Source organism: Thalassophryne amazonica, chromosome 7, assembly GCF_902500255.1.
Source record: "Thalassophryne amazonica chromosome 7, fThaAma1.1, whole genome shotgun sequence".
Taxonomy (NCBI): Eukaryota; Metazoa; Chordata; class Actinopteri; order Batrachoidiformes; family Batrachoididae; genus Thalassophryne; species Thalassophryne amazonica.
The window spans coordinates 87,661,430-87,799,233 of NC_047109.1; the positions used below are offsets into that span (position 1 = coordinate 87,661,430).

At 43.0% G+C, this 137,804-nt stretch overlaps 4 protein-coding genes across 8 annotated transcripts in view; 1 reads left to right on the forward strand and 3 right to left on the reverse strand.

The window, feature by feature from the left end:
* The window catches only part of nbeal2 (neurobeachin-like 2), a 144,182-nt gene extending 143,474 nt beyond the window's left edge, over window positions 1-708 (reverse strand). For all 3 annotated transcript variants that reach the window (XM_034174951.1, XM_034174948.1, XM_034174947.1), the window contains exon 1: window positions 155-708. In XM_034174951.1, the coding sequence (XP_034030842.1) occupies window positions 155-229 (75 nt within the window). In that variant the 5' untranslated portion in view covers window positions 230-708. The remainder of the gene's footprint in view (window positions 1-154) is intronic.
* Window positions 709-22,014: 21,306 nt separating this feature from the next.
* On the forward strand, window positions 22,015-77,540 carry ccdc12 (coiled-coil domain containing 12). Of its 2 annotated transcripts, XM_034174955.1 has the most exons (8): window positions 22,015-22,147; window positions 65,585-65,655; window positions 74,648-74,727; window positions 74,951-75,012; window positions 75,095-75,129; window positions 76,416-76,492; window positions 77,123-77,237; window positions 77,272-77,540. In XM_034174955.1, exons 1-7 carry the CDS (start codon window positions 22,064-22,066, stop codon window positions 77,215-77,217), a joined length of 504 nt encoding a protein of 167 aa, XP_034030846.1. In that variant the 5' UTR covers window positions 22,015-22,063; the 3' UTR covers window positions 77,218-77,237; window positions 77,272-77,540. The 2 variants fall into 2 exon arrangements, with proteins under 2 accessions (XP_034030846.1, XP_034030845.1); XM_034174954.1 differs by having other exon boundaries at window positions 77,123-77,540.
* Window positions 77,541-78,024: 484 nt separating this feature from the next.
* Window positions 78,025-120,978, reverse strand: si:ch211-257p13.3 (kinesin-like protein KIFC3). Of its 2 annotated transcripts, XM_034174952.1 has the most exons (21): window positions 120,842-120,978; window positions 120,520-120,648; window positions 120,230-120,326; window positions 119,261-119,263; window positions 116,587-116,747; window positions 116,217-116,469; window positions 96,969-97,129; window positions 92,464-92,517; window positions 92,210-92,347; window positions 89,804-90,001; window positions 88,588-88,749; window positions 84,375-84,522; window positions 84,166-84,296; window positions 83,968-84,079; window positions 83,710-83,891; window positions 81,018-81,122; window positions 80,783-80,913; window positions 80,572-80,692; window positions 80,361-80,490; window positions 79,199-79,428; window positions 78,025-79,095 (listed from the first exon to the last, which is right to left on the reverse strand). In XM_034174952.1, exons 2-21 carry the CDS (start codon window positions 120,613-120,615, stop codon window positions 78,970-78,972), a joined length of 2,739 nt encoding a protein of 912 aa, XP_034030843.1. In that variant the 5' UTR covers window positions 120,616-120,648; window positions 120,842-120,978; the 3' UTR covers window positions 78,025-78,969. The 2 variants fall into 2 exon arrangements, with proteins under 2 accessions (XP_034030843.1, XP_034030844.1); XM_034174953.1 differs by lacking the exon at window positions 119,261-119,263.
* A 7,008-nt stretch (window positions 120,979-127,986) lies between these two features.
* On the reverse strand, window positions 127,987-131,844 carry LOC117513332. Its single transcript, XM_034173558.1, has 2 exons — window positions 131,622-131,844; window positions 127,987-129,419 (listed from the first exon to the last, which is right to left on the reverse strand). Exons 1-2 carry the CDS (start codon window positions 131,724-131,726, stop codon window positions 128,877-128,879), a joined length of 648 nt encoding a protein of 215 aa, XP_034029449.1. The 5' UTR covers window positions 131,727-131,844; the 3' UTR covers window positions 127,987-128,876.
* Window positions 131,845-137,804: the final 5,960 nt, after the last annotated feature.

A 137,804-nucleotide genomic window follows, 5' to 3' on the forward strand; every position in this document is an offset into this window, starting at 1 on the left:
CAAAACAGTCACTTCCTCTTGTAACCGTTTCGAACAGGATACTGACATCACGCGCCAGTATTGATCAGGATCGTGTGTTTATATGTTGAAACTTGACACACACAACCTGATGTAACAACAGGTGTCAGCGGCAGGTCTTCCGGGCTTCACTCACCTTGGTGTAATAGATCATCCACAGCTCGTACAGCCTCTCCTTCGAAGCCATGCCGCCGCCTTTGTGGTTGCTCATGACGTCCCTTTACGATCGAACCATCACAAGAGCCGTGAACACGGTGGGCGCTGGGAGAAGTTGTTTCCTAAAGGCAGGAGGACGCCGCGCACTTTCCTCCACCATTCCTGCAAATCCATGCGCAGTGCGTGCACGCAAAGTGCCTCCCGTGTGTGTCTGTCAAGGCGCAAAGTTGCAATCAGAGTGACGTGCGAAAGGAGATCATTGTCGGTGCGGTGATCACCGTCGAAAAGGCTCAAACCAGGAACATAGATGCGTGGAAATGCGTGCGTGGAGAAACACCCATGTCCGCGTTTAGAGCCAGCTGGATCCCTGAATGATTCCTGTTGGGGAGAGAGTTCACACACGGAAGCGACCGCGATCCGAAACACGACCGACACGCACGCGCTCGGTCAGATGAAGCGCACCGAGCTGTTTTGTCTCCTTCTCATGAAAGTGACTAAAACCGACAAGAGTTGGCTGTCGATCAGGCTCACAGGTAGGCTGATGTTCTTAAAGACACACGCACGCTGAGGTGCAGCCCTTCCCAGGACAGCAGCAAACCCTGACACCATCAATTAAAAGCATACAGGGTCCAAGAGCACTTAAGTATGGTGGCTCTGAAGTGGAAAACACCTCTACACCGGAGGGTGGCTCTGAAGTGGAAAACACTACTACATTAAATGATACATTCAATTTGCCAACCTAATTGTAAAAGCAAGATATGTGCTGGTACAGTGACTCACCTTTAGCGTGCAGAGCAGAGGTGAATCTGGCATGTTTTCTTTTTATACAGAGGATGACCACCCTGAGGCAAGGCCACACTGCATAGAGGTGGCCTTGAACAGGAATCTTTCACACTGGAAAGAAGCACACTTAACCGCTTATCCACCACTATCATATTATTATTATCTATATTATAATAGCGAAGTGGCCTCTGTGTATGTGCATGCGTGGGTGTGTATGGCTTCGATCACACAAAAACCGAGGAGAGCTGACATTTGCCATTTGGTATGCTTATGTATTCTGCGTCAAATATGAACACTGCGAAAACGGAAAGTTGATAGGACAAATATTTTTGGAGAAATGAGCAATTTTACCTAAACAATAAACAATGGATGTTGTGCTGCAATGCACCATGGGAGTTTGGGGTTCTAAATGTTGTTATTGTGGTTCATGTTTAACAGTGTTGTTTTATTGTTTTATTGTGTTTTTTTAGTTCAAGTGGTTTAATCAGTTTAGTTAACCCTCTGGGGCCGACGCGTCATATATGACGGCTAAGACCAAGCTTTACTAAATTATAAATAACTTTTTAATGATATGAGATAGAAACTTACTTTTTTTTTTTGCTGAAAAGGTAACTCCGTGGACTTTCGAGCCAGCCATCGGCCATCTTTGCACTCCTCATAGAAGCTGTGTGATGACGTGCACAATGTGAGTGTCCAATTGGAATTGGTTCACTGTCACATGGTTTTCCAAAATCCAATCGTAGGGCAGATTTACCTCACGTGAAAAGCCAAAAATCATTTTCAGGAGTGATATGTTACTAGTTGGCCCATTTGAATAGCCCCCTGGGTGCTCCAATGAGTACATACTATTGGTCTCCAGTGTGCCCTGCGCCATTACGCACAGCGATCAGTGAAAGCAGACAGAGCACATGGAGAGCCTCTGATGACAATCTCACGTGCTCAAACAAAGAGTGTGTAACTATCAGGATTGCTCCAGTAGTTTGCATGTGAATGTTACTGGATAACTCTGTTGCTTTCTTGGCCTAAAGCACTGTTTACCATATCAATGGAGCAAGGGGGAGGGCCGCTCCTCAGACTGTAAGGAGCCAAAGTGGGCCAAAGTGTGAATGAAAGCTGCTTTAGGAGCAGCGCAGAACACTCCAAAAGTAGAAGTAGAAGTTTGTGAGGTAACCTTTGTGTAACAGCAGACAGAGATTGCTTTGAGATGAAGACAACAAAACGCATAGACCATTTTGTATATATTGTTCAAAATGTGCATTTGTGTTTATTGTTTTAACCTTTTTGTTGTACAGTCTTTCACACAAGACCTCAAATTACCTTTATAAAGTGTCAAAACAGCTGTTTATTATAGTTTGCTGTGTGTTTTGAATAAATGTGTGTGGAAAATGATTTCCTGCTTTACTTTTTCCTTTCATATTTCTGATTGTGAACCTTTATTACATTTATAAAACACAACAAAAGCATATATGAGCACAGGTTGTCCTGAAAAAAAGAGACATAAAACTTGATTGCAGGATGCAGGGAGAGCTGTTAACAGCAATAATAAAACATTTATGCCAGGCGAGTGAACTGTGCAAAAAATGCCCTCGGACCCCAGAGGGTTAAGTGTTATGTTGCGGTTACCATGAGTGACTTAAGTGTCATGTTGGCACCATGAGCGGAATGTGTAGTGTTTTTAATGTCTTCTGCCGCCGTCTCTGTTTGTCAAATTAAAAGCACCTGTGTAAAGCAGAATGCAGAAAAGACAAATGTGTGTGCATGCAATTTTAATCACGGACAAACTGGGGAGAACTGACAATTGCCTGAACAGTGCCAAAACCAAGCGTTGATAGGACTAATATTTTTAGAGAAGCTTCATATATTAGCTAACAACACTGAACATTGGACACTGATATTTACATTCTGGACTCACACGCCACTCCAACAGGGAGCGGTAAATTATCTCTATATTAAAAGCATGAGTGTGTGATTTTATTTAGTACGTTCAATGTAAGTACATAATATAATTGTAAATACATTAAAAATACATGGATGACACAAGAAAGTGAACACACTTATTTCCATTGTGGTCCATTTAAAAAATCAAATGACAAAATAGAAGTAAATATAAAATAATAATAATAATAATGATGATACTGTAGTAATAATAGTGTGTATATGATAACAAGAAACTAAAAAATTTATAAATACTAAGAGTAAATTAACTTTTAAAAAATTATGTAATTTAAAGGAAATAAAAGGGTTGAGTTCTCTACTGTTGAGGTCTAAGGTTCTTTAAACATTCTTGACTCACACACCATTCCAACTCATTATACAAACTTTGCACAATTTATTACCACCCTTGAAAAATGTCAGATACCTATTTTATAAACACTACCCAATCTAGAGCCCATGGATCCCCACGGGCAACATGCTACTTACTATTATTTTAGTTGGCGTTTAAGAGAAAATATATCAAGGTGCCCTTCACGATAAAACATCAACACAACAATGATGTGCTAAACATTTAAACATAAGAAATTCAAATCCAAAATCAACTGCAAACATATTCATATCAACAAATATAGTTAAATTGAGAACAAACTCAAGCTAATTACCTCCACCAAAGAAGTTGGAGGTGGTTATGTTTTCTCCCCTGTTTGTTTGTTTGTTTGTTTTACATGTTTGTTTGTTTGTAAACAGCCTGCAACCCACAGTTTTTCATATAAGGTTATGAAATGAAGATTCATATCCTGATAGGCAAGAAGTGATTCAATTTTCAAGGTCATAGGTCAAAGGTCAAAATCAGGAAAAATCTTGGAAAATCGTAAAAATATTTTTAACATTGAATGAATTTTTAAAAATTCATAACTGGCAAAACCGATCAAATTTCGTTAATATTTGAGAACGTTATTTAGAAGTATCCAGATTACAGATTTTGTGGCTATTTATATTTAACAATAAAACCCCATATGTTAATCAAACATGCCCCAATCACTCTCATATTTGAAAGTGAAGTGCAGACTGACACTCACTATAATCTGACAAAGTTTGATCTGGCTCTGATCCGGATTGTGGATTTTGTAGACATTTGAATTTACTATTGAAAAGCCCATTTTATGTACATTCAGCATTATATCTCAATCAAAAGCGTCTCAATCACTCTCATTTGTGACAATGAGGTGCAAACTGGCACTTTCAATGAATAGACTAAGTTTGATCTATATTGCAGATTTAGCAGATAGTTGATTTTAACATTAAAAAGCCCTTTTGATCTATATTTTGTATTATATTTTAGCTTATGAAAAGTTGCTTCTAACAGGACTTTGATCTTGAAAATTTTTTCCAAGGTAAAAATTTGTGGAATTTGACACTAGTGTTGGCGGAGGTTTGCCCTTTATGAGTGCAGTGCTTTAATTATATTATTATTATAGTTTTAAGGTTCAGAAAACTGCAGTTTTGAGATTATATAGAGTTCTGCTGAAGTTGCCCTTTTGGAACTCATTTGTTTCCTGTTCAGCAATGAATGAAAAATGATTTTTTTTTTTTGTTGTTCTTTTCCATGATGCAATCAAAGGTGAGTCAAGCACCCAGAGGTGTGATTGTGAACAATGATTGAATGTGGCTATGTTGTTAACTGGTCCTTTAACACAAACTGAATACTGAAAGATATTTTGCAAAACACCCAACTTGCAAGGTGTGTTTTGCATTTAAACTGTATTTTTGTAAGTTACAAAAACGAGAAATGAATGTCTGATAGAAAACCAATGGCACATTCACAAATTGAACTCCTTCGCTGGAATAATGACACCCATTACTACTTTTGCAATGACTGAATTTCATTTATTTCCACCCACTCTACGATCGTGAGAATGTTAAACAAACGGACCAAAGTAAAACCTGTCTGTGTTGAAGAAAGCTATTATCACCAGCAGCTTACCACCAAAATTGAACTCTTCCCAAAGTCCATCTCTCCACTAAAAGCACTTTCAAGCTGCTCAGCACTATTCGAGATGTTACCTTTAAACACACAATAAACGAGCAGAAACAGAAGGGTTACCAGAGGTAATCAGAGAACACAATAATGTTCCACATTAACAAATCACAAAACATATTTTTAAAAACTGAAAGCAGGACAACTCAGCAAAAACATTAACAAAGTGTGGAAATATGTTTTCAAAATTTTTTTTCTGATGTCTTTTCTGAAATATTGCTTTTTCAGCTTCGACCAAAACCAGTTCAATGAGGTAGAAATTTTCGCTTTAATTAGTTTTCTTAATCTGTTTTATTATTTGTTAAATTGTTTTGTAAAAACGCTGTGTTACTATTTTTGCTAAATAGGAGCTGAACGTGGGCACCACAGTGGATTAGTGGTTAGCACTGCTGCCTCACAGCAAGAAGGTCATGGGATTGATTGCCACCTGTGGCCTTTCTGTGTGGTGTTTACATGTTCTCCCCGTGTTTGCATGGATTCTCTCCAGGTGCTCTGGCTTCCTCCCACATCCAAAGATATGTGGATTAGGTGGAATGGAAACTTTAAATTGTCCGTAGGTGTGTGTTGTGGGTGTGAATGTGTTTGTCTGTCTATATGTGGCCCTATGACAGACTGGCGTCCTGTCCAGGGTGTATCCCACCTCATGCCCTATGACTGCTGGGATAGGCTCCAGTCCTGCTCCAGTAAGCAGTTGAAGACGAGTGAGGAACTGAGCTGGAAATGGTAGGAAAAGATGTGCAGCAGGTTAGGGTGGTAACGGATAGAAATGTGAAGACATTGAGTAGAGTATATTAAGAAAGTGGAGGGTGTACTTTGAGGAGCTGATGAACAAAGAAAATGAGTGGGAGAGAAGGTGAAGTGATGTAGAGTCAGTGAATCTGAAAGTATGATGGATTTGCAAGGATGAAGTCATTTCAGTTCAATGCAATATAGTGCCAAATCACAACATAAGTCACCAAAGCCGATTCACTGTGGTAATGTTGGAACTTACCAATCCCACACAGAGCAAGCACATAGGCAACAGTGGTAAACAAAAACTGTCTCATACGATTTTTGGTTTTAGGAAGAAACCTCAAGCAGACCAGTCTCAGAGGGGTGACCATCTGCTTTGTGTGATCAAAATCAACTAAGTACAACATAAAAAAAGTCCAATATGCCAAAGAGAGATGATGGAGCCATGCATCCAGCTACTTATCAGTTGCAATGGTCACAGTGATAAACCTAACTATCAGCAAAGTGACAAAGGTCCTGGAGCCACGAAGAGTGCCCATCATCTACAAATGACTGCTCTGAAAGTACCCCAGACTCCAGTTAGAGCAGCTATGGAGAGGATGAACAGTGAAATGGCATTTGATCCAGATAAGATGCCAGTGGAGTTATCAAGATGTTTAGGAGAGATGGCAGATAGGAAGGAAAATCTTTGAAAGTGCAAGGTTGTATTTAAAAAAAAAAATCTATTACCACAGGAAGGAATTGTTGATATGTAAAAACAGCTGCAATTGTGAAACATGTCAGATTTCAAAACTGGGTCATGAACCAGCAATGTACCAGCTGCTGTAAGTGGTATTTCAAGTACAACAGGTGGTGTTGGGCTTGTAATTATAACTTATTGTCTACTTTAGTGCTGACATTCAAATTTACAGGTTTACAGATTAAGAAAATAATTTAATTTCACTGAAATATTACACTGACTTTTGGCCACACTCTTGCATCATTGGGTACACTCATTTGCCCATCTTTGGGTACATGAGTGTATCACATTTTTGAGTTTATAGTCATTTTTGTATGAAATGTGAACACAGAAAATGTCATCTGTGCATCCTGACGGGCCTACGACGACTCTAAAGTCACCTTGTGTGTCATTTATGCTATATATCGGGAGAAAAAATGTTTTTTTCAATTACTGACTAGCCCACACACGTTGTTATCGTTACAGTTGTTGTTGTTGATGGTCATTAGGGGGATGATCGGCGTGAGGGAAGTTGATTTGCCATGGCGATGGCCTACATTCTTGACCAGGGCCTGACCGTCAGAGCTCCCGCCAAGAGGCAGGACGACTGTGTGCTGGTTTTATATTCTGCATGTCTTTTTTAATATACAGGCCTTTTAATGTAGGTTACAAATAAATGCAATTAAATTCAAGCAGAACTCATAATGTCTATGCACTCAATATAGCATTTTTGTGATTGTTTTAAGTGGAAAATAATCTTAAACATTAATTATTATTATTTTGGTTATGGTTAAAGCATCACTTTTACATCCAGTTTTCAGTTTTTCATATTCATTGAGGGGATCCATCCTGTGACATCACAGCAAATAACCCCCTAGATCAACAGATCTTAACCCTCAAGTGACCAAGCTATTTTAGCAACTAATATGTGGGGTTATTTATGACCCCACTGACTTTATATTGGAATACTTCAATATACATGATTGTTTTACAGTTCTTCATATTTATTTCACTCTCTAATATATTTGTCCATCATCCTTTTCATCCTCATTCTGTGTCAAGCTTACTAGTACAGTGTGGCTGGACACAAACGTAGGATTCTGATGATGATAAAACAGGGTTTAATAATAAATGTTCAGACAGGGTTCAATACACAGGTAGGCAGGCCGAGATAAACAACAGGATCCGAAGCATGAGGCAGAGAAAGAGTCATAAACAGGCAGACAGGTCAAAAATACGGGTAGGCTCAACAAGGAAAAAAATACTTAGAAGAAGAGTGCTCAAAAGTGGCTCAACAATCTTAAACCAGGTAGGATGAAAAGTGTTACTTAAACAGAGAGAGAGAGTAATTAGAAGGAAATGCATGACAGGTGTGTGTGGAAGGATCTGGAAAGGGGCGTGGCAAGCAGGAGAGAGGACAGGAAGAGCACACCCAACACCAAGCATTAGACAGCAGACAAGAACATTCTCTCCACCAAAACCCAAGCAAACATGACAGTGACAGAAAACAGCAGAGACAAAAAAAAAGTAAACACACTCCTCACAGACCCGAATCACGACACTCTGGGCATCAAGAATCAGTCCCAATGCTCGTGCAGTTGTAAATCTTACTATTCTAGGTCTGTTGGCTATGCTTCTCTGCAAAACAGTAAAATATAATGATTAGAGTTGGCAAATTACAAATACCACCTGAAGCTATAATGTCAAAAATCTCATAGATATTCCTGGGGTCATAAGTGATCCCTGCACAAGTTTGGATTATGCTTGCCACACAGATCAGCCGATCCTTGAAAAGTTCTGTGAACAAATGCAGGTCAAATAGTTTGCAAATTCATGGTAGGAAATGTTTTTCCAATTGAAATTAGAAAAGTGGTGCATAAAAATATATGCCCATGGTCATAAATGACCCCACTCAGTCGCTTGAGGGTTACAGAGGCAGTGGACATGGGGTTGGTTCACCTTAAATATGGATGAAAATTAAGCTGCCCATCTCATATGTCTGTGCCCATGCACTGATTTTGTTTACCTTGCAGGTGCTCCCATTTGTTTGGGGGCACCACAGCAGATCCAGCACAGATCTGCTGTGCTGTGGCACAGATCCCCCCCCCCCCCCCTCCTACCATTATTTAATGCTTCGATCTTAAATATGATCAATCTATCTTTGTTAGTTGGCTATGTACCACAGGCTTTTAAGGTGGCAGTAATTAAACCATTACTTAAAAAGCCATCACTTGACCCAGCTATCTTAGCTAATTATAGGCCAATCTCCAACCTTCCTTTTCTCTCAAAAATTCTTGAAAGGGTAGTTGTAAAACAGCTAACTGATCATCTGCAGAGGAATGGTCTATTTGAAGAGTTTCAGTCAGGTTTTAGAATTCATCATAGTACAGAAACAGCATTAGTGAAGGTTACAAATGATCTTCTTATGGCCTCGGACAGTGGACTCATCTCTGTGCTTGTTCTGTTAGACCTCAGTGCTGCTTTTGATACTGTTGACCATAAAATTTTATTACAGAGATTAGAGCATGCCATAGGTATTAAAGGCACTGCGCTGCGGTGGTTTGAATCATATTTGTCTAATAGATTACAATTTGTTCATGTAAATGGGGAATCTTCTTCACAGACTAAAGTTAATTATGGAGTTCCACAAGGTTCTGTGCTAGGACCAATTTTATTCACTTTATATATGCTTCCCTTAGGCAGTATTATTAGACGGTATTGCTTAAATTTTCATTGTTATGCAGATGATACCCAGCTTTATCTATCCATGAAGCCAGAGGACACACACCAATTAGCTAAACTGCAGGATTGTCTTACAGACATAAAGACATGGATGACCTCTAATTTCCTGCTTTTAAACTCAGATAAACTGAAGTTATTGTACTTGGCCCCACAAATCTTAGAAACATGGTGTCTAACCAGATCCTTACTCTGGATGGCATTACCCTGACCTCTAGTAATACTGTGAGAAATCTTGGAGTCATTTTTGATCAGGATATGTCATTCAAAGCGCATATTAAACAAATATGTAGGACTGCTTTTTTGCATTTACGCAATATCTCTAAAATCAGAAAGGTCTTGTCTCAGAGTGATGCTGAAAAACTAATTCATGCATTTATTTCCTCTAGGCTGGACTATTGTAATTCATTATTATCAGGTTGTCCTAAAAGTTCCCTAAAAAGCCTTCAGTTAATTCAAAATGCTGCAGCTAGAGTACTGACGGGGACTAGAAGGAGAGAGCATATCTCACCCATATTGGCCTCTCTTCATTGGCTTCCTGTTAATTCTAGAATAGAATTTAAAATTCTTCTTCTTACTTATAAGGTTTTGAATAATCAGGTCCCATCTTATCTTAGGGACCTCGTAGTACCATATCACCCCAATAGAGCGCTTCGCTCTCAGACTGCAGGCTTACTTGTAGTTCCTAGGGTTTGTAAGAGTAGAATGGGAGGCAGAGCCTTCAGCTTTCAGGCTCCTCTCCTGTGGAACCAGCTCCCAATTCAGATCAGGGAGACAGACACCCTCTCTACTTTTAAGATTAGGCTTAAAACTTTCCTTTTTGCTAAAGCTTATAGTTAGGGCTGGATCAGGTGACCCTGAACCATCCCTTAGTTATGCTGCTATAGATGTAGACTGCTGGGGGGTTCCCATGATGCACTGTTTCTCTCTCTTTTTGCTCTGTATGCACCACTCTGCATTTAATCATTAGTGATCGATCTCTGCTCCCCTCCACAGCATGTTTTTTTCCTGGTTCGCTCCCTCAGCCCCAACCAGTCCCAGCAGAAGACTGCCCCTCCCTGAGCCTGGTTCTGCTGGAGGTTTCTTCCTGTTAAAAGGGAGTTTTTCCTTCCCACTGTAGCCATGTGCTTGCTCACAGGGGGTCGTTTTGACCGTTGGGGTTTTACATAATTATTGTATGGCCTTGCCTTACAATATAAAGCGCCTTGGGGCAACTGTTTGTTGTGATTTGGCGCTATATAAAAAAATTGATTGATTGATTGATTGATTGATCTGATTTGAGATTTGGCTCAGTTTTACACCAGATGCCCTTCCTTGTGCGACTACAGTTTTACCCAGTGAAACACACACAGCCCCTGGTCTTTCAAGCGGACTCTCATCCAAGGACCAACCAAGACCCACTCTGCTTAACTTCTGAGATCTGACAGGATCAGACTTACACAGACTGGATCTGTGCCCATATGTTAATATTTATATTTATTTGCATACAATAACAAAAATGTGTTTGAGATATAAAAAAAATCATGCACTGCACTTATACTTTAAGTTTAAACATGGTAACTAGTGCTTTTGAAGGAATTACACTAAAGTCATATTTAATCTGCTTTTATAAGTATCCCCCACTGGTAATAATGCCAGAAAGAGACTGTAGAAATGCACTTTGCCAGTCAGTGTCTGTGTGTAGTCACACTTTTTTGTACCCATGATAACTTGGAGAAAAAAAAAAAAAAAAAAATCTAATTTTCACCAAATTTGAAGTGGACATCCCAAATAAGTGTATCTCAGACAGGATTGACCTTGAGCATGATTGGGTTTCCTTGTATGGTCCGCATTACGATACAATACTATACAAAAACTTTATTGTCCAGAATGCAGACGTTTGCCTTTAGTTTCACCATAAAACATGTTATAAACTGTCTTCCATCATCACAGCAAACAACCATAAAAATATGACAAAATAAAAGTTCATATATCCTATATACATTCCCAATGGTGGTTCTATACTGAATTACTCCCCGGGTGAGACCCTTTCCGAGCCCCCCCCCCCCCCAAAAAAAAAACAAAATTTTGCACAAACAGCCATTTTTATTATTATTTTATTGATATTTTGATGTTTTAGAAGTGTCCCTGAAATTGCAATTGAAATTGACATCAAAAGACTCTTATACAAAACATCCATGAATTGCAAATTTTAATGAACATGCCCTGCTATATTCATTTAATCTAGTTCTGTCAACCAGTCTGACATACCTCGGTTGTTTAAATTTAACAGGATATTCTGTTTAATATTTAATTAATATTAAACATTTTAAATGCAATTCAATTAATTGTATATTTTGTTAAATTAATTATATATTTTGTTGAACAACCACGTTATGTATTGAGGGTTAACAAAAGATGAACAAAACAAATGATTAAGTACATATATCTTGTAATTTGTAAAAGTGTACACTGAATTACATGAAGGCACACACAAAAAAGGACAGATTCAAGTCACTTCAACTAATAATGTGAACTCAACTCAAGTTGTAAACCCTCCTTCCAAATAGGCAGGCTATTTTTTCTGCAAATATATAGGGGAGGTGATGGTCTAGTGGTTATGGCATTGGGCTTGAGACTAGAAGATCCTCGGTTCAAATCCAGCCTGACTGGAAAATCACTAAGGGCCATTGAGCAAGGCCTTTAATCCTCTATTGCTCCTGGTGTGTAGTGAGCACCTTGTATGGCAGCACCCTCACATCGGGGTGAATGTGAGGTATTATTTGTAAAGTGCAAATGGAAAAGCAGTCCATTCACCATTATATCTAAATAAAAGTTCATACATCCTCTATAAATACCAACAAAGAAGATTAAAACTCACAGTGCACAACATAATCACAGAAAACAACCATAATAATATATCTAAATAGAAGTAGAGAAGCTTCAATGTTCGACTGGACTGGGTTGCTTGACGTGAGGACGTTTCGCTTCAAATCACAGAAGCTTCCTCAGCTAAAATTCTTGCTCTGGTAGTCTGACTTCTGTCTTGACTCTTGTAGAGAAGAATAAACCAGAAGCCAACAAAAGCTGGAGTTTTTTAACCTAACCAGACCCCACCTACCGAGAGGCTGACTGCTATAGGCCAGTGACTAAACAATAGCTCTAATTAGCACCTATTGTGCTCTAGTTAGCACTCTCCTAATGACAGGACGGAAGCCTCCCCTGATGGCTCCCTTGACGACTCTCTCCTGATGACGTGAATGACTCATTACCATGAACAAATGAACTAATTTCTGTCTCTTGAGACAGAAATTAGTTCACCCTAAGGACAGGAATCCCAAGTTACAAACAGAGCAATGTAGTGTATCATATCAGATGTCAGGAAAACTGTAATGAACACTACATAGGTGAGACGAAGCAACTTTTACACAAGAGGCTATACCAGCACCCCAGAGAGGTCGCCAGTGGACCTCAGTCTGCAGTTCATCTCCACCTGAAAGACACTAACCACACGTTTGAGGACAAGGAAGTTAAAATCTTAGCCGAGAGAAGAAATGGTTTGAGAGAGGTGTCAAGGAAGCATTCATTGTAAAACAGTTGAAACCCAGCCTTAACCGCAGAGCGGGTCTCAGACACGCTTTGTCCCCTGTTTACAATGTTGGTACTCAGGTCAAAGCAGTTTCAGTCTTTTGTTCATGGTAATGAGTCATTCACGTCATCAGGAGAGAGTCGTCAAGGGAGCCATCAGGAGAGGCTTCCATCCTGTCATTAGGAGAGTGCTAACTAGAGCACAATAGGTGCTAATTAGAGCTATTGTTTAGTCACTAGCCTATAGCAGTCAGCCTCTCGGTAGGTGGGGTCTGGTTAGGTTAAAAAACTCCAGCTTTGTTGGCTTCTGGTTTATTCTTCTCTACAAGAGTCAAGACAGAATTCAGACTACCAGAGCAAGAATTTTAGCTGAGGAAGCTTCTGTGATTTGAAGCAAAACGTCCTCACGTCAAGCAACCCAGTCCAGTCAAAGATTCAAGCTTCTCTACTATGGAAACCACCTGGACAACTGAGAGCCTACACAGAACATCTAAATAGAAGTTCATACATCCTCTATATATACCAATAAATAAGACTCACAGTGCACAACATCATCACAGCAAACAACTACAAAGATACAGTATATCTAAATAAAAGGTTGCACATCCTATCCACATAACTATAAATAAAAAATTAAGACACAGTGTGCAAATTGTCATTAAACCCCTGTCACAAATCACACTGACCCTTTGCAAAGCCAGGAGAACATTCCTACATTTTGAAACTACAGGATCCTCACTTCATTTAAAACTCAAAGAGCACTTGGAATGAAAGATTTCTTGCAGATGTTTCTGTTTGCCTTCGATATTCCATAACATCTCCCTGAAGGCAAAATTTGAATTCGTTGTACCGTGAACGCAGTGGATCATTAATAATTCTGTCAGCTTTACCACTTGAGAGTTCATTACATATTTTACTGAGCTGCTTTTGTAGCTTACCTAAGATTTTTGGAAGTCATATTCAGTGTTTTCTGCAGCTTGTTCCTCCACTCCACATTTGAATTACCGTACCACATCATCAGTTTAATAAGAAGATAAAATGCTTTCTGCTAAGTTCTTATATACACAACTTCCTGTTGTGAAAGTGTAGGAACACGGACCCACAACAGGGGCGCAAATGAACGGACAATGAAGGAAGTCAAATAACAACACTTTACTGTTGTGAAAAAACACAACCAACACGGCGAATGTGAAATGTAACAGTCAGTCAATTACAAGGGTGACGTGTGGGCAGGCTCAAAGATAAGAGACGTCCGTCCAAAGCAGAACCGGAACCACACGATTTCCTCCGCCACCGAACCCCGGGAATACTGGAGCGCCAAGTCCCGAACACCCAGGTGGCCACTGCCTCCGCTTGTCGGATCTGGTACTGCTGGCGAGGAACAAAAACAGTTAGATGTGGGTGCGTGTGCACCCAGCAACACGTATGGTGGGAATGCCACCTCCACCTCTCGTCGAAAAAAGAAACAGAATATCTGCTGTCCAACACACACAAGCAATAGATATTCCTGTCAGAGAATCAACACAGTCAGCTGAGATCGTTACCTCCTTGGTAGAGCGATATCTCGGCAGAGAAGTGGAGATGTCTTGCAGATATACCGCTGCGGATCAGATGATTGGTAACAGCTGTCGTAGGTGACAGCTGTCACCCCGGCTGCTCCTGTGAGATGGCAGCGCCCTCTGGTGCCTGGAGCCCGCACTCCAGGCAGGGTGCCCTCTGGTGGTGGTGGGCCAGCAGTACCCTCCTCTTCAGCGGCCCCAACAACAGGACCCCCCCCCCTCAACGGGCGCCTCCTGGCGCCCGACCAGGCTTGTCCGGGTGGTGGCGGTAGAAATCGGCCAGGAGGGCCGGGTCCAGGATGAAGCTCCTCTCACCCAGGAGCGTTCTTCGGGGCCGTACCCCTCCCAGTCCACCAAATACTGGAAGCCCCGGCCCATCCTTCGGACATCCAAAAGCCGGCGCACAGTCCAAGCCGGCTCGCCATCGATGATCCGGGCAGGAGGTGGTGCCAGACCCGGAGTACAGAGGGGTGAAGTGTGATGTGGCTTAAGTCGGGACACATGGAAACGGGATGGATCCGCAGTGAGGCCGGAAGCTGAAGCCTCACTGCGGCTGGACTGATGACCTTGAGGATCTTAAACAGACCGATATACCGATCCTGCAATTTAGGGGAGACCACTTGGAGGGGTATGTCCTTAGTTGACAACCACACTTCCTGCCCTGGCCGATACGTAGGGGCCGGGGTCCGCCGACGGTCTGCATGGGCCTTCGTCCTCATCCGGGCCCTCAGCAAAGCAGAACGGGCGGCACGCCACACCCGACGGCACCTCCGCAGGTGGGCCTGGACCGAGGGCACACCGACCTCTACCTCAACCATCGGAAACAAAGGAGGCTGGTACCCCAGACACACCTCGAAAGGGGAGAGGCCGGTGGCTGACGACACCTGGCTGTTATGGGCATACTCGATCCAGGCCAAATGAGTACTCCAGGCCGCCGGGTGCGCGGCCGTCACGCAACGCAGGGCCTGTTCCACCTCCTGATTGGCCCGTTCTGCTTGCCCGTTGGTCTGGGGATGATACCCGGATGAGAGACTCACCGTGGCCCCCAGTTCCCGGCAGAAGCTCCTCCAGACTTGCGAGGAGAACTGGGGACCGCGATCGGAGACAATGTCTGTTGGAATCCCATGCAGCCGGACGACGTGGTGGACCAGGAGGTCCGCTGTCTCCTGGGCCGTCGGGAGCTTCGGGAGGGCCACGAAGTGGGCCGCCTTGGAGAAATCGGTCCACTATCGTGAGGATGGTGGTGTTGCCCTGGGACGGCGGGAGGCCCGTGACAAAATCCAGGCGATGTGGGACCAGGGGCGATGAGGCACGGGCAGCGGCTGGCGCAGGTGGGACGTAGAGTCTGGTCTTCGGCCCAGTTCCAGGGTCCGGGCTTCGTGCCAGGGCCTCCCGGACGGTTCTCTCTACGTCCCAGGTGAGGGTGGCCACGATAGTGGACTCCGGGATGATGGGTTTCTGGTGGATCCGAACAACTCCGCTTTGACTTCATCTTCATGTACCCGGGACAAGGCATCCGATCTCTGGTTTTTGGTCCCGGGACGGTAGGTGATCCGGAAGTCCAAAACGGCCGAAGAACAGTGACCAGCGGGCTTGCCTGGGGTTCAGCGCTTGGCGGTCCTGATATACTCCAGGTTCCGGTGGTCAGTGAAAACCGTGAATGGCACGGACATTCCCTCCAACAGATGTCTCCACTCTTCAAGAGCCTCTTTCACCGCAAGGAGTTCTCGATTGCCGACGTCATAGTTCCGTTCGGCCGGGGTCAACCTGCGGGAAAAATAGGCACACGGGTGAAGGACCTTATCGGTCTTCCCGCTTTGGGAAAGCACAGCTCCTATCCCTGCGTCCGAGGCGTCCACTTCAACCACTAACTGGCGACTAGGATCGGGCTGCACCAGAACGGGTGCAGACGAGAAGCGCCGTTTCAACTCCTTGAACGCGGCATCGCAACGATCCGACCAGGTGAAGGGGACTTTTGGTGAGGTCAGGGCTGTCAGGGGGCTAACTACCTGACTGTAGCCCTTAATGAACCTCCTGTAGAAATTAGCAAAGCCGAGGAACTGTTGCAGCTTCCTACGGCTGGTGGGTTGGGGCCAGTCTCTCACAGCCGCGACCTTGGCCGGATCAGGAGCGACGGAGTTAGGGGAGATGATAAACCCCAGGAAGGACAAAGAAGTGCGGTGGAACTCGCACTTCTCGCCCTTCACAAACAGCCGGTTCTCCAACAACCGCTGCAGGACCTGACGTACATGCCGGACATGAGTCTCAGGATCCGGAGAAAAGATGAGTATATCGTCCAGATATACGAAGACGAATCGGTGCAGGAAATCCCTCAAGACATCATTAACCAATGCTTGGAACGTCGCGGGGGCATTTGTAAGACCGAACGGCATGACCAGGTACTCAAAATGACCTAAGGGGGTGTTAAATGCCGTCTTCCACTCGTCTCCCTTCCGGATCCGAACCAGGTGATACGCATTTCTAAGATTTAGCTTAGTGAACATTTGGGCTCCATGCAGGGGCGTGAATACTGAATCCAATAAGGGCAATGGGTATCGGTTACGAACCGTGATTTCGTTCAGCCCCCTGTAATCAATGCTATGGACGTAGTCCGCCATCCTTTTCCCCACAAAAAAGAAACCTGCAGCCATCGGGGAGGTGGAATTCCGGATCAACCCGGCAGCTAGAGAGTCCCGGATGTAGGTCTCCATTGATTCGCGCTCAGGTCGTGAGAGGTTGTACAGCCTGCTGGACGGGAACTCAACGCCTGGAACCAAATCAATGGCACAATCGTACGGGCGGTGCGGGGGAAGGGTGAGCGCCAGATCCTTGCTGAACACGTCCACAAGGTCATGGTACTCCACCGGCACTGTCCCGAGATTGGGCGGGACTCTGTCCTCCTCCTTAGCCTGGGAACCGGGAGGAACCGAGGAACCTAAACATACCCGATGGCAGGTCTCGCTCCACTGAACCACTACCCCGGACGGCCAATCGATCCGGGGATTGTGTTTTAACATCCAGGGAAACCCTAGAATCACGCGGGAGGTGGCAGGAGTCACAAAAAACTCGATCTCCTCCCGGTGGTTCCCTGACACCACCAGAGTTACTGGAGGTGTCTTATTGTGATTAAAGGGAGTAGGGAGCCATCTAGTGCCCGTACTTGCACAGGTGAAGTAAGTGCCACCAGAGGGAGCCCTGCCTCCCTGGCCCATTTGCTGTCTAGCAAATTCCCTTCTGAGCCCGTGTCCACCAGTGCTGGGGCCTGAAGGGTTAAATCCTCATAAAGGATTGTAACCGGGAGTCGTGTGGCAATATGGGTGTGTCCCACGTGAATGTCTTGGCCCACCCCTAGCCCAGTTTCTAGGGGCGGGCGTTGGTTGTTTAACCGCTCGGGGCAGTCCCTCACTTGATGCTCTATCGAGCCACAAACAAAGCACGCTCCGCGGACCAGCCTCCTCTGTCTATCCGGTGGTTTAAATGTGGCCCTGCTCGTGTCCATAGCTTCATCAGCAGGGGGAGCTGTAACCACACGGAGCGTAGAGGCCGTGGAGCGTGGGGAGGGCGGAGCTCGGTTGGAACCGGAAGGGAGAGGGACGGCGCGTGCCCGGCCACGCCCTTCGTCTCGTTCCCGACGGCGTTCTTCTAACCGATTGTCTAATCGTATAACCAGATCAATAAGCCCGTCTAAATCCCGCGGTTCGTCCTTAGCCACCAGGAGCTCCTTCAGGACCAACGACAGTCCGTTTACGAAGGCGGCACGGAGGGCAGTGCTATTCCAGCCGGACCTCGCCGCCGCGATGCGGAAGTTGACTGCATAAGCAGCTGCGCTCCGGCGCCCCTGTCTCATTGACAGCAGCACGGCTGAAGCGGTCTCTCCTCTATTTGGGTGATTGAACACTGTTCTGAACTCCCTCACAAACCCATCATATGTCTGAAGGAGCCGTGAATTTTGCTCCCAGAGCGCTGTATCCCAAGCGCGTGCCTTACCGCGAAGCAGATTAATCACATAAGCTACCTTACTAGCATCAGTCGCGTACATGACGGGACGTTGTGCGAAGACGAGCGAACACTGCATAAGAAAGTCCGCGCACGTCTCCACACAACCTCCGTACGGCTCTGGAGGGCTTATGTATGCTTCAGGGGAAGGTGGGAGGGGTCGTTGAACGACCTGTGGAATGTCAACGTTGCGCACAGGATCAACAGGAGGGAGAGCCGCAGCAGCGCCCTGAGGGCGCGCTTCCACCTGAGCGGCGAGAGCCTCCACCCTGCGGTTAAGGAGGACGTTCTGCTCGGTCATTAGATCCAACCGAGCCGTAAAGGCGGTGAGGATTCGCTGCAACTCACCGATCATTCCTCCTGCAGACGCCTGTGCGCCCGGTTCTTCCATTGGCCGTTCAACAGCCGGTTGACGCCCCTCGGGGTCCATGACGCTGGCCGAGATATCCTGTTGTGAAAGTGTAGGAACACGGACCCACAACAGGGGCGCAAATGAACGGACAATGAAGGAAGTCAAATAACAACACTTTACTGTTGTGAAAAAACACAACCAACCCGGCGAATGTGAAATTTAACAGTCAGTCAATTACAAGGGTGACGTGTGGGCAGGCTCAAAGATAAGAGACGTCCATCCAAAGCAGAACCGGAACCACACGATTTCCTCCGCCACCGAACCCCGGGAATACTGGAGCCGCCAAGTCCCGAACACCCAGGTGGCCACTGCCTCCGCTTGTCGGATCTGGTACTGCTGGCGAGGAACAAAAACAGTTAGATGTGGGTGCGTGTGCACCCAGCAATACGTATGGTGGGAATGCCACCTCCACCTCTCGTCGAAAAAAGAAACAGAATATCTGCTGTCCAACACACACAAGCAATAGATATTCCTGTCAGAGAATCAACACAGTCAGCTGAGATCGTTACCTCCTTGGTAGAGCGATATCTCGGCAGAGAAGTGGAGATGACGTCTTGCAGATATACCGCTGCGGATCAGATGATTGGTAACAGCTGTCGTAGGTGACAGCTGTCACCCCGGCTGCTCCTGTGAGATGGCAGCGCCCTCTGGTGCCTGGAGCCCGCATTCCAGGCAGGGTGCCCTCTGGTGGTGGTGGGCCAGCAGTACCTCCTCTTCAGCGGCCCACACAACACTTCCAGAATATATTGGCTCATTCCAAAGTTATTCAACCTACAGCCAAGTGGAGATGTTGTGAGAGCTTCTCAGGAATGTGGTTGGAATTTAATTTGAAAGTCAGACTGCTGTCATTGAATCTAAAATATTTAAATTCACTGGCTAGATCAAATATTTGTCCGATAATCTTAAATGGCTGCATTAAATGTTGGCCATTTTGTATAATTAGTTCTTTTGTTTTACTGACATTTATTTCTAAATATACATTTTTAAATATTTCGTACTGAATATAGTATTGATTACTGACTTAGAAGTTGTAGTTTTTTTCTTGTTTATTTTCTCAGTATCAGCTGACCAAGCCCAAGCCTAACCAATCAGACGCAATAAACTATGTCAATATTTAGTCGCCATAATTTATGAACCTTCCAGGTGTAAATTGTGAAAGCAGAATGGCCAATATTCTATTTCTGAAAATCCTAATGTGATTGCATGGTTAAATCAGCTCAAATGTGGTTGTTTTTTAATTTTCAAATACAATACCAGAACACAAAAAGACATGTTTCAGTCAGAGTTGGGTCTAAATACTTTTAAAGTAGTTGATTACAAATACAACTATGTTTTATAAGCAATCAATTGCAATTACTTTGTGATTTCGTTAAAGTAATTGATTAATATGAATGCAGTGACTTTTGGAATTTTTTGCAATTACTTTTCCACTTTCAGCCATTTACATTATGACTGCAACAACAACACATATTGTACATATGAGCTCTTCAAATTTCTTTGTCTCAGCAACAAGCAAATGAGCCCAATTAAAAACCCATGGACTCAATTAATGAGTTGTTAAGTGCTAACAACAATGGGCAATCAGTTGATGGACAGGTATGTTTCCACAATACTGAAAGTTTGATGGAAATATTCTTTCATCAAATATACCAAAAGTATTTGAAAAGTAATTGAAAAGCAGTTGTTCCAACAATAACTTTTCAAAAGCAATCAATTTGCAATTACAGCTACTTTCCAGGATTTCAAAGAGTAACCGATTACAAAAAGTAATTGAAAAAGTAATTTGCATTACAATTACTTAAAATATAATTACTTTGGACCCAACTCTGGTTGAATATCCACCCAATGAATCCACCAAAATGAGCAAGCCAACACTAAGCTAATTGAATCCCGTGGGATAAATTACCTGAAGAGGCTCATCGTGTACAAGTGTACATTCTTGATAAATATCATGAGGTATCATGTTTTTTCTATAATTCTGCACTTTTACGTGTGGAACCTTCTGTGCTAAACTGAGGTTATGCCTGATATGGCTTGTTTGATATTTCCGTGACATACACTGCACAAATATATAAACGCAACACTTGTTTTTGCTCCCATTTTTCATGAGCTGAACCCAAGATCTAAAACATTTTCTATATACACAAAAGACCTATTTCTCTTGAATATTGTTCACAAATCTGTCTATATTTGTTAGTGAGCACTTTTGCCGAGATAATCCATCCCGCCTCACAGACGTGGCATATCAAGATGTTGATTAGATAGATGATTATTACACAGGTGTGCCTTAGGCTGGCCACAATAAAAGGCCACTCTGAAATGTGCAGGTTTGTCACATAGCACAATGACACAGATGTCGCAAGTGTTGAGGAAGTGTGCAATTGGCATACTGACTGCAGGAATGTCCACCAGAGTTGTTGTCCGTGAATTGTAGCATAAGCCATATCAAGGTGTTGCAGAGAATTTTGCAGTACATCCAACCGGCCTCACAACCGCAGACCACATGTAACCACACCAGCCCCAGACCTTGACATGCATGTACACCTCCAAGACCTGAACAGCTTCTGCAACAATCGGTTTGCAAAACCAAAGAATTTCTGCACAAACTATCAGAAACTCTCAGGGAAGATAATCTGCATGCTCGTCATCCTCATCAGGGTCTTGACCTGACTGCAGTTTGTCGTCGTCACCAGCTTGAGTGTGCAAATGCTAACATTCGATGGCATCTGGCTGCTGATCATCTCTATGCAAAGGAGATGTGTTGCACTGTGTGAGGCAAATGGTAGTCACCCCGATCCTGACTGGTTTTCTGACACCTCCCCCACCAATAAAGCTAAACTGCGCATTTCAGCATTTCAGAGTGGCCTTTTATTGTGGCCAACCTAAGGCACATCTGTGCAATAATCATGCTGTCTTGATATGCCACACCTGTGAGGTGGGATGGATTATCTCCACAAAGGAGAAGTGCTCACTAACAGATTTAGACAGACTTGTGACCAATATTTGAGAGAAATAGGTCTTTTGTGTATATAGAAAATGTTTTAGATCTTTGAGTTCAGCTCATGGAAAATGGGAGCAAAAATAAAAGTGCTGCGTTTATATTTTTGTTCGGTGTATGTCGGTTGTGAAAGACTGGCAACTGTGTTATTGCTCCTGCTCCTCATTTCTTGGGAGAATATTCACAACAAGCGACACAGGTTGCTTGTTACAGACGTGAAAATATATTTATTTTAAGATACATCACCTCACTCTTTATGAAGTATATTATGTGTAAATCCTAAAGAGGTGCGTAATTTTGTAATTTTGTAATGTGACCCCCTTTAAAAGTCTGGTCTCAGCGATCGATGTGCTCGACGATCGTTAGTGCCTCCTTGTTAATGGATTGCAGAGAGTGATCTGTGTCGCAAAACATGGCGCAAAACGTTGGTTCACTGGAAGAACAGGCGCTGAAGAGAAAGGAGAGGCTCAAAGCATTGAGGGATAAAAAGCTTCAGGTACACCGCCTTCCTGCTGATTTTATGTTTGATCAAATGTATTATGGGGTGGGGTGGGGTGGGGTGAATTCTTGTCTGTGACGTAGTCTACTTAGCCGCTAGCTAACGTTAGCACGTCAATGTAACAAATGTTCTTCTCTAATCCAAACCTCGGTGAAATGCACTGTTTTATTCATAGTGCAGAAAAATGTAAATTAGATAGCGTTAGCTGCCCGTGTCCTTCCGAAGAGGCTCCCTCAAATCAAATAACATTCAGTTTGTTGTGGTTGACTATTTTTCTTCAGTGAGAGGAAGCAATTATTGGCTTGTAACAGTACAGAGTGACCAAACCTATTCAAATTACAGCGAAACCACAAAAAGAACCCTTCACATTTGGTGGAACCATACAAAGATGATGATAAATGATATTTTCACTTGAGCCATAAATTAATTGATTATTAAAATGGTCCATTGAGGCTGTTATGTGCCACCTGATCAGTCAGGTTTGAATAATTGTTTTGGCTGTCTGTTGACCAGTTAATACAGAGTTGTAACTGTTTATGTGTATAGATTGAGTTTCCCAAATCAAAGTCAATATACCAATGATATTTTTTTTTCTCCTTCAGATCAGTGAAACGAATCTCAAAAGTATTCAAACTGCCAGGGGTCAAATAACCATTATACACACACACCTTAAAGGGGACCTAAGAATGCGTACAAACCATTTTAATGCATACTCGTTTAATCCACATTTCAAATTGTTTTTGGAAATCATGGACGTCGTGTCCTCCAGACAAAAGAGGGAAAAGACCATCCGATTGTTACCAGCGCAAAGTTCAAAAGCCAGCATCTGTGGTGGTATGGGGGTGTGTTAGTGCCCATGGCATGGGCAGTTTACACATCTGTGATGGCACCATCAGTGCTGAAAGGTACAGCCAGGTTTTGGAGCAACACGTGCCATCCAAGCAACGTCTTTTTCAGCTTATTTCAGCAAGACAATGCCGAGCTACATTCTGCACGTGTTACAACAGCGTGGCTTCGTAGTAAAAGAGTGCGGGTACTAGACTGGCCTGCCTGCAGTCCAGACCTGTCACCCATTGAAAATGTGTGGCGCATTATGAAGCGCAAAATGCGACAACGGAGACCCCAGACTGTTGAATAACTGAAGTCGTAGATCAAGCAAGAATGGGAAAGAATTCTACCTACAGAGCTTCAACAATTAGTGTCCTCAGTTCCCAAATGCTTATTGAGTGTTGTTAGAAGGAAAAGTGATGTAACATTGTGGTAAACATACCACTGTCCCAGCTTTTTTGAAACGTGTTGCAGGCATCCATTTCAAAATGAGCAAATATTTGCACAAAACAATAAAGTTTATCAGTTTGAACATTAAGTATCTTGTCTTTGTGGTGTATTCAGTTGAATATAGGTTGAAGAGGATTTGCAAATCATTGTATCCTGTTTTTAATTTACATTTTACACAACGTCCCAACTTCATTGGAATTGGGGTTGTAATAAAAAAATAGTGTTGTCAGATGTGATAGTCCTGTATAGGCCCTGATGGCCACTGGTGCTAGTGTCACGTACCAGATTTATATATTTGCTATCTGCTCATCTGCAAAAACCGGCAAGTTAGTTCTGTACTAAGTTTACTGTTTCTGTGTGCAGACCAAAATGAGGTTTAACATGAATAAATTCTGATCTTATCTCTTAATGATATTGCTTCCCTGCACTCATTCAGCAGTACTTTGTCTGGACAGGGTTAAATCAAATGAACAGGCAAGTTATTTTTGAAGCCAGCTCTGTCCGCACACAGAAAAGGGTAAACTCAGTACGTAACAAACTTCCTTTTTTTGCGCATGCACAGATAGCAAATGGGTGATTCTATGGTACAGAATTACGGCGATGGGGAAATCTGGCCATATTTTAGCTCCCCATTAAAAATGTGCTCCGATTGTAATTCCGTTACCATTGAATCGCCCAAATATACAAATCTGGTACGGGGGTAATCTCAGTATGTGACAGTGGTGCTTATCTCTGAATTCCGCAGTATCAAGTGGATGAGAATACAACTTTGCCATTGTAGGTTACTTCCCCCGCCGAGGTTGGTACTCATTGGGTGGACTGAGGACAATGTAGATTAAATGTCTTGTCCAAAGACACAGATCAGTATTCAAACCCAGTCTAGATATTGACAATCCAGTATATATGTAAACCTGATGTGATAGTGAGATAGTAATTATCCCATAGGGACTGTTCAGTTGTGAAAATATATAAGCTGCATCAAACCACACATTTAATATTTCATCAGCACCCTGGAGCTGCGAAATGTAAATATGTTAGCGATGGGCATAAATAAGTAGATTATCGCGGTTCACTTGGGGCATGGTGTGAAGTCTTGGCTGCTCCTACTGATATGAAGCCATTCGTTTCCCTCCTGCAATTCTATATTAATTTTAAATATATTAATTTTATTACACTCCTCCTCATCTGTATCTAACAGAACCCAAAAATTCACAGCTGAATATCAAGTAGTTTGTACAGAGTTTCAGATTAAATTGTTGCTAACTCTTAATATCATCAACTGCAATTTAAAGTGAATGAAGATCCATGGGTAGTTTACAGACTTGGCTGGTACTGAAATGACGGATGATCATCTGTGTTTTGCTCATCATTAATCGTTTAAACTCATCTGTGCAGCAAAAAACTGATACTAACTTCAGACGTGAGAGCATGCCTGTTGTCTCCTTGTTAAATGAAAACTTTATTTGAATATGTCTGTGTCTCTGAGAAATTATGTGCTGTTCACTATTTTCTGACATTTTATAGACTGAATTGAGGAAAAAGAAATCTTAAATTACTTTGCAGTCTAGGTTTGGTTTTCTGTTTTTTGTTGAAACACACTTCGTGTTGCCAATATAATCATTAATGGACTTTTCTAGTGCTACAACAATGCGACACGTCTTTGGAAGATCCGAAATAACATACTTAATATGAAATGCCTAAACGTTGCATTAAATGTCATCGCCACTGTTCATTCAAAATATCACTGTTACAGTCCATAGGTATGATTACACATCTTAGAAGTCTTGCATAGTATTCTGTAATCAAACAGACATTCACAGATTCTGTTTTGAGATGCTTTAGGTCCAAAGGTGAAACACTTTGCTTCTGTGCAAATGGTGTGGTGAAACCAGAGGTGATCTACTAGTTTTATTTGTCGACACACACGCGGTTTTGTTGCTATTGAGCAGGACACAGTAATAAATAGTGAACAAAACAAAACATCCAAATGTGACAAAACATCCTTATATCCAAATTGCAAATTACTAGTATGTAATTTACTGCTTTCCTTAAAAAGGATAATACATCACACCCATGAAGTAAACAACTCAGTGTATCCTAATATTTTGAGTACACATTGAAGGCAAGCATGACCATCAGCAGTGACTGCTGCCAGAGAGTTTCCTGAAAAATTTGTAGGATTCCAAGAAGTTGGCAGACATTATAGCCAGCCTACACAGGTCCTGTGATTGCTATGTGAAGTGAAAGCAGACTGTCTGATGTCTTCCTGGTGAATTCTGGTATTGATTTGGGATGCGCTCTAGCCCTTAAAGCACCCGCACACCGGGTGCTGTAAGGGGTTGTAGAGAACACTGGATCACAGTGAACAATGTATTGGTCTTTGTGCAATCAATGGGTGCTTTGATTGAAGGACTTGAGAAGCTCAGTGAGGAGTCCGTGTCTAGGTTTGTGACTGTCCTGGATCAGTCAATGACCTCAATAACTTTCTCAGCACTGCTACTACTACCCCTGGCAAAAATTATGGAATCACCGGCCTCAGAGGATGTTCATTCTGTTGTGAAAGTGTAGGAACACGGACCCAACAGGGGGCGCAAATGAACGGACAATGGAGGAATCAAATAACACTGTTTTTACTGTTGTGAAAACAGGCACAACAACACAGCCGATTACAATATTGAGACTGAGTCCAATAACAACGGTGTCGTGTGGGCAGGCTCGACGATAGGAGACGTCTGTCCAAGTCGAACCGGAACCAACCCGATTTCCTCTGCCACCGAACCCCGGGAATACTGGAGCCGCCAAGTCCCGAATCCCCAGGTGGCCACTGCCTCCGCTCGTCGGATCCGGTACTGCTGGCAAGGAACAAAAACAGTCAGGTGTGGATGCGGCTGCACCCAGTAACATGGAGGTGGAGAGTCCACCTCCACCTCTCGTTAACAATGATACAGGAGTGTAGAAAGGTGAGTACTTATCCAAAAGTTGTTCAGTAGTCAGCTGTCCTACAAATGCTCCACAAGAAATACAACAATGGTTAGTTATATGTATGGGCAGAGATTGTTACCTCTTTTGGTCAGGCGATATCTCGGCAAATGAGGTGGAGATGCCGTCCTGCTGATATACCTCCGTATTGATTGGGATCAGCTGTCTCCAGTGATGGATGACAGCTGTCGTCCTGGCTGCTCCCGTAAGGCGGCAGCGCCCTCCGGTGCCTGGAGCCTGCACTCCAGGCAGGGCGCCCTCTAGTGGTGGTGGGCCAGCAGTACCTCCTCTCCAGCGGCCCACACAACACAGTTGTTTAATTTTGTAGAAAAAAAGCATATCACAGACATGACACAAAACTAAAGTCATTTCAAATGGCAACTTTCTGGCTTTAAGAAACACTATAAGAAATCAAGAAAAAATTGTGGCAGCCAGTAACAGTTACTTTTTTTAGACCAAGCAGAGGAAAAAAATATGGAATCACTCAATTCTGAGGAAAAAATTATGGAATCACCCTGTAAATTTTCATCCCCAAAACTAACACCTGCATCATATTAGATCTGCTCATTAGTCTGCATCTAAAAAGGAGTGAACACACCTTGGAGAGCTGTTGCACCAAGTGGACTGACATGAATCATGGCTCCAACACAAGAGATGTCAATTGAAACAAAGGAGAGGATTATCAAACTCTTGAAAGAGAGTAAATCATCATGCAATGTTGCAAAAGATGTTGGTTGTTCACAGTCAGCTGTGTCTAAACTCTGGACCAAATACAAACAACATGGGAAGGTTGTTAAAGGCAAACATACTGGTAGACCAAGGAAGACATCAAAGCGTCAAGACAGAAAACTTAAAGCAATATGTCTCAAAAATCGAAAAATGTACAACAAACAAATGAGGAACGAATGGGAGGAAACTGGAGTCAACGTCTGTGACCGAACTGTAAGAAACCGCCTAAAGGAAATGGGATTTACATACAGAAAAGCTAAACGAAAGGCATCATTAACACCTAAACAGAAAAAAACAAGGTTACAATGGGACTGTGGATGACTGGATGAAAGTCATATTCAGTGATGAATCTCGAATCTGCATTGGGCAAGGTGATGATGCTGGAACTTTTGTTTGGTGCCTTTCCAGTGAGATTTATAAAGATGACTGCCTGAAGAGAACATGTAAATTTCCACAGTCATTGATGATATGGGGCTGCATGTCAGGTAAAGGCACTGGGGAGATGGCTGTCATTACATCATCAATAAATGCACAAGTTTACGTTGATATTTTGGACACTTTTCTTATCCCATCAATTGAAAGGATGTTTGGGGATGATGAAATCATTCTTCAAGATGATAATGCATCTTGCCATAGAGCAAAAACTGTGAAAACATTCCTTGCAAAAAGACACATAGGGTCAATGTCATGGCATAGCGTCAATGTCAATGAGCAGATCTGATTTGATGCAGGTGTTAATTTGGGGGATGAAAATTTACAGGGTGATTCCATAATTTTTTCCTCAGAATTGAGTGATTCCATATTTTTTTCCTCTGCTTGGTCTAAAAAAGTAACTGTTACTGACTGCCACAATCTTTTTTTCATGATTTCTTATAGTGTTTCTTAAAGCCAGAAAGTTGCCATTTGAAATTACTTTAGTTTGTGTCATGTCTGTGATCTGCTTTTTTTCTACAAAATTAAACAACTGAATGAACATCCTCTGAGGCCGGTGATTCCATAATTTTTGCCAGGGGTTGTAGAAGTGTATCTGTATGTGGTGAAAGTGTCCAACTTGTAGAGATTAATGTAATTTGACAGTGATGTTTCTGTGTCTGGGTCCTCAGCCTCTGATATCAAGAGAAACCAAGGAAGAGCTTATGGAGTTATGAGGTCCCTAGACAGAGGTATTTGGCCATACTCTTACCTTTGTAAGAGAATGAGGGTCCAAGTCTTTGGGATCTTGGTGCTTCCCGTCTTCTGTATGGTTGTGAGTCTTAGACATTAACCAGTAATTTAAAGCAAAGACCATATCTCTTTGGTGCTAGGTCTCTTTGGAGGATGCTTTGGTACCATTGGAATGACTGTGTCAAACAAATGTTTTCTTATGGTACACAGGTGAGGGGTTTTCCTTGCATTGGGAGTGAAGGTCAGTTATAATGTTTTCATTCTGCAGTGCGTTTCTCTGTGCATGATCCAGCACACAAGTACCTCAATATTCAGGACCCCAGCAACTGGAAAAGGCCAAGGGGGTCCCAGCGCTGCACCTGGCAGCTACATGGCTACTTTAAAGATATAGGGATGGACCAATTGTTATGCCTGAGTGCTTGCCATCCAGGACTCAATGTAGATGTAAGGGATTAATAATAATAATCATGATAATAATAATACAAAGTTCATATTGTACAGTGGGGTAAAAAAGTATTTAGTCAGTCCCTGATTGTGCAAGTTCTCCTATGTAGAAAGATGAGAGAGGTCTGTAATTTTCATCCTTGGTACACTTCAACTATATGAGAGACAAAATGAGAAAAAAACCCAGGAAATCAAATTGTAGGATTTTTAAATAATTTATTTGTAAATTATGGTGGAAAATAAGTATTTGGTCAATAACAAAGTGGTGGTCAGATGAAACCAAAATAGAACATTTTGGTAAAAGCTCAACTCGTCGTGTTTGGGGAAGAAGAATGCTGAATTGCATCCCAAAACACCATACCTACTGTGAAGCATGTGGGGTGAAAACATCATGCTGTGGGACTGTTTTTCTGCAAAGGGGACAGGACGACCGATCTGTGTTAAGGGAAGAATGAACGGGGCCATGTATCGTGAGATTTTAAGCCAGTACCTCCTTCCTTCATTAAGAGCATTGAAGATGCAACGTGGCTGGGTCTTCCAGCATGACAATGATCCCAAACACACCACTCGGGCAATAAAGGAGTGGCTCCGTAAAAAGCATTTCAAGGTCCTGGAGTGGCCAAGCCAGTCTCCAGACATCAACCCTATAGAAAATTTGTGGAGGGAGTTGAAAGTCTGTGTTACCCAGTGACAGCCCCAAAACATCACTGCTCTAGCGGAGACCTGCATGGAGGGCCAAAATGGGCCAAAATATCAGCCACTGTGTGTGCAAACCTGGTGAAGACTTACAGGAAACGTTTGACCTCTGTCATTGCCACAAAGATTATGTTACAAGTATTGAGTTGAATTTTTGTTTTTGACCATATAGTTATTTTCCGCCATAATTTACAAATAAATTCTTTAAAAATCCTACAATGTGATTTTCTGGAATTTTTTCTCATTTTGTTTCTCAATGTACCAATGATGAAAATTACAGACCTCTCTCATCTTTCTAAGTAGGAGAACGTGCACAATCAGGGACTGACTAAATACTTTTTTACCCCACAGTATCATGCATATGAAAATCTTGAAAAGTTGAATACTTATTTGCCATCATTTAGATCTGTGGACCCAAGCACTGTTTTGGACTGATATTTTCAGATTGTCCTCTGTGTTATCATATGCAGAAGGTGAAACCCCGTTTGTGATTCAGTGAAATATCTCACACTTCCTGTGTTGTCCTTTGGCGAGCCTTCAGTTTTGATTATGTAGTTTCTTGCAGTAGTAAACCTTGATCAAAGTTTGAGACACTGTTATGGCAGTATTTCATGAAGCTGCTGTTGCACAGAAGCAGACAGGCCTAGCTAACAGTGTTTGCTGAACAAGTGTTGACATTCCTAAACCCTGGGATTGTTTTCCTAGTTTTGTACTGCAGTTCAAGAATGAGTCAGTCTCCTGAATTGTTCTCACAGGTAGACAGGAAGCCTCTTCAGGAAAATGCAAGCAAGGTGGGGTACACTGTCCTTTGTTTAGACTCCTCTTTTTTTTTCAGTATTTTCTGCAGTCCAGTTATGTCATGTTTTCCGCATTGGTTACATGTGTTTAGGAAGTGGGCCTTGCTCTTCAAAATGGTTGATTTTGATGAACCTCAGTAGCAGAGACGCTACACAAATTGAACTTTTTGGTTTGTAAACATTGTCAGGTTGCTGAGCAAAGAGTACTTGAACACTTATTTTAATAAAATGTTTTCCATGCAAATGGAAGCATAAATTCTATTACTGCTTTTAATCTATTAGTTAGAGATGGAATATCAACGATGGCTGTTAAATTATTTGGCCTCAGGTTCATGTCTGTATTTGAGAAAATGTGGTATTGGTGGATCATGCATTTGGGCACCTGGAACAGGTTTTCTCTCAGCAAGGATGGACATCTTTCATTGAAGAATAGGTAGCTTGAAAACCTCTGCATTGTAGTGGAAATGCTCTGAAGTCTGCAGATCTTTAAATGGCCAGATTGTTGTGGTTGGCTACACCTACTGCTGGTCTGGTTGTTCTGTTAGAGATTTCAAAGGATTTGTTGTTGCTGTGGTGGAATGGTTCTCTCAGATGGTGACATGTATCACCTCTCAGGATTTTCTCTGGTATTCAAAAAGTGTCAGCTGTAGTGGCTAATTTATGGCAGTTTAAATTAGCCCCATGGGAAATTGATTAGCCACACAGTGATTCAAAACAGAGAGAAAAAATGCAAATGCACGCTAATGCACATTCAGAATTTGAGAACTCTTTAAATATAAACTGTTTGTAAAAACCCAACAGTACTACATCTTAGTGCTGGGTTATATACTATACTGTATGGTAGTCTAGGCTTGTCTGTGCTTCACTAGACTGTCTGAATGCTGCTGCTCTTTAATACTATTTATGTGGTAGGTGGACAGTTGTATTTGGTAATGCTGAGTTATGGCCAACGGTAGAATAAAGTGCTATGGGGCACTGGGCTACATTTTTGCATTGGCTCTTAAAACCCATTATAGTCACATTCACACTGGAAAGAAGCACACTTAACCGCTTATCCACCACTATCATATTATTATTATCTATATAATAGCGAAGTGGCCTCTGTGTATGTGCATGCGTGGGTGTGTATGGCTTCGATCACACAAAAACCGAGGAGAGCTGACATTTGCCATTTGGTATGCTTATGTATTCTGCGTCAAATATGAACACTGCGAAAACGGAAAGTTGATAGGACAAATATTTTTGGAGAAATGAGCAATTTTACCTAAACAATAAACAATGGATGTTGTGCTGCAATGCACCATGGGAGTTTGGGGTTCTAAATGTTGTTATTGTGGTTCATGTTTAACAGTGTGTTTTATTGTTTTATTGTGTTTTTTTAGTTCAAGTGGTTTAATCAGTTTAGTTAACCCTCTGGGGCCGACGCGTCATATATGACGGCTAAGACCAAGCTTTACTAAATTATAAATAACTTTTTAATGATATGAGATAGAAACTTACTTTTTTTTTTGCTGAAAAGGTAACTCCGTGGACTTTCGAGCCAGCCATCGGCCATCTTTGCACTCCTCATAGAAGCTGTGTGATGACGTGCACAATGTGAGTGTCCAATTGGAATTGGTTCACTGTCACATGGTTTTCCAAAATCCAATCGTAGGGCAGATTTACCTCACGTGAAAAGCCAAAAATCATTTTCAGGAGTGATATGTTACTAGTTGGCCCATTTGAATAGCCCCCTGGGTGCTCCAATGAGTACATACTATTGGTCTCCAGTGTGCCCTGCGCCATTACGCACAGCGATCAGTGAAAGCAGACAGAGCACATGGAGAGCCTCTGATGACAATCTCACGTGCTCAAACAAAGAGTGTGTAACTATCAGGATTGCTCCAGTAGTTTGCATGTGAATGTTACTGGATAACTCTGTTGCTTTCTTGGCCTAAAGCACTGTTTACCATATCAATGGAGCAAGGGGGAGGGCCGCTCCTCAGACTGTAAGGAGCCAAAGTGGGCCAAAGTGTGAATGAAAGCTGCTTTAGGAGCAGCGCAGAACACTCCAAAAGTAGAAGTAGAAGTTTGTGAGGTAACCTTTGTGTAACAGCAGACAGAGATTGCTTTGAGATGAAGACAACAAAACGCATAGACCATTTTGTATATATTGTTCAAAATGTGCATTTGTGTTTATTGTTTTAACCTTTTTGTTGTACAGTCTTTCACACAAGACCTCAAATTACCTTTATAAAGTGTCAAAACAGCTGTTTATTATAGTTTGCTGTGTGTTTTGAATAAATGTGTGTGGAAAATGATTTCCTGCTTTACTTTTTCCTTTCATATTTCTGATTGTGAACCTTTATTACATTTATAAAACACAACAAAAGCATATATGAGCACAGGTTGTCCTGAAAAAAAGAGACATAAAACTTGATTGCAGGATGCAGGGAGAGCTGTTAACAGCAATAATAAAACATTTATGCCAGGCGAGTGAACTGTGCAAAAAATGCCCTCGGACCCCAGAGGGTTAAGTGTTATGTTGCGGTTACCATGAGTGACTTAAGTGTCATGTTGGCACCATGAGCGGAATGTGTAGTGTTTTAATGTCTTCTGCCGCCGTCTCTGTTTGTCAAATTAAAAGCACCTGTGTAAAGCAGAATGCAGAAAAGACAAATGTGTGTGCATGCAATTTTAATCACGGACAAACTGGGGAGAACTGACAATTGCCTGAACAGTGCCAAAACCAAGCGTTGATAGGACTAATATTTTTAGAGAAGCTTCATATATTAGCTAACAACACTGAACATTGGACACTGATATTTACATTCTGGACTCACACGCCACTCCAACAGGGAGCGGTAAATTATCTCTATATTAAAAGCATGAGTGTGTGATTTTATTTAGTACGTTCAATGTAAGTACATAATATAATTGTAAATACATTAAAAATACATGGATGACACAAGAAAGTGAACACATTATTTCCATTGTGGTCCATTTAAAAAATCAAATGACAAAATAGAAGTAAATATAAAATAATAATAATAATAATGATGATACTGTAGTAATAATAGTGTGTATATGATAACAAGAAACTAAAAAATTTATAAATACTAAGAGTAAATTAACTTTTAAAAAATTATGTAATTTAAAGGAAATAAAAGGGTTGAGTTCTCTACTGTTGAGGTCTAAGGTTCTTTAAACATTCTTGACTCACACACCATTCCAACTCATTATACAAACTTTGCACAATTTATTACCACCCTTGAAAAATGTCAGATACCTATTTTATAAACAACCCAATCTAGAGCCCATGGATCCCCACGGGCAACATGCTACTTACTATTATTTTAGTTGGCGTTTAAGAGAAAATATATCAAGGTGCCCTTCACGATAAAACATCAACACAACAATGATGTGCTAAACATTTAAACATAAGAAATTCAAATCCAAAATCAACTGCAAACATATTCATATCAACAAATATAGTTAAATTGAGAACAAACTCAAGCTAATTACCTCCACCAAAGAAGTTGGAGGTGGTTATGTTTTCTCCCCTGTTTGTTTGTTTGTTGTTTACATGTTTGTTTGTTTGTAAACAGCCTGCAACCCACAGTTTTTCATATAAGGTTATGAAATGAAGATTCATATCCTGATAGGCAAGAAGTGATTCAATTTTCAAGGTCATAGGTCAAAGGTCAAAATCAGGAAAAATCTTGGAAAATCGTAAAAATATTTTTAACATTGAATGAATTTTTAAAAATTCATAACTGGCAAAACCGATCAAATTTCGTTAATATTTGAGAACGTTATTTAGAAGTATCCAGATTACAGATTTTGTGGCTATTTATATTTAACAATAAAACCCCATATGTTAATCAAACATGCCCCAATCACTCTCATATTTGAAAGTGAAGTGCAGACTGACACTCACTATAATCTGACAAAGTTTGATCTGGCTCTGATCCGGATTGTGGATTTTGTAGACATTTGAATTTACTATTGAAAAGCCCATTTTATGTACATTCAGCATTATATCTCAATCAAAAGCGTCTCAATCACTCTCATTTGTGACAATGAGGTGCAAACTGGCACTTTCAATGAATAGACTAAGTTTGATCTATATGCAGATTTAGCAGATAGTTGATTTTAACATTAAAAAGCCCTTTTGATCTATATTTTGTATATTTTAGCTTATGAAAAGTTGCTTCTAACAGGACTTTGATCTTGAAAATTTTTCCAAGGTAAAAATTTGTGGAATTTGACACTAGTGTTGGCGGAGGTTTGCCCTTTATGAGTGCAGTGCTTTAATATATTATTATAGTTTTAAGGTTCAGAAAACTGCAGTTTTGAGATTATATAGAGTTCTGCTGAAGTTGCCCTTTTGGAACTCATTTGTTTCCTGTTCAGCAATGAATGAAAAATGATTTTTTTTTTTGTTGTTCTTTCCATGATGCAATCAAAGGTGAGTCAAGCACCAGAGGTGTGATTGTGAACAATGTTTGAATGTGGCTATGTTGTTAACTGGTCCTTTAACACAAACTGAATACTGAAAGATATTTTGCAAAACACCCAACTTGCAAGGTGTGTTTTGCATTTAAACTGTATTTTTGTAAGTTACAAAAACGAGAAATGAATGTCTGATAGAAAACCAATGGCACATTCACAAATTGAACTCCTTCGCTGGAATAATGACACCCATTACTACTTTTGCAATGACTGAATTTCATTTATTTCCACCCACTCTACGATCGTGAGAATGTTAAACAAACGGACCAAAGTAAAACCTGTCTGTGTTGAAGAAAGCTATTATCACCAGCAGCTTACCACCAAAATTGAACTCTTCCCAAAGTCCATCTCTCCACTAAAAGCACTTTCAAGCTGCTCAGCACTATTCGAGATGTTACCTTTAAACACACAATAAACGAGCAGAAACAGAAGGGTTACCAGAGGTAATCAGAGAACACAATAATGTTCCACATTAACAAATCACAAAACATATTTTAAAAACTGAAAGCAGGACAACTCAGCAAAAACATTAACAAAGTGTGGAAATATGTTTTCAAAATTTTTTTTCTGATGTCTTTTCTGAAATATTGCTTTTTCAGCTTCGACCAAAACCAGTTCAATGAGGTAGAAATTTTCGCTTTAATTAGTTTTCTTAATCTGTTTTATTATTTGTTAAATTGTTTTGTAAAAACGCTGTGTTACTATTTTTGCTAAATAGGAGCTGAACGTGGGCACCACAGTGGATTAGTGGTTAGCACTGCTGCCTCACAGCAAGAAGGTCATGGGATTGATTGCCACCTGTGGCCTTTCTGTGTGGTGTTTACATGTTCTCCCCGTGTTTGCATGGATTCTCTCCAGGTGCTCTGGCTTCCTCCCACATCCAAAGATATGTGGATTAGGTGGAATGGAAACTTTAAATTGTCCGTAGGTGTGTGTTGGGTGTGAATGTGTTTGTCTGTCTATATGTGGCCCTATGACAGACTGGCGTCCTGTCCAGGGTGTATCCCACCTCATGCCCTATGACTGCTGGGATAGGCTCCAGTCCTGCTCCAGTAAGCAGTTGAAGACGAGTGAGGAACTGAGCTGGAAATGGTAGGAAAAGATGTGCAGCAGGTTAGGGTGGTAACGGATAGAAATGTGAAGACATTGAGTAGAGTATATTAAGAAAGTGGAGGGTGTACTTTGAGGAGCTGATGAACAAAGAAAATGAGTGGGAGAGAAGGTGAAGTGATGTAGAGTCAGTGAATCTGAAAGTATGATGGATTTGCAAGGATGAAGTCATTTCAGTTCAATGCAATATAGTGCCAAATCACAACATAAGTCACCAAAGCCGATTCACTGTGGTAATGTTGGAACTTACCAATCCCACACAGAGCAAGCACATAGGCAACAGTGGTAAACAAAAACTGTCTCATACGATTTTTGGTTTTAGGAAGAAACCTCAAGCAGACCAGTCTCAGAGGGGTGACCATCTGCTTTGTGTGATCAAAATCAACTAAGTACAACATAAAAAAAGTCCAATATGCCAAAGAGAGATGATGGAGCCATGCATCCAGCTACTTATCAGTTGCAATGGTCACAGTGATAAACCTAACTATCAGCAAAGTGACAAAGGTCCTGGAGCCACGAAGAGTGCCCATCATCTACAAATGACTGCTCTGAAAGTACCCCAGACTCCAGTTAGAGCAGCTATGAAGAGGATGAACAGTGAAATGGCATTTGATCCAGATAAGATGCCAGTGGAGTTATCAAGATGTTTAGGAGAGATGGCAGATAGGAAGGAAAATCTTTGAAAGTGCAAGGTTGTATTTAAAAAAAAAATCTATTACCACAGGAAGGAATTGTTTGATATGTAAAAACAGCTGCAATTGTGAACATGTCAGATTTCAAAACTGGGTCATGAACCAGCAATGTACCAGCTGCTGTAAGTGGATTTCAAGTACAACAGGTGGTGTTGGGCTTGTATTATAACTTATTGTCTACTTTAGTGCTGACATTCAAATTACAGGTTTACAGATTAGAAAATAATTTAATTTCACTGAAATATTACACTGACTTTTGGCCACAACTCTTGCATCATTGGGTACACTCATTTGCCCATCTTTGGGTACATGAGTGTATCACATTTTTGAGTTTATAGTCATTTTTGTATGAAATGTGAACACAGAAAATGTCATCTGTGCATCCTGACGGGGCCTACGACGACTCTAAGTCACCTTGTGTGTCATTTATATGCTATATATCGGGAGAAAAAATGTTTTTTTTTCAATTACTGACTAGCCCACACCACGTTGTTATCGTTACAGTTGTTGTTGTTGATGGTCATTAGGGGGATGATCGGCGTGAGGGAAGTTGATTTGCCATGGCGATGGCCTACATTCTTGACCAGGGCCTGACCGTCAGAGCTCCCGCCAAGAGGCAGGACGACTGTGTGCTGGTTTTATATTCTGCATGTCTTTTTTAATATACAGGCCTTTTAATGTAGGTTACAAATAATGCAATTAAATTCAAGCAGAACTCATAATGTCTATGCACTCAATATAGCATTTTGTGATTGTTTTAAGTGGAAAATAATCTTAAACATTAATTATTATTATTTGGTTATGGTTAAAGCATCACTTTTACATCCCGTTTCAGTTTTTCATATTCATTGAGGGGATCCATCCTGTGACATCACAGCAAATAACCCCCTAGATCAACAGATCTTAACCCTCAAGTGACCAAGCTATTTTAGCAACTAATATGTGGGGTTATTTATGACCCCACTGACTTTATATTGGAATACTTCAATATACATGATTGTTTTACAGTTCTTCATATTTATTTCACTCTCTAATATATTTGTCCATCATCCTTTTCATCCTCATTCTGTGTCAAGCTTACTAGTACAGTGTGGCTGGACACAAACGTAGGATTCTGATGATGATAAAACAGGGTTTAATAATAAATGTTCAGACAGGGTTCAATACACAGGTAGGCAGGCCGAGATAAACAACAGGATCCGAAGCATGAGGCAGAGAAAGAGTCATAAACAGGCAGACAGGTCCAAAAATACGGGTAGGCTCAACAAGGAAAAAAAATACTTAGAAGAAGAGTGCTCAAAAGTGGCTCAACAATCTTAAACCAGGTAGGATGAAAAGTGTTACTTAAACAGAGAGAGAGAGTAATTAGAAGGAAATGCATGACAGTGTGTGTGGAAGGATCTGGAAAGGGGCGTGGCAAGCAGGAGAGAGGACAGGAAGAGCACACCCAACACCAAGCATTAGACAGCAGACAAGAACATTCTCTCCACCAAAACCCAAGCAAACATGACAGTGACAGAAAACAGCAGAGACAAAAAAAAAGTAAACACACTCCTCACAGACCCGAATCACGACACTCTGGGCATCAAGAATCAGTCCCAATGCTCGTGCAGTTGTAAATCTTACTATTCTAGGTCTGTTGGCTATGCTTCTCTGCAAAACAGTAAAATATAATGATTAGAGTTGGCAAATTACAAATACCACCTGAAGCTATAATGTCAAAAATCTCATAGATATTCCTGGGGTCATAAGTGATCCCTGCACAAGTTTGGATTATGCTTGCCACACAGATCAGCCGATCCTTGAAAAGTTCTGTGAACAAATGCAGGTCAAATAGTTTGCAAATTCATGGTAGGAAATGTTTTTCCAATTGAAATTAGAAAAGTGGTGCATAAAAATATATGCCCATGGTCATAAATGACCCCACTCAGTCGCTTGAGGGTTACAGAGGCAGTGGACATGGGGTTGGTTCACCTTAAATATGGATGAAAATTAAGCTGCCCATCTCATATGTCTGTGCCCATGCACTGATTTTGTTTACCTTGCAGGTGCTCCCATTTGTTTGGGGCACCACAGCAGATCCAGCACAGATCTGCTGTGCTGTGGCACAGATCCCCCCCCCCCCCCCTCCTACCATTATTTAATGCTTCGATCTTAAATATGATCAATCTATCTTTGTTAGTTGGCTATGTACCACAGGCTTTTAAGGTGGCAGTAATTAAACCATTACTTAAAAAGCCATCACTTGACCCAGCTATCTTAGCTAATTATAGGCCAATCTCCAACCTTCCTTTTCCTCTCAAAAATTCTTGAAAGGGTAGTTGTAAAACAGCTAACTGATCATCTGCAGAGGATGGTCTATTTGAAGAGTTTCAGTCAGGTTTTAGAATTCATCATAGTACAGAAACAGCATTAGTGAAGGTTACAAATGATCTTCTTATGGCCTCGGACAGTGGACTCATCTCTGTGCTTGTTCTGTTAGACCTCAGTGCTGCTTTTGATACTGTTGACCATAAAATTTATTACAGAGATTACAGCATGCCATATGTATTAAAGGCACTGCGCTGCGGTGGTTTGAATCATATTTGTCTAATAGATTACAATTTGTTCATGTAAATGGGGAATCTTCTTCACAGACTAAAGTTAATTATGGAGTTCCACAAGGTTCTGTGCTAGGACCAATTTATTCACTTTATATATGCTTCCCTTAGGCAGTATTATTAGACGGTATTGCTTAAATTTTCATTGTTATGCAGATGATACCAGCTTTATCTATCCATGAAGCCAGAGGACACACACCAATTAGCTAAACTGCAGGATTGTCTTACAGACATAAAGACATGGATGACCTCTAATTTCCTGCTTTTAAACTCAGATAAAACTGAAGTTATTGTACTTGGCCCCACAAATCTTAGAAACATGGTGTCTAACCAGATCCTTACTCTGGATGGCATTACCCTGACCTCTAGTAATACTGTGAGAAATCTTGGAGTCATTTTTGATCAGGATATGTCATTCAAAGCGCATATTAAACAAATATGTAGGACTGCTTTTTTGCATTTACGCAATATCTCTAAAATCAGAAAGGTCTTGTCTCAGAGTGATGCTGAAAAACTAATTCATGCATTTATTTCCTCTAGGCTGGACTATTGTAATTCATTATTATCAGGTTGTCCTAAAAGTTCCCTAAAAAGCCTTCAGTTAATTCAAAATGCTGCAGCTAGAGTACTGACGGGGACTAGAAGGAGAGAGCATATCTCACCCATATTGGCCTCTCTTCATTGGCTTCCTGTTAATTCTAGAATAGAATTTAAAATTCTTCTTCTTACTTATAAGGTTTTGAATAATCAGGTCCCATCTTATCTTAGGGACCTCGTAGTACCATATCACCCCAATAGAGCGCTTCGCTCTCAGACTGCAGGCTTACTTGTAGTTCCTAGGGTTTGTAAGAGTAGAATGGGAGGCAGAGCCTTCAGCTTTCAGGCTCCTCTCCTGTGGAACCAGCTCCCAATTCAGATCAGGGAGACAGACACCCTCTCTACTTTTAAGATTAGGCTTAAAACTTTCCTTTTGCTAAAGCTTATAGTTAGGGCTGGATCAGGTGACCCTGAACCATCCCTTAGTTATGCTGCTATAGATGTAGACTGCTGGGGGGTCCCATGATGCACTGTTTCTCTCTCTTTTTGCTCTGTATGCACCACTCTGCATTTAATCATTAGTGATCGATCTCTGCTCCCCTCCACAGCATGTTTTTTTCCTGGTTCGCTCCCTCAGCCCCAACCAGTCCCAGCAGAAGACTGCCCTCCCTGAGCCTGGTTCTGCTGGAGGTTTCTTCCTGTTAAAAGGGAGTTTTTCCTTCCCACTGTAGCCATGTGCTTGCTCACAGGGGGTCGTTTTGACCGTTGGGGTTTTACATAATTATTGTATGGCCTTGCCTTACAATATAAAGCGCCTTGGGGCAACTGTTTGTTGTGATTTGGCGCTATATAAAAAAATTGATTGATTGATTGATTGATTGATCTGATTTGAGATTTGGCTCAGTTTTACACCAGATGCCCTTCCTTGTGCGACTACAGTTTTACCCAGTGAAACACACACAGCCCCTGGTCTTTCAAGCGGACTCTCATCCAAGGACCAACCAAGACCCACTCTGCTTAACTTCTGAGATCTGACAGGATCAGACTTACACAGACTGGATCTGTGCCCATATGTTAATATTTATATTTATTTTGCATACAATAACAAAAATGTGTTTGAGATATAAAAAAAATCATGCACTGCACTTATACTTTAAGTTTAAACATGGTAACTAGTGCTTTTGAAGGAATTACACTAAAGTCATATTTAATCTGCTTTTTATAAGTATCCCCCACTGGTAATAATGCCAGAAAGAGACTGTAGAAATGCACTTTGCCAGTCAGTGTCTGTGTGTAGTCACACTTTTTTGTACCCATGATAACTTGGAGAAAAAAAAAAAAAAAAAAATCTAATTTTCACCAAATTTGAAGTGGACATCCCAAATAAGTGTATCTCAGACAGGATTGACCTTGAGCATGATTGGGTTTCCTTGTATGGTCCGCATTACGATACAATACTATACAAAAACTTTATTGTCCAGAATGCAGACGTTTGCCTTTAGTTTCACCATAAAACATGTTATAAACTGTCTTCCGTCATCACAGCAAACAACCATAAAAATATGACAAAATAAAAGTTCATATATCCTATATACATTCCCAATGGTGGTTCTATACTGAATTACTCCCCGGGTGAGACCCTTTCCGAGCCCCCCCCCCCCAAAAAAAAAAAACAAAATTTTGCACAAACAGCCATTTTTATTATTATTTTATTGATATTTTTGATGTTTTAGAAGTGTCCCTGAAATTGCAATTGAAATTGACATCAAAAGACTCTTATACAAAACATCCATGAATTGCAAATTTTAATGAACATGCCCTGCTATATTCATTTAATCTAGTTCTGTCAACCAGTCTGACATACCTCGGTTGTTTAAATTTAACAGGATATTCTGTTTAATATTTAATTAATATTAAACATTTTAAATGCAATTCAATTAATTGTATATTTTGTTAAATTAATTATATATTTTGTTGAACAACCACGTTATGTATTGAGGGTTAACAAAAGATGAACAAAACAAATGATTAAGTACATATATCTTGTAATTTGTAAAAGTGTACACTGAATTACATGAAGGCACACACAAAAAAGGACAGATTCAAGTCACTTCAACTAATAATGTGAACTCAACTCAAGTTGTAAACCCTCCTTCCAAATAGGCAGGCTATTTTTTCTGCAAATATATAGGGGAGGTGATGGTCTAGTGGTTATGGCATTGGGCTTGAGACTAGAAGATCCTCGGTTCAAATCCCAGCCTGACTGGAAAATCACTAAGGGCCATTGAGCAAGGCCTTTAATCCTCTATTGCTCCTGGTGTGTAGTGAGCACCTTGTATGGCAGCACCCTCACATCGGGGTGAATGTGAGGTATTATTTGTAAAGTGCAAATGGAAAAGCAGTCCATTCACCATTATATCTAAATAAAAGTTCATACATCCTCTATAAATACCAACAAAGAAGATTAAACTCACAGTGCACAACATAATCACAGAAAACAACCATAATAATATATCTAAATAGAAGTAGAGAAGCTTCAATGTTCGACTGGACTGGGTTGCTTGACGTGAGGACGTTTCGCTTCAAATCACAGAAGCTTCCTCAGCTAAAATTCTTGCTCTGGTAGTCTGACTTCTGTCTTGACTCTTGTAGAGAAGAATAAACCAGAAGCCAACAAAAGCTGGAGTTTTTTAACCTAACCAGACCCCACCTACCGAGAGGCTGACTGCTATAGGCCAGTGACTAAACAATAGCTCTAATTAGCACCTATTGTGCTCTAGTTAGCACTCTCCTAATGACAGGACGGAAGCCTCCCCTGATGGCTCCCTTGACGACTCTCTCCTGATGACGTGAATGACTCATTACCATGAACAAATGAACTAATTTCTGTCTCTTGAGACAGAAATTAGTTCACCCTAAGGACAGGAATCCCAAGTTACAAACAGAGCAATGTAGTGTATCATATCAGATGTCAGGAAAACTGTAATGAACACTACATAGGTGAGACGAAGCAACTTTTACACAAGAGGCTATACCAGCACCCCAGAGAGGTCGCCAGTGGACCTCAGTCTGCAGTTCATCTCCACCTGAAAGACACTAACCACACGTTTGAGGACAAGGAAGTTAAAATCTTAGCCAGAGAGAAGAAATGGTTTGAGAGAGGTGTCAAGGAAGCATTCATTGTAAAACAGTTGAAACCCAGCCTTAACCGCAGAGCGGGTCTCAGACACGCTTTGTCCCCTGTTTACAATGTGGTACTCAGGTCAAAGCAGTTTCAGTCTTTTGTTCATGGTAATGAGTCATTCACGTCATCAGGAGAGAGTCGTCAAGGGAGCCATCAGGAGAGGCTTCCATCCTGTCATTAGGAGAGTGCTAACTAGAGCACAATAGGTGCTAATTAGAGCTATTGTTTAGTCACTAGCCTATAGCAGTCAGCCTCTCGGTAGGTGGGGTCTGGTTAGGTTAAAAAACTCCAGCTTTTGTTGGCTTCTGGTTTATTCTTCTCTACAAGAGTCAAGACAGAATTCAGACTACCAGAGCAAGAATTTTAGCTGAGGAAGCTTCTGTGATTTGAAGCAAAACGTCCTCACGTCAAGCAACCCAGTCCAGTCAAAGATTCAAGCTTCTCTACTATGGAAACCACCTGGACAACTGAGAGCCTACACAGAAACATCTAAATAGAAGTTCATACATCCTCTATATATACCAATAAATAAGACTCACAGTGCACAACATCATCACAGCAAACAACTACAAAGATACAGTATATCTAAATAAAAGGTTGCACATCCTATCCACATAACTATAAATAAAAAATTAAGACACAGTGTGCAAATTGTCATTAAACCCCTGTCACAAATCACACTGACCCTTTGCAAAGCCAGGAGAACATTCCTACATTTTGAAACTACAGGATCCTCACTTCATTTAAAACTCAAAGAGCACTTGGAATGAAAGATTTCTTGCAGATGTTTCTGTTTGCCTTCGATATTCCATAACATCTCCCTGAAGGCAAAATTTGAATTCGTTGTACCGTGAACGCAGTGGATCATTAATAATTCTGTCAGCTTTACCACTTGAGAGTTCATTACATATTTTACTGAGCTGCTTTTGTAGCTTACCTAAGATTTTGGAAGTCATATTCAGTGTTTTCTGCAGCTTGTTCCTCCACTCCACATTTGAATTACCGTACCACATCATCAGTTTAATAAGAAGATAAATGCTTTCTGCTAAGTTCTTATATACACAACTTCCTGTTGTGAAAGTGTAGGAACACGGACCCACAACAGGGGCGCAAATGAACGGACAATGAAGGAAGTCAAATAACAACACTTTACTGTTGTGAAAAAACACAACCAACACGGCGAATGTGAAATGTAACAGTCAGTCAATTACAAGGGTGACGTGTGGGCAGGCTCAAAGATAAGAGACGTCCGTCCAAAGCAGAACCGGAACCACACGATTTCCTCCGCCACCGAACCCCGGGAATACTGGAGCCGCCAAGTCCCGAACACCCAGGTGGCCACTGCCTCCGCTTGTCGGATCTGGTACTGCTGGCGAGGAACAAAAACAGTTAGATGTGGGTGCGTGTGCACCCAGCAACACGTATGGTGGGAATGCCACCTCCACCTCTCGTCGAAAAAAGAAACAGAATATCTGCTGTCCAACACACACAAGCAATAGATATTCCTGTCAGAGAATCAACACAGTCAGCTGAGATCGTTACCTCCTTGGTAGAGCGATATCTCGGCAGAGAAGTGGAGATGTCTTGCAGATATACCGCTGCGGATCAGATGATTGGTAACAGCTGTCGTAGGTGACAGCTGTCACCCCGGCTGCTCCTGTGAGATGGCAGCGCCCTCTGGTGCCTGGAGCCCGCACTCCAGGCAGGGTGCCCTCTGGTGGTGGTGGGCCAGCAGTACCTCCTCTTCAGCGGCCCACACAACAGGACCCCCCCCTCAACGGGCGCCTCCTGGCGCCCGACCAGGCTTGTCCGGGTGGTGGCGGTAGAAATCGGCCAGGAGGACCGGGTCCAGGATGAAGCTCCTCTTCACCCAGGAGCGTTCTTCGGGGCCGTACCCCTCCCAGTCCACCAAATACTGGAAGCCCCGGCCCATCCTTCGGACATCCAAAAGCCGGCGCACAGTCCAAGCCGGCTCGCCATCGATGATCCGGGCAGGAGGTGGTGCCAGACCCGGAGTACAGAGGGGTGAAGTGTGATGTGGCTTAAGTCGGGACACATGGAAAACGGGATGGATCCGCAGTGAGGCCGGAAGCTGAAGCCTCACTGCGGCTGGACTGATGACCTTGAGGATCTTAAACAGACCGATATACCGATCCTGCAATTTAGGGGAGACCACTTGGAGGGGTATGTCCTTAGTTGACAACCACACTTCCTGCCCTGGCCGATACGTAGGGGCCGGGGTCCGCCGACGGTCTGCATGGGCCTTCGTCCTCATCCGGGCCCTCAGCAAAGCAGAACGGGCGGCACGCCACACCCGACGGCACCTCCGCAGGTGGGCCTGGACCGAGGGCACACCGACCTCTACCTCAACCATCGGAAACAAAGGAGGCTGGTACCCCAGACACACCTCGAAAGGGGAGAGGCCGGTGGCTGACGACACCTGGCTGTTATGGGCATACTCGATCCAGGCCAAATGAGTACTCCAGGCCGCCGGGTGCGCGGCCGTCACGCAACGCAGGGCCTGTTCCACCTCCTGATTGGCCCGTTCTGCTTGCCCGTTGGTCTGGGGATGATACCCGGATGAGAGACTCACCGTGGCCCCCAGTTCCCGGCAGAAGCTCCTCCAGACTTGCGAGGAGAACTGGGGACCGCGATCGGAGACAATGTCTGTTGGAATCCCATGCAGCCGGACGACGTGGTGGACCAGGAGGTCCGCTGTCTCCTGGGCCGTCGGGAGCTTCGGGAGGGCCACGAAGTGGGCCGCCTTGGAGAATCGGTCCACTATCGTGAGGATGGTGGTGTTGCCCTGGGACGGCGGGAGGCCCGTGACAAAATCCAGGCCGATGTGGGACCAGGGGCGATGAGGCACGGGCAGCGGCTGGAGCAGGTGGGACGTAGAGTCTGGTCTTCGGCCCAGTTCCAGGGTCCGGGCTTCGTGCCAGGGCCTCCCGGACGGTTCTCTCTACGTCCCAGGTGAGGGTGGCCACGATAGTGGACTCCGGGATGATGGGTTCTGGTGGATCCGACAACTCCGCTTTGACTTCATCTTCATGTACCCGGGACAAGGCATCCGATCTCTGGTTTTTGGTCCCGGGACGGTAGGTGATCCGGAAGTCAAAACGGCCGAAGAACAGTGACCAGCGGGCTTGCCTGGGGTTCAGCCGCTTGGCGGTCCTGATATACTCCAGGTTCCGGTGGTCAGTGAAAACCGTGAATGGCACGGACATTCCCTCCAACAGATGTCTCCACTCTTCAAGAGCCTCTTTCACCGCAAGGAGTTCTCGATTGCCGACGTCATAGTTCCGTTCGGCCGGGGTCAACCTGCGGGAAAAATAGGCACACGGGTGAAGGACCTTATCGGTCTTCCCGCTTTGGGAAAGCACAGCTCCTATCCCTGCGTCCGAGGCGTCCACTTCAACCACTAACTGGCGACTAGGATCGGGCTGCACCAGAACGGGTGCAGACGAGAAGCGCCGTTTCAACTCCTTGAACGCGGCATCGCAACGATCCGACCAGGTGAAGGGGACTTTTGGTGAGGTCAGGGCTGTCAGGGGGCTAACTACCTGACTGTAGCCCTTAATGAACCTCCTGTAGAAATTAGCAAAGCCGAGGAACTGTTGCAGCTTCCTACGGCTGGTGGGTTGGGGCCAGTCTCTCACAGCCGCGACCTTGGCCGGATCAGGAGCGACGGAGTTAGGGGAGATGATAAACCCCAGGAAGGACAAAGAAGTGCGGTGGAACTCGCACTTCTCGCCCTTCACAAACAGCCGGTTCTCCAACAACCGCTGCAGGACCTGACGTACATGCCGGACATGAGTCTCAGGATCCGGAGAAAAGATGAGTATATCGTCCAGATATACGAAGACGAATCGGTGCAGGAAATCCCTCAAGACATCATTAACCAATGCTTGGAACGTCGCGGGGGCATTTGTAAGACCGAACGGCATGACCAGGTACTCAAAATGACCTAAGGGGGTGTTAAATGCCGTCTTCCACTCGTCTCCCTTCCGGATCCGAACCAGGTGATACGCATTTCTAAGATTTAGCTTAGTGAACATTTGGGCTCCATGCAGGGGCGTGAATACTGAATCCAATAAGGGCAATGGGTATCGGTTACGAACCGTGATTTCGTTCAGCCCCCTGTAATCAATGCATGGACGTAGTCCGCCATCCTTTTTCCCCACAAAAAAGAAACCTGCAGCCATCGGGGAGGTGGAATTCCGGATCAACCCGGCAGCTAGAGAGTCCCGGATGTAGGTCTCCATTGATTCGCGCTCAGGTCGTGAGAGGTTGTACAGCCTGCTGGACGGGAACTCAACGCCTGGAACCAAATCAATGGCACAATCGTACGGGCGGTGCGGGGGAAGGGTGAGCGCCAGATCCTTGCTGAACACGTCCACAAGGTCATGGTACTCCACCGGCACTGTCCCGAGATTGGGCGGGACTCTGTCCTCCTCCTTAGCCTGGGAACCGGGAGGAACCGAGGAACCTAAACATACCCGATGGCAGGTCTCGCTCCACTGAACCACTACCCCGGACGGCCAATCGATCCGGGGATTGTGTTTTAACATCCAGGGAAACCCTAGAATCACGCGGGAGGTGGCAGGAGTCACAAAAAACTCGATCTCCTCCCGGTGGTTCCCTGACACCACCAGAGTTACTGGAGGTGTCTTATTGTGATTAAAGGGAGTAGGGAGCCATCTAGTGCCCGTACTTGCACAGGTGAAGTAAGTGCCACCAGAGGGAGCCCTGCCTCCCTGGCCCATTTGCTGTCTAGCAAATTCCCTTCTGAGCCCGTGTCCACCAGTGCTGGGGCCTGAAGGGTTAAATCCTCATAAAGGATTGTAACCGGGAGTCGTGTGGCAATATGGGTGTGTCCCACGTGAATGTCTTGGCCCACCCCTAGCCCAGTTTCTAGGGGCGGGCGTTGGTTGTTTAACCGCTCGGGGCAGTCCCTCACTTGATGCTCTATCGAGCCACAAACAAAGCACGCTCCGCGGACCAGCCTCCTCTGTCTATCCGGTGGTTTAAATGTGGCCCTGCTCGTGTCCATAGCTTCATCAGCAGGGGGAGCTGTAACCACACGGAGCGTAGAGGCCGTGGAGCGTGGGGAGGGCGGAGCTCGGTTGGAACCGGAAGGGAGAGGGACGGCGCGTGCCCGGCCACGCCCTTCGTCTCGTTCCCGACGGCGTTCTTCTAACCGATTGTCTAATCGTATAACCAGATCAATAAGCCCGTCTAAATCCCGCGGTTCGTCCTTAGCCACCAGGAGCTCCTTCAGGACCAACGACAGTCCGTTTACGAAGGCGGCACGGAGGGCAGTGCTATTCCAGCCGGACCTCGCCGCCGCGATGCGGAAGTTGACTGCATAAGCAGCTGCGCTCCGGCGCCCCTGTCTCATTGACAGCAGCACGGCTGAAGCGGTCTCTCCTCTATTTGGGTGATTGAACACTGTTCTGAACTCCCTCACAAACCCATCATATGTCTGAAGGAGCCGTGAATTTTGCTCCCAGAGCGCTGTATCCCAAGCGCGGTGCCTTACCGCGAAGCAGATTAATCACATAAGCTACCTTACTAGCATCAGTCGCGTACATGACGGGACGTTGTGCGAAGACGAGCGAACACTGCATAAGAAAGTCCGCGCACGTCTCCACACAACCTCCGTACGGCTCTGGAGGGCTTATGTATGCTTCAGGGGAAGGTGGGAGGGGTCGTTGAACGACCTGTGGAATGTCAACGTTGCGCACAGGATCAACAGGAGGGAGAGCCGCAGCAGCGCCCTGAGGGCGCGCTTCCACCTGAGCGGCGAGAGCCTCCACCCTGCGGTTAAGGAGGACGTTCTGCTCGGTCATTAGATCCAACCGAGCCGTAAAGGCGGTGAGGATTCGCTGCAACTCACCGATCATTCCTCCTGCAGACGCCTGTGCGCCCGGTTCTTCCATTGGCCGTTCAACAGCCGGTTGACGCCCCTCGGGGTCCATGACGCTGGCCGAGATATCCTGTTGTGAAAGTGTAGGAACACGGACCCACAACAGGGGCGCAAATGAACGGACAATGAAGGAAGTCAAATAACAACACTTTACTGTTGTGAAAAAAACACAACCAACCCGGCGAATGTGAAATTTAACAGTCAGTCAATTACAAGGGTGACGTGTGGGCAGGCTCAAAGATAAGAGACGTCCATCCAAAGCAGAACCGGAACCACACGATTTCCTCCGCCACCGAACCCCGGGAATACTGGAGCCGCCAAGTCCCGAACACCCAGGTGGCCACTGCCTCCGCTTGTCGGATCTGGTACTGCTGGCGAGGAACAAAAACAGTTAGATGTGGGTGCGTGTGCACCCAGCAATACGTATGGTGGGAATGCCACCTCCACCTCTCGTCGAAAAAAGAAACAGAATATCTGCTGTCCAACACACACAAGCAATAGATATTCCTGTCAGAGAATCAACACAGTCAGCTGAGATCGTTACCTCCTTGGTAGAGCGATATCTCGGCAGAGAAGTGGAGATGACGTCTTGCAGATATACCGCTGCGGATCAGATGATTGGTAACAGCTGTCGTAGGTGACAGCTGTCACCCCGGCTGCTCCTGTGAGATGGCAGCGCCCTCTGGTGCCTGGAGCCCGCATTCCAGGCAGGGTGCCCTCTGGTGGTGGTGGGCCAGCAGTACCTCCTCTTCAGCGGCCCACACAACACTTCCAGAATATATTGGCTCATTCCAAAGTTATTCAACCTACAGCCAAGTGGAGATGTTGTGAGAGCTTCTCAGGAATGTGGTTGGAATTTAATTTGAAAGTCAGACTGCTGTCATTGAATCTAAAATATTTAAATTCACTGGCTAGATCAAATATTTGTCCGATAATCTTAAATGGCTGCATTAAATGTTGGCCATTTTGTATAATTAGTTCTTTTGTTTTACTGACATTTATTTCTAAATATACATTTTTAAATATTTCGTACTGAATATAGTATTGATTACTGACTTAGAAGTTGTAGTTTTTTTCTTGTTTTATTTTCTCAGTATCAGCTGACCAAGCCCAAGCCTAACCAATCAGACGCAATAAACTATGTCAATATTTAGTCGCCATAATTTATGAACCTTCCAGGTGTAAATTGTGAAAGCAGAATGGCCAATATTCTATTTCTGAAAATCCTAATGTGATTGCATGGTTAAATCAGCTCAAATGTGGTTGTTTTTTAATTTTCAAATACAATACCAGAACACAAAAAGACATGTTTCAGTCAGAGTTGGGTCTAAATACTTTTAAAGTAGTTGATTACAAATACAACTATGTTTTATAAGCAATCAATTGCAATTACTTTGTGATTTCGTTAAAGTAATTGATTAATATGAATGCAGTGACTTTTGGAATTTTTTGCAATTACTTTTCCACTTTCAGCCATTTACATTATGACTGCAACAACAACACATATTGTACATATGAGCTCCTCAAATTTCTTTGTCTCAGCAACAAGCAAATGAGCCCAATTAAAACCCATGGACTCAATTAATGAGTTGTTAAGTGCTAACAACAATGGGCAATCAGTTGATGGACAGGTATGTTTCCACAATACTGAAAGTTTGATGGAAATATTCTTTCATCAAATATACCAAAAGTATTTGAAAAGTAATTGAAAAGCAGTTGTTCCAACAATAACTTTTCAAAAGCAATCAATTGCAATTACAGCTACTTTCCAGGATTTCAAAGAGTAACCGATTACAAAAAGTAATTGAAAAAGTAATTTGCATTACAATTACTTAAAATATAATTACTTTTGGACCCAACTCTGGTTGAATATCCACCCAATGAATCCACCAAAATGAGCAAGCCAACACTAAGCTAATTGAATCCCGTGGGATAAATTACCTGAAGAGGCTCATCGTGTACAAGTGTACATTCTTGATAAATATCATGAGGTATCATGTTTTTTCTATAATTCTGCACTTTTACGTGTGGAACCTTCTGTGCTAAACTGAGGTTATGCCTGATATGGCTTGTTTGATATTTCCGTGACATACACTGCACAAATATATAAACGCAACACTTGTTTTTGCTCCATTTTTCATGAGCTGAACCCAAGATCTAAAACATTTTCTATATACACAAAAGACCTATTTCTCTTGAATATTGTTCACCAATCTGTCCTATATTTGTTAGTGAGCACTTTTGCCGAGATAATCCATCCCGCCTCACAGACGTGGCATATCAAGATGTTGATTAGATAGATGATTATTACACAGGTGTGCCTTAGGCTGGCCACAATAAAAGGCCACTCTGAATGTGCAGGTTTGTCACATAGCACAATGACACAGATGTCGCAAGTGTTGAGGAAGTGTGCAATTGGCATACTGACTGCAGGAATGTCCACCAGAGTTGTTGTCCGTGAATTGTAGCATAAGCCATATCAAGGTGTTGCAGAGAATTTTGCAGTACATCCAACCGGCCTCACAACCGCAGACCACATGTAACCACACCAGCCCCAGACCTTGACATGCATGTACACCTCCAGACCTGAACAGCTTCTGCAACAATCGGTTTGCAAAACCAAAGAATTTCTGCACAAACTATCAGAAACTCTCAGGGAAGATAATCTGCATGCTCGTCATCCTCATCAGGGTCTTGACCTGACTGCAGTTTGTCGTCGTCACCAGCTTGAGTGTGCAAATGCTAACATTCGATGGCATCTGGCTGCTGATCATCTCTATGCAAAGGAGATGTGTTGCACTGTGTGAGGCAAATGGTAGTCACCACCCGATCCTGGACTGGTTTTCTGACACCTCCCCCACCAATAAAGCTAAACTGCGCATTTCAGCATTTCAGAGTGGCCTTTTATTGTGGCCAACCTAAGGCACATCTGTGCAATAATCATGCTGTCTTGATATGCCACACCTGTGAGGTGGGATGGATTATCTCCACAAAGGAGAAGTGCTCACTAACAGATTTAGACAGACTTGTGACCAATATTGAGAGAAATAGGTCTTTTGTGTATATAGAAAATGTTTTAGATCTTTGAGTTCAGCTCATGGAAATGGGAGCAAAAATAAAAGTGCTGCGTTTATATTTTTGTTCGGTGTATGTCGGTTGTGAAAGACTGGCAACTGTGTTATTGCTCCTGCTCCTCATTTCTTGGGAGAATATTCACAACAAGCGACACAGGTTGCTTGTTACAGACGTGAAAATATATTTATTTTAAGATACATCACCTCACTCTTTATGAAGTATATTATGTGTAAATCCTAAAGAGGTGTCGTAATTTTGTAATTTTGTAATGTGACCCCCTTTAAAAGTCTGGTCCTCAGCGATCCTATGTGCTCGACGATCGTTAGTGCCTCCTTGTTTAATGGATTGCAGAGAGTGATCTTGTGTCGCAAAACATGGCGCAAACGTTGGTTCACTGGAAGAACAGGCGCTGAAGAGAAAGGAGAGGCTCAAAGCATTGAGGGATAAAAAGCTTCAGGTACACCGCCTTCCTGCTGATTTTATGTTTGATCAAATGTATTATGGGGTGGGGTGGGGTGGGGTGAATTCTTGTCTGTGACGTAGTCTACTTAGCCGCTAGCTAACGTTAGCACGTCAATGTAACAAAATGTTCTTCTCTAATCCAAACTCGGTGAAATGCACTGTTTTATTCATAGTGCAGAAAAATGTAAATTAGATAGCGTTAGCTGCCCGTGTCCTTCCGAAGAGGCTCCCTCAAATCAAATAACATTCAGTTTGTTGTGGTTGACTATTTTTCTTCAGTGAGAGGAAGCAATTATTGGCTTGTAACAGTACAGAGTGACCAAACCTATTCAAATTACAGCGAAACCACAAAAAGAACCCTTCACATTTGGTGGAACCATACAAAGATGATGATAAATGATATTTTCACTTGAGCCATAAATTAATTGATTATTAAATGGTCCATTGAGGCTGTTATGTGCCACCTGATCATTCAGGTTTGAATAATTGTTTTGGCTGTCTGTTGACCAGGTATACAGAGTTGTAACTGTTTATGTGTATAGATTGAGTTTCCCAAATCAAAGTCAATATACCATGTATTTTTTTTCTCCTTCAGATCAGTGAAACGAATCTCAAAAGTATTCAAACTGCCAGGGGTCAAATAACCATTATACACACACACCTTAAAGGGGACCTAAAGAATGCGTACAACCATTTTAATGCATACTCGTTTAATCCACATTTCAAATTGTTTTTGGAAATCATGGACGTCGTGTCCTCCAGACAAAAGAGGGAAAAGACCATCCGATTGTTACCAGCGCAAAGTTCAAAAGCCAGCATCTGTGGTGGTATGGGGGTGTGTTAGTGCCCATGGCATGGGCAGTTTACACATCTGTGATGGCACCATCAGTGCTGAAAGGTACAGCCAGGTTTTGGAGCAACACGTGCCATCCAAGCAACGTCTTTTTCAGCTTATTTCAGCAAGACAATGCCGAGCTACATTCTGCACGTGTTACAACAGCGTGGCTTCGTAGTAAAAGAGTGCGGGTACTAGACTGGCCTGCCTGCAGTCCAGACCTGTCACCCATTGAAAATGTGTGGCGCATTATGAAGCGCAAAATGCGACAACGGAGACCCCAGACTGTTGAATAACTGAAGTCGTAGATCAAGCAAGAATGGGAAAGAATTCTACCTACAGAGCTTCAACAATTAGTGTCCTCAGTTCCCAAATGCTTATTGAGTGTTGTTAGAAGGAAAAGTGATGTAACATTGTGGTAAACATACCACTGTCCCAGCTTTTTTGAAACGTGTTGCAGGCATCCATTTCAAAATGAGCAAATATTTGCACAAAACAATAAAGTTTATCAGTTTGAACATTAAGTATCTTGTCTTTGTGGTGTATTCAGTTGAATATAGGTTGAAGAGGATTTGCAAATCATTGTATCCTGTTTTTAATTTACATTTTACACAACGTCCCAACTTCATTGGAATTGGGGTTGTAATAAAAAAATTGTGTTGTCAGATGTGATAGTCCTGTATAGGCCCTGATGGCCACTGGTGCTAGTGTCACGTACCAGATTTATATATTTGCTATCTGCTCATCTGCAAAAACCGGCAAGTTAGTTCTGTACTAAGTTTACTGTTTCTGTGTGCAGACCAAAATGAGGTTTAACATGAATAAATTCTGATCTTATCTCTTAATGATATTGCTTCCCTGCACTCATTCAGCAGTACTTTGTCTGGACAGGGTTAAATCAAATGAACAGGCAAGTTATTTTTGAAGCCAGCTCTGTCCGCACACAGAAAGGGTAAACTCAGTACGTAACAAACTTCCTTTTTTTGCGCATGCACAGATAGCAAATGGGTGATTCTATGGTAACAGAATTACGGCGATGGGGAAATCTGGCCATATTTTAGCTCCCCATTAAAAATGTGCTCCGATTGTAATTCCGTTACCATTGAATCGCCCAAATATACAAATCTGGTACGGGGGTAATCTCAGTATGTGACAGTGGTGCTTATCTCTGAATTCCGCAGTATCAAGTGGATGAGAATACAACTTTGCCATTGTAGGTTACTTCCCCAGCCGAGGTTGGTACTCATTGGGTGGACTGAGACAATGTAGATTAAATGTCTTGTCCAAAGACACAGATCAGTATTCAAACCCAGGTCTAGATATTGACAATCCAGTATATATGTAAACCTGATGTGATAGTGAGATATAATTATCCCATAGGGACTGTTCAGTTGTGAAAATATATAAGCTGCATCAAACCACACATTTAATATTTCATCAGCACCCTGGAGCTGCTAAATGTAAATATGTTAGCGATGGGCATAAATAAGTAGATTATCGCGTTCACTTGGGCATGGTGTGAAGTCTTGGCTGCTCCTACTGATATGAAGCCATTCGTTTCCCTCCTGCAATTCTATATTAATTTTAAATATATTAATTTTATTACACTCCTCCTCATCTGTATCTAACAGAACCCAAAAATTCACAGCTGAATATCAAGTAGTTTGTACAGAGTTTCAGATTAAATTGTTGCTAACTCTTAATATCATCAACTGCAATTTAAAGTGAATGAAGATCCATGGGTAGTTTACAGACTTGGCTGGTACTGAAATGACGGATGATCATCTGTGTTTTGCTCATCATTAATCGTTTAACTCATCTGTGCAGCAAAAAACTGATACTAACTTCAGACGTGAGAGCATGCCTGTTGTCTCCTTGTTAAATGAAAACTTTATTTGAATATGTCTGTGTCTCTGAGAAATTATGTGCTGTTCACTATTTTCTGACATTTTATAGACTGAATTGAGGAAAAAGAAATCTTAAATTACTTTGCAGTCTAGGTTTGGTTTTCTGTTTTTTGTTGAAACACACTTCGTGTTGCCAATATAATCATTAATGGACTTTTCTAGTGCTACAACAATGCGACACGTCTTTGGAAGATCCGAAATAACATACTTAATATGAAATGCCTAAACGTTGCATTAAATGTCATCGCCACTGTTCATTCAAAATATCACTGTTACAGTCCATAGGTATGATTACACATCTTAGAAGTCTTGCATAGTATTCTGTAATCAAACAGACATTCACAGATTCTGTTTTGAGATGCTTTAGGTCCAAAGGTGAAACACTTTGCTTCTGTGCAAATGGTGTGGTGAAACCAGAGGTGATCTACTAGTTTTATTTGTCGACACACACGCGGTTTGTTGCTATTGAGCAGGACACAGTAATAAATAGTGAACAAAACAAAACATCCAAAATGTGACAAAACATCCTTATATCCAAATTGCAAATTACTAGTATGTAATTTACTGCTTTCCTTAAAAAGGATAATAACATCACACCCATGAAGTAAACAACTCAGTGTATCCTAATATTTTGAGTACACATTGAAGGCAAGCATGACCATCAGCAGTGACTGCTGCCAGAGAGTTTCCTGAAAAATTTGTAGGATTCCAAGAAGTTGGCAGACATTATAGCCAGCCTACACAGGTCCTGTGATTGCTATGTGAAGTGAAAGCAGACTGTCTGATGTCTTCCTGGTGAATTCTGGTATTGATTTGGGATGCGCTCTAGCCCTTAAAGCACCCGCACACCGGGTGCTGTAAGGGGTTGTAGAGAACACTGGATCACAGTGAACAATGTATTGGTCTTTGTGCAATCAATGGGTGCTTTGATTGAAGGACTTGAGAAGCTCAGTGAGGAGTCCGTGTCTAGGTTTGTGACTGTCCTGGATCAGTCAATGACCTCAATAACTTTCTCAGCACTGCTACTACTACCCCTGGCAAAAATTATGGAATCACCGGCCTCAGAGGATGTTCATTCTGTTGTGAAAGTGTAGGAACACGGACCCACAACAGGGGGCGCAAATGAACGGACAATGGAGGAATCAAATAACACTGTTTTTACTGTTGTGAAAACAGGCACAACAACACAGCCGATTACAATATTGAGACTGAGTCCAATAACAACGGTGTCGTGTGGGCAGGCTCGACGATAGGAGACGTCTGTCCAAGTCGAACCGGAACCAACCCGATTTCCTCTGCCACCGAACCCCGGGAATACTGGAGCCGCCAAGTCCCGAATCCCCAGGTGGCCACTGCCTCCGCTCGTCGGATCCGGTACTGCTGGCAAGGAACAAAAACAGTCAGGTGTGGATGCGGCTGCACCCAGTAACATGGAGGGTGGAGAGTCCACCTCCACCTCTCGTTAACAATGATACAGGAGTGTAGAAAGGTGAGTACTTATCCAAAAGTTGTTCAGTAGTCAGCTGTCCTACAAATGCTCCACAAGAAATACAACAATGGTTAGTTATATGTATGGGCAGAGATTGTTACCTCTTTGGTCAGGCGATATCTCGGCAAATGAGGTGGAGATGCCGTCCTGCTGATATACCTCCGTATTGATTGGGATCAGCTGTCTCCAGTGATGGATGACAGCTGTCGTCCTGGCTGCTCCCGTAAGGCGGCAGCGCCCTCCGGTGCCTGGAGCCTGCACTCCAGGCAGGGCGCCCTCTAGTGGTGGTGGGCCAGCAGTACCTCCTCTTCAGCGGCCCACACAACACATTCAGTTGTTTAATTTTGTAGAAAAAAAGCATATCACAGACATGACACAAAACTAAAGTCATTTCAAATGGCAACTTTCTGGCTTTAAGAAACACTATAAGAAATCAAGAAAAAAAGATTGTGGCAGTCAGTAACAGTTACTTTTTTTAGACCAAGCAGAGGAAAAAAATATGGAATCACTCAATTCTGAGGAAAAAATTATGGAATCACCCTGTAAATTTTCATCCCCAAAACTAACACCTGCATCATATTAGATCTGCTCATTAGTCTGCATCTAAAAAGGAGTGAACACACCTTGGAGAGCTGTTGCACCAAGTGGACTGACATGAATCATGGCTCCAACACAAGAGATGTCAATTGAAACAAAGGAGAGGATTATCAAACTCTTGAAAGAGAGTAAATCATCATGCAATGTTGCAAAAGATGTTGGTTGTTCACAGTCAGCTGTGTCTAAACTCTGGACCAAATACAAACAACATGGGAAGGTTGTTAAAGGCAAACATACTGGTAGACCAAGGAAGACATCAAAGCGTCAAGACAGAAAACTTAAAGCAATATGTCTCAAAAATCGAAAAATGTACAACAAAACAAATGAGGAACGAATGGGAGAAACTGGAGTCAACGTCTGTGACCGAACTGTAAGAAACCGCCTAAAGGAAATGGGATTTACATACAGAAAAGCTAAACGAAAGGCATCATTAACACCTAAACAGAAAAAAACAAGGTTACAATGGGACTGTGGATGACTGGATGAAAGTCATATTCAGTGATGAATCTCGAATCTGCATTGGGCAAGGTGATGATGCTGGAACTTTTGTTTGGTGCCTTTCCAGTGAGATTTATAAAGATGACTGCCTGAAGAGAACATGTAAATTTCCACAGTCATTGATGATATGGGGCTGCATGTCAGGTAAAGGCACTGGGGAGATGGCTGTCATTACATCATCAATAAATGCACAAGTTTACGTTGATATTTTGGACACTTTTCTTATCCCATCAATTGAAAGGATGTTTGGGGATGATGAAATCATTCTTCAAGATGATAATGCATCTTGCCATAGAGCAAAAACTGTGAAAACATTCCTTGCAAAAAGACACATAGGGTCAATGTCATGGCATAGCGTCAATGTCAATGAGCAGATCTGATTTGATGCAGGTGTTAATTTGGGGGATGAAAATTTACAGGGTGATTCCATAATTTTTCCTCAGAATTGAGTGATTCCATATTTTTTTCCTCTGCTTGGTCTAAAAAAGTAACTGTTACTGACTGCCACAATCTTTTTTTCATGATTTCTTATAGTGTTTCTTAAAGCCAGAAAGTTGCCATTTGAAATTACTTTAGTTTTGTGTCATGTCTGTGATCTGCTTTTTTTCTACAAAATTAAACAACTGAATGAACATCCTCTGAGGCCGGTGATTCCATAATTTTTGCCAGGGGTTGTAGAAGTGTATCTGTATGTGGTGAAAGTGTCCAACTTGTAGAGATTAATGTAATTTGACAGTGATGTTTCTGTGTCTGGGTCCTCAGCCTCTGATATCAAGAGAAACCAAGGAAGAGCTTATGGAGTTATGAGGTCCCTAGACAGAGGTATTTGGCCATACTCTTACCTTTGTAAGAGAATGAGGGTCCAAGTCTTTGGGATCTTGGTGCTTCCCGTCTTCTGTATGGTTGTGAGTCTTAGACATTAACCAGTAATTTAAAGCAAAGACCATATCTCTTTGGTGCTAGGTCTCTTTGGAGGATGCTTTGGTACCATTGGAATGACTGTGTCAAACAAATGTTTTCTTATGGTACACAGGTGAGGGGTTTTCCTTGCATTGGGAGTGAAGGTCAGTTATAATGTTTTCATTCTGCAGTGCGTTTCTCTGTGCATGATCCAGCACACAAGTACCTCAATATTCAGGACCCCAGCAACTGGAAAAGGCCAAGGGGGTCCCAGCGCTGCACCTGGCAGCTACATGGCTACTTTAAAGATATAGGGATGGACCAATTGTTATGCCTGAGTGCTTGCCATCCAGGACTCAATGTAGATGTAAGGGATTAATAATAATAATCATGATAATAATAATACAAAGTTCATATTGTACAGTGGGGTAAAAAAGTATTTAGTCAGTCCCTGATTGTGCAAGTTCTCCTATGTAGAAAGATGAGAGAGGTCTGTAATTTTCATCCTTGGTACACTTCAACTATATGAGAGACAAAATGAGGAAAAAAACCCAGGAAATCAAATTGTAGGATTTTTAAATAATTTATTTGTAAATTATGGTGGAAAATAAGTATTTGGTCAATAACAAAGTGGTGGTCAGATGAAACCAAAATAGAACATTTTGGTAAAAGCTCAACTCGTCGTGTTTGGAGGAAGAAGAATGCTGAATTGCATCCCAAGAACACCATACCTACTGTGAAGCATGTGGGGTGAAAACATCATGCTGTGGGACTGTTTTTCTGCAAAGGGGACAGGACGACCGATCTGTGTTAAGGGAAGAATGAACGGGGCCATGTATCGTGAGATTTTAAGCCAGTACCTCCTTCCTTCATTAAGAGCATTGAAGATGCAACGTGGCTGGGTCTTCCAGCATGACAATGATCCCAAACACACCACTCGGGCAATAAAGGAGTGGCTCCGTAAAAAGCATTTCAAGGTCCTGGAGTGGCCAAGCCAGTCTCCAGACATCAACCCTATAGAAAATTTGTGGAGGGAGTTGAAAGTCTGTGTTACCCAGTGACAGCCCCAAAACATCACTGCTCTAGCGGAGACCTGCATGGAGGGCCAAAATGGGCCAAAATATCAGCCACTGTGTGTGCAAACCTGGTGAAGACTTACAGGAAACGTTTGACCTCTGTCATTGCCAACAAAGATTATGTTACAAAGTATTGAGTTGAATTTTTGTTTTTGACCATATAGTTATTTTCCGCCATAATTTACAAATAAATTCTTTAAAAATCCTACAATGTGATTTTCTGGAATTTTTTCTCATTTTGTTTCTCAATGTACCAATGATGAAAATTACAGACCTCTCTCATCTTTCTAAGTAGGAGAACGTGCACAATCAGGGACTGACTAAATACTTTTTTACCCCACAGTATCATGCATATGAAAATCTTGAAAAGTTGAATACTTATTTGCCATCATTTAGATCTGTGGACCCAAGCACTGTTTTGGACTGATATTTTCAGATTGTCCTCTGTGTTATCATATGCAGAAGGTGAAACCCCGTTTGTGATTCAGTGAAATATCTCACACTTCCTGTGTTGTCCTTTGGCGAGCCTTCAGTTTTGATTATGTAGTTTCTTGCAGTAGTAAACCTTGATCAAAGTTTGAGACACTGTTATGGCAGTATTTCATGAAGCTGCTGTTGCACAGAAGCAGACAGGCCTAGCTAACAGTGTTTGCTGAACAAGTGTTGACATTCCTAAACCCTGGGATTGTTTTCCTAGTTTTGTACTGCAGTTCAAGAATGAGTCAGTCTCCTGAATTGTTCTCACAGGTAGACAGGAAGCCTCTTCAGGAAAATGCAAGCAAGGTGGGGTACACTGTCCTTTGTTTAGACTCCTCTTTTTTTTTCAGTATTTTCTGCAGTCCAGTTATGTCATGTTTTCCGCATTGGTTACATGTGTTTAGGAAGTGGGCCTTGCTCTTCAAAATGGTTGATTTTGATGAACCTCAGTAGCAGAGACGCTACACAAATTGAACTTTTGGTTTGTAAACATTGTCAGGTTGCTGAGCAAAGAGTACTTGAACACTTATTTTAATAAAATGTTTTGCCATGCAAATGGAAGCATAAATTCTATTACTGCTTTTAATCTATTAGTTAGAGATGGAATATCAACGATGGCTGTTAAATTATTTGGCCTCAGGTTCATGTCTGTATTTGAGAAAATGTGGTATTGGTGGATCATGCATTTGGGCACCTGGAACAGGTTTTCTCTCAGCAAGGATGGACATCTTTCATTGAAGAATAGGTAGCTTGAAAACCTCTGCATTGTAGTGGAAATGCTCTGAAGTCTGCAGATCTTTAAATGGCCAGATTGTTGTGGTTGGCTACACCTACTGCTGGTCTGGTTGTTCTGTTAGAGATTTCAAAGGATTTGTTGTTGCTGTGGTGGAATGGTTCTCTCAGATGGTGACATGTATCACCTCTCAGGATTTTCTCTGGTATTCAAAAAGTGTCAGCTGTAGTGGCTAATTTATGGCAGTTTAAATTAGCCCCATGGGAAATTGATTAGCCACACAGTGATTCAAAACAGAGAGAAAAAATGCAAATGCACGCTAATGCACATTCAGAATTTGAGAACTCTTTAAATATAAACTGTTTGTAAAAACCCAACAGTACTACATCTTAGTGCTGGGTTATATACTATACTGTATGGTAGTCTAGGCTTGTCTGTGCTTCACTAAGACTGTCTGAATGCTGCTGCTCTTTAATACTATTTATGTGGTAGGTGGACAGTTGTATTTGGTAATGCTGAGTTATGGCCAACGGTAGAATAAAGTGCTATGGGGCACTGGGCTACATTTTTGCATTGGCTCTTAAAACCCCATTATAGTCACAGAATGCTGCTCAGTTAAATTATAGCAAACAACACGTCCTGCCACTTTGTTGTTGGAAACATTATTTTTCAGTTTCACTTTATTTTCATTTATATAGCACCAAATCTCAAAGTTCCCTCAAGGCGCTTCACACAAGTAAGATCTAACCTCACCAACTCTTAGGGCCTAGTTCAAAAATAATTCAAAATTTCAAATTTATTCATTTATATAGCGCCAATTTGCGATGAGATTGCCTCAAGGGGCTTCACACAGCATAATAAAAACAGAGAAAACTGAATTAAAAAATTAAAAAAACAAAACCATAAAAGAACACCAGCAGGTGTTGGGGAGGTGATGGTCTAGTGGCTAAGGCGTTAATGAGGCCTAACTGCTGATTTGCATTGCATTTGTCATGAACAAGCCATTATTTTATTTAGCACCATCCAGATTTATCTGTGAGTTGTCTTTAGTCTCTTTGACAGGTACTGAAAATTTCATGAAAAAATTCCACACAGTTCCAGAGATATGCACAAAATTTACCCCAAAAATAGCACTTTTTTCATCAATTTTGTGTGGCATTGATATTTAGCATTATCATTTAAAGTTGAATGTTAAAGAAATAACCTTGTATTTTGTCAGTTTGTTTGTTTGTGCTTCATACTAACACACAGTAATACATTTTTGTAAAGGTAGAAATGTCATTTCCTAGAAAAAACATCATGTTTCTAACGCAAGGTAAAACTGTCGCAAGCGTAACGCTGAGAATAAGTCCTTGATTTATTTGTGTCAAAACCTTAGCTATATCTCCTTCTCTGCTTCAATATAATAATTATATTGCTTCAATAAAACCAGGAACTAATGGACAGAATTTCTTTGTTTCAGGCTTCTGCAGACTATCTTTGTTAGTTGGTTATGTACCACAGGCCTTTAAGGTGGCAGTAATTAAACCATTACTTAAAAAGCCATCACTTGACCCAGCTATCTTAGCTAATTATAGGCCAATCTCCAACCTTCCTTTTCTCTCAAAGATTCTTGAGAGGGTAGTTGTAAAACAGCTAACTGATCACCTGCAGAGGAATGGTCTATTTGAAGAGTTTCAGTCAGGTTTTAGAATTCATCATAGTACAGAAACAGCATTAGTGAAGGTTACAAATGATCTTCTTATGACTTCGGACAGTGGACTTATCTCTGTGCTTGTTCTGTTGGACCTCAGTGCTGCTTTTGATACTGTTGACCATAAAATTTTATTACAGAGATTAGAGCATGTCATAGGTATTAAAGGCATTGCGCTGCGGTGGTTTGAATCATATTTGTCTAATAGATTACAGTTTGTTCATGTAAATGGGGAATCTTCTTCACAGACTAAAGTTAATTATGGAGTTCCACAAGGTTCTGTGCTAGGACCAATTTTATTCACTTTATACATGCTTCCCTTGGGCAGTATTATTAGACGGTATTGCTTAAATTTTCATTGTTACGCAGATGATACCCAGCTTTATCTATCCATGAAGCCAGAGGATACGCACCAATTAGCTCTAATTTCCTGCTTTTAAACTCAGATAAAACTGAAGTTATTGTACTAGGCCCCACAAATCTTAGAAGCATGGTGTCTAACCAGATCGTTACTCTGGATGGCATTTCCCTGATCTCTAGTAATACTGTGAGAAATCTTGGAGTTATTTTTGATCAGGATATGTCATTCAAAGCGCATATTAAACAAATATGTAGGACTGCCTTTTTGCATTTACGCAATATCTCTAAAATCAGAAAGGTCTTGTCTCAGAGTGATGCTGAAAAACTAATTCATGCATTTGTTTCCTCTAGGCTGGACTATTGTAATTCATTATTATCAGGTTGTCCTAAAAGTTCCCTAAAAAGCCTTCAGTTGGTTCAGAATGCTGCAGCTAGAGTACTGACGGGGACTAGCAGGAGAGAGCATATCTCACCCGTGTTGGCCTCCCTTCATTGGCTTCCTGTTAATGCTAGAATAGAATTTAAAATTCTTCTTCTTACTTATAAGGTTTTGAATAATCAGGTCCCATCTTATCTTAGGGACCTCATAGTACCATATTACCCCATTAGAGCGCTTCGCTCTCAGACTGCGGGCTTACTTGTAGTTCCTAGGGTTTGTAAGAGTAGAATGGGAGGCAGAGCCTTCAGCTTTCAGGCTCCTCTCCTGTGGAACCAGCTCCCAATTCAGATCAGGGAGACAGATACCCTCTCTACTTTTAAGATTAGGCTTAAAACTTTCCTTTTCGCTAAGGCTTATAGTTAGGGCTGGATCGGGTGACCCTGGACCATCCCTTGGTTATGTTGCTTTAGACGTAGACTGTGTTTCATAATTATTGTATGGCCTTGCCTTGCAATGTGGAGCGCCTTGGGGCAACTGTTTGTTGTGATTTGGCGCTATACAAGAAAAAAAGTTGATTGATTGATTGATTAAAGAAGATACCTACAACTGTTGTCACAAGCGTTACGCTCTAGCACATTATAGTATATATGCACTGATAATTTCTAGCAATGGCTGAACCGAGACCAATAGAAATATTGAAACTCTGATATATAACCATATCTAAAATGATAACATTTTACAAAAAAGACCACTTTTAAATTTTGATGGTTATGTCACACTTTGGCTTCATTATTTTTCAATTAGGCCTTAGAGCAAGCACACAGGTGACAGTGGTAAGGAAAAACTCCCTCTGATGATTTGAGGAAGAAACCTCAAGCAGACCAGACTCAAAGGGGTGACCTTCTGCTTGGGCCATGCTACTGACACAATAGACAGTACAGGAAATTTTGGGAGTCTGTGCTGGTGCACAAGACGGGAGGCCTGCAGAAGAACAACACCCACCCCCATCTCTGGATGGAACTGCACCTTAAACAGAGAGAAAAAAACAGAATCAGGTGGCAGAAAGACAACAAATAAGGTATAATTTATCAGCATTTAGCAACAACAAGAAAAACAGAAAAAATACTAAGGTGATCGCCGGCCACCAGCCCTAAGCTTCACTAAAAGACCCAGTCTTTAGATAAAATTGAGGCCGCGGCTCGCTCCGGTTAATAATAAAATGAGTTTAAAACATTATGCATGGTTTTTAAATTTTAATTTAATGAACTTAATAATAGTGTCACATTATGAGATGCATCAGGTATGAAATCAGGCAGTGTTGTTTGCAACTACTTTCTTGTAAAAATGACTTCATAGTAAGTGACAATAACAGTAATGACCTGCTGTTGTGTAAAAAGTACAAAGTGAAGAACTGTGATCCACCTGTTACACATGGAGACCTTTATTTTTCTCAACCAAACAAACGTAGTAAACTGTTAACTCATTAAGTAAGCCTGAGGCATACACACAGGGGGGGCTCAGTGCTGAGGGCTCCTGCAACTGGAAACTGGCTGGGCAGGGTTGTGGCTCCAAAGCAGAAGGCTCCCAGTTCAAGACCACCCTTTGTATGTAATGTGGAGTTGCGTCATGAAGGGCATCTGGTATAAAACCTGTGCCAAATCAACATGAAGATCCATGTCGGGTCTGTTGTGGAGGCCCTTTTGGTGGCAGATAAATGACTACTTTTGGGAGGTAGGGAGGAAACCGTCATCTTCCTGTCTGGTTGCCAGGCAGGATCCAGAGCGGTTTCATTGCGTGGTGGATGCATCCACACCCAGCACCAGCACTGACCTTATCTGACCCCACTTTTTTTAATTCCAACAGTCCATCCTGGAGCACATAATAATCTGATTCTCAGAGCTAAAACACCTTAAAAATTACAGAGAAATAATCAATTTTACTGTGTAAATTTGGCATTTAATTTCAGGAAACGTGTTAGAGCCCCCCCCCCCCCCCCATGCACCTTTTGCCTCTGCAAATAATAGGCTTCATATGTAATGTGAAGTGATACAGAAACACATCTCTGAAATTGGTTGCTATTACAGTCCACCCAATATGGATTTTTTTTTGGGGGGGGGGCAGATCCCAAGGAAAAATGATCACAATCTTACAGAAAAACTTTTGAGCCTGAGTCATTCTTCAGCTTTATAAAAATAATTCCGTCACTTTTTGGCCAAACAGAGTTTTAGTTGTGGCCAGACTGCTAATGAGTACTGTGTCTCAGAATACTTTTTAGCAAACTGGATATTCACTGAATACGTGATGATCTATTTTCTAACAGGGCAGAGAGCAGGACGATGGGGAGCCAGAGAAGAAAAAAGCTTTTGGAGAGGAGATGACAGAGAGACACAGGTTGGTTCGCTGCACCACAGCCACAGAGGGTTGCCCCCCCCCCCCCCGCTTTTCTGTAAAAACATCAGCATTGCTCTCTCATTCTTATCCCTTTAGCTGGGATTTTAAGATGATGAGGAAATTATCGATCACAGCATTTATTTGGCCTTCATGCAGATGATGTCTTCTGCTAACAGCGTGCAGGTTGTAGGCTTCATTGTTTACGCTCAACAAGGTCACAGCCCCGCGCTATTAGCAGGGTAAATATCCTGCAGCTGACTGAACTTTGTTTTAGTCGGTAGTTGAGTAGCCATCTTTCCTGTCCTGCAGGACCTTTTTTCCATTGTTTATATTTAATGACGGTGCGCTGAGGGAGTGCCGCCGTTTCCTCCAGTACAATAGGACAGAGCGCTCTCCACCGCTGCAAAGTTTATCGGCCTAATTTAGCAGTTTGTCTGCAAAGAGAATAGATCACAGCTGAATGTACGTCAGTGTCTTCTTAAGTTGAAGAACAGGTCTGTAGCAGAGTGTGTAATCATCACACTATACTTACTGTGACGTGTATTAAAAATGAATAGGAGATCAGATTGCCCGACTGGAGCATAAAAGAACTCTGTGATCAACAAGTTTGCCATGAAGTATTTCTTTTAAACTCATACATCATACAGAGAATTTTAGGAAGTCAGAGCAATGTACAGAATTTTCTTTCAGCTACCTCTGGGTTATCATACTTTCAAGATGACTTTAAAGCAAGCAATAACCTTATTTACAAGTAATAAAAAAAGATGGAAGGAGGTAAAAGTCTGTACATTCTCCCTGTACATAAGATTTCTGAGGCTTAATGAAATGAAAACTCATTATTTTCTGTCACCTTTTTTTTTTTTTGCTGCTGTGAATTGAGAAGGTAACTTTATGCTCACGTAAACACTTGAACTCTGTTGGCCGTCTTCCTCATCAGCCACAGAACACGCTAAACAGTTTGGGAGGGCCACACTCGGGTCAGTTATCAATTTCTCACCGGTTCTCTTTGATGCTTCAGCAGCCTTGAAGTGGAAATTCATAATACACACTCCAAACATTAGGCAGTATCCAACGAAATGACAAGTAATCATTTTATCCTTGGAACACAGAAATTCTCCATGAAGGATAGTTTAATTCTTTTTTTTTTTTTTGATGCTGCTGTGTTTGTGACCTCATCCTCGAAGTATTCCTTCCACCGCCCGACAACATCCCCAGTCAGGGTCAACAGCTCCCGACCCGCACCGTAGGCAGTGTTGGTGGAGAGCTGCTTCCGCCTCCTGAGGCGTCGGACGGTTTGCCAGAATTTCTTCGAGGCCGACCGATAGTCCTCCTCCATGGCCTCCCCGAACTCCTCCCAGACCCGAGTTTTTGCCTCTGCGACCGCACGGGCTGCAGCACGCTTGGCCTGCCGGTACCTGTCAGCTGCCTTCGTGGTCCCACCTTCCAACAAAGACAAGTAGGACTCCTTCTTCAGCTTAACAGCATCCCTTACTTCCCTTACTTGCCGCCGGGCCACCCGCCCTCGACCGCCACCCAGTCCTCTCTGCACCCGACCCGCATGGCCCCCTCTGCAGGTGGTGAACCCACAGGAGGGCGGGCCCACTTTGCTCTTTCGGGCTGAGCCCGGCCGGGCCCTATGGGCTAAGGCCCGACCACCAGGCAGTCGCGCACGAGCCCCAACACCAGGCCTGGCTTCTGTATGAGCTTCTATCATCTAATAATATTCTTAAAATTATATATTTTCCAGACTGTTACCTTAGATTTTTTTTTTTGTTTTTTTTTTTAGTTTAGGAGGTCCAATTCTCTCTATATATACACAACCCCTTGCAATAATTATGGAATCACCGGCCTCGGAGGATGTTCATTCAGTTGTTTAATTTTGTAGAAAAAAAGCACATCACAGACATGACACAAAACTAAAGTCATTTCAAATAGCAACTTTCTGGCTTTAAGAAACACTATAAGAAATCAGGAAAAATAATTGTGGCAGTCAGTAACGGTTACTTTTTTAGACCAAGCAGAGGGAAAAAAAATATGGACTCACTCAATTCTGAGGAAAAAATGATGGAATCATGAAAAACAAAAGAACTATCCGGACTATTTGCAGGCCAAATGCACAACAAAACAAATGAGGAACGAATGGGAGGAAACTGGAGTCAACGTCTGTGACCGAACTGTAAGAAACTGCCTAAAGGAAATAGGATTTACATACAGAAAAGCTAAACGAAAGCCATCATTAACACCTAAACAGAAAAAAACAAGGTTACAATGGGCTAAGGAAAAGCAATCGTGGACTGTGGATGACTGGATGAAAGTCATATTCAGCGATGAATCTCGAATCTGCATCGGGCAAGGTGATGATGCTGGAACTTTTGTTTGGTGCCGTTCCAATGAGATTTATAAAGATGACTGCCTGAAGAGAACATGTAAATTTCCACAGTCATTGATGATATGGGGCTGCATGTCAGGTAAAGGCACTGGGGAGATGGCTGTCATTACATCATCAATAAATGCACAAGTTTACGTTGATATTTTGGACACTTTTCTTATCCCATCAATTGAAAGGATGTTTGGGGATGATGAAATCATTTTTCAAGATGATAATGCATCTTGCCATAGAGCAAAAACTGTGAAAACAATCCTTGCAAAAAGACACATAGGGTCAATGTCATGGCCTGCAAATAGTCCGGATCTTAGTCCAATTGAAAATCTTTGGTGGAAGTTGAAGAAAATGGTCCATGACAAGGCTCCAACCTGTAAAGCTGATCTGGCAACAGCAATCAGAGAAAGTTGGAGCCAGATTGATGAAGAGTACTGTTTGTCACTCATTAAGTCCATGCCTCAGAGACTGCAAGCTGTTATAAAAGCCAGAGGTGGTGCAACAAAATACTAGTGATGTGTTGGAGCGTTCTTTTGTTTTTCATGATTCCATAATTTTTTCCTCAGAATTGAGTGATTCCATATTTATTTCCCTCTGCTTGGTCTAAAAAAGTAACCGTTACTGACTGCCACAATGTTTTTTCCTGATTTCTTATAGTGTTTCTTAAAGCCAGAAAGTTGCCATTTGAAATGACTTTAGTTTTGTGTCATGTCTGTGATCTGCTTTTTTTCTACAAAATTAAACAACTGAATGAACATCCTCCGAGGCCGGTGATTCAATAATTTTTGCCAGGGTTTGTGTGTGTGTGTGTGTGTGTGTGTGTGTGTGTGTGTGTGTGTGTGTGTGTGTGTGTGTGTGTGTGTGTGTGTGTGTGTATATATATATTATCATCTATGGCCATCTACACCTGTGACAAACTGCTCCAAACTGTACTGTGATAGACACTTCGGAACGGAAGGTGGGGATAATACATCATTGCCAATCATCCTAAAAACAAGAAGATTTGACTGATAGAGATGTTGTGTATTTTGGGGAATGAGTAAATTTAAGAAACTGTGCTTTCAAATGGAAAGACTACTCTGGAAAAAAGGAGGGAATATAACTTTCATTCTACTCGGAACAATACTGTGTAAGATAACAAGAGAAACAATGGCAGGTCAGCAAACTGTGCCTTGTACAATTTCACTAATTAGCTTGTTAGCTTCTGCCCTCTAATGCAGTATTTTGTGTTATAATGACATGCCCAGTTTTGAAATCTTAAACTCCACTGCAAGTTTACCTCACCTGTGATCGTCTGTTCACTGGTGATGAGATGCAGTTTACTCACATGTTATTTTGCTCTCTGCTGAAAGTGATACGAAATGAAGCAAAGCTTCATAAGAGTTGGAATCGGCTCTGCAAATAAAGCAAAATAAAGCAATGCTTCGTAAGAGTCCGGCTCGGCCCACAGAGTTGTATTATAGAAATACAATATAAAAGAGTTATATCTATAATATATATTATACCATGACAATAATTTCTGTCAGGATGTGATGATAAATCTGTCTGAAAGGATGCAGCAGGTCAGAATAAGACTTTTTATTTATTTTGTGTGTTGCTTAAATGGACTGCATTTATATAGTGCTTTTCCATCTGCATCAGACACTCAAAGCGCTTTACAAATAGTGCCTCACATTCACCCTGATGTCAGGGTGCTGCCATCCTAGGTAATCACTACACACCGGGAGCAACTAGGGGATTAAGGACCTTGCCCAAGGTTCAAACCCTCAGGCTGGGATTTGAACCGAGGATCCTCTGGTCTCAAGCCCAACGCTTTAACCACTAGACCATCACCTCAACGTAATGCCAACTGCCACACTTCAGCATTCTGCTCACGGCAAAAATAAATCTTATTAATGATCCACCAAGGAAAGAAAGTACATTAAATTACACTGTTAACAACAATAACATTATTTATGAGTGACTGAGGTTACAGAGGCAGCACTATGACATCGTTTCACAAAGGTTCTGTATGGTCAGTGTCTTTGTGCTGATTTGACCGAACCAACCCAACCTGAGTGTCATTTTGAAATATTTGTCCAGTCCGACCCAACTCGTCGGGCCTGGATCAGGTATCCATGCTCTAATTTGCAAGGACATGCAGCCATTTTGACAATTTTTCTGTCCTCCTCCTCTGTCAAAATGCATTGTGGATTCTGGACCGATGCCGTGTATGTGAGAGAAATCAGTTCTTCTTTACTGCCGGACACAGTCCTGGATGTCACAGGCCGTTCATGATGAATGCAAAAACACTTTAGGCTGTCAACTTCAGTTTAAACTGATCTAAATCATCATAATCCACACTGTTTTCTGCTATTTTGAGCTGTTGTGTTGTAACAAAGATCCCAGAATGTAGCGGGCAGGTCAAGATGTGTAAATTGCTCTATGCTAGCTTAGTTTCTTCATACCCTTTAATTCTTCCAGGGAGTTTTTCTTCACCACTGTTGCCAGTGTGTTTGCTCAGGGAGTGGATAAGGTTAGACCTTAGTTTTGTGAAGTGCCTTGGAGCAACTATCTAGTGATTTGGCACTATATAAATAAATTGAGTTGAATAGAATTATTTTAATTCCAGTTGTAATGGCGGTACTTGGAAAGCCAAATATTTTCTAAGGTGGTACTTATTGTAAAAAGATTGAGAATCACTGTGCTGAAGGATTGTGACAGTGTTCTCGCCACATGGAATTCTTCACTTGTTGTCAATGCGTTGGTGACACACGGGTCAGGGTTGTTTTATTTTATTTATTTATTTATTTTTTTAACACCTGCCCGACCCATTATGACAGCCAGTCCTCACTGCCCCACCTGCAAAAATATGTGGCGATTTATGACCCAAATCCAACCTGTTGTAAAATTCTTTCTTGTTTCTGACTTTTCTCTCTCTCTCTCTCTCCATCCACTGAATACAAACATAGTGTGTGTTGCCACCTACAAACTGCTGACGTGAACGCAGCACATCAAGCAGAGCGCACTGTTTGAAAAGGGAAAATGATGAAAGTAATCACATCTAGCCTGTTGTTGCATGCCATTTAGCGAGCGTGTAATATATCTCTAAATGATTAATTACTTAGTGGGAATTCTGATTTGCCACTCTTTGACCCAACTTGGCCACTATTTTTTCACCAAGATTACCTACAGCTGCCCAACCCGAGGGCCAGCTTGTGGGTGCCTGTGGGTTAGGGGTTGACCTGTGCATCATAACCATGCCCAGATCACAGCTGGTGCATTGTTGGACTGATTGCCTGGCATGTTTATGTCTGCCATTTAATCCTGTTTACATTGAAGTAACCTGCTCCCACGTAGCTTTACCCTTTCCAGTTTGTTGCTGTGACAACCAATCCAGCATCTATTCTAAAGAACTAAAAGCAATCCAGGATCATGTCATGTTGTCAACACTTTGATCTCACTAACATGGTAATCTACATATGGAGAATTGGCTCATGGTTTGCAGATGATGTATGTTTTGGCCAACGTGCACCATTTCCGACAGTACCAGGCTCAACCTTTTTACTTACCTAAACACATTTAGGATCCCTTTTAGCTCTGTGCCATTATTAATCCTTTTGTTTACTCTCACTATCCTTACTTTAAATTATTTATGTAAACAAGATTAACAGGTGGGTTGCAGTGACATTTGCCCTGGATATTTATGTTCCTGGAGCTCTTTTGTTCTCTGCGTGTGCTTCCCTCACACCAAATTTTCTGTTTGCAGACAAGGTGGCATGTAATAAATCTCAAAAGGAAGAAAGGTTTGTTGAGCTTAAACATGCTTCAGGGTAGACTGTTTATAGTTTGATTCTGTTTGGTTGGTGTGTGTACGGTGCATCCGGAAAGTATTCACAGCGCTTCACTTTTTCCACATTTTATGTTACAGCCTTATTCCAAAATGGAGTGAATTAATTTTTTTCCTCAAAACACCCCATAAAAACATGACTTTTTTTTTTCATTTTAGTAAATTTATTAAAAATTAAAAAACAGAAAACCTAAGAAATCACATATACGTAACTATTCACATCCTTTACTCAATGCTTGGTTGATGGCAGCAATTACAGCCTCAAGTGTTCTTGAATATGATGCCACAAGCTTGGCGCACTTATCTTTTGGTAGTTTTGCCCATTATTCTTTGTACCACCTCTCAAGCTTCATCAGGTTGCATGGGAAGGGTCGGAGCTCAGTCATTTTACGATCTCTCCAGAGATGTTCATTCGGATTCAGGTCTGGGCTCTGGCTGGGGCACTCAAGGACATTCACAGAGTTGTCCTGTTCTTAGTCACCTCCCTGACTAAGGCCAGTTCTAGGAATAGTCCTGGTGGATCCAAAGTGCTTCCATTTATGGATGATGGAGACCACTGGGCTCATTGGGATCTTCAAAGCAGCAGAAAGGTTTCTTTACCCTTCCCCAGGTTTGTGCCTTGTGACAATCCTGTCTGAGGTCTACAGACAATTCCTTTGACTTCATTCTTGGTTTGTGCTCTGACATGCACCGTCAGCTGTGGGACCTTATATGTAGACAGGCGTGTGACTTTCCAAATCATGTCCAATAAACTGAATTTACCCCAGGTGGACTCCAGTTAAGATGTAGAAACATCTCAAGGATGATCAGTGAGAAGAAGATGCACCTGAGCTTAATTTTGTGCTTCATGGCAAGGTCTATGAATATTTATTTACATGTGATTTCTTAGTTGTTGTTTTGTAAATATGCAAGTCTCAAAACTTTTTTCACATTGTCCTTATGGGGTATTGTGTATAGAAGTTTGGGGGGGGGGAATGAATTTAATCAATTTTGGAAAAAGGCTGTAACATAACAAAATGAGGAAAAAATTAAGCGCTGTGAATGATTAGTATTTTTAATTTAACCTTTATTTAACCAGGTTAGTCCCATTAAGATTGAGATCTGTTTTGCAAGGGAGCCCTGGACAATTATAAAGTTTCCTATTGATAACCTGCATGTCTTTGGATGTGGGAGGAAACCAATGCAAACAAGTGGAGAACATGCAAACTCCACACAGAAAAGTCACCGGTGGGAATCGAGCCCATGACCTTCTTGCTGTGAGGCAACAGTGCTAACAACTAAGTCACTTTGCTGCCATCCAGAATACGTTCCTGGATGCACTGTATGCATGAGTTTTACTATGTTGTTGTCCCACCTAGTGTACAAATGAGCAACAGAATAATAAATACTTTTTTTTTTGGTCAGTGTTGTATTCCAGGTGGTAATAAACATTACAGGTTTTAAGTGGGACCAGGAGCAGTGCTTTGGTTGAGTATGGCTGCTCATGGACCAGTGTTACCTTAAATTCTTGTGTTTACTGGACAGTGGGCAAATTTGTTAGCTGTTGTTCACGTTTCCATACAAGGCTTCTAACGCATTGAAATCTAATTGCAGCCAATCAGAATAATGCGGTAACAACACGATAAGATGTGACTCAATTTTTAAGGACAAATTGTTAGAACTTTCTTTTTGCAGATCATCTTAGAATAATTGTGTATCATGTTTAAATCATTTTTTTCTGCTGAATGATGGGTTTGAGCTCTTGTTCATGGTATTACATTGCACCCATTTTTACAGTACATGGACAGATCTCACCAATCTTTCAAACTTGAAAAGATAAAATTGGATATCAGTGTGGCTCAGTGTTTGTTGTCCAGGCTTCTGGACTTTGGAGCTGTCAGGCCAAATCAGTGTTTAGGGTAAGATAACGTTTGCTAATCTCCGTTATTTCAGTCCTGTGTTGTTTTTCTTTTTGTCATTTCAGTTCATGCCCTATATTGCAGAACAAAGCGTTTTTTTACCCTCCCCTCCCTCCCTTGATGTGGCTGACGTAGGACATGTATAAGAACATATTTGGGACTATTGTGACTGTAGAACACGTCGTTAGCATTTGTACAGCAGATACATTCAAATGTAAATGCTGTAAATGGCATAATATGGTAATTTGTTGTGTGATGATCGAAAGGTTAATTGCTTTGCTAAAGCAGCCTCAGTTGAAGAGAGGGAGAGGGATGCATGAACTAAGACTGAACTTCCGCAGATGAAGGCTGAACATGACCAGCATTTAAGCCCGTGCCCATACAAGGCATTCGTCTGTCTGGGCAGCATGGATGTGATAAATGTATGAGGAGTGCACCCTCCAATCCACATTAAGATCACAACAGCTGATGCGACTCTCGCTCTCTGCTTGGTGTACCTTTGATCGGGATATCCTAAGATTGCCAAGAATTTTTGCTGTGCAGGAGTGTGCTGATAGTTGGCATAATTCAACTTCAAGAAAGGCATTCCTCAGCTGTGTGCTGCCCTCCTCAAGTCCATCCCCAGCAGCAGGTGGAACTTGTTAATCAGATGTGTTCATACAAATAAAGAGGGACATTCTTCCTAAACTCCTCCAGACACTCGATGTGCAGCTGTGTAGGTTTGCAGATGGTCTTTTGTGTCATGTAATCCCTGTTAGGCTATGTTTGCTAATACTGCCACCTCCTGGAGTTTAATAAGAGTGCAGGAGACCAAGCAACGACTTCCAAATAAATAATTTACTATTGCTGCACCCACTCATGTTACATTTTGTGTTTTTTCGCCAGAGATCTTAAACTGAGGAATTACACTCCAGAGGATGAAGAGCTGAAGGAAAGACGGGTGCCGAATGCTAAACCTGAATCGGGTGAGAACGTCTCATTTCTCAAACAACCTTTGAAAATATAATGTGGAGTCGTCTTTGGTTTTATGGTCCCTGGTTGTCGATTATTGGTAATGTTGATGTCATTGTTCATTTGCGCCTCCCTAAGAGTACATAATCCACTCGGACAGCGTATCATAGCTAATTGTTTAAGAGATTCCTGCTGCCACACTCAATCATAGGTTTAACAAAGACGTGTTGTTTGCAGTGGAAGATAAAGTAAAAGACCAGTTAGAAGCGGCTAACCCAGAGCCGATCATTGAAGAAGTGGTAAGTACTGACTTATGTTCCCTTTGACAATTTGGTCTGAAGCTTCAGTGTTTGAGTTTTCAGCTGTTGTTTTTTTCTTCAGGATTTGGCCAACCTCGCCCCAAGAAAACCAGATTGGTAAGATGTTTTTCATGACTACCAAAGATGTATTTTTACTGATATCCGCTGGTTCTCAGACAGACAAGCTGAGTGTTGAAGAGAGCCGAAATTCCTAAATCCTCCATTTCAGAATTAAAAAGGGAGGGGACAGTGCCATGACAAGTCAGTGACACAAGCACTTGGACAGCTGCACCACTGTTGTGTGCCAGCTGCTCAGCTGTGTGCTGGTGTCAGTCAGCCAGTGGCTTAAAGGGGGGGAAAAATGTTTGTGTGGTCAGTTCAGTTGTGCTGGGTACAACGCTTGTATCTCTCCGCAATAAGTTCATGATTTAGGTTCCTTCAAAAGTCCTTCTTTTCTTCTTGCATGTCCTCCTCCTGGGTTTTCTCTCACATTGGGGTGAGGGGCTGGGGGAGGATCAGCAGGCCCGTCATGAGGAGAATTGTCACTAACCTTATAAGTCAATTAGCTCATGCTTCACCAACCATCAAATTGAATGAGATGCCTTTTTTATGACATTGTTTCCAAATGTGCGCACACCTAGTGGCCATTTTTGGAGTGACTGGTTTTCAAAGAAGAGAGTGTGAATGTGACTGATTGTTTCTTTCTGTAGAACATACCACAGAAACTGTCCCAATGAATAAGGAAATGTAAAACACCAGTGGAGTAATGATTTAAAGAGCAGGTGCTTTGACAGTTTGAAAACACAAACGCAGCAAAAGCACTTTCTTTTTCCAAGTGCTGACTTTCTTCACTCTGTAAACATGCACACAGATCCTGCTGAACCTGTTCACACGATCTTATGATTAGAGCAGCGCATCTGTCATTTCAGATAATAAATCCGTGATTGAGTCATGATATTCAAGCATAAACTGCAGAACGTCTGGACCTTATCAGTAGTTGGTATTACTGTGAATTTTTTGGGCAGATCTGCATAAATTGACAGAGCCAGAAAATTTTTAAATACGTTTTAAGCTTATGAGCCAAGTCCTTCTAATAATGAGCTAAATTGTACAAAACACACGGAAAAGGTTGAGTTTAATATGCTAAATGATAGAACCACAAATCAGAAAAAGTTAAGCTGTATGGAAGAAAACCAGCGCAAACACACTGAGTTGCACCTTGTCCCAATTTCTCAAATTATAGTACAATGATGTCCTCAAAAAGAGATGTAGGGACATACTAAAATAAATTGTTGCAAAATGTGATGTCTTGTTCATTGACACAGGTATTTGTTCTAAGTGCCCTTCTGATTAAGTGTATTTTGTTGCTAAGGCTTGTTTTGACGTTCTGATTCTGTATGTAGGGATTTAAAGCGTGATGTGGCCAAGAAACTGGAGCAGATGGAGAGGAAAACACAGCTGGCTATAGCTGAGCTCATCTGTGAGTATCGCCTCAGTGTAATTTACATTTTTCCATTTTCTCACTGAATTTGCCCGAGGCTACAATCATCGTGTCGGTGTGACGTGAGAATTATTAGGTTAATTGCTCTGGAGTTTCCAGACTCTGGCAACGTCCTAAAGCTTTATGATTACATCACTCATGTAAATCCTCAGCTGATGTATGATTCGTATTTTAAAAATGGACATCTGGATGTAGAAGACTGCAAAATGAGTTTTCAGTGAAATTTTCCCTCGTGTTGTGATGGTGATGATCTACTCACATGGCCTTCAGATGAAGACATTAATGCTGCATGCAGCTACTAGTTAGCTCAAGATGTTTGTCTTAATGACTTCCATTAAACCGTGTGTAGTCAAATATAAATTAATTACAGTTTAGCTATAGAATTGCAGGTACATTTTGGGTTAAAAAACGTATTTTGCTGCATTAAAAGACGTGGTGCAGCCTGTCTGTAGGTGTACGTTTTTTTTTTTTTTTTTTTTAATGCATCATTAAGTTGTGTATCTTATTAGATGTGGACCAGTTGAGGAGAATTCCCACACAAACCCATGGTGAGTGATTTTGAAGAATGTGGTGAATGCTTCACTTACAACTAGTCTTTTGTGTTTCCAGGGGAGCGTCTGAAAGGTAATGAGGAGGAGCTGGCTGAAGCGGTGGCAGCAGTGGGAACAGGTGGAGGAGTAACAGCAGAGGGAGATTCTGACTGAATGTAATATTACGGACTACAGATGACAAGTGGAACCACCTCTCTTATTCTGAATGATGACCTGGCATTGCTCTGTCTGTCGTGTTACATCGCTAACTCAGAACTGTTTGGAGCTCTGCAGGGAGTGAAGTGACATTTACCTCATCTTCTCTGAACAGGTCTCTTGTAATCTCTAGGAAAGTGTTATTTCATCCAGCCACCAAGGGAATATTTCTTCAGAACGTGGTACTTCCTGTATATATGGTTCTTTGAAGTGTGGTATAGACATTTTTGGATATGTTACAATGCTTTATATTTCAAGTAAATTGTTATTTTTTAAATGTCTTTTTTATGACTAATTTTATCATCTGTTAACAAAGTTGTGTGTTTTTTTTGTGTGTTGGGTTCTGGAATTACCCAACTAGGTCAAATTTGCTAAAGGTCAATCACTGGGGACAAGGTCATGTCTGCTGCCCTACTTCCATGTCTTGGTGATTTCTGTCAAACTTATGTCAGTGTAGGTTCATCCCAAAATTGCCGTTAAAGCATTATTTTTGGCAGAGGCCAAGAAATTTGATTTTCAACCAAATGAGTACATACGTGGGTGGATTCCAGAATTGGCCTAGTAAGTAAGCCACAGATCAATCATTTGGGTCAAATGATTGACTGACTGTCACAGTTCTTACTGTCTTTGTGCTCATGACCGCTTTTACTTAGTTCAACCAATTTGATTTCAAAACTCTTGTTCACACACAGGCTGAGGGACACACAGGAGCTATTTTGTCTAACACATGAGCCCTAATGAGTTTTCTTACAATTCAATAAAATACACTTTAAATACATGTTTATTCAGAAACAGCTGTAAAATCAGTCCAGTTATCATTAAATAGTTACTGCACCATTTATATGTTGCTACTCTTGAATCAAAAGTTAGTTTTGACCCAATCAATGATCAGTAGAGGAACAAACATGAACAGATAAAATGCTTTGGTTTGACATGTACATGTAATACACATGTATTGCAAACACTACAGAGTCTCCTTCAAAATTCTCATGACTGACAGTAAAGTGCGTCATCTGTCCAACGTCGGCCCAAACTGTCTGCTCGGTACAGCTGCACGACGCCACCTGCTTCCATTCACCAGCTGTCCTCTTTTCCTGAAGGGATAATATCGTATAAAGGCTTAAACCGCCGACTGCCAGATACTTCAAGCCTCCGTCACTTCGCAAGTAAAATGACCAGAGCTCGAAAGCGAATATGCATTTCTTCGTTGTTTCGTAAATGTTTGACTAAAGCTGCCCAAATAGGTGACTTGAACTAGTTAAAGGGCCATAAATTTGCTGCAGTTTCTCTAACTACAACAGTCTTCAAAAACACTGCAATTGAAGTTCACAAACTACACTTATAACACAATGATTAATACTCAAACTGCTACCTTAAGTGTTGACTGTATGTGAAGATGGTGCTGCTACGTAATGTGCAGATCAGTGACAAACGCCACAGCCATCATAAAGGAAATGTGACGCTGCGGAAGCATCAAATCTTGGGGAAGCAGCTGTCGTTTGGACTGTGGGTGTGGAAGATTAAAAACGCCCGTCTGCAGATTAGCATGAAGGATTAACACGGCAGGAGAAGAAAATGATGCACAAATGTAGCCCTTGAGCAGGATTGCTGTGGGTCTTGTTGGATATGCTGTAGCGTTATGGCTGGTTTGTGTGCGTCTGTCGTGTCCTGTCCCGACACTGAAACCCAGGAGCAGTGGATCGAAGTCTCTCACTCGCATTGTCCTCCACCGGATTCGATCTTCCTGGCTGCAGGGCCCAGTTCCACCTTGCACACCCTCTGGGCAAATTTTAGTGAGCACAGCGTTTCTCCCACATTCCTCTCCAAAGCGGAAACCTTTAGTATACAAGTTTTGGGGGGTATTAGACAAAGAGTTATAACTTAGTGTCTGCATTTGGTGCCTCTCAAAGTTTGCAAAATTTGACCTTTTAATTTTTACCTGCACCACCATGACTGTCTTGCTGCCTTTGCCCAGGGAGTCCTGTAGTAAGTATGTAAGGCGGGAGTTCCTGAATGGGATGTGAGTCTGTCGGGCCCTCAGCGCCTGAATGACGTCTCCCAGAGCCAGCAGGGACCGGTTAATGTTCTGGGCCTCCTTCAGCCTCTCTCCCTCTGCACCAGACTTCCAGACCCTCTCGGAGCCGGCCAGATCCACCAGGTTTAACTTACCTGTTAAAAGATGAAAGGTAACATGACCGGCTTATTTTTACCCAAGGCCAAAATATGGCCATCGCGTACAGCGACGGCCTTTCGTCCGTCCGTTGATCTGCCTGTCTGTGCTCAGCATGAGTCCAGTCTTATTACTGCCAGGGCCTTCAGATTCACAGGGAACATTATTGGGACACAGACTTTGACCTATTTTAAGAGGTCAAAAGGTCACATTATGGTTCCTATTTTTATGCTCATATGGCCGAGGGTATTTTAGCACTGCTTTATGTTTAAAGACTCTGGACATGGTTTGAATTACAGGGGGTAAAAACAACAGAAAGACTCTTGACTATACCATTTCTAGTTGAACATTACTTTCTGCCTGCCTGATTTCGATCATTGCAGTGGCTCATTTTGCCCTGTGACAGACTGGTGGCCCTTTTGGGGTAAGCTGGTATAGAAAATGGATTTATGGATGGATTTGGTGCACAGAGGTGAGTAAACATTAGAGCGGACATTAAGAATAGTTCAGGCTGCCATATTGGACCAGGCAGTAAATGACAGTCCACAATGTAAACAAAGCAATGCGCTCACAAACACAGCAGAAATTTCCAGGGAATCTGAATTACAGTCAGTCATATTTGTCATGTCAGAAATATCACATTATATTAGTATTTAATAGGAACTACAGGTGTACTTTAACCAGCTCCTCAAAATATTCGTTCTAAATGTCCCCAGCACACAAGCATGGGGGAAAATTATGACCTTGATGTTGAACTGATTTTTTTCTCAAAATAATGTCGCTGGCTGATTTTCAGTCATTCAACCATGTTTGGTACAAACAGTTATATTCTTCACAGACGAACACACAGAAGCAAAAACGTATAATTAACTTACAATCTTATAGCTGATGGTTCTTAAATGAGAGCGAAGGGGGCGTATGTATGGCTGACCTGTGGTTCTGGAGCCGGTGGCCAGATCAGTGCCTTCAACGGTGACGCAGAGCAAAGCGTGGGAACGCGAACTGTGTTGGTTCATTTGAGTACCAAAGGTAATCCTGTTTCGGCGAGCTGTAGCTAAAATCTTGATAAACACAAGAGGACGTAGTTTCAGGTGTTCAGCCTCGAATTCTTAATGAAATTACAGCGGATCAGCATGTTTCACCTTCTTCATGTGATGAAAACTCTTCACTTCAAGGACTCTGAGGCCTGGGACGTGCAGTTGTCCGGTTCCATCCGGGTTGAGCTTTATGTCCAGTTTCTCTCCATCTTTACTCAACAAATCTCTGAAAAACAAAGTGTTGCTCTAATAATCAGACAACCATGTTTTTGTTTTGTTTTTTTCTCAGGTACAACTAACTAGGCATCTGGGATACCTTAACACCTCATTGTAGATCTCTACGGAGCTGACTGTGACGGTATAAGACCACACATCCTTCCGGTCCTCTATCTCACTGAAGAGCTGATTGAGGGCTCGTTGGTTGATTCCTGGGTTTTCCACAGTGCCCTGGAAATCAGACAATACTTGAGATATGTTTTTTGACACTAGCTGCTGCCGGTTTTTCCCGATGCTATAGAAACAATAATGTATCTCCATAGAACGCAGTATACCTCCATAGTATAAGTCTTTCCTGAGCCTGTCTGTCCATAAGCAAATATGCAGACATGGTACCCATCGATGCACGATGTCACAAGAGGCTCAATCTCGTGAAAAACCTGACAAGGCAAAAAAAAAAAAGATCTGAGTGATTTTTTTTTTTTGTTTACGTCACACTGCTACAGTGTACCCCGGGGCTTTGTTCTTGGCCCTTTGCTGTTCTCTATTGCTACTTTTCGCACAATCATGGATTAACTTTCCACTGCTACACTGACACTATGAACTGATACCTACAAATGAAACATGCCAGGCATTTTTGTACCTCTATACCAGGGGTGGCCAAGTTCGGTCCTCGAGAGCCACATTCCTGACGCTCTTAGTTGTCTCCCTGCTCCAACACATCTGAATCCAATGAAAGACTCCTTAGCAGACTTTTAATGAGCCTTTCATTGGATTCAGGTGTGTTGGACCAGGGAGACAACTAAGTGTGTCAGGAATGTGGCTCTCGAGGACCAAACTTGGCCACCCCTGCTCTATACAGTATCATCCAAACTTATGGGACTAACAAGGCAAATTTTCTATACACTGAAGTTATGAGATTAAAGATGAAAACAGTTTAGAGCGTCAGCTTTTACTCCCTGGTATTTACATCTAGATGTGTCAAACAACACATGGAACAGCATCTTTGGAGCTGATTGTTCTTAAAGTAAAATAACATTTAATATTTTGCTCATCATCTTTTGCTTGCAGTAACTACATAAAGCCTGTCACTTGTTGGCATCACCAAATTGTTGGTTTGTTACTTTGGTCTGCTCTTCCGGTGTTTTTCTGTTTTGGTGATTTCTTTGACTAATTTCAATTTTTTTTTTCAATTTATTTTCCTTTATATAGCGCCAAATCACAACAGAGTTGCCTCAAAGCGCTTCACACAGGTAACGTCTAACCTTACCAAGGAAAAACTCCCTCTGAGGAAGAAACCTCAAGCAGACCAGACTCAAAGGGGTGACCCTCTGCTTGGGCCATGCTACAAATATAAATTATAGAAATAATTCACAGAACAATTCACGGACGAATATACAAGAATTGCTGTTGGTGCACAGGACAGGAGGGTCTCCAGCACAAACACAACTCCCATCTCTCGATGGAGCTGCACCTTAAACAGAGAAAAGCAGAATCAGGCATCAGAAAGATAAAAAATACTGTATAATTTGCCAGCATTAAACAAGAAAAACAGAAGAAATACTAAGGTGATCACCGGCCACTAGCCCTAAACTTCACTAAAAGACCCAGAATTTAGGTGAAGTTGAGGCCGCGGCCCGCTCCAATTACTAATAGCATGAATTAAGAGAGTAAAAAGCATAAAACAAAACTGTACCAGTATGCTAGCCATATGAAAGGGAAAATAAGTGCGTCTTAAGTCTGGACTTGAAAATCTCCACAGAATCTGATTGTTTTATTGACGCAGGGAGACCATTCCACAGAACAGGGGCACGATAAGCGAAAGCTCTGTGACCCGCAGACTTCTTATTCACCTTAGGGACACAAAGTAGTCCTGCACCCTGAGATCATAAAGCCCGGGCCGGTACGTAAGGTTTAATTAGGTCAGCTAGGTAGGGAGGTGCCAGTCCATGAATAATTTTATAGGTTAGTAGGAGAATCTTCAAATCTGACCTCACTGGGACAGGAAACCAGTGAAGAGATGCCAAAATAGGTGTAATGTTTTCAAACTTTCTGCTTCATGTCAAAAGTCTGGCTGCAGCATTCTGAACCAATTGGAGAGCCCTAATGCTAGACTGCGGTAAACCAGAAAATAGAACATTGCAGTAGTCCAATCTAGAAGAGATAAACGCATGGATCAGGGTCTCAGCATCAGCCATAGACAGGATGGGACGAATCTTCGCTATATTTTGCAGGTGGAAGAAAGCAGTCCTAGTAATATTTCTAATGTGGAAGCCAAAGGACAATGAAGGATCAAAAATTACCCCAAGGTTCCTCACTTTGTCAGTGTGATGTATGACACACAAGCCTAGGCTGAGTGTTAACTGGTCAAATTGATGCCGAAGTCTCACTGGACCAAGAACCATCATTTCAGTCTTTTCAGAGTTTAAAAGTAGGCAGTTTCTAGACGTCCAACTTCTCACTGCTGCAAGGCAATCTTCTAAGGATTTTATGTGAACGAGATTTCCAGCAGTTATCGGCTTATATAACTGAGTATCATCTGCATAGCAGTGAAAGGTAATCCCAAAACGCCGCAATATGTGCACAAGGGGTGCTATATAAAGGGAGAAAAGCAGGGGGCCTAAGACAGACCCCTGTGGAACCCCAAATTTCATGTCACTAGGTCTCCACTTCAGAAGTTAAAATCTATGCTGGGTTGGGCTGAATGTCTGATGATTGATTTAACCAGTCTAAAACCTTACAGTTTTTTTTTGTCTCTGACAAACTCCTTTGAGTTGGTGGTGTGTTTTGCATCACTGTCTGATTATGGCGTTCCTCCTGATTAATATGGATTCATTTCTCTCCAAAGTGGCAGAGTGGTGCACAAGATTTGCGAGCCTGTTCCAGAAGCAGCCAGGCAAACACAAACCATTCCAACACCTCAACCATGTTTTACAGATGAACGCGTGTGTTTCAGATCAGGAGAGAACACACTTTGGGTTTCCATCACTGTGATAAACTTAAAATAAATAAACTTTTTAAAATAACCTCTTCCTGTGTAGCTTGAGGGTGGAAGACTTTGTCCAGTTCAAAGATGCGACCTTTTCCTTTGTTCAGCACAGTGAGGGAGGATTCGTCGTTGAGGTCAGAGGTCACCACCACAGTGTGACCATCCTCGTGTTGGTCTTCCTTCAACACGGGCTTCACGCGACACAACACGCGAATGTTTCCTAAAAACACAGCATCCAGTTTACCAAAGACTTGAGTTTCTGTTGTGAATTTTATCTCTTTTTTTTTTTTTTTGACCTTTAAGCTCCACCAGCTGTTCGTGGTACTTCCTGCGCAGTGCAACTTCCTTCCTGTATTTCTCCAGAAGATCTTTGTTGACTTCGGACATCTCATTGATTGCTGCTGAAATCTGATAGCAAAAAAATAAATGTCCTTGCTGGACAATGTTTTTAATGATATGAAAGCTCGAAGCAAACACGGCGTCCACGTATTTACCTGTTTCTTTGCCTCAGCGATCGCTGCTCCATAAAAGTCTGAGAAGTTTCGAACCTGACTCCTCAGGCTTGCGTAGTCTGTCTTGACAGATCGCAGAGTCGTGGGGAGCATGGTCAAGCGCGTCTGTAAGCCTGCCGACACAAGCGTCATATTGATGCATGTCCAAATCGAGTGTAAGCAGAAGAACGGATGTTTTTGGTGTAACTCACTTAAGAACTGGTCCTGCAGGTTCTGAAAGTGTTCTGCTGAGCAGGTAGCAGCGGCCTTCACAGCCTCCTCCTTCCTCGCCTCCAAGTGACCAATCTCTTTCAAAAGCTCCTCTTTTAGTTCACTGATCTCACACTCATACGCTGCAATCTTAAAAAAAATAAAATAAAAATCTTACAATGTTCTCCAACTGTAAGATGGGCTGATCCAGTCTGTGCTGGTTCAGCCCATTAATGACTTCATTACCGCCACCAACAAAGTTGAAGAAAGTTATGTTTTCATTATGTTTGTATGATTTGAACAGCCTGGATCCTACAATTTTTCATATATTGTTATGAATTTTTTAACTGAAGATTCATATCCTGTTAGGCAAGAAGTGATTCTATTTTCAAAGTCATAGGTCAAAGGCCAAAGTCAGGAACAATCTTGGAAAATTGGAAAACTCCCTATCTTTACCATTGAATGAATTTTCAGATCAGATTTCTTTCATATTGGAGAGCGTTATGTAGGATGGGATCTTTAATCTCCTGACAAAGTTTGATCCGGATCTGATCCAGATTACTGATTTTGTGGCTATTTAAATTTAACATTGAAAACTCCATTTGTAAACCCCCCTGTGACTGGACTAGTTGGGCTGTTCCGCCCACACTCCAGGTTATGGTAAAATGGTACATCCCACTTTGCCTCTGACTTGTCCAGACCTTTTGCGCCTTGTTGAACCTGCAAACTGATTGATAGTTTGTTGCTCCGAACGTGTGACGTGTGTGCGTGAATATTAACGTGAGTATCCTGTATATTATTGTCATTACATGTGCTATGTTTAATACTGCACTGCATGATGTAGTTGTTAAGTTTGCTCGGTGTTAGTTTGGTTATGGTGTTTATTTGGCCGTGGGGCGTTCGACCATAATGGTGGCGCCCATACAGTCTTCAACCAGAATAAGGAGCCCTCAGTAAAGATGTCTACATTCCTTTGTTAGTAGGGTAGTACATTTTGTTGTCCAGAAGAGGGCGGTATTCTACCACTTATGAGTGGCCTGAATTTGAGTGTGTTTTTCATGCTGGTTTGACATGTAGATTTAGATTGTATTATGATTATTCATTCAATTGTAATTATTTTTTCCTTTTATTGTTTTACAGAAACCACACACACAAACACTTGTTACTTGCATGTCCTAATAAAGTCCTGGAACCCAAAGGCTGTGGATAAGACTTCATCTCAAGTCTCCTGTACCTTCTGACAGAGGATAGGAATATCCAGCTGTAACTAGCCAGTCAATACACACGCACAACGTTCACAACACCATTTAAAGTATATTTTACATTATATCTTAATCAAATGTGCCCAAATCACTCTCATATTTGAAAGTGAGGTGCAGACTGGCACTCACTATCACCTGACAAAGTTTGATCCAGATGTGATCTGGATTATGGATTTTGTGGACATTTGAATTAAAATATTGAAAAGCCCATTTGATGTACTTTTGCATTATATCTCAATCAAAAGTGCCTCAATCACTCTCATTTGTGACAATGAGGTGCAAACTGGCACTTTCAATGAATAGATTAAGTTTGATCTGCATCTGAACCGTACTGCAGATTTAGCAGATATTTGATATAATAACACTGAAAATCCTTTTTGAGCTGTATTTTGAATTATATTTTAACACATGAAAAGCCAGTTCTGGCAGGACTTTGGCGTTGCAATTTTTTTTCATGGTAAAAATTTGTGGAATGGGAAACTAGTGCTGGTGGATCTTTGCCTGCTATGAGCGCGGTGGCTCTAGTTTATATTGTGGAAGTCCACAAATGAAGTGGAAATTTCCTTCTGATTTGCTGCTGGCTGCTTTGTTGTGCTCATAAAAATGTTCTTAATTATTCCTCAGATGTTGTCAATATAATTTTTTTTTTAAGTTGATGACATTACAAATTTTTATTTATTTATTAACCACTTTCCTTGATGTAGTGGACAGCAACCAACACAAGTAATTTAATCAGCAAATTCATCAAAAAAATGCAGCTGAAGACATTGAAAATTGATATACAGCTCATTAGAGAAAAAGTGATTTGCTGATGAATACACAACATATAAGCTGAATTTCAACTTTTGTAATGAACACTGTGTGAACCCTGTGCTGTATCACAGTATATCAGACCATCTGCAGATGGATGTGCGTGTGTATTTTGTCGTGTCTCAGAGTGACGCTGAAAAACTAATTCATGCATTTATTCCTTCTAGGTTGGACTATTGTAATTCATTATTATCAGGTTGTCCTAAAAGTTCCCTGAAAAACCTTCAGTTAATTAAAAATGCTGCAGCTAGAGTACTGACAGGGACTAGAAGGAGAGAGCATATTTCACCTATATTGGCCTCTCTTCATTGGCTTCCTGTTAATTCTAGAATAGAATTTAAAATTCTTCTTCGTACTTATAAGGTTTTGAATAATCAGGTCCCATCTTATCTTAGGGACCTCATAGTACCATATCACCCCAATACAGCGCTTCGCTCTCAGACTGCAAGCTTACTTGTAGTTCCTAGGGTTTTTAAGAGTAGAATGGGAGGCAGAGCCTTCAGTTTTCCGGCTCCTCTCCTGTGGAACCAGCTCCCAATTCAGATCAGGGAGACAGACACCCTCTCTACTTTGCCTCTGACTTGTCCAGACCTTTTGCGCCTTGTTGAACCTGCAAACTGATTGATAGTTTGTTGCTCCGAACGTGTGACGTGTGTGCGTGAATATTAACGTGAGTATCCTGTATATTATTGTCATTACATGTGCTATGTTTAATACTGCACTGCATGATGTAGTTAAGTTTGCTCGGTGTTAGTTTGGTTATGGTGTTTATTTGGCCGTGGGGCGTTCGACCATAATGGTGGCGCCCATACAGTCTTCAACCAGAATAAGGAGCCCTCAGTAAAGATGTCTACATTCCTTTGTTAGTAGGGTAGTACATTTTGTTGTCCAGAAGAGGGCGGTATTCTACCACTTATGAGTGGCCTGAATTTGAGTGTGTTTTTCATGCTGGTTTGACATGTAGATTTAGATTGTATTATGATTATTCATTCAATTGTAATTATTTTTTCCTTTTATTGTTTTACAGAAACCACACACACAAACACTTGTTACTTGCATGTCCTAATAAAGTCCTGGAACCCAAAGGCTGTGGATAAGACTTCATCTCAAGTCTCCTGTACCTTCTGACAGAGGATAGGAATATCCAGCTGTAGAATTTAAAATTCTTCGTACTTATAAGGTTTTGAATAATCAGGTCCCATCTTATCTTAGGGACCTCATAGTACCATATCACCCCAATACAGCGCTTCGCTCTCAGACTGCAAGCTTACTTGTAGTTCCTAGGGTTTTTAAGAGTAGAATGGGAGGCAGAGCCTTCAGTTTTCCGGCTCCTCTCCTGTGGAACCAGCTCCCAATTCAGATCAGGGAGACAGACACCCTCTCTACTTTTAAGATTAGGCTTAAAACTTTCCTTTTTGCTAAAGCTTATAGTTAGGGCTGGATCAGGTGACCCTGAACCATCCCTTAGTTATGCTGCTATAGACTTAGACTGCTGGGGGGTTCCCATGATGCACTGAGTGTTTCTTTCTCTTTTTGCTCTGTATGCACCACTCTGCATTTAATCATTAGTGATTGATCTCTGCTCTCTTCCACAGCATGTCTTTTTCCTGGTTCTCTCCCTCAGCCCCAACCAGTCCCAGCAGAAGACTGCCCCTCCCTGAGCCTGGTTCTGCTGGAGGTTTCTTCCGGTTAAAAGGGAGTTTTTTCCTTCCCACTGTTGCCAAGTGCTTGCTCACAGGGGGTCGTTTTGACCGTTGGGGTTTTTCTGTAATTATTGTTTGGCTTTTGCCTTACAATATAAAGCGCCTTGGGGCAACTGTTTGTTGTGATTTGGCGCTATATAAATAAAATTGATTTGATTTGATTATTTTCCATTCACGCCTACAATTTATTTAATCAGGCCAAATGTTACACCCCTGCAAAACAGAAATTTTACACAACAATCACCTTGTCTGTACATCTTTTTGTCAGTGCATGAGTTTTGTTAACATGTAACGGTTATTGTATTTTAATGTTTTACCCAATAGTAGCACACCATAAACCATAAACATGACCAAAAAAAAATAAAATCATGAAGTGCAGTGATAATTTTGCACAGATGCATATGACTGATCCAAAGTAAAATCAGATTTTGTCTCTGTACCTTGTGCTGCAGACTGCAGCTGTATTCATCAGACTTCCTGATTTGTTCCTCCAGCTTTCTGTAGCGTTGGTTCTGAGCAGACAGCTTGTTAGACAGCACTTCATTCCTCTGTCTGGCTTTAGTCAGCTGCTTCATCACAGCAGGTGATTCCACCTCCACGGTCTGTGTGACAGGCGGAGAAGAAACGCAAACCACACGTCCACACCTCTGTCCAGCTCTAATGGGCTCTGGATGGCACCAACACAGGCAGGCGGGTGAAACGTGAACACCCCCTGGGCTTTTCTCACGGCCAAAGAAACACGCCACACAGCTAAAATACCGCAGACGATGCTCCCTCACTATGCGAGTGATGCTCTCCCGATGAGTCAACTTTAATAACTGTTCATTTGAAACAAGGATTCTCTGAAGAGACCTCCTACCAGGCATCTAGTCATAACCAAGGTCAATGATCAAAGAGAAGAGCTACACTTATGGCCACACCTTGATCCAGATCGGCACCAAAGTCACACTTGGTACAAATGAGCGTGAGCCACGCTGAATCAGGCGGAGTGTCAAAAAAACATAATTCGTGCCACATCTGGGAGGGAATAAGAATTACGGACGACGGCCATCCAAAGACCCAGACTGCACTCCGACCCGCCCTGACTGATTCGTGCACATGCAGTGCGCATGAGCCTCTGAATGCAGTACAAATGTAGGTGAAACAGAGTAATAGTACCTGTGCAGCTGCCAGAATGCTGTAAGAAGAATAAGAATGCACTTACGAGTACGACTGCAATTTGGCAGAATATATTCCAGCAGCACTCGTGGTGCATTCGGGACATTCAGCCAGGATTCGACGTGGCCAACACATGCCGAGCATCTCCCCGAAGGAGATCAGAATGTCACAAATGCCGTTTTCACGCCGTCCGACTGTTTAGATTGCAGACAGAATGAGGTCAGACGTCAGACTGCCGTTTGCTATTTTTCCACTTCGACTGCACCACAAATGTTTTGGACATGAGCAAAACACTCGGGGCACCCGCATGACTGTGTCTGACTGTTTGGACTGGCCTGCACTCAGAATGCTGTCCGACGGCTGCAAATGCACCTCAACACCTCCTTGAATGTGGGTCAAATATTCATTTTTTTAATTTCATATGTACTTTATATTAAATATGTTTCGCACTCAGACATTAATCTGCAACAATCACACCTGTTTGGACTGAGGAAATACCTTCACCACAGGTTCTCTGCTTCTCTCCGTGTCCAGCTCCAGCTGCAGATCTCTCAGTCTGTCCTCTCGTTTCCTCAGCTCCTCTCCTGTCCTCCACTCACTTTGTTCACTCTGTCTCTCCAGCTGTGACAGCTGCTCAGCTCGCTGCTGCAGGGAGAACTCCAACTGCTGCACTCTGCTCTGGAGGTTCTCATTCTCCTACAAAGGGGTGCCAAAACAACAATAAGCTGTGTTTGCACATCAGCAACCTAAATAATACACCCAAATACACATCCGTGTCAACACAGTATATACAGTTTGAGTATGAAGTCTCTGTTTCTTGTCATCTCTCTTATATGAAATATAGGCTGTTTTAATAAAACCTACACAAATAAGCAAATAAATATGCCAAATAATACTGAATTGCAATGAGTTCATCGACTCTGCAGAGTATGGTTAAGTGTCAAGTGTCTCCTAGCAGCCCAGTCTCACATTTTTTTTGTTTGTTTGTTTGTTTGTTTTGTGCTCCTGTGACGAAATGAGTCAAATTTTTGTGACGGGGTGTTTTTTTAACTCACTATTCCTAACGTTCCATCACGTAACACGTTAAAAAAAAAAGAAAAGAAAAACTCTCCAATGGTACAAGCCCTAAAATGAAACCACAGAGGAGGGAGTTGTATTCACAAGAAAAGTGAATTCATTCTCATTATTATTCAAATATATGAAAGAAATAACCCTAATTTTTACCTCCGCCAACACAGTTGGAGGAGGTCATTTCTTGCCCCTGTTTGCTTGTTTGTGAAGAATTTTTCATATGATGAGATTTTTACTTAAGATTCACATCCTGATAGGCAAGAACCAGTTCAATTTTTGAGGTCATAGGTCAAAATCAGGAAAAATCCCTATCTTTAACAGTGAATGACAAAAAAGATCAAATTTCTTTCATATTTGGGAGCGTTATGTAGGATGGTATCCTTTATCAACTGACAAAGTCTGATCCAGGTCTGATCCAGATTACAGATTACAATTCAAATTGAACATTGAAACCACAATTTAATATATATTTGACATTATATCTAAACATGCCCCAATCACTCTCACTATCACCTGATGAAGTTGATCCAGATCTGATCTGGATTGTGGATTTTGTGGATATTTGAATTTAATATTGAAAAGCCCATTTGATGCACATTTTGCATTATATCTCAATCAAAAGTGCTTCAATTGAGCAGTATTTGGAACACTGCCAAAGAAAAATTCAATTTGTAATCGCTTGTGGTCTTTGCAACTTAAATGACTGCATAGAGCTCATTTGGCCCCAAATCGAGTGTCTAAATTTAAACCAGACTCTTCTTCACTGTGTCCTAAATGCAAAGTACATGAAGGCAGCCTTACACACTGTCTTTGGTCATGCACCAACATCCAGATATCTTAATCGAAATCAGAAAAATTATCAAGATTAACACAAGATTAACCCAAATCAGCAGATTAACAACAAATATAACAGTAAATTGTACGTTTTGCTCCTGGAAGAACATTTTGTTACAATGGATTTCCAATAAGTTACCTACTGTCACCGGATGGAGAAAGTTTTTATTGGAGTACATCCCACTTGATTTTTTTTTTTGTTTTTTTTACTTGACTGGTCCATTCTAAGATTGACACTTTTTACAGTACATGGAAACCCTTTTTTGGACTATAATGAAGGACACATATTCACCATTTTGTCCTGTGCATTTCTAATGTAAAGATATAAGCCCCCACTCTCAAATTATTGTAATTATTTTCATATTTTTTCAGGGATTGTTTTGCTGAGCATGTTGTGTTTATATTGTTCTATGTGAAAAATGGAAAGCAATAAATATATTTTTAAAAAAGTGCTACAATCACATCTATGACACTGAGGTGCAAACTGGCACTCTCAATGAATAGACTGATTTTGATCCGTAGCGGCTAATCGTTTTAACATTGAAAAGCCCTTTGATCTACATTTTGTATTATATTTTAGCTTATGAAAATCCACTTCTATCAGGACTTTGACCTTGAAATTGTTTTCCAAGGTGAAAATTTGTGGAATTGGAAACTAGTGTTGGTGGAGGTTTGTGCTTTTTGAGCGCGATGCTGTAGTTCATTTATGTGGTTGGAGGCACTCAAGGTATAAGTATCAAGTGTTTTCTCTGCATTGTTAGCAAATTATTGTATTCCCAAGAAAAACAGTTTCATTCTAATTAATATGCACCAGGCGAGTTTATAATCCACTCCAGAACAATTCTGAGGTTACCTATTGTGTAAGTATAAAGTGCATGTGTGCACTGTTGTCGAATGTATTTATGAGAATCTGCTGACATGCACATATGACAACATCATGCCTCACATACTTCTATGTGTGACTATGTGAGTGAATATTCTCAGCAAATTAAGTCTCACCTTCATCAGCATTGTGCTCGACTGGGATGGGATGGTTGAGAGCTGCTGCAGGAGGTTTTGTGTAATGCTCAAACTCTGCTTCAGGCTCTTGTTCTCCGTCGTCAGACACAGCACCCGTTTCTCTGAGTCTGTGGCACCCTGAGAAACATTTAGGAAAGGTTATGAAATGTTTTTTTTCTCGCAGTGGGTGTGAGAATACTGAGTGACTGCTGTGCTGATGATGACAGGAAGAAGTGTGTGTTTCCAGCACTTACAGTGGCAGTTCTCAGTTTCAACAGCTCCTCCACACAGCTCTTAAGATCATCAATCTGGGAAGAAATGAGACAAGTTTACACTTTCTTTACTTGAGGGCGAAAACAAACAAACAAAACCTATGCCGACCATTTTTTTTTTTTTTTTTTTTTCCATCATTTCTAGTCTAATGTAGTGGCGGCTGAAACTTCTTTTTCTTGGTGGAGTTATGTGCAAAGGTAACTTAAATGGTGTGAAGACAGAATTTGGAGTAAATGTGCATTTTAAAGTAAATTTCGAGTACCCACTGCATACATATTGGAGGGAGGTGATGGTCTAGTGGTTATGGTGTTGGGCTTGAGACCAGAAGATCCTGGATTCAAACCCCCACCTGACTGGAAAATCACTAAGGGCCCTTGGGCAAGGTCTTTAATCCCCTAGTTGCTCCCGGTGTGTAGTGAGCGCCTTGTATAGCAGCACCCTGACATTGGGGTGAATGTGAGGCATAATTGTAAAGCGTTTTGAGCGTCTGATGCAGATGGAAAGCGCTATATAAATGCAGTCCATTTACATATTAATTCACACATATAATGCGTATCGCATATATTGTATATTGAAATAACAGCAATCATTTAAACATCTTTATTATTATTATGATTCTTATTATTAGGAGCACAATATATAAACCACTTTAACAGACAAAACAAAAACGAATAAAACAATTTGTGCTGATTTTTTTCTGATTTTCTTTGTGATTTTTATTATTTTTTTTTAAATCAGTTTTTATTTTTGCAGCACTTGCATCATCCACCGTGACAGAGACCGTGTCTACTGCTGCTCAGCTCCTCTGCTACGGTGCTATGATGCTAACGGTGCTGGCTGGTTTACTGAAGCAGCACTCACAAAGCGGGATGACTGCTGGCAATTTTCGGCACGTTTTCGCTGAAAAAAACTCAAGTGGCTTATCTGTTTGCTGCCAACATTTTAAGACACAGCGGTCTTTCCTCATCTCCCACCGTAGTGCAAAAAAACCTGCGTTCCATTATGCTAGAGACTAGAGGTGGGCGGATTGATCCTAATATCCATTTCACAGAATCTGTGAATCTGATTTGTTCAACAAAAACAAGCATAACTCAACACGGTGGCAACACTTTTGCATGGACAACCACCTGTAGTTCGCTCTCCTTTTACAGCACAAGATTTCCTGGATTACTTTGGGAAGAAAATAGAAGACATCAGGTTAAACACATCCCAGCATACCTTAACCCAGTCACTACACCCTGCTATTGATGTGGGCACCACTACTGAGGTATTACCTAGATTTACAGAATTTGATAGTATCTCACTAGGCATGCTGACAAAACTCGTAATGTCAACAAAAAGCACAACCTGTTTATTTGATCCTATACCAACAAAACTGTTTAAGGACCTGTGGTCCACTCTTGGGCTGACTGTGCTGGAAATGATTAATCTAACTTCTGGATCTGTTCCTAAATGTTTCAAATCTGCAGTGATTAAACCATTAAGAAACCTAATCTTGACCCTAGTGTATTGACAAACTATCGGCCGATATCAAATCTATCATTTTTCTCTAAAATTCTGGAAAAAGTGGTGTCACGGCAGCTCGTAGACTATCTTACTGAGAATAATCTCTTTGAGCCACTGCAGTCTGCTTTTAGAAAATATTCCACAGAGACAGCTCTCACTAAAGTGGTGAATGATCTTCTACTTGCAATGGATTCGGACACCACTACGGTTCTGTTGCTGTTAGATCTCAGTGCTGCATTTGATACAGTGGATCATCATATTCTACTTGATAGGCTGGAAAATCATTTTGGGATTACTGGGAGTGTCCTTGCATGGCTGACGTCATACTTGACCAGTCGTTCTCACTATGTTTTGTACAGTAACACTACCTCTAACCTTAGTGACATGAAATTTGGGGTTCCACAGGGGTCTGTCTTAGGCCCCCTGCTTTTCTCCCTTTATATAGCACCCCTTGGGCACATATTGCGGCGTTTTGGGATTACCTTTCACTGCTATGCAGTTGATACTCAGTTATATATGCCGATAACTGCTGGAAATCTCGTTCACATAAAATCCTTAGAAGATTGCCTTGCAGCAGTGAGAAGTTGGGTGTCTAGAAACTTCCTACTTTTAAACTCTGAAAAGACTGAAATGATGGTTCTTGGTCCAGTGAGACATCGGCATCAATTTGACCAGTTAACACTCAGCCTAGGCTTGTGTGTCATTTTGACACATGACAAAGTGAGGAACCTTGGGGTAATTTTTGATCCTTCATTGTCCTTTGGCCTCCACATTAGAAATATTACTAGGACTGCTTTCTTCCACCTGTGAAATATAGCGAAGATTCGTCCCATCCTGTCTATGGCTGATGCTGAGACCCTGATCCATGCATTTATCTCTTCTAGATTGGACTACTGCAATGTTCTATTTTCTGGTTTACCGCAGTCTAGCATTAGGGCTCTCCAATTGGTTCAGAATGCTGCAGCCAGACTTTTGACATGAAGCAGAAAGTTTGAAAACATTACACCCATTTTGGCATCCCTTCACTGGCTTCCTGTCCCAGTGAGATCAGATTTTAAGGTTCTGCTACTAACCTATAAAATTATTCATGGACTGGCACCTCCCTACCTAGCTGACCTAATTAAACCTTACGTACCGGCCCAGGCTTTACGTTCTCGGGGTGCAGGACTACTTTGTGTCCCTAAGGTGAATAAGAAGTCTGCGGGTCACAGAGCTTTCTCTTATCGTGCCCCTGTTCTGTGGAATGATCTCCCTGCGTCAGTAAAACAGTCAGATTCTGTGGAGACTTTCAAGTCCAGACTTAAGACGCACTTATTTTCCTATGGCTAGCATACTGGTACAGTTTTGTTTTACACTTTTTACTCTTTCAATTCATTTATTAGTAATTGGAACGGGCTGCGGCCTCAACTTTACCTAAATTCTGGGTCTTTAAGTGAAGTTTAGGGCTAGTGGCCGGCGATCACCTTAGTATTTCTCTGTTTTTCTTGTTGTTTAATGCTGGCAAATTATACAGTATTTTTTGTCTTTCTGATGCCTGATTCTGTTTTTTCTCTCTGTTTAAGGTGCAGCTCCATCCAGAGATGGGAGTTGTATTCATGTTCGCGATCCTCCTGTCTTGTGCGCCAATAGCATTTCTTGTATATTCGTCCGTGAATTGTTCTGTGAATTGTTCTGTAATTTATGTTTGTAGCATGACCCAAGCAGAGGGTCACCCCTTTGAGTCTGGTCTGCTTGAGGTTTCTTCCTCAGAGGGAATTTTTCCTTACCACTGTTGCTCTGGGGGTTGGTAAGGTTAGACCTTACCTGTGTGAAGTACTTTGAGGCAACTCTGTTGTGATTTGGTGCTATATAATGAAAAGAAATTGAACTTAATCCATAATATCGATACCAACGCTGGTATTGATATTGAACGATCCTCATGTAAAAAGATCGATACTCAAGCTTTTTTTCTCTCCCACACACACTGACTGCTGCGCACGCAGATTCATCAAAGTCTACTCTCTGTCTGTAAGACCAGCACTGCGCTGTGTCACACAACACGGAGCAGTGCACCCTTGTATTGTGGTTTGTCAGCCCTCTACCTCAGGAGATTTTAAGTTGTGTTGAGTGATATTTTATTAAACAAAATGTTGACTGTGATAATAAAGTATTTTGTTGTCACGTATAGTGTTTGGCGAAATTCTATCCTAGGTCTTTTGGATCCTTTGGATCTATGAAGCTTAAATATGAAAAGGTATCGGTATCGATATCGGCAATACCGGGCCTGTATTTACTTGGTATCGGATCAATACCAAAATTCCCGGTATCGCCCACCTCAAGTAGAGACCTCAATACTCCCTGCGCACACTTTGACAATGAGAGCACCACTGCCACCTACTGTAGTGAATGTGCAATTACAGTGTTTTGTAGTACAGGGGAAAAAAGCATGTTCCCCGAGGTCACACGCGTCCCACCTGGCATCGCACCGCACCCCCTTGGGGGAGCACGCCCCACTATTTGAGAAGGACTGGTATAGGGGAAGAAAGTTAGCAGGGAGAATGTGGGGGGCGCTATAAGACTGAGTTCATCACAAAACTGGTGGTGGCAGTGAGAAACGTGGTGAAAGCAAATTTTTAAATGACAAACTTCAGATTTGGATTGGGGTTATGAAAATTACTGTAATTCTTTGTGACTGTGTGTGTGTGTGGGGGGGGGGAGGGGGGGCGCTACAGCCACATCAAGCCAAATCCTAAAATCCTAAAACCACCTATGGTCTAATGTGACAATGAAAAATTCATCAAATTTGTTGTCGTCTTCACCATGTAACATTAGTGACACCTTCTCTTACCAAATACATAATGGCATAAAATAAAGCAACACAAACTATAATTCAAATTATAAAGGCATTTTGTAAGTAAATGTCTCTATAATAGCTGTATCATCTGCATTTTTAATACAATTCAGCATGATGAGTATCATGTTGGAATAGAGGGCATCACACCTGCTGTTGAAAAGCCTGCACGTGGGAGTGTCGGTCTCTTTCTTTCTGCTCCAGCTGGGAGTGCAGCAGACGGAGTTCTCCTCTCAGTTTACTCCTCTCGCCCTGCAGGCTGGACAGTGACTCCACTAGCCTGTGAACCCCGGCATCTCTACAGGACGCACCTGGAAGAAATTTAAAAAGCCACACTATCATCATCATAATCACTCTGTGAAAGCAAATAAACTATTTACTTGGATCCATATCACATCAAGTGATTCAAAAATATTACCAGTCTGCATGATTTGACATCCTTTCAATATGACTGCAGGCTTCTTCAGTTGGACCAGTCCCACACTCTGCATGAGTGCTTAAAGCTGTGCAGCCTTTGGATTTTTTTTTATTTTATTTTATTTTTTAAGATTTAAGCCAGAAAAATAATTTTCTTTGGCACCAGTATAATTTTTTCCTGAGCATTTAAATAAGGGATTCATAATAGGATATACTCAATAGGATCAAAGTTCATGCTGTCTGGAAACAGTTCAGAGTTTTGACCCCTGAAGGGGAGAATTTCAGTCACATGGGGGCTTCCCCTGATCTGTGCGAGGTATGCTGGGAAGGGCACGGTGACTGCCAGCTGAAGTAAAGAAAGGCATGATGTCATTTGGCTGCTCATGCCAACAAAATAAAAAAAGTGGTGGAAAGTTTTCCCCAAATAGATTATTTCTGTATACATATCATATGTTATATATTTCGTAAATATTAGCAAGAAATAAACACTTCTAAATCTAAAACTGCTGTTTTTGCAACCAGATAACACCTCTGAGGTGATTTACAAGACATCTTAGGGATGTTAGCATGCACGCCTTGGAATGTGCATCAAGCAAATGGGTCAGGTCACAGGTCATCAGTAAACCTCACACATGTGCACTTGCGCTTTAGTGCACTGGATAACTGAAAAAAATCTTTCAAATGGTGATGCAAGCACCACATTTGGCACAAATACACCTTAGACATTACAATTTTGAAAAGGCAGGGTGTCTACTTGAATGCTCAATAGGCGGCCAGGTAGGGGTCAATGGAAGAATTACACAAGGGTCAAAATTAAAAAATGCTCCAATCATATTGAAAACTAAACCACATTATTTGTCTGATCACAGAGATTCCAAAAAGTTATAGTTTGAACTATCTGTGACTGAATGTTATGGAGTTATGGGGTAAAAACAGCAAGAATGGTGGCAAAGGTCAATTTCAGTTTGTATAGGGGTCAAAAGTTAAAGTTGCTCCAATTTTGGTATCAAGTGATGCAAATTATTACTTGAGTTAATAGGGTGTTAAAAAGGAATAGTCTGGATCATCTGTCATGCTTAGTTATCATGTTACAGGGTAACATACTATGTCACATGTCATAGAATCCAATGAACACTGACATTGTTTAACCTTTACTTTGGAGACCAAACATTCAACACAGTCAAAACTATTCCATTTATTACTGGAATAGATGGAATAGAGATATTCCATATATCTCTACATACATAATATCTACTACATTTTACTGAAACATGTGAGGACATTAAAGGGTTAAGCTATTAACTATATTAAACTTAAAAGCCTCCAGCCCCCTGTGACCCTTAATTGGAGTAAGCAGGTATAACAAATGGATAGAAGGAAACTTAAAATTACAGCTGGCATGTTTCCACTCTGACATTTCCGGGGAAACTTTTACATCACCTTCATCGAGTGCAGAAGCAAAGATTTACATTTTACAGAATGCAGCATTGTTCAACCAAAACCCAGAAAGACCTGAGCGGTGTGCCTGAGAGCATTTTAATCATTTTCTTCACCCTGAATAATTAATGACGCCCTCTCACTTCAGATTTCATTGCAGGACTTTAGGGTAATATTTACAATCAATCATGTCAGGTTTGTCGCAGTAGTGCAGGCGGCGGAGGTCTGGAAACAAAGAAGGTAAAAGCTGCAAAGATGGAGAGGCGGTGCGTCGGTGGCTTTGCTGATACGAAGGTCGAAGGAAGCAGAAGATGAACTCCAGCGGCGGCTCCAAAGATTTATTACTTGGAAGTGTTAACAGGAGGTGGACACGTTGACAGGATTTTAAATAAGCAAAACAAAGTTGCTTTTCCTATTGATATGGTGCATCAAAGTTAAACAGATTTGAAAGAGTTTATCCTCTTCATGTTCCCTGTAAAGTTAGGAATGAAGAAGTTGTTAGCATTTATTGTTTTTGAGTCATCAAATTAATACCCTGGGCGGATTCATTTATCTATCCATCTATCTACACTCTGCACTTTCTGGGGTATATGCTCAGGCTTTTATGACGCCTATGAACAAGGAAACAACCCCTTTAATCTGTACTAGCACACCAATGCAGATTGAACAATGAGGAAATAATCTTACATTACGTGAGTAGTATGAAGACCCGGACTTTAGATAAAGTTGATGCCGCGGCCCGCTCTGTTTCCTAATAAAATTAATTTAAAAGGGTAAAAAAGCATAGTAACATACTATGCCAGTATGCTAGCCATACAAAAGGGAAAATGCATCTTAAGTCTGGACTTGAAAGTCTCCATAGAATCTGACTGTTTTATTGATGCAGGGAGATCATTCCACAGAACAGGGGCATGATAAGAGAAAGCTCTGTGACCGCAGACTTTTTAATTCACCCTAGGGACACAAAGTAGCCCTGCACACTAAGAACGCAGAGCCCGGGCCGGTACGTAGGGTTTAATTAGGTCAGCTAAGTAGGGAGGTGCCAGTCCGTGAACAATTTTATAGGTTAGTAGCAGAACCTTAAAATCTGTTCTCATAGGGACAGGAAGCCAGTGAAGAGATGCCAAAATGGGTGTAATGTGGTCAAACTTTCTGCTTCCTGTCAAAAGTCTGGCAGCAGCATTTTGAACCAATTGGAGATCCCTAATGCTGTATGTATGGCTTTGATCATGGACAAACTGGGGAGAGCTGGTATATATATATATATATATATATATATATATACACACACACACACACATACACAGTCTTCAGGCCTATTTTTAGTCGAACATGAGTACACATGGAGTCTAGCATGTGCCAGACCTTGTAAAATACATTTGTGGGGAATAAAGCAGCCGTCTCGTGCATGTTTTATTCATTGCAGCGAGCCACAGAGTCACTATGCAAACAGCAGAACATAAGAAAGCATGTTTTTCACAGTGATTAATGAGAATACAAGCATGAGGACTTCTGTTTAAATATGCCTGCAGACTGAGCCGTGTGTTTCAGTCTATGGGTTCATGGAGTCATGCATGTGGTAACACACTGCACATGTGCTCATCAGACTGATGTATCTGAGTGGAGGTTGCACATTTGCCCTTTTGGTGTAAAGTCAAAGTAACTTGTACTCAAATCTGCAACATCTAAAGCTTTGAAGCCCTTCTTAGTAACATCACTCCTGCTAAATGGACTTAAAGCAGCAATAAATCTAATCAGTCTTGCTCTTCTGCTGATAATGACTGCTATAAAAAGCTACAATGGGAGCTCTGCTCAGTGACAAATGGTAATGTGTTTCCAATGCTAACGTCACATCCTTCAAGGTAAATGAGAAAAGCAGACCAGTCCTCATTAGAGCCCATATATCCACCAAGACCTGAAATGCTCATAGCGTCAAACAAAAGTCACTTGAACTGCCTAAAGTCTCAATAAAATTTAGGGAGGCATGAGTTTTGATAAAAACATAATGTTTTTACATCAACACCCTAAATATAATATCCATCCATGTCACCATATTTCTATCAAGTGTCTGGGAGCATGAGTGCTGCTGCTGTGCTTCAATACATCCATGACACCACAGAACTGGCTTGGGTCTTGGATGGCAACTATACAGGCGGACAACCCGTCCATCCCCACATCTCTCAAATAACCATCTCTCTGCTGCAGCTAGGTGAAACATGTGCGTCCCCCTTTGCCTTCTCCAGCTGCTGGGGTGCTCAACACTCAGGCACCTGCGTGCTGGATCATGCATAGAGAAATGCATACCGGTACTCGTTATCTTAGTCTCTCTTAGGAAAGCACTCGTTTGATACAAAGTCAGTCCAGTCCGGTTTGTTGTCGATGTACCTGGGTGTCCACATTCACAACAAACTGGACTGGACAGTCAACACAGATGCTGTGAAAAAAGAAAGGTCAGAGCTGACTGTGCTTCCTCAGGAGGCTCAGATCTTTCAATGTCTGCAGAAATATGTTGCAGATGTTTTACCACTCGCTGGTCTCCAGTGTCATCTTCTATGCTGTAGTGTACTGGGGCAGCAGGCTGAAGGGTGCTGACACCAACAGACTCAACAAGCTCATCAGGAGAGCTGGCACTGTCCTGGAGGTGTCAGAGAGGAGGATGCCGAGGAAATTGCTCAGCACCTCCCGTCCCCTGCATGCCACACTAACATCCTGTCAGAGCACCTTCAGCCACAGACTGAGACCACCGAGGTGTACCACAGGATGCCACAGGAGGTCTGTCTGTGGCAATCAGACTATACAATTCATCCCCCCTCTGCAGGATGAATACATAGTGAACAGAGTTATTCAGACTTATCCAGTTACTCGGAGTTATGTGCAATATTGTCAAATGTGCAAATGTCTTAAAAAAACATTGTTCACTGTTTATTGTCACTGTTTCAGTACCCTGGCAAAATAATTTCCTTCGGGACAAATAAAGTTGATCTTATTCTTATTCCAGTGGCATCCAAGGATCCACCAAAGAGACCTATGAGGGGTGACTGAGAAATTTTGAGCCTGAACCAGAAAAAGTAGGGTGCAGTTCTTCATCTTTTGCATTCTGAGAAACTAACATTTCTTGAGAATATGTCATGTTTTGAGTCATTGGATGCAATGTTGAGAAATGTTTGTTTCTCAGAATGCAAAAGATGGAGATCCATATCCTACATTTCTTTGTCAGACTCAAAACATGTCAATCACCCTTGGTAGTACCAAAGATATCCAGTCATCACCTTAGGTCACTGGTTAGTGTCCAAAATCTCACAACCATACAGTAAGACAGGAAGCACCAGAACCCAAAAGACTTGGACCTTTGTTTTTCTGCAAAGATATCAGCATCACCAAACACCTCTGTCCAGTGACCTCGTGACTCCATAAGCTCTTCCCAGACACCTCTCTTATCAGTATCAACACAACATATATACCGTCTGAATATGAAACCTCTCGAGTTATAGCTATTGGATGTATTTATGCAAATTAGCACCATGTATCATCCTACTAGTAGTGTTACTATAATATACACATATTCTGAGGTCTAACCTCTATCATCAGGGCTTTCCCCCTTATTACTCATCCTTAATATGCATCAAACTACAATAAAATCTAATCAACTCATCTACTCACCATGGAATACCTATGGTGTAAATGTGAAGTGTCTCCAGTGTATTGTTAATGAGTTATCAATTCCACAAGAAAAATCCCTTCAACCTCATTAATATGTATCAAACAACTTTGACATCTACTCGCCAGGTGATATCGACATATTTATTTAGAATTACGTTTGTAAGATAATCACTTTACTCTCATTCATATATAACAATGATGTAGGATTTAGTTACCAATGTTATAACTCACTTCATCCTCATTCACATGCAAATTACATATATGCATCAAACAAGTTTGACGACACACTACAACATAATATGATGTGATACAACCACATCAACATAACACAGATGTGTATTTCAGGATAACAGTGGCAGCTGCAAAGCAAATTGTGGTTCAGACCCCCTGGGGTGAGAGAAACAAAGAAATATAAAACAAGGTCATGCTTTATTATATAGAGTGCTGGAAACACAGCCGTGTGAGCACAAGACACAATTTGTTCACAAGGTTTGATCAATTAATTGCCACATTTGATAACGTTGTGCACCATGGCATGTCAAGCGCACACAGAGCATACTAAATTTAGTGTGACACGGAGACATTATTGTGTGTTTATGTGGACAATAGGAAATACATGGGCTGAATGCAGAATAAATTTTGTTTGCTCAGATGAATACATGCATGCAAATGTAGGAATGAATGTCTTAGCCAGATGTGCTGCCAAAGCTATTTAATTACTTATGTCAGTGCACAAAATACTCAGACTGCTGGAACAAATTATATGTCATGCTATATATGAGAGGATTTCAAGCACTATTCCTATTTTATTCAATTCCTCTCTATGGCCACTCAGGGGTCCTGTGGGTGTGGGTGCCTTCGTGCATGCCTTGGAAGACAGGTCGTTTCAAGGCGTGTAGCTGTTTTATTTTTACTTCAGCCAACGAAGTTGAAGGAGGTTATGTTTTCGCCCCTGTTTGCTTGATTGTGAACAGCCTGGAGCCCACAATTTTTCATATATATCGTTGTTACATTTTTACTGAAGATTCACATCCTGATAGGTAAGAAGCGATTCAATTTTCAAAATCACAGGTCAAAGGTCAAAATCAGGAAGAAAATTGGGGAAAAAAATCCCTATTTTTAACATTGAATGAATATTCAAAAATTCTAAACTATGTCAAAAAATATCAAATTTCTTTCATATTTGACAGCGTTATGTAGGATGGTATCCTTTATCGACTGACAAAGTTTAATCCAGATCTGAGACAGATTACAGATTTTTAACATTAAAAACCACATTTAATGTATATTTTATATTATATCTTAATTAAACATGCCCCAGTCACTCATATTTGAAAGTGAGGTGCAGACTGACACTATCACCTGACAAAGTTTGATCCAGATCTGATCTGGATTGTGAATTTTGTGGACATTTGAATTTAATATTGAAAAGCCCATTTGATGTACATTTTGCATTATATCTCAATCAAATGTGCCCCAATCACTCTCATATTTGAAAGTGAGGTGCAGACTGGCACTCGCTATCACCTGATAAAGTGTGATCCAGATCTGATCTAGATTTGAATTTAATATGGAAAAGCCCATCTGATGTACATTTTGCCTTGTATCTCAATCAAAAGTGTGTCAGTCACTCTCATTTGTGACAATGAGGTGCAAACTGGCACTTTCAATGAATAGACTAAGTTTGATCCACTTCTGATCTGTACTGCAGATTTAGTGGACATTTTATTTTAACATTGAAAAGCCCTTTTGATCTATATTTTGTATTATATTTTACCTTACCTGAAAAGCCACTTCTAACAGGACTTTGATCTTGAAAATCTTTTCAAAGATAAAAATTTGTGGAATTGGAAACTAGCGTTAGTAGACGTTTGTGCTGTACAAGCACGGTATTCTAGTTTTTTTATTTATTTCGCACTCGTGCCACATTTGACTTGTGCCAGGAAGCGCATCCGGTGTAAAACTTGTGCCAAATTACGATGCACCTTGGATCTGCTGTGGCAACCCCGAGTGAAAACAAGGGAGCAGCCAAAGGGACTTACTTTTACTTATTTTCCATGCTCTCCTTCTTGGTTTCAACAATGGAAACACACCTCGCACAAATTCATTATGGAAGACTGGTGAGGATGAATGTGTCACTAAGTGTGTATCATGTGAAAAATTGTAGTTAAGAATGAATACCTGTGTGCTTTTCTGCCTGAAATAACATGTACAGTAGTGTTCAGAATAATAGTAGTGCTATGACTAAAAAGATTAATCCAGGTTTTGAGTATATTTCTTATTGTTACATGGGAAACAAGGTACCAGTAGATTCAGTAGATTCTCACAAATCCAACAAGACCAAGCATTCATGATATGCACACTCTTAAGGCTATGAAATTGGGCTATTAGTAAAAAAAAAGTAGAAAAGGGGGTGTTCACAATAATAGTAGTGTGGCATTCGGTCAGTGAGTTCGTCAATTTTGTGGAACAAACAGGTGTGAATCAGGTGTCCCCTATTTAAGGATGAAGCCAGCACCTGTTGAACATGCTTTTCTCTTTGAAAGCCTGAGGAAAATCGGACGTTCAAGACATTGTTCAGAAGAACAGCGTAGTTTGATTAAAAAGTTGATTGGAGAGGGGAAAACCTATATGCAGGTGCCAAAAGAAGCTTTAAGTAGCATATAAAAAGATCTCAAACACTTTGAAATTTAATTTAGCTAATTTTAAAAGCATCAGAAATACATTAACAACAGAGGCTGCAAAATGCTTTCTAAATGCAATGATAACACCTCATTTCACTTACTGTATAACAAGCTGGGCCCAAGCAAATCCAACAACATTAAGACCCTTGGAGTCCCTGTACAAAAGGGCTCTTAAAATCCTTGATCAAAAAGCATTCAATATCACCATTGTCATATATTGAGCAAATACGCCTTACTCAGCTTTGAAAATTTTATCTTTCTCCATGATGTTCAAATGGTATACAAAATAGTCCATAATCAAGCTCCGCCACCTCTCAATAACCTCATTCACCTGTCCTCTAATACAACAACAAGGGTAACAAGAGCAACCACTCGGAGGCAGTGTACCATTCCCAAATGTAAGACTGCATTTGCACAATCAACGTTTTTTTTTACAGTTTCTGTGTAGGCTCTCAGTTGTCCAGGTGGTTTCCATAGTAGAGATTCAAGCTTCTCTACTTTTCTTACAGAGCCACAAAGAAGTGGAACATATTACCAGAAGAAATAAAAACACAACCAGACTTTAAGACATTTTCTGTAAAGGTAAAATCATGGCTCCTTCAAAACCAAAGATACAGGCACTAAATATACAGCACTGCTAAAGGTAACATTGAACATGTGTAATAAGTGTTCTGATTTGACATAGAAATTGAGAGATGAACTGTATGAATGGTGAATATCTTTTACAAGTGTTTTGATATTGTACAGTAATTGAGAGGCTTAGATGAATTTATAAATGTCTTGATAATTTTGATGTTTTGATGCTGCATGATATGAGTGTCAGGGATGAATTATGAATGATCGTTTTAAACATTTTGATATGGAACTATCAGGTTTGACGGGCTGGACATAAATGCAGGACGCAGGTACACAGGTCAGTGGAGATAAGATGTTTACTCTGTAAACAGGCTGGGGTCGGTACACAGATAGGCAGTCCAAAAAGAGCAACAGTAACAAATACATCAGGCTAGGCGTGGTTGAGGTACACAGGCAGGTAGTCAAAAAACACGATGAGGCAAACGAAGCAAGGCAAGGAAATACACGAACAGAGCTGGAAAGAGGCACAAGGCGCTACAATCTGGCGAGGGAGTAAGGCACAATGGAGAGCTTAAATACACCCAGTGTTGTGTGGGCCGCTGAAGAGGAGGTACTGCTGGCCCACCACCACCAGAGGGCGCCCTGCCTGGAGTGCGGGCTCCAGGCACCAGAGGGCGTCGCCACCTGAGATGAGCAGCCAGGGTGACAGCTGTCACCCATTATTGGACACAGCTGTTTCTACTCGGCACCAAGGTATATCAGGAGGACGGCGTCTCCACCTCAGTGCCGAGATATCGCCTAAGACTGAGGTAGTATCTCTGCATTCTTATTCTGATTAACCAGCTAATCATTTGTTAAACCTTTTCAGGATTGTTGACTGCTAAAAGCTATATTGCTTGGATAAGTACTCACCTTCCTGTTGTGCATTGACAAGAGGTGGAGGCGGCTTCTCCCCTCTTCGTTACTGGGTGCTGTCGCATCACACCTGTGTGTTGTTGCTCTCTCCTGCCAGCAGTACCGGATCCGACGAGCGGAGGCAGTGGCCACCTGGAAATTCGGGACTTGGCGGTTCCAGTATTTCCAGGGTTCGGTGGCAGAGGAGATCGGGGTGGTTCCGGTTCGACTGAGACGGGCGTCTCCTACCTTCGAGCCTGCCCACACGACACCAGCAAATTCGACCCCAAATTGTGATTGTTGTACTTATTGTGCTTGTTTCACAATAGTAAACCTTGTTATTTATCTTCCTCCATTGTCCGTTCATTGCGCCCCCTGTTGTGGGTCCGTGTTCCTACACTTTCACAACAGGATATCTCGGCCAGCGTCATGGACCCCGAGGGGCGTCAACCGGCTGTTGAACGGCCAATGGAAGACCAAGGCGCGGCGGAGGCTTCGGGAGGGGTAATCGGTGAGTTGCAGCGGATCCTCACCGCTTTCACCTCTCGGATCGACTTAATGACCGAGCAGCACGTACTCCTAAACCGCAGGGTGGAGGCTCTCGCCGCACAAGTGGAGGCGCGCCCTTCGGGCGCCGCTGCGGCTCTCCCTCCTGAGGACCCTGCGCGCGAAAGCGACGTTCCTCTGGTCGTTCAACGGTCCCTTCCTCCGTCCCCAGAAGCCTACATAAGCCCTCCAGAACCGTACGGAGGCTGTGTGGAGACGTGCGCGGACTTTCTTATGCAATGTTCGCTCGTCTTCGCTCAGCGTCCCGTGATGTACGCAACTGATGCTAGCAGGGTAGCTTATGTGATAAATCTGCTTCGCGGGGAGGCACGCGCTTGGGCTACAGCGCTCTGGGAGCAGAACTCACGGCTCCTTCAGTCATACGACGGGTTTGTACGGGAGCTCAGAACGGTGTTCGATCATCCCAACAGAGGAGAGTCCGCTTCAACCGCATTACTGTCCATACGACAGGGACGTCGGAGCGCAGCTGCCTATGAAGTCGCCTTCCGCATCGCGGCTGCGAGATCCGGCTGGAATAGCACTGCCCTCCGCGCTGCCTTTGTAAACGGACTGTCTCTGGTCCTAAAAGAGCACCTGGTGGCTAAGGACGAACCGCGGGATCTAGATGGGCTCATTGATCTAGTCATACGGCTTGACAACCGGTTAGAAGAACGCCGTCGGGAACGAGGCGAAGGGCGTGGCCAGGCACGGGTCGTCCCTCTCCCTTCCGGGTCCGATCGAGTTCCGCCGTCCCCACGCTCCTCTGTTCCGGCGCTCCGTGCGCTTACGGCTCCCCCTGCTGACGAAGCTATGGACACGAGCAGGGCAACATTTAGGGCACCTGGAGCACAAAGGAGGCGGGCCCACGGAGCTTGTTACGTTTGTGGCTCGAGTGAGCATATGGCAAACGAATGCCCCGAGCGGTTAAACTCCAACGCCCGCCCCTAGAGACTGGGCCAGGGGTGGGCCAAAACATTCACGTGGGACACACCCACATTGCTACACGACTCCCAGTCACGATCCTGTTTGAGGATTCGACCCTGAAGGCCCCAGCACTGGTGGACACGGGCTCTGAGGGGAATCTGCTTGACAGTAGATGGGCCAGGGAGATAGGGCTCCCTCTGGTGGCTCTTACCTCGCCTGTGCAGGTTCGAGCACTAGATGGCTCCCTACTCCCACCAATCACACACAAGACACCTCCAGTAACTCTGGTAGTGTCAGGCAACCACCGGGAGGTGATCGAGTTCTTCGTGACTCAGGCCACCTCCCGTGTGGTTTTAGGGTTTCCATGGATGCTTAAGCACAATCCCCGGATTGATTGGCCGTCCGGGGTGGTGGTTCAGTGGAGCGAAACCTGCCATCGGGAGTGTCTCGGTTCCTCGGTTCCTCCCGGCTCCCAAGCTAAGGAGGAGGTCCGAGTCCCGCCCAATCTGAAGGCGGTGCCAGCGGAGTACCATGACCTTGCGGACGTGTTCAGCAAGGATCTGGCTCTCACGCTTCCTCCCCACCGCCCGTACGATTGTGCCATTGATTTGGTTCCAGGCAGTGAGTTCCCGTCCAGTAGGCTGTACAACCTCTCACGGCCGGAACGCGAATCAATGGAGACCTACATCCGGGACTCATTAGCCGCCGGGTTGATCCGGAATTCCACCTCACCGATGGGCGCTGGTTTCTTTTTTGTGGGTAAAAAAGATGGCGGACTTCGTCCATGCATTGATTACAGGGGGTTGAACGAGATCACGGTTCGCAACCGATACCCGTTGCCCTTGTTGGATTCAGTGTTCACCCCCTTGCATGGAGCCAGAATCTTCACCAAGCTGGATCTTAGGAACGCGTACCATTTGGTTCGGATTCGGAAGGGAGACGAATGGAAGACGGCATTTAACACCCCCTTGGGTCATTTTGAGTACCTGGTCATGCCGTTCGGTCTCACTAATGCTCCCGCGACCTTCCAAGCGTTGGTAAACGATGTCTTGCGGGACTTCCTGCACCGGTTCGTCTTCGTATATCTAGACGATATACTCATCTTTTCTCCGGATCCTGAGACTCATGTCCAGCATGTCCATCAGGTCCTGCAGCGGTTGTTGGAGAACCGTCTGTTTGTGAAGGGCGAGAAGTGTGAGTTCCACCGCACTTCTTTGTCCTTCCTGGGGTTTATCATCTCCTCTCACTCCGTCGCCCCGGACCCGGCCAAGGTTGCGGCGGTGAGAGACTGGCCCCAACCCACAAGCCGTAGGAAGCTGCAACAGTTCCTCGGCTTTGCTAATTTCTATAGGAGGTTCATCAAGGGCTACAGTCAGGTAGTTAGCCCCCTGACAGCCCTGACCTCTCCAAAAGTTCCCTTCACCTGGTCGGACCGGTGCGAGGCCGCGTTCAAGGAGTTGAAACGGCGCTTCTCGTCTGCACCAGTTCTGGTGCAGCCCGATCCTAGCCGCCAGTTAGTGGTTGAAGTGGATGCCTCGGACTCAGGGATAGGAGCGGTGCTCTCCCAGAGCGGGAAGACCGATAAGGTCCTTCACCCGTGTGCCTATTTTTCCCGCAGGTTGACCCCCGCTGAACGGAACTATGACGTCGGCAATCGGGAACTCCTTGCTGTGAAAGAGGCCCTCGAAGAGTGGAGACATCTGTTGGAGGGAACAGCCGTGCCATTCACGGTTTTCACTGACCATCGGAACCTGGAGTACATCAGGACCGCTAAGCGTCTGAACCCCAGGCAAGCCCGCTGGTCACTGTTCTTTGGCCGTTTTGACTTCCGGATTACCTACCGCCCCGGGACCAAGAACCAGAGATCGGATGCATTGTCCCGGGTGCACGAAGATGAGGTCAAAACGGAACCGTCGGATCCCCCGGATCCCATCATCCCGGAGTCCGCTATCGTGGCCGCCCTCACCTGGGACGTGGAGAAGACCGTCCGGGAGGCCCTGACCCGTGTCCCGGACCCCGGAAACGGACCAAAGAACAAACTATACGTCCCACCAGAGGCCAGGGCCGCAGTCCTAGACTTCTGTCACGGTTCTAAGCTCTCCTGTCACCCGGGGGTGCGAAGGACCGTGACAGTCGTCCGGCAACGCTTCTGGTGGGCATCCCTAGAGGCCGATGTCCGGGATTACGTCCAGGCCTGTACCACCTGCGCCAGGGGCAAGGCCAACCACCAGAAGACCTCAGGGCAGCTACAGCCACTGCCCGTGCCTCATCGCCCCTGGTCCCACATCGGCCTGGACTTCGTCACGGGTCTCCCGCCGTCCCAGGGAAACACCGTCGTCCTCACGATAGTGGACCGTTTCTCCAAGGCGGCCCACTTCGTGGCCCTCCCGAAGCTTCCAACGGCCCAGGAGACAGCGGACCTCCTGGTCCACCACGTCGTCCGTCTGCATGGTATACCATCAGACATCGTCTCCGATCGCGGTCCCCAGTTCACCTCACACGTCTGGAGGAGCTTCTGCCGGGAACTGGGGGCCACGGTCAGCCTCTCGTCTGGGTATCATCCCCAGACCAACGGGCAAGCAGAGCGGGCGAACCAGGACTTGGAGCAGACACTACGCTGTGTGACAGCCGCGCACCCGACGGCCTGGAGTACCCACCTGGCCTGGATCGAGTACGCTCACAACAGCCAAGTGTCATCAGCCACCGGCCTCTCCCCGTTTGAGGTGTGCTTGGGGTATCAGCCCCCCCTGTTTCCGGTGGTCGAGGGAGAGGTCGGTGTGCCCTCGGTCCAGGCCCACCTACGGAGGTGCCGTCGGGTGTGGCGTGCCGCCCGCTCTGCCTTGTTGAAGGCCCGGACGAGAGCGAAGACACATGCAGACCGGCGGCGGGCCCCGGCTCCCACGTATCGTCCTGGGCAGGAGGTATGGTTGTCCACCAAGGACATTCCCCTTCAAGTGGACTCCCCCAAGCTCCAAGACCGATACATCGGCCCCTTCAAGGTCCTCAAAATCATCAATCCCGCCGCAGTGAGGCTTCAGTTGCCGGCCTCGCTGCGGATTCACCCAGTATTCCACGTCTCCCGGATAAAGCCCCATCACACCTCACCCCTCTGCACCCCGGGTCCGGCACCACCTCCTGCCCGGATCATCGACGGGGAACCGGCTTGGACCGTGCGTCGGCTCCTCGATGTCCGTCGAATGGGTCGGGGTCTTCAGTACCTGGTGGACTGGGAGGGGTACGGCCCCGAAGAACGCTCCTGGGTGAAGAGGAGCTTCATCCTGGACCCGGCCCTCCTGGCCGACTTCTACCGTCGCCATCCGGACAAGCCCGGTCGTGCGCCAGGAGGCGCCCGTTGAGGGGGGGGTCCTGTTGTGTGGGCCGCTGAAGAGGAGGTACTGCTGGCCCACCACCACCAGAGGGCGCCCTGCCTGGAGTTCGGGCTCCAGGCACCAGAGGGCGTCGCCACCTGAGATGAGCAGCCAGGGTGACAGCTGTCACCCATTATTGGACACAGCTGTTTCTACTCGGCACCAAGGTATATCAGGAGGACGGCGTCTCCACCTCAGTGCCGAGATATCGCCTAAGACTGAGGTAGTATCTCTGCATTCTTATTCTGATTAACCAGCTAATCATTTGTTAAACCTTTTCAGGATTGTTGACTGCTAAAAGCTATATTGCTTGGATAAGTACTCACCTTCCTGTTGTGCATTGACAAGAGGTGGAGGCGGCTTCTCCCCTCTTCGTTACTGGGTGCTGTCGCATCACACCTGTGTGTTGTTGCTCTCTCCTGCCAGCAGTACCGGATCCGACGAGCGGAGGCAGTGGCCACCTGGGAATTCGGGACTTGGCGGTTCCAGTATTTCCAGGGTTCGGTGGCAGAGGAGATCGGGGTGGTTCCGGTTCGACTGAGACGGGCGTCTCCTACCTTCGAGCCTGCCCACACGACACCAGCAAATTCGACCCCAAATTGTGATTGTTGTACTTATTGTGCTTGTTTCACAATAGTAAACCTTGTTATTTATCTTCCTCCATTGTCCGTTCATTGCGCCCCCTGTTGTGGGTCCGTGTTCCTACACTTTCACAACACCCAGGTGATGAGGTGCAGATAGAGAACAGGTGTACGTGGAACACACCAGAAGGAGGGCGTGGCCAGACAGAGGGAAACACCCACCACCAAGAGCCAGCAGAGACAGACAGGAAAGACAGACCCAAACAGAACAAAAACCCCACAACAGAATAAACAAAAGTAACTGAAGAACACAGAGCCAAGAAATAAAAGCTGGCAAGACCCAAATCCTGACAGGCACAGTATTTTAGAGATGAATGACATAAGAATGAATTTAATATTATATATTTTATGAATTTAGTATTGCATATTTTGTAGGTGTTGTTTGTGATGTATTTAATAGCCCTATGTGTATCCCCCTGACCCTCAAGGACTACAGATGGAAATTAGCTGTTGCAGCTATAATCTGGTACAAACATCTCTGCTCAATGAGCATAATGTAATTGTATATTGTCCTTGCACAAATAAATGAAATGAAATTAAATGAAATGAAAAATTATAGGCTGTTCATCTACAATGATCTCCAATGCTTTAAAATGGACAAAAAACCAAAACAAAACAGATGCGTGGAAGAAAATGAAAAACAGCCATCAAAATGGACAGAAGAATAACCAGAATGGCAAAGGCTCACCCATTGATCAGCTCCAGGATGATCAAAGACAGTCTGGAGTTACCTGTAAGTGCTGTGACAGTTAGAAGACGCCTGAGTGAAGCTAATTTATTTGCAAGAATCCCCTGCAAAGTCCCTCTGTTAAATAAAAGACATGTGCAGAAGAGGTTACAATTTGCCAAAGAACACATCAACTGGCCTAAAGAGAAATGGAGGAATATTTTGTGGACTGATGAGAGTAAAATTGTTCTTTTTGGGTGCAAGGGCCGCAGACAGTTTGTGAGACGACCCCCAAACTCTGAATTCAAGCCACAGTTCACAGTGAAGACAGTGAAGCATGGTGGTGCAAGCATCATGATATGGGCATGTTTCTCCTACTATGGTGTTGGGCCTATATATCACATACCAGGTATCATGGATCAGTTTGGATATGTTAAAATGCTTGAAGAGGTCATGTTGCCTTATGCTGAAGAGGACATGCCCTTGAAATGGGTGTTTCAACAAGATAATGACCCCAAGCACACTAGTAAAGCAGCAAAATCTTTGTTCCAAACCAACAAAATTAATGCCTCGCAGATGTGAAGAAATCATGAAAAACTGTGGTTATACAACTAAATACTAGTTTAGTGATTCACAGGATTGCTAAAAAAAGCAGTTTGAACATAATAGTTTTGAGTTTGTAGCGTCAACAGTAGATGCTATTATTATTGTGAACACCCCCATTTTCTACTTTTTTTTACTAATAGCCCAATTTCATAGCCTTAAGAGTGTGCATATCATGAATGCTTGGTCTTGTTGGATTTGTGAGAATCTACTGAATCTACTGGTACCTTGTTTCCCATGTAACAATAAGAAATATACTCAAAACCTGGATTAATCTTTTTAGTCATATAGCACTACTATTATTCTGAACACTACTGTACATAACTCCTCATGGTTGCAAAATCACCTGGTGCCCTTCCCCAAACAATCCCCTCAAAAGATCTGTGGTGCAGAAGCATGAGGGATTCAGACATCGTATCCTTCTTTTGAAATCTGGGATGTGGCTGGTTAACTACCAAATAGGAACCACATATTGATAGAGCTATATTGACAATAGAAATAGTCCTGATTCATATGCAAATATATGCATTAAATAACAGTAAAATGCTGTCGGCTTATCTGCTCCCCAGGTTTATCTCTGGTGCAAGTACAGCGTGACTGCCATATAATAAGTGATTCTGGTCCGAAAATAAATAATTTAATCCTCATTAATATGCAGCTACTTCCATCAAACAACTGTAAAGCACTCAGTTCACTCAGCTCTGGCTCATCTAGTCCCCAGAGGGTACCTATCGTGCAAGTATCAAGTGTACACAATGTATTTTTAATGCGTTATCAAGTTCACAAGTATGTGTCCCAACACTCAATCAGCCAGCCAACAGAAGCTACATAATGCATAATATGTGCAGTGCATAGTGGTGGGATGTAACAATTCTTCAGAACTGTCCTAGATTTCACCCACCCCAAATTTTAAAGTTGTCAATCAATCAATCAATCAATTTTTTTATATAGCGCCAAATCACAACAAACAGTTGCCCCAAGGCGCTTTATATTGTAAGGCAAGGCCATACAATAATTATGTAAAACCCCAACGGTCAAAACGACCCCCTGTGAGCAAGCACTTGGCTACAGTGGGAAGGAAAAACTCCCTTTTAACAGGAAGAAACCTCCAGCAGAACCAGGCTCAGGGAGGGGCAGTCTTCTGCTGGGACTGGTTGGGGCTGAGGGAGAGAACCAGGAAAAAGACATGCTGTGGAGGGGAGCAGAGATCGATCACTAATGATTAAATGCAGAGTGGTGCATACAGAGCAAAAAGAGAAAGAAACAGTGCATCATGGGAACCCCCCAGCAGTCTACGTCTATAGCAGCATAACTAAGGGATGGTTCAGGGTCACCTGATCCAGCCCTAACTATAAGCTTTAGCAAAAAGGAAAGTTTTAAGCCTAATCTTAAAAGTAGAGAGGGTGTCTGTCTCCCTGATCTGAATTGGGAGCTGGTTCCACAGGAGAGGAGCCTGAAAGCTGAAGGCTCTGCCTCCCATTCTACTCTTACAAACCCTAGGAACTACAAGTAAGCCTGCAGTCTGAGAGCGAAGCGCTCTATTGGGGTGATATGGTACTACGAGGTCCCTAAGATAAGATGGGACCTGATTATTCAAAACCTTATAAGTAAGAAGAAGAATTTTAAATTCTATTCTAGAATTAACAGGAAGCCAATGAAGAGAGGCCAATATGGGTGAGATATGCTCTCTCCTTCTAGTCCCTGTCAGTACTCTAGCTGCAGCATTTTGAATTAACTGAAGGCTTTTTAGGGAACTTTTAGGACAACCTGATAATAATGAATTACAATAGTCCAGCCTAGAGGAAATAAATGCATGAATTAGTTTTTCAGCATCACTCTGAGACAAGACCTTTCTGATTTTAGAGATATTGCGTAAATGCAAAAAAGCAGTCCTACATATTTGTTTAATATGTGCTTTGAATGACATATCCTGATCAAAAATGACTCCAAGATTTCTCACAGTATTACTAGAGGTCAGGGTAATGCCATCCAGAGTAAGGATCTGGTTAGACACCATGTTTCTAAGATTTGTGGGGCCAAGTACAATAACTTCAGTTTTATCTGAATTTAAAAGCAGGAAATTAGAGGTCATCCATGTCTTTATGTCTGTAAGACAATCCTGCAGTTTAGCTAATTGGTGTGTGTCCTCTGGCTTCATGGATAGATAAAGCTGGGTATCATCTGCGTAACAATGAAAATTTAAGCAATACCGTCTAATAATACTGCCTAAGGGAAGCATGTATAAAGTGAATAAAATTGGTCCTAGCACAGAACCTTGTGGAACTCCATAATTAACTTTAGTCTGTGAAGAAGATTCCCCATTTACATGAACAAATTGTAATCTATTAGACAAATATGATTCAAACCACCGCAGCGCAGTGCCTTTAATACCTATGGCATGCTCTAATCTCTGTAATAAAATTTTATGGTCAACAGTATCAAAAGCAGCACTGAGGTCTAACAGAACAAGCACAGAGATGAGTCCACTGTCCGAGGCCATAAGAAGATCATTTGTAACCTTCACTAATGCTGTTTCTGTACTATGATGAATTCTAAAACCTGACTGAAACTCTTCAAATAGACCATTCCTCTGCAGATGATCAGTTAGCTGTTTTACAACTACCCTTTCAAGAATTTTTGAGAGAAAAGGAAGGTTGGAGATTGGCCTATAATTAGCTAAGATAGCTGGGTCAAGTGATGGCTTGACCCAGCTATCGGGTCGATTGTAGTCTGGACCCAACATGAAGTGTTTTCTAAAAATTGGTTTCAACATTATACATCCTGGCTTTGATGTCATATTTACAATTTACATGATGTCATGATCATGTTCTCCTATTTATACCAAACAGCCTCCATCTGTGTGATGCTATTAAACCAGATTGATACCCTCCACCGTATTTGCAACCCCATCCCTCTCCAACCTTCATTTCACCCTCCCTTCGGTCTTCTTCCCACTCCTATTCAAACCTTCTCATCCTCACCCTCGCTCAATGGGCTGGAGGTCTGTTGCTGACTGATGGCCTCCTCCAGGCTGCTGATGAGGCTGTTCTTGTCTCTAAGGCGCTGGCGGTAAGACGCCCGGAGGGCCTTCAGCTGGTGGCGGTGCTGGATGCGGTGTCTCTTGAGCTGGACCCGGTACTGGTCTGCCTGCTGCTGCAGCTGCTGGAGGTGGGAGTACTGCTCCAGAAAACTCAGCAAGTGGGACATCACAGCCACCAAAGGAGACTCTGTCACCTGGACAGCACAAAATCACACGCAAACACTGCAGAAAATCCTATTTGGAGATCTTGCAGCTGTTCCCACAACAGATCTGCAGCTCAGTCAAGATGCTGAAGCAGTTTTTTTTTTTACCTTTCCTGGTGTTTCCACTTGAACTTGTGAGGCTCTTTTCTTCTCAGCCTCCTGCTTGAAAGACAGAAAGGCAGCCAGAGGAGTGCATGCTGGGATGTCGGGTCCATCTTCTTCTTCATCGTCATCACTCAGAGAAACGACATCGCTATCGCTGCTACTGCCTGACAACACACAACCCAACAACTTAATGTTAAATTAAATGCAGCTAAAGCTCATCCTACTTAGTAAATGTGGAACTTCTCCAAATGTTGACCTGTTGCTGTATTTCAGAATATCACTTCTGTTTTGATTTATACAAACAACCTAGTCCATGTCTCCAAAACAGTGTTATTCTGTTTGCTGATGACACTAATATAAATTGGTGACAGATCGAAGGAAGACTTTTATTTTTTTATTACATGAAGAAACCTTAAGGGGACCAGACTCAGTGGGGTGACCATCTGCTATGATCGCTCCAACAAGACAAAACAGAAGACATACCACAGAATTGACAGAACATCTAACAACAGAAGTGCTGCAATTAAACAACCATATATGAACCATTATTTGCAATGGTGGGATAATTAAATATGAAACAATGTAGCAGCCTTTACTACTGACAGTTTGCATCAGTTTTTTTTTCAATATTTATTTCATTCATTTAAAAGAAAAACAGAAATGAATATATTACAAGACATTGAATGAAAAGGAGCAGAGGGAAGAACAAGTCTTATATTTTCTGCCCCTTTTTACAATACAATCTTCCAATTTTAAGCATCATTATTCAACATTATTTAACAGGTTACATTTTTTTGACTTTGTCACATACCACTGACTTATTTCATTATTTTAGCTATTATTTAAAAGATTACATTTTTAACAGGTTACATTTTAGACTTAAAACATTTTAGACATTATTAACAGATTACATTTTAGACTTTGTCACAAATGATCAAGATGATTACCTGCGACAAACAACTTGAGATGATTTAAAGTTTATATATCCCACAGCAGCCGCAGGCACTTTGTCACACACGAGAGGGCTGTTATATATATTTTTAAACAGTTTGTTATCAATAAATTCTATTTGATTTTATCTAAAAACATTATGACATTAAATATACTGATTGATACACACATTTTAATTGCAATATCACACGACCCACTTATTTTCCCCACAAAACAAAAGATGCATCTACTCTAAAAGCATTTTTTTTTTAGGTTGTTGTTCAAGTCTGACCACAGCAGCCTTATTTCTCAAATTGAAAATTATTAAAATGATCGATCTTCATAAATTTCAAATCTCTTTGTGTTAAAGTTGTGACCAATCTCATGCCTGGATATTTTACGTCTTACAATCAGATCTGATCACCTCCTATTAGATATTGAAACAATAATTATTCTCTCTTTTTTGTACATCTCTTGGCCTTTTTTTAATGACTGAATTCATTTTGTAGTCTTTACCCCCTAATCTCAAGAATCATTACAATTTATCAGATTTTTAAGTGCAGTTTTAAAATGTTTTGCATTTTAAACTCAACATTTATCCCACATATTATGATTTACTTTATGAGAACCCACACAAACATGGGGAGAACATGCAAACTCCACACAGAAAGACCACAGGTGGGAACAGATCCCATGAACTCCTTGCTGTGAGCCAACAGTGCTAACCTCTAAGACACCGTGCTGGACAAACAGCAGCATTTAACTCAAAATTGTTGTGAAAGCATGTTGATGAAATTTGGTGAGCAGACAGATAACATTCTAGAATACAGCCCCTGGCAAAAATTATGGAATCACCGGCCGTGGAGGATGTTCATTCAGTTGTTTAATTTTGCAGAAAAAAAGCAGATCACAGACATGACACAAAACTAAAGTCATTTCAAATGGCAACTTTCTGGCTTTAAGAAACACTATAAGAAATCAAGAAAAAAAAATTGTGGCAGTCAGTAACAGTTACTTTTTTAGACCAAGCAGAGGGAAAAAAATATGGACTCACTCAATTCTGAGGAATAAATTATGGAATCACCCTGTAAATTTTCATCCCCAAAACTAACACCTGCATCAAATCAGATCTGTTCGTTAGTCTGCATCTAAAAAGCAGTGATCACACCTTGGAGAGTTGTTGCACCAAGTGGACTGACATGAATCATGGCTCCAACATGAGAGATGTCAATTGAAACAAAGGAGAGGATTATCAAACTCTTAAAAGAGGGCAAATCATCATGCAATGTTGCAAAAGATGTTGGTTGTTCACAGTCAGCTGTGTCTAAACTCTGGACCAAATACAAACAACATGGGAAGGTTGCTAAAGGCAAACATACTGGTAGACCAAGGAAGACATCAAAGCGTCAAGACAGAAAACTTAAAGAAATATGTCTCAAAAATCGAAAAATGTACAACAAAACAAATGAGGAACGAATGGGAGGAAACTGGAGTCAACGTCTGTGACCGAACTGTAAGAAACTGCCTAAAGGAAATGGGATTTACATACAGAAAAGCAAAACGAAAGCCATCATTAACACCTAAACAGAAAAAAACAAGGTTACAATGGGCTAAGGAAAGGCAATCGTGGACTGTGGATGACTGGATGAAAGTCATATTCAGTGATGAATCTCAAATCTGCATTGGGCAAGGTGATGATGCTGGAACTTTTGTTTGGTGTCGTTCCAATGAGATTTATAAAGATGACTGCCTGAAGAGAACATGTAAATTTCCACAGTCATTGATGATATGGGGCTGCATGTCAGGTAAAGGCACTGGGGAGATGGCTGTCATTACATCATCAATAAATGCACAAGTTTACTTGATATTTTGGACACTTTTCTTATCCCATCAATTGAAAGGATGTTTGGGGATGATGAAATAATTTTTCAAGATGATAATGCATCTTGCCATAGAGCAAAAACTGTGAAAACATTCCTTGCAAAAAGACACAAAGGGTCAATGTCATGGCCTGCAAATAGTCCAGATCTTAATCCAATTGAAAATCTTTGGTGGAAGTTGAAGAAAATGGTCCATGACAAGGCTCCAACCTGCAAAGCTGCTCTGGCAACAGCAGTCAGAGAAAGTTGGAGCCAGATTGATGAAGAGTACTGTTTGTCACTCATTAAGTCCATGCCTCAGAGACTGCAAGCTGTTATAAAAGCCAGAGGTGGTGCAACAAAATACTAGTGATGTGTTGGAGCGTTCTTTTGTTTTTCATGATTCCATAATTTTTTCCTCAGAATTGAGTGATTCCATATTTTTTTCCCTCTGCTTGGTCTAAAAAAGTAACCGTTACTGACTGCCACATTTTGTTTTCCTGATTTCTTATAGTGTTTCTTAAAGCCAGAAAGTTGCCATTTGAAATGACTTTAGTTTTGTGTCATGTCTGTGATCTGCTTTTTTTCTACAAAATTAAACAACTGAAAGAACATCCTCCGAGGCCGGTGATTCCATAATTTTTGCCAGGGGTTGTATTAGTGATTTTATTTTGTATTTATTCTGGAAGATATTTTGCGGGACATACATGGCCTTGGTGAAGGTTTGCGCGCTTTGAGTGCCTTGTAGTTATTTCGTTTGAATTTTCAAAATAAATCAAGCCAGACTCTTCAGTGAGGTAAATGAACAGTAACAGTCCACACGGGAACAGCTGGATGATAAAAACTTCAATACTCACTTGATTCACTAAACCGAGTGCCAGCTTTTCTTCCCATCTTAGGGGTGTGGCCAGTTTGCATCTTGCTCCCTGTTTCCATGGAAACGGGTACCAGCTCCTGAGCACAGCAACAGGGTCAGTTAGACAGACAAATCCCCCCCCAAACCCCCACAGCATCACAAATGTGTTTTTTTTTTTTATGGCGGAGACATAATCTTTTTTTATGTTTGTTTTTAAATGAACACATGAACGAGTCATGTATTCCCCCACAAAAAGACTTGCTTTGGACAATGTGATGCAGTTAGACGTACCTCCTCCGTGGAAGCTCCACATGCTGAAGCCTCCTCCTCCTCCTTCTTAAAGACAGTGTAGAATATGTAAACTAACAGGGAGTAGAACGCGTACATCTCTGCGTCTTGTCACTGGAAGCCTCAGCTCAGCTACACAAAAAAAAGAAGGGGTGAAAAATGCAAATGACATTTCCTACAACATCCTAAAGATAATCCACCATTCAGCTCGAACCCCTTCACTTATCACGGTTATACTGTGGCTATATCAGAGGGTAAGCCCCCCACCACCACAACAATAACCCTCATCCTCTCACGCATCATGTTTCTTCACCCTCTCACATACCTTCTTGTCTTTGCCGATGACGTCTCACATTTCAGACACTCCATCTTCCCCTGCAGCCTTTCCTCTCTGAAGCTGCAACAGCTTCCCACCACAGTGCAGCTGCCTCTCAGTCCTTGTCTCCTCCTCCTCTTTGTGCACGTTGCTGTTCCTACAGGCTGCATCTGCAGTGCGCATGCTCCATGCAGGCTCCTGCGCCGCTGCAGCACTGCAGGGTCACATTCAGCGTGGAGAGCAACTGAGCCAGGGACGCATGCACAGCACATTCAGCATAGTTAAATTAACACTGTGGCAAAATGCACATGGTCTTTACATCAGCTCTGCTCGCGTTGACATACTTGATTTAACATTCTGATTTTGACACATTTTGAATGGGCTCATGTGCACTTGATGACCTGTTGGCCCCAAAGCCAAATTTGACCTAATCAGTAAATGGACTGCATTTATATAGCGCTTTTCCATCTGCATCAGACGCTCAATGCGCTTTACAATAATGCCTCACATTCACCCCAATGTCAGGGTGCTGCCATACAAGGCGCCACTACACACCGGGAGCAACTAGGGAATTAAGGACCTTGCCTAAGGCCCCAAAGTGATTTTCCGGTCAGACTGGGATTTGAACCAAGGATACTCTGGTCTCAAATCCAGCGCTTAACCACTGGACCATCACCTCCCCTCAGTACCACCTATGGGGCCTAAACAGCACTTCCAATCCAGTCTCAGTGTACAGACAGGTAAGAGTCAATGAAGGATTACACAGGGGTCAACATTTAAATACGCTCCAATCATACTGAACCATACGCCACATTAGCTGTTTGATCATACAGAGTCCAAAATAGTATAGTTTGGATTATCGATGACCGAATCTTAGGGAGTTATGGTGTAAAAACAGCAAAAATGGCAACAAAACTCAACATTAAACCTGCTGTTGTAAAAGTGTCGTGACACGGACCCACAACAGGGGGCGTTAATGAACGGACAATGGATAAGCCAAAAGTAACAATTTAATGTTGTGAATCGCACAACGACGTACAGACAATAACAATATGGTGGACTGTCAATCATACACCAGGTGACGTGTGGGCAGGCTCGACGATAGAAGACGCCTGGCAAGAGAAGAGCCGGATCCCCACACAGCTTCCACCACCAACGGAGCTGAAGAACACCGGAGCCGCCAAGCTCTGCGCCCCAGGTGGCCGCTGTCTTCAGCAGTCAGACCCGGTACTGCTGGCAGAGAACAGAGACAGTCCTGATGAGTGTGAGTTTGCACACTCAGTAATCCCACAGTCAGTGTTTAGTTAGGAGGGAGCACCTCCACCTCCAATCACACACTCGTGCAGCTCCTGTTTAACCACTTATCTGGTTTGGGGTGTGAGGCGAAGCCGTCGCTGATCACACCAAACGCCAATCCCACAGATAAGGACACACCACAGGAAAACGGCTGCAAAGAAGTTCAGATTAATACTCAATGTTTTGAGTCAGCAGAGAAAATTACCTGAATGGTAGCTGATTTCTCGGCGGGGAGGTAGAGTTGCAGTCCGGCCTTTATGGTGGTGGTGATGAGTAGTGGATGAGTGACAGCTGGTACGGATGATGTGTGACAGCTGTCACTCCTGGTCGCTCCGATGCCCTCTCGTGCTTGAAGCCCGCACTTCAAGCAGGGCGCCATCTTGTGGTGGTGGGCCAGCAGTACCTCCTCTTCGGCGGCCCACACAACAGGACCCCCCCCTCAACGGGCGCCTCCTGGCGCCCGACCAGGCTTGTCCGGGTAGAAGTCGGCCAGGAGGGCCGGGTCCAGGATGAAGCTCCTCTTCACCCAGGAGCGCTCTTCGGGGCCATAACCCTCCCAGTCCACCAGATACTGGAACCCCCGGCCCTTTCGACAGACGTCCAGGAGCCGGCGTACCGTCCACGCGGGCTCCCCGTCAATGATCCGGGCAGGAGGCGGCGCTGGTCCCGGGGCACACAGTGGTGAGGTATGGCAGGGCTTGAGTCTTGACACATGAAACACGGGGTGTATCCGCAGTGAAGCTGGCAGCTTCAGCTTCACTGCGGCCGGACTGAGGACTTTGAGGATGGGAAAAGGTCCGATGTACCTGTCTTTGAGTTTGTGGGATTCCACCTGCAGGGGGATGTCCTTCGTGGATAGCCAGACCTCCTGCCCGGGCTGGTATGCAGGGGCCGGGGAACGCTGGCGTTCTGCATGGGCCTTAGCCCTCGTCCGGGCTCTGAGCAGGGCAGAGCGGGCGGTACGCCACACCTGACGGCACTTCCTCAGATGGGCCTGGACCGAGGGCACCCCGACCTCTCCCTCCACCAGTGGAAACAATGGGGGCTGGTACCCCAAACACACCTCAAACGGGGAGAGGCCGGTGGCAGATGAGACTTGGCTATTATGAGCGTACTCGATCCAGGCCAGGTGGTCACTCCAGGCCGTCGGGTGCGTGGAGGCCTGCTCCAGTTCCTGGTTCGTCCGCTCTGTCTGCCCATTCGTCTGGGGGTGGTACCCAGACGAGAGACTGACGGTGGCCCCCAGTTCCCTGCAGAAACTCCTCCAGACCTGGGAGGAGAACTGAGGACCACGATCCGAGACAATGTCCGATGGAATCCCATGCAGACGCACGACGTGGTGGACCAGGAGGTCTGCAGTCTCCTGGGCCGTCGGGAGCTTCGGGAGGGCCACAAAGTGGGCCGCCTTGGAGAACCGGTCCACTATCATTAAGATGGTGGTGTTGCCCTGGGACGGCGGGAGGCCCGTGACAAAGTCCAGGCCAATATGAGACCAGGGGCGACGAGGCACGGGCAGAGGCTGGAGGAGGCCTTGGGCCTTGTGGTGGTCGGCTTTGCCCCTGGCACAGGTGGTGCAGGCCTGGACATACTCCCGGATGTCGGCTTCCATAGACGCCCACCAGAAGCGCTGCCGGACCACTGCCACGGTCCTTCGCACCCCTGGATGACAGGAGAGCTTGGAACCGTGACAGAAGTCAAGGACCGCAGCCCTGGCCTCTGGTGGGATGTACAACTTGTCCTTCGGACCTGTCCCCGGGTCCGGGCTCCGTGTCAGGGCCTCCCGGACGGTCTTCTCCACGTCCCAGGTAAGGGTGGCCACGACAGTGGACTCGGGGATGATGGTGTCAGGGGGGTCTGACGGCTCCGTCCTGACCTCCTCTTCATGCACCTGGGACAGGGCATCAGATCGTTGTTTTTTTGTCCCGGGGCGGTAGGTGATCCGGAAGTCAAAACGCCCGAAGAACAGCGACCAGCGGCTTGCCTGGGGTTCAGACGCTTCGCGGTCCGGATGTACTCCAGGTTCCGATGGTCCGTGAAAACCGTAAATGGTACCGATGCTCCCTCCAACAGGTGTCTCCACTCCTCAAGAGCCTCCTTCACCGCAAGAAGTTCCCGATTGCCGACGTCATAGTTCCGTTCAGCTGGGGTCAACCTGCGGGAAAAGTAGGCACATGGATGGAGAACCTTGTCGGACTCTCCGCTCTGGGATAGCACGGCTCCTATCCCTGAGTCAGAGGCGTCCACTTCAACTACGAACTGGCGCTTGGGATCGGGCTGCACCAGAACTGGTGCAGTCGAGAACCGGCGTTTCAACTCCCTAAACGCGGCTTCGCACCGATCCGACCAGGTGAAGGGGACTTTTGTGGAGGTCAGGGCTGTCAGGGGGCTAACTACCTGACTGTAGCCCTTGATGAACCTCCGGTAGAAATTTGCAAAACCGAGGAACTGTTGTAGTTTCCTACGGTTCGTTGGTTGGGGCCAATCTCTCACCGCCGCAACCTTGGCCGGATCAGGGGCGACAGAGTTGGAGGAGATTATGAACCCCAGGAAAGACAAAGAAGTGCGGTGGAAGTCACACTTCTCGCCCTTCACAAACAGCCGGTTCTCCAACAACCGCTGTAGGACCTGACGTACATGCTTGACATGGGTCTCAGGATCCGGAGAAAAGATGAGTATATCGTCTAGATATACGAAGACAAACCGATGCAGGAAGTCCCGCAAGACGTCATTAACCAACGCTTGGAATGTCGCGGGCGCATTGGTGAGGCCGAACGGCATGACCAGGTACTCAAAGTGACCTAACGGGGTGTTAAATGCCATCTTCCACTCGTCTCCCTCCCGGATCCGAACCAGGTGATAAGCATTCCTAAGATCCAATTTCGTGAAAATTTGGGCTCCATGCAGGGGCGTGAACACTGAATCCAACAGAGGTAACGGGTATCGGTTGCGAACCGTGATCTCGTTCAGCCCTCTGTAATCAATGCATGGACGGAGTCCGCCGTCCTTCTTACCCACAAAAAAGAAACCAGCACCCATCGGGGAGGTGGAGTTGCGGATCAACCCGGCAGCTAACGAGTCCCGGATGTAGGTCTCCATTGATTCGCGTTCCGGACGTGAGAGGTTGTACAGCCTGCTGGACGGGTACTCAGCGCCTGGTATCAAATCAATGGCACAATCGTACGGACGGTGCGGGGGCAGCGTGAGTGCCAGATCCTTGCTGAAGACGTCAGCAAGGTCGTGGTACTCGGCTGGCACCGCCGCCAGATTGGGGGGGACTAAAACCTCCTCCTTAGCTGTCACACCGGGTGGAACCGAGGATCCTAAACACTCCCGGTGGCAGGTTTCGCTCCACTGAACCACAACCCCAGACGGCCAATCAATCCGGGGATTGTGTTTTAACACCCATGGAAAACCCAAAATCACTCAGGAGGTAGAAGGTGTTACATAAAACACAATCTCTTCCCTGTGATTCCCAGACACCACCAATGTCACTGGCTGTGCCTGGTGTGTGATTATTGGAAGAAGGGTGCCACCTAGTGCCCGCACCGACAATGGTGACGGTAAGGCCACTAGAGGGAGCCCAACCTCCTTTGCCCATCTGCTATCCAGCAGATTCCCCTCCGACCCCGTGTCCACCAGTGCTGGGGCGTGAAGGGTTAGATCCCCACTCAGGATCGTGACTGGGATACGTGCAGATCGTCGGGGTCTCCCCACGTGGGTGTTGTGACCCACCCTTAGCCCAGTCTCTAAGGACGAGTGCTGCTGTTTTGACCGTTTGGGGCATTCTCTCTGTGTGTGCTCGGTAGAGCTGCAGAGAAAACACTCTCCACGGATCAGCCTCCTTTGTCTCTGATCTGATCGCTTTTTGGCCCTGCTCGTTTCCCTAGCAACGTCATCAGGGGGAGCTGTCGTCACGTGGAGAGCCCTGGCAGCGGAGCGTGGGGAAGTCGGCTCCCTTTCGGACCCGGGAGGAAGAGGGACGGCTTGTGCCTGACCACGCCCTTCGTCTCGCTCCCGTCGGTGTTCTGTTAATCGGTTGTCTAACCGTATAACCAGGTCGATAAGCCCATCTAAATCCCGCGGCTCGTCCTTCGCCACCAGGTGCTCCTTAAGAACCAGAGACAGTCCGTTTACAAAGGCGGCGCGGAGCGCAACAGCATTCCAGCCGGCTCGCGCTGCCACGATGCGGAAGTCGACTGCATACTTCGCTGCGCTCCGACGCCCCTGCCGTATCGACAGCAGCACACTTGAAGTGGTCTCGCCTCTATGAGGGTGGTCGAACACCTGTCGGAACTCCCTCACAAACTCAGTATAAACCGTTAGGAGCCGTGAATTCTGCTCCCAGAGCGCCGTAGCCCAGGCGCGTGCCTCTCCTCGAAGCAGATTTATAACGTAAGCCACCCGGCTAGCGTCTGACGCGTACATGACGGGACGCTGTGAAAAGACGAGCGAGCACTGCATCAAGAAGTCCGCGCACGTCTCCACACAGCCACCGTACGGCTCCGGAGGGCTTATGTATGCTTCAGGGGAAGGTGGGGGGGTTCGTTGAACGACCAGCAGAATGTCTGTTTCTGGCACACGGTCAGCAGGAGGAGGCGCTGCAGCAGCGCCCTGAGCACGCGCTTCCACCTGGGCGGTGAGAGCCTCCATCCTACGATTGAGAACACTGCTCTGCTCGGTAACTAAGTCCAACCAAGCGGTAAAGGCGGTTAAGATGTGCTGCAGCTCACCCAACACGCCTCCTGCTGGCGCCTGTGCACCTCGCTCTTCCATTGGCTGTTCAAGCGATGGTTGACGCCCCTCGGGATCCATGACGCTGGCCGAGAAATCCTGTTGTGAAAGTGTCGTGACACGGACCCACAACAGGGGGCGTTAATGAACGGACAATGGATAAGCCAAAAGTTACAATTTAATGTTGTGAATCGCACGACGACGTACAGACAATAACAATATGGTGGACTGTCAATCATACACCAGGTGACGTGTGGGCAGGCTCGACGATAGAAGACGCCTGGCGAGAGAAGAGCCGGATCCCCACACAGCTTCCACCACCAACGGAGCTGAAGAACACCGGAGCCGCCAAGCCCTGCGCCCCAGGTGGCCGCTGTCTTCAGCAGTCAGACCCGGTACTGCTGGCAGAGAACAGAGACAGTCCTGATGAGTGTGAGTTCGCACACTCAGTAATCCCACAGTCAGTGTTTAGTTAGGAGGGAGCACCTCCACCTCCAATCACACACTCGTGCAGCTGCTGTTTAACCACTTATCTGGTTTGGGGTGTGAGGCGAAGCCGTCGCTGATCACACCAAACGCCAATCCCACAGATAAGGACACACCACAGGAAAACGGCTGCAAAGAAGTTCAGATTAATACTCAATGTTTTGAGTCAGCAGAGAAAATTACCTGAATGGTAGCTGATTTCTCGGCGGGGAGGTGGAGTTGCAGTCCGGCCTTTATGGTGGTGGTGATGAGTAGTGGATGAGTGACAGCTGGTACGGATGATGTGTGACAGCTGTCACTCCTGGTCGCTCCGACGCCCTCTCGTGCTTGAAGCCCGCACTTCAAGCAGGGCGCCATCTTGTGGTGGTGGGCCAGCAGTACCTCCTCTTCGGCGGCCCACACAACACCTGCTCCAATTTTGGTACAAAGTAATGCAAATTATTGGTTGAGATAATATGATTAATAAATGTAATAGTTTTGACTGTGCTGAATGCTTTGTCTCAAAGTAATGGTTAGAGAAGGTCAACATCCATTGAATACTTGGACGTATGTTAACCGTAAAGTGATGATAACTAAGCATAACTGATAGGGTTTTAAAAAAGGAATATGTAGTTTGCACTATCAGCTAAACCAATAATTTGCATTTGCTACATTGTCTTATTTTGAAAGTTTTGTGGCCCCTATAGGCCACCATACAACATGTAATTATAATGACAAGACGGAAGGTCTTTGAAATACAACAGCTGAACATTAGTGAATATGATCACTTTTGTTTTCTGTGATGAAAAACAAACAAGACCAAAAACGTGGCATTTTTTTCCAAACACAGCAACATTAAGAACTAAATCAGTCTTGCATAAACCCGTTACTCCGTGTTAACAAACCCAATGAAGAGGAATGAAGACGTTTTTCCTGATGCAAACCTGAAGATATTTATTCAAAAGCTGCAGAAGAAATGATGAAACAGCTGCTCACAAATGAAGAATCCTGAGTGACAACCCATAATGTTTCTTCTTCTTCTTTTTTTTTTTTTTAGAAAATTGGGCAACAAATAATTCTGGAATATTTCAGCGATAGTGAAGTGCAAAGACCACATCACCTGAGAAGTAATGATAAAATGTGCACTGATATGTATCAAACAGGCACAGTGAGGTTGGACTGTTCACTGCAGGTACAATAAACTGCAGCACAAAAACTCAAAGGAATCCAGTGTCCAAACTGTGTGCAATGTCCATTAAAAAAACATACAACAAAAAAGTGTAATTCCAGTGTGACCTACAGAGGGCCTCAATTTCCTGCGTCTTAAATTTTAATCACAACCCGCATTAAATCCAACACATTCATACATAATAACACCATAATTAACATGTTGTTCATTAAAAAAACATGTACAGTGCAAATGAAAAGTATGCACAGTGCTTCACTTTTTAATTAATCAGGTCATGAATTAGTTGTGCTCTGAACCTGGTTGTGCAATTTGTCCAAGTTGTCAGTTATGATGATTTGACACAGAATAAACAGATCCAGTGTTTTAATTGAGCGGCATGTTGTATCTATCATTAATGTCCACCAGAAAGTTTTTAAGGGCCTGTGTGGACACCCAGCAGCCTACAGATACAGACACTTTCAAAAAACACTTCATCAGTCCCTCAGATGCAGCCTGAGACATCAGCGGACTAACAGACATCATTCCATCTCTAGAAGCCACAAGCAGTGGAAGGCTGAGGGCCACACCGCCCACAGCCCCTAATGCACTCCCGGCAAACATGCACACCATCATGCAGCAGGACAGAGACGACAGGCCTAGACAGTGCACCATCATCATGAGCGCGTCTGCCGACAGCCAGTCTGAGAGGCCCAGGAGCATGCAGGAGCCGCACAGAAGGACGTGAGCCGTGTTGCGGTCTTCACTCAGCCACAAGAACTCAAAGGAGACCAGCGCTGGAGCCAGAATCTCACTGGACCATTCGGCTTTGTTCTGGATGGAGGCCAGTTGTGAGCTGAAGGGACGAAAGAGGAAAAGTGCCGCTGAGAGCCCGAGCAGGAAGAATCCGACTGATGAAGCCCTGTGGTTCTGCAGCGGGGTGGACCCAAAAAAACAGCAGCAAAATCAGCCAGAACGGCCAATACAGGACACCCACATTTATTATTAGTCACTAAACACAAGACAGATTGGTGTTAAAGACAATTTTACAATAAATAAATAAATAAATAAAACAATAGTGAGATAAAATGTGCTTCTTCATAAGCGGGTCATGTCATTTCTGTTTGTTGTTTACTTTTTTCTACCTTTTATCCTGATTACTGATGTTTTATCCTGATAACTCAACTTTGATCCCAATCAATGAATGACCTCTGAATGGGATCCTGTTTGATTGTGAGCATTGACTTTTAATTCCTTTGATCATGAATGCTTATAATTGATCGCACTCTCTAAAGTTTGATCTTGACCTGGTTAATGACCTTTGCAATACTGGTACTGATTACTGTTCTTTGATCCTGACTGCCGATATATCATCACACGTTCAACTTTGATCCTGATTACTGATCTTTGACATACTGGTACTGATTACTGATCTCTGATCCTGACTGCTGAACTTTTATGCCAATCAACAACCTCTGACCCTGACCTTTGAGTGTGAGCGCTGACTTTTGATCCTGATTAGAAATATTTGATCCTGATTAGAGGATCGAAGTCCAGCAATGAGTTCAACATTTTTACATTTGCATAAGCAAACCTGACTGAAATTGAATGGACACCGCAGTGGCTTATGTTCACATTAAAGGAGTCATATTGAATAAAGTCCTTTTCATCTGCGTCACTGAAGGTACAGCAGGTCTTGGAATTGTTTGACTCAGTGTGTCTCCTGTCTGTCCATGTGTGGTCATAATGTACATGATATCTTGAGAAATACTTTGTGTATCAAAGTGAAAATTTGTCACCGAGGTCACCACATCAAGACCTCGGAGAAGTTTAAAACTGGATGCATTTTGGTACTCATTGTGGCCACCAGGGAGCCAAATCTCAGAAACCATGTTTGTGCAGCACCTTGAAGAAGAGGACACACTTGACACAAACTTCATGTAGGAATGTCCAAACCAAAACCAAAGTTTATGCCTGAAAGAGTTTGTTAGACTTCTGTGGCATGTGCCACTTAAGTCCACATATGGTCTTCTGCCTGTTCAGGAAGATACGTTAGACTGGCCACGCCCTGTTTTTCATTGTCACAAGGGGCAGCGTCACCAAATTCACTTCACACATCAAATGTCTCCTAGTGATTATACTACATCACTCAGTTTGGAAAAAAATGTAATTTTGCATAATTTTGGAGAGTTTTTTCAATCAATAACTTCATTGTCACAAGGTGTAGCGTCATCAAATTCACTTCAGCCACCAGGGGTCGCCTACTGATTATATTACGCCACTCAGTTTGAAAAAAAAAAAAAATGTAATTTAGCATAATTTAGGAATTTTTTCAATGTTAAAATATTCACTAACTTCCCTGTCATAAGGTACAGTGACACCAAATTCACTTCACACATCAAATGTCTCTTGATGATTATACTACAGCATTCAGTTTGGAAAAATGTCATTTTGCATAATTTTGGAATTTTTTTTCAATGTTAAAATTTTCAATAACTTCCCTGTCAAAAGGTATAGTGACACCAAATTCACTTCACACATCAAATGTCTCTTGATGATTATACTACAGCATTCAGTTTGGAAAAATGTCATTTTGCATAATTTGAAATTTTTTTCAATGTTAAAATATTCAATAACTTCCCTGTCAAAATGTATAGTGACACCAAATTCACTTCGCACGTCAAATGTCTCCTGCTGATTATACTACAGCACTCAATTTGGAAAAAATGTCATACAGCATAATTTTGCCTATTTTTTTTCATTGTTAAAATGTTGCTATTACAGGGAATTTACTGAATATTTTAACAAAGAAAAAAAAAACCCTCTATGCTAAATTTAATAAATTAAGTTTTACCTTCCTGAGGTTATAAACTAGTGTTCTTTTTTTCTACAACGTTTCTATTAAGGTTTAATGAGCCGTTAACTTGGAACCTGTGAATATTTTTCTAACTTTATTGCAGTTTCTCAAACTATATTAAGCTCCTGAACAAATACACGACTACTTCAAATAGTAAACGCGGTGTCAGAAAAAAGCTTTTATTTATTTAAGAATATCAAAACTTCCAGAAGTCAAAGGATGATAAAATATGCAGCGGTTGGGACAGACTGCAGTGTTAAATAAGTCACACTAACCTTGAAGAGCTGACAGGAGGAGGAGAAAGCAGCGACACACACCATCATGTTGGAGCCCAAGTTCACCCACTCAGTTACACAAAAGTCCATCGGTCCTGCGAACATACCCGACGCTGACAGCGTTACTATGGAAACAGTCGGAGTAGTTAACTATTATTAACTACTGTGAAGTTTATTGAAGTTGTTCGTGTGGTTGTGCGAACACAACCAGACAGAGAAGCGTTTGTTTTCACACGTGACCAGCGCGCATGCGCACAATGCGCACGCTCAGAGTGATGCCTTCAGGTGCAGCTCGGAAAACCTGCTGCTCCCTCGACCTGTCGGAGCAGGAAAGTCCTCGGAGCATTTAAAATTCTAGTCTCACTGTCTTTCTTACTCCATATTTCTTTCAACGACTAGACTATGACTTTAGGTAACGTTACCAGAATGTTCTGGGAACGTTTTGATGAAACATATTGGGGAAATACATGTAACGTAGGGCACCACTAGGTGTCACCCTCCCCCTGAGTATTTTCCTATAAAAACGGAAGTAGTCGATTTGCCAGGGGGATGCCAGTTTCCGGTGCGGTGGCCAGAGTGTTTGCTGGGCCCACATGTGGAAAAGGTTGCCTGGACAATTTGGGTCTTTTACCGTTGAGGAAGACTGGAGGGATTGTGTGTATGCGTGACTGGGTGTGGAAGAATGACAACTCACTTTTAATTGGTACCGCTGCCTTTTTGTGTTTTTAAGTTTGGTGTTTTGGTTCGAGTTAGTCCGTTCCGAGCAGGACATCTGTTTCGCCGTCACATAGCGTTTATATGAATGGTCTAACTCAGTTTCTTAATTTTATTTTTCTTGGTTGTATTTGTTTTGTCACTTCCCCATTTGTTTGCTACACTATTCAGGTTCTGACCATTTTCGACCTCATCTGCCTGCAGTGTTTTTGGGTTAAAGTGAATCTTAATGCATGTTACTGTGGGTTTACCTACGTTTGTAGTGTTTTGCTGTGAATCTATGTTTTCAATGCATGGTTTTGGATTGGTCAGATCAAGATGAAGTGTAACTTAAAAGAATAAATATTGTTAAACTTTATTCTGTTTCTGGTCCATTCTGTGTACTACCTGTGGTAACATCTGGCGTCACGAACAGGATATAAATGTGGGGAAGTGACTTTTGTTTTAAGTTAGAAAGACAGTGGGGGCAGAGTGAAACTTCGTCTCGCTGGTGACACATGATGGATTTGGCCAGTAACAGTGGAGCTCTGGATGAGGCCGACAGACGGGCCATGTCACAGTGAATTAAAGACTTGGAAAATGAACTGGCTGCGCTGAGAGCTGCACGCACGGTTACGGACTCAGAAAGGCCCTCCACTTCGTCAGGAGCAACGGGTGGAGCTGCACAAACTGTAGGACACACAGACACTGTCATCTATGTCCAGTAGGACAGGAAAATACCGCTGTTCTCTGGCAGATTGGATGGTGCTGATGCATTGACATTGGATGAATGGATCGAGAAAATTTGAGATTTTGGGCAAACTAGAGGGCCCAGTGAAAAAGAATGTGCCCAGATAGTGTTTGAACACTTGGAAGGTGCTGCTCGGACTGAGATAAAGTTCTTAACAGCTGTTCAAAGGGAAAATGTTGAATGTATTTTTGAGGTTCTTAAAGAAGTGTATGGTTGTATGCACTCCTGAATTACATTAAAATGAAAATTTTATAAGAGGGTGAGTCTCTGCTTGAATATTCCCATTTTTAATGGATTTAATGTATCAGGTTGTCAAAACAGATGCACAGGTTGTTGCTAATGATTTACGAGACCAGTTCTGTGATGGTGTAAAAGACCAGGCACTCAGAATAAGACTGAGAGATTTAGTGACTGTTAATCCAAATTGGACTATAGGAGATGCAAGAAATGAAGCCACAAAATGGATGGCACAGTATGAAAATCAGGCATCTAAATATAAAGGCAATAATACTTCAGTCTTGAATGAGATGTCTGTCTCGTGTGAAAGTGCTGTGTCTCACCAAGCTGATTATGTTGAACTGGTGTCTATGTTAAAGGCGCAGCAGTCCCGTTTGTGAAATTTCATACTGTCTTCTTAAGTTAACTATTTAAACAGTTCTTTCAGTCAGACAGGGAAGATTGTTTTACCTGCTTTACATGTTTCGGCTACTTCCTGTAGCCTTCCTCAGAAGCGTCACAAGATGGGGAAGTGACGTGTCTTGTAGGCTGCTACTTCTTGGTTTGGCCAGACAGCACGGGGAACTTACGCCCCCTACTGTCTGACGTCTTCTCCAGGACCGCATCCCATGTATGTGATAGGGTGTAGGCCCCCTCATCCCGATTCATGCTTCTTGGACCTCGCTTGCGGATCTCGATGGCCTCTCTGATCCAGCGGTGGTATTTGTTGCTTTCAGCACGTATGACCCTGGCATTGGTCCAGTCCATGATGTGATTTTCCCCTCTTGCAATGGTCGGATATGGCTGATTTGAGATTTTCCTGCTTGGCTTGTTCTTTTATTGCTCTTGTCTGTTGGCTGTCTCTTTTTCACATTGTTTTTGATGTTCATTTTTCCTTGTTCCAAATTGTCTCCCTGTCTCCCCAATGTATGTGTTGTTGCATGATAGGCATGGTATTTCATATATTACATCGCATTTGTGTTCTGGTTTTGTGTATGTGTGTCTCCTCCTTCCCTGTCCTGTGTATCTGTGACTATGGTGGCCCAGTTGTACAGTGTTCTGACCACTGACAGCTTGTGACGCTTCTGAGGAAGGCTACAGGAAGTAGCCGAAACATGTAAAGCAGGTAAAACAATCTGCCCTCTCTGACTGAAAGAACTGTTTAAATAGCGCAGCAGTCCCAGTTAGAATTGGTTATGAAGGCCCTGGCAACAAGTAGTGCACCTCCCACCAGAGTAAGAAATTTTCGACCTCGAAAAACAGTAGATGGCAAACCAATTTGTTTTCGATGTGAACAAAGTGGGCATATTGCTCGAAATTGTTCTAACCAAGTTACAGTTCAGTTAAATGATGGAACTAAACGTCCAAAGCTTTTCGGAGTGTGAGGTCAGTTTTCAGAAACTTAAAACTGCATTAACCACTACGCCTGTTCTTGCTTATGCAGACTTCCAGAGGCATTTTGTGTTAGAAACGGATGCCAGCCATGGAGGGTTAGGAGTGGTCCTCTCTCAGGAGTATCAGGGTAAGCTGCAACCTATAGCATTTGCTAAAACCCACAGAGTGCAACATGAACAATTACAGTTCAATGAAATTAGAATTGGTGGCGCTTAAATGGGCTGTAACTGAGAAGTTTAGGGAGTATTCACTGGGTAACAAGTGTACTGTCTTTACTGATAATAATCCCTTAAGTCATTTGGCCACTGCAAAGTTGGGAGCGACAGAGCAGAGGTGGGTGTCCGAATTGGCTGCGTTTGACCTCACGTTAAAATATTGCCCTGGTTCTCAGAATGCTAATGCTGATGCTTTGTCGTGCCAACACTCCCAACTCAGAGAAACAGAGGTTGGCTCTGACATTGATGGAGAGGGCATTGGAGTGCAGGAAGAGATCAGTGCGTTGCCCGGGTTATCTAGTTCCGATCTTTGTATACTCCAACATCAGGACCCCAATATTGGCCCCTTTTTTGAGTATTGGGAGAGGGGCAAAATGCCTGATGCTAAGGAGCGTAGCAAGCCTGCTAAAGGCACAAGGGAGTTGTTAAGGCAGTGTGGTTGGCTTAAGGAGCATGATTCGGTGCTCTATCGTGGCATTGTCACTTCAGATGGACACTCTGAGGTTAAGCAGCTGGTAATGCCCAAGCGTTTGCAGAAAAAAGTCCTTCACTCGCTTCATGATGACCAGGGTCATCAGGGGGTGGAAAGGACTTTTCATTTAGTGCGTGCACGTTACTACTGGCCTAACATGTACTCAGATGTGGAAAAGCGGTGTAAAACCTGTGAAAGGTGTGTGTTGTCTAAGGCTGTGCAGCCAAGAATTAAAACTTTCATGGAACAATTAAGGCGTATCGGCCACATGAGATTTTGGCAATAGATTTCACAGTTTTAGAGCCCTCTACAGATGGCAAAAAAAATGTCCTTGTATTGACTGATGTTTTTTCAAAGTATACACAAACTATTCCTACTAAAGACCAGCGAGCGAGTACAGTTGCCGAGGCATTGGTAAAAAACTGGTTCCAGATTTTTGGTGTCCCTAGTCGAATTCACTCAGAACAAGGCAGAAATTTTGAAAGTAGTTTGGTCCAGCAGCTTTGTAGATTGTATAAAGTTGATAAAAGTAGAACGCCACCGTACCATCCTTCTGGGAACAGCCAGTGAGAACGTTTCAATTGCACTTTACATGATTTATTGCGCACCCTCCCACCTGAGCAGAAACGTAGATGGCCTCGTCATTTGCCACGTCACGTTTGCTTATAATACGACTGTGCATCAGACAACTGGCATGACACCATACTTTTTGATGTTTGGACGGGAGCCACAGCTGCCAATTGATTTTCTTGTGGAGAATGAAATGGACGAAGACCTCCCATTAGAAGAATGGATAAAGGAGCACCAAAAGTCCCTCGCTGCAGCCTATGAGACTGTTAAGCAAAGAGTAGATGGTAAAGTGGAGCAGAGGGATTTAAAACATCAGGATAGGCCTTTGGCCCCAGATTTTGAGGAGGGAGTTCTTGTTTACACACGGAATCATGCTGTAAGGGGTTGTAATAAGATTCAGGACTTTTGGGATCCAGTCCCATACCAGATAGTCCGTCCACCCCCTGCTTTAGGTGTGGCATATTCCATAGCACCTGCAGGTGAGGAAGGGCCCCTCGGGCAAGTACATAGATCTGAGCTGAGGAGTGTCCCAGAAAGTAGAGGAAATGAGGAAACTACAGAGGAGATGGAGAGTTCCCCCACGACGAGAAGCCCTAATGATATTGGGATAGATGAGGTTGAACTTGAATCCAACCATATGGAAGAGAACATTCATTGTGTGTGTGTGTATGTGTATATATATATATATACAACCCCTGGCAAAAATTATGGAATCACCGGCCTCGGAGGATGTTCATTCAGTTGTTTAATTTTGTAGAAAAAAAGCAGATCACAGACATGACACAAAACTAAAGTCATTTCAAATAGCAACATTCTGGCTTTAAGAAACACTATAAGAAATCAAGAAAAAAAGATTGTGGCAGTCAGTAACGGTTACTTTTTTAGACCAAGCAGAGGAAAAAAATATGGACTCACTCAATTCTGAGGAATAAATTATGGAATCACCCTGTAAATTTTCATCCCCAAAACTAACACTTGCATCAAATCACATCTGCTTGTTACTCTGCATCTAAAAAGGAGTGATCACACCTTGGAGAGCTGTTGCACCAAGTGGACTGACATGAATCATGGCTCCAACACGAGAGATGTCAGTTGAAACAAAGGAGAGGATTATCAAACTCTTAAAAGAGGGCAAATCATCGCGCAATGTTGCAAAAGATGTTGGTTGTTCACAGTCAGCTATGTCTAAACTCTGGACCAAATACAAACAACATGGGAAGGTTGTTAAAGGCAAACATACTGGTAGACCAAGGAAGACATCAAAGCGTCAAGACAGAAAACTTAAAGCAATATGTCTCAAAAATCGAAAATGCACAACAAAACAAATGAGGAACGAATGGGAGGAAACTGGAGTCAACGTCTGTGACCGAACTGTAAGAAACCGCCTAAAGGAAATGGGATTTACATACAGAAAGCTAAACGAAAGCCATCATTAACACCTAAACAGAAAAAAACAAGGTTACAATGGGCTAAAGAAAAGCAATCGGGGACTGTGGATGACTGGATGAAAGTCATATTCAGTGATGAATCTCGAATCTGCATTGGGCAAGGTGATGATGCTGGAACTTTTGTTTGGTGCCGTTCCAATGAGATTTATAAAGATGACTGCCTGAAGAGAACATGTAAATTTCCACAGTCATTGATGATATGGGGCTGCATGTCATGTAAAGGCACTGGGGAGATGGCTGTCATTACATTATCAATAAATGCACAAGTTTACATTTATATTTTGGACACTTTTCTGATGTTTAAGGATGATATCATTTTTCAAGAAGATAATGCATCTTGCCATAGAGCAAAAACTGTGAAAACATTCCTTGCAAAAAGACACATATGGTCAATTTCATGATATAGGGTTAATGTCAACGAGC

Coding starts and splice junctions, on each gene's coding strand:
- LOC117513332 (XM_034173558.1), bottom strand. CDS start 131,726: ATGTTCGCAGGACCGATGGACTTTTGTGTAACTGAGTGGGTGAACTTG. Junction 129,420..131,621: donor CCTCCTGTCAGCTCTTCAAG/GTTAGTGTGACT, acceptor ACCCCGCTGCAG/AACCACAGGGCTTCATCAGT.
- ccdc12 (XM_034174954.1), top strand. CDS start 22,064: ATGGCGCAAAACGTTGGTTCACTGGAAGAACAGGCGCTGAAGAGAAAG. Junction 22,148..65,584: donor TGAGGGATAAAAAGCTTCAG/GTACACCGCCTT, acceptor ATTTTCTAACAG/GGCAGAGAGCAGGACGATGG. Junction 75,013..75,094: donor AGCCGATCATTGAAGAAGTG/GTAAGTACTGAC, acceptor TTTTTTCTTCAG/GATTTGGCCAACCTCGCCCC.
- si:ch211-257p13.3 (XM_034174952.1), bottom strand. CDS start 120,615: ATGTACGCGTTCTACTCCCTGTTAGTTTACATATTCTACACTGTCTTT. Junction 84,523..88,587: donor GCTGCAGTCTGCAGCACAAG/GTACAGAGACAA, acceptor ATTTTTTTTAAG/ATTGCAGCGTATGAGTGTGA. Junction 79,096..79,198: donor AGACAGTCATGGTGGTGCAG/GTAAAAATTAAA, acceptor TGTATACTAAAG/GTTTCCGCTTTGGAGAGGAA.